The sequence below is a fragment of the Hakea prostrata genome, chromosome 5 (genome assembly GCF_041222555.1).
Source record: "Hakea prostrata isolate BN-2017 chromosome 5, UWA_Hpros_2, whole genome shotgun sequence".
In the NCBI taxonomy this organism is placed as follows: Eukaryota; Viridiplantae; Streptophyta; class Magnoliopsida; order Proteales; family Proteaceae; genus Hakea; species Hakea prostrata.
In genome coordinates, this window is record NC_142604.1 from 52,898,680 (window position 1) to 53,042,858 (window position 144,179).

The 144,179-nt window shown below is 36.8% G+C and overlaps 8 protein-coding genes across 13 annotated transcripts in view; 4 read left to right on the top strand and 4 right to left on the bottom strand.

The window, feature by feature from the left end:
* The window catches only part of LOC149016494 (patellin-3-like), a 2,938-nt gene extending 1,737 nt beyond the window's left edge, over window positions 1–1,201 (bottom strand). The window contains exon 1 of the mRNA XM_089154622.1: window positions 1–1,201. This exon is cut by the window's left edge and continues 338 nt beyond it. Coding sequence (XP_089010748.1) covers window positions 1–1,069 — 1,069 coding nt within the window. The 5' untranslated portion in view covers window positions 1,070–1,201.
* A 10,874-nt stretch (window positions 1,202–12,075) lies between these two features.
* RECQ4A (DNA helicase (RECQl4A)) lies at window positions 12,076–42,496 on the bottom strand. Of its 3 annotated transcripts, none has more exons than XM_089154625.1 (26): window positions 42,329–42,496; window positions 40,751–40,793; window positions 40,490–40,660; window positions 38,753–38,810; window positions 32,885–33,514; window positions 32,571–32,744; window positions 32,355–32,485; window positions 31,833–32,208; window positions 31,624–31,755; window positions 30,635–30,721; window positions 30,196–30,323; window positions 22,433–22,553; window positions 22,195–22,346; window positions 21,960–22,095; window positions 19,028–19,151; window positions 18,862–18,932; window positions 18,606–18,674; window positions 18,358–18,486; window positions 18,122–18,280; window positions 17,938–18,018; window positions 17,686–17,847; window positions 17,440–17,495; window positions 13,580–13,706; window positions 13,375–13,469; window positions 13,202–13,279; window positions 12,076–13,091 (listed from the first exon to the last, which is right to left on the bottom strand). In XM_089154625.1, the coding sequence occupies exons 2-26, from the start codon at window positions 40,771–40,773 to the stop codon at window positions 12,635–12,637; spliced, it is 3,927 nt and encodes a 1,308-aa protein (XP_089010751.1). In that variant the 5' UTR covers window positions 40,774–40,793; window positions 42,329–42,496; the 3' UTR covers window positions 12,076–12,634. The 3 variants fall into 3 exon arrangements, with proteins under 3 accessions (XP_089010751.1, XP_089010750.1, XP_089010749.1); XM_089154624.1 differs by having other exon boundaries at window positions 40,751–40,796; XM_089154623.1 differs by having other exon boundaries at window positions 40,751–40,843.
* Window positions 42,497–61,826: 19,330 nt separating this feature from the next.
* LOC149016496 (ankyrin repeat-containing protein BDA1-like) lies at window positions 61,827–64,570 on the bottom strand. The gene is made up of 3 exons (XM_089156771.1): window positions 64,484–64,570; window positions 62,617–63,204; window positions 61,827–62,537 (listed from the first exon to the last, which is right to left on the bottom strand). The coding sequence occupies exons 2-3, from the start codon at window positions 63,199–63,201 to the stop codon at window positions 61,827–61,829; spliced, it is 1,296 nt and encodes a 431-aa protein (XP_089012897.1). The 5' UTR covers window positions 63,202–63,204; window positions 64,484–64,570.
* Window positions 64,571–75,675: 11,105 nt separating this feature from the next.
* LOC149016497 (ankyrin repeat-containing protein BDA1-like) lies at window positions 75,676–77,807 on the bottom strand. The gene is made up of 3 exons (XM_089156561.1): window positions 77,717–77,807; window positions 76,541–77,128; window positions 75,676–76,451 (listed from the first exon to the last, which is right to left on the bottom strand). Exons 2-3 carry the CDS (start codon window positions 77,123–77,125, stop codon window positions 75,717–75,719), a joined length of 1,320 nt encoding a protein of 439 aa, XP_089012687.1. The 5' UTR covers window positions 77,126–77,128; window positions 77,717–77,807; the 3' UTR covers window positions 75,676–75,716.
* A 7,253-nt stretch (window positions 77,808–85,060) lies between these two features.
* Window positions 85,061–112,645, top strand: TH1 (thiamine biosynthesis protein). 3 transcript variants are annotated; one of them, XM_089154628.1, is made up of 11 exons: window positions 85,061–85,262; window positions 85,469–85,810; window positions 85,936–86,010; window positions 86,792–86,867; window positions 86,959–87,034; window positions 91,750–91,884; window positions 94,218–94,282; window positions 94,386–94,513; window positions 110,412–110,665; window positions 111,941–112,212; window positions 112,300–112,645. In XM_089154628.1, the coding sequence occupies exons 1-11, from the start codon at window positions 85,221–85,223 to the stop codon at window positions 112,467–112,469; spliced, it is 1,635 nt and encodes a 544-aa protein (XP_089010754.1). In that variant the 5' UTR covers window positions 85,061–85,220; the 3' UTR covers window positions 112,470–112,645. The 3 variants fall into 3 exon arrangements, with proteins under 3 accessions (XP_089010754.1, XP_089010753.1, XP_089010755.1); XM_089154627.1 differs by having other exon boundaries at window positions 111,941–112,645; XM_089154629.1 differs by having other exon boundaries at window positions 85,199–85,262; window positions 85,473–85,810; window positions 111,941–112,644.
* Window positions 112,646–114,161: 1,516 nt separating this feature from the next.
* LOC149016499 (LIM domain-containing protein WLIM1-like) lies at window positions 114,162–120,262 on the top strand. 2 transcript variants are annotated; one of them, XM_089154632.1, is made up of 6 exons: window positions 114,162–114,196; window positions 114,707–114,918; window positions 117,245–117,341; window positions 117,456–117,482; window positions 117,586–117,677; window positions 119,746–120,262. In XM_089154632.1, the coding sequence occupies exons 2-6, from the start codon at window positions 114,781–114,783 to the stop codon at window positions 119,956–119,958; spliced, it is 567 nt and encodes a 188-aa protein (XP_089010758.1). In that variant the 5' UTR covers window positions 114,162–114,196; window positions 114,707–114,780; the 3' UTR covers window positions 119,959–120,262. The 2 variants fall into 2 exon arrangements, with proteins under 2 accessions (XP_089010758.1, XP_089010757.1); XM_089154631.1 differs by lacking the exon at window positions 114,162–114,196 and adding an exon at window positions 114,386–114,506.
* Window positions 120,263–122,869: 2,607 nt separating this feature from the next.
* On the top strand, window positions 122,870–132,564 carry LOC149016500 (ABC transporter C family member 3-like). The gene is made up of 9 exons (XM_089154633.1): window positions 122,870–125,336; window positions 125,535–125,621; window positions 125,730–126,380; window positions 126,486–126,650; window positions 130,390–130,684; window positions 130,793–131,001; window positions 131,137–131,442; window positions 132,029–132,092; window positions 132,320–132,564. Exons 1-9 carry the CDS (start codon window positions 122,958–122,960, stop codon window positions 132,562–132,564), a joined length of 4,401 nt encoding a protein of 1,466 aa, XP_089010759.1. The 5' UTR covers window positions 122,870–122,957.
* A 1,899-nt stretch (window positions 132,565–134,463) lies between these two features.
* On the top strand, window positions 134,464–135,330 carry LOC149016501 (polygalacturonase-1 non-catalytic subunit beta-like). The gene has a single exon (XM_089156772.1). It carries the CDS (start codon window positions 134,464–134,466, stop codon window positions 135,328–135,330), a length of 867 nt encoding a protein of 288 aa, XP_089012898.1.
* The last annotated feature ends 8,849 nt before the right edge of the window (window positions 135,331–144,179 follow it).

Consider the following 144,179-nt stretch of genomic DNA (forward strand, 5'->3'; position numbering starts at 1 on the left):
CTTCCTCGAGAAGGGCTTCAATTCCAAACTCCTTTCTCCAGGCAACAGCACTCTTGATCATGGCAAAAGCGTCCTTCACCTTGAAATCCCTAGCACGGAGGAACTTCAGAAGGATCGCATCACTTCGGTCGTCTGCGAGCAGAGATACTCCCCATATCGACACTTCCTCTGGGGTCATAGGTGGTGGTGGTGGCGCCGCCGCATCGGCTATCTCTTCCTCTTTCGTCTCTGCAGGTGCTGCAGAAGTGGATTCTCCCTCCGCTTCCTTCTCTGGTTCCTTTGCCGGAGCTGCAGGAGCAGAGACTGCTACAATGGTCTCTTCAATGGCCTCAACGGTCTTGGCACCGTCGTCATCAACGGCTGTTACCGTCTCAACCACTTCCGCAACCACCACAGCCGGTGGCGCCACAGCTTCCGCTACAGCCGCCGGTTCCGATTTTGGTGCCGCTTCCGGTTCCGGCGGCGGCGTCGCTTCTTCTTTCTTCTCTTCCTTCACTTCCTCAGCCGGTGCCGGCACTGCAACATCACTAGCCTCCACCTTCGGTGGCTCCTCTGTCGCCGCCGGCGCCGATGATTCGGCAGCAGCTTCTTCAGTAGCATCCTTCTTTTCCTCAGCAGGGGCAGAGGCAGGGGCTTCTTCAGTCTCGGCCTTCTTCTCCTCCTCTGCAGGCTTCTCCTCCTCCTTCGCCGCCGGCGGAGGCGGTGGAGGAGCTGTGAACTCGTTCTTCTCAAGGGCTTCCTGGATTAGTTTCTTCAACTCATCAAGAGCTTTCTTCTCTGGGTCAGGAAGATCGGAGACAACGTTGGTCTCTTCCTGTAAAGAAACCGCCTGGTCGACGATCTCTACTTCAACAGCCTCCGACTTCTCAGACTTCTCAGCCTTCTCAGCCTCCTCAGTAGTAGCAGGAACAGCAGCAGCAGCTTCTTCAACAACTGCTGGCTTCACGGGCTCCTCCACCACTGGTACCTCCGTCACTGGAGCAGGTGGTGGTGTCTCCTTCTCAATAGCCGTTTTCTCAGTCTCAGCCACCACTACTGTCTCTGCTTTCGTCTGAGTTTCTTCTGCCATATCCAAAGATCAAAGAAGATCGAAAAATAGGCTTCTGGGGGCTTCTTCAATCAGAATGGAAATTTGACTTCAGAGAGAGAGTTTGGCTTCTGGAGACTTATTGAGGTAGAGAAGAATGGAGAAGATGGGGTGAGAAGAACACACTATATATGAGGTGTTTCCTTCTCCAGCGAGAGAAATGAGAGGAACCAGTCTGTCTGACAGCTCGTACTCATCCCTACGTGGGTCCCACAAACTCTGTTCTTTTTTAGATTTAAAAAAACAATTAACGCCGTTACTTAACTCCGTTTCTTACCGTTTTCTCGCAGTTACCGTTGGTCCTTGCGTGCCGCCAATAGGACACTTCAGCTCTGTGGAAATAGAGCTGTTGCGTGGATTTACGGTTTACCGTTTTATGTTGTTTTTTCTGGTTTTTTTTCTTTTTTTTTTTTTATCCGTTTGCGGCTCATTTTGTCGTGGTTTACAGCTGGCAGAAGAATATTCTTTTCTCTCAAATAAGAAGTTTTTGCTTCTTTAAAACTCTCAATTAATTCAGCTAAATTGGCGGCGGAGACAATGCTTAAGGTGCTTGACAGCGAGGATGACAAACCGGTCCGACCGGATGAGGTCTGGTTTAGTTAGGTAAGATGACACACTTGATTCCCAAGAAACACTAGAAACAGTTCTTAATAATGCTTCTGGAAGCAAAACTATTTTTTAGGTATTCGATGAAACTTACTTTCGAAAGTAAAGCAATACCCATAGGTGTTCAATAAAATTTGTTTCTTGAAACATACTTAGAAACTACAATGGAATTTACAAAATTGTCATTGGTATACTTAGATTGTCAAATTTCATGAGTACCCTTACTAAAACTGTTTCAGTTAAATCTAAATTGCTTCAGTTTTTTCTACCCAATAACATATAGTTGTTACATTGAAACAAAACGGTTTTCGGCCGATTTTTCTACTTTTCAAAACAAGAAACACCAGAAACTATTCTTCGATGGGTTATCAAACAAGTACTAACTGGAAACTATTTTTCAATACTCCAACTGAAAACCTTTTAGTCTAACTGCCTCTATGTAAGAGATTACTACCACTATGTGAAAGCTTATCCACTTATTGTTTATCTAATTAACTATAAATAACAAAACAATCCATAATATCATCTAGTTTTATTTACCGAAACTATCCTACATTTAGCAAGGTCAAATTATACTTAGTTGGACTTAATTAAACATTCAACCTTAATCCAAAAAACCCTAAAATCTAGTTCATATTCAACTTGTCTCTACCTAATTGCCCTCAAGGGCTGTGCTGAGTTGGATCTAGTCAAACTATCAATCTTAACCTCGAAAGCCCTAAAATCTATCCATATTCAATGTCTCTGCTTTGACATCTCTCAGGGGATGTACTGAGGTGGACATAGTCAAACATTCAACCTTGCCCCAGAAAACCATAAAATCTTATCCATATCTAGCCGGTCTCTACCTTGACTGCCCTCAGGACTAGAGTCTTGAATCCAAATATATTCGAGCTCAGAACAACTTAAAATCTAAATAAAGAAATAAAACATGATTAGCAACCAAATAACCAAATTAACTATTTTAACTTGCCATGTTGCTAATTATACAATTGAGTGTTTTTCTTGTTTAAGCTTTGTACTTCAGTGAAAAGTTAAGAAACAGTTCTGGAAAGCTTGCAAGTTAATGAGTAAAAACATAGTTACTTCATTAGAAGTAAATGATAAAACAAACATGGCCATGTAGTGACTCATATAAATGTACAAAACCCACACGTTTAACTTTCCTATTGACATTCTTACCGTTTGAACTTTATTAGAACCTTCATTATCTCACAAATTAAGCTCACTTTATCATGTCTAATGTCATTATTAGTGGAAGAAAGAAATTTTGAAATCATATCTATAAATTTAAGATTGTTTAATTTTGAAAATTTTAATTAATTTGATACCAAAGTAACAAGCTACAATGACCCAATAGGGTTTGGATAGATAGTCAAAATTCTCACTTTTAAATGTGTGATTATAATGTAGAGATGTGGGATATTTTTATTTATAAAACATTAAAATTGATTTTTGACAGATATGTTTTAAATAAAATATACTTATTGGGTGTATGAGTTGTTCTTCATGTGAGGTACACCCTTTCTCTTTCCTTCTATTGATGGAGAAGGTTTAGGGTATCAAAGAAAAAGTTATGACTTAATTTGATATTAATTATAAAAAAAAATTTTAATTCCATATTAATAGGATAATTATATGCAAATGTAAACATTATCTCTAATTGTCTTGTCATGAGGTCACTTTCTACCATGGAAAAAGAATTTTCCTTTTGATGGGAAAAATTTCTTTATTATATTATATAAGAATGTCATCATCTTAATTGGAACTCTAGGAGATAAGCATCATATTTTTATAAGTAAAAACAATTAATAAAAAAGAAGAAGATAATCATCCCATAATTTAAAGAAAAAATGTTTACTTTAAAGCCAACACAAATGCACAATCCATGATATTAATCATGCATATGTATATGGAATTGTGCAAAACTGTAACATTTTAGTTTCGAGAAATTTCGTGTAAAATTGTTTTTAGATATTTATGTGTTAAAAGATCGTTCTTTGTTTTCAATTGACTTCTAATAAATCTTTTTGAAAAATATTCCCAACTGAGCACACAGTATGAAAAATATCTTGAAAGATTTTCACCATCGCAACCATCTTTCAGGTTTTTGTTCCCCTAATAAAACATATAAGACATGTTTTGCAAAAATCATTCTTCATATCACCCTTTTTTTCCAATACAGCACAAAAACTAACATTAACAAACAAGTATTACTTATTCAAATCTTCTATTCTCCAAGAACAAAATAATCATATTATATTGAACTCGAAAAAAAAATTATAATCTATATACTCTTTGTCACACTTTTGTATTTTTGGATTCTAGGGAAAAATGTATTGTGTAATTAATTTTGCTTATCACCAAAAAAAAAATCTTATATGTTACAGAGAAAGGGGTAGGTGACCGTTATAACAGTTGGAATCTTTAACACTTATTAATTTATTAATAAATGGTATATCAGTAATCAATAATTATCATTCTATAATTAGTTATTAATTTTTGCTGTAATTAATTACTAATTACTTCAATATATATTAGGAAAAGATATTAATGAAAGAATCCATCAATCTCTCTAGCTCTATTTGTTGGATAATTAATGCAAGTGTAAAATATAAAATATAATTAAAGAGCTAATTAATCTTTTATATATTTTAATTAAAATAATAAAAGATCTCCTTAAAGAAATAAAAGACATGGAAGGCATAAATGCTTTTTACTTTCTTTATGATGTATGATATTTAATAGAATGCAAATTTTGGAAACTATTCTCCAATACTAACGTGGGTTGGTTTTTTTAAATTTTATGAGCACATATTTATCCACCTCTCATTTTTCAAGTGTTAGCTTAATCTGACCATTTCAAATATAAAAATTTTTAAATACCAAAAATAATAATAAATTTGATAAATCATACGATTGACATGAGAAACGAATATTATAATTGGTACATTCTAGATATATGCTTAAGGTTTAATTAAAGTTTAAAAATCTGGTATTTCCATGTTTAGAGGATGTTCAAATTATGTTAGGGTCTGGTTGGTTACATGAATCCAAAGATTTCAAATCTTCTGGATTCATGAATCTGAGAATTATATCCGTTTGGTTGTAAAAATCTCTAGATTCTATGAAATCTAGAGATTCACCTTTTTACACTAAAAACATGAATCTGTAGATTTATGGGTAAGGGGTAATCCAGAGTTTTCAAAAAAGCTATACATTTGCACATTCACAAAAATCACGTTGATCAAAAAAAAATTTGGGATGAATCCACAAATTTCATTCCACAACCAAACATTTAATTTTATAAATTATGATTCCATAGATTTGGAATTTATAGATTTGAAATATCTAGATATTTGAAATCTACATACTCATGTAACCAAACAGGCCCTTAATCACTTATTGTTAGAAAAATAAAGCAAAAAAATATTTTTACATGGCTCAATACTAGGCCATATTTACGATTCATCAAAGATGATTTTTTACGATGAAAAAGAAGAATAGATACAATCGTAGCGGTTTTTCTACCTCTCTTGAGTCTTAACCTGTTGAAAGACTATAAATGCTTACATGTGACGGACTATCAAGGTGCGAAAGTTCACCCAATATCGCCGGTTTGCTACTTAGCGAAACAGGCGATATGGAGAAATCTAGCCGAAATATAGGCAAGATTTCGCCGATATAGTGATGTTGGAAAGCCCAATACAGAGTCAATAGAAAGAAGCTCCGACGGCGGCCCCAACTTTTGGCTCTCTTGATCAAGCCATCGTATTTTGGGGAGGCAACTCCCAAAGTAGGGAAAGTGTAGGATACTGCAAAGCTTGGATAGCCACAGGATCTAGTTGCCGACCCTTTATCCAAAAAGGAAATCGAATTTCAAGACCAGTGTCGCTACTATGATTTGATAGCATGCAATCGTTTATCTGGGTTGAACTTGAAACTAGCGTGGAAGATAAGATAGTTATGGTGAAGCAAAGGATGAAGAAGATGAAGACCATGGAGACCAGAGAGTAGCTCCTGCTCATCCCCGGATTTTACCCTGTGCACCTCAAGACACCGGTTCTAAAATCACCAAAGCCGGCGATGAACTACTTACGGCTTTAACTATGTCTGGGTTCTTCGATCTCCAGCTTCCATGGCCAAAACCATCATGAACAAGGCAAGGAGAAAGACGGAAGTTAAGATTGAAACGAAAACCCTCATGGGTCTCCAACGAAGTTGACAGAATCTCTGATTTCTCACGAAATTCTTGATCAGTTTAGCAATTTTGGAGATAAAAATAGCAAGATATCGCCGAATTTCGACGATATCTCGTAGTATCGAGTTTCGGTGGCTGTTTCTGTTTGCCAGCCACCAAAATTCCCAAATTTCAGCAAACTTGCATACCTTGAGAGTCATACTTTAAAATGAAATGACTAAAACGATCTTGTATCCAAAAAAACTCTAAAACAATAATATAAGACTTTCAAAGTTCAAATTTAATAGTTTCTAAGAGATCAAAAATCTAAACGAGACCTATTATAAGTCTAATAATAGGATCAAAAATCAACGTTGAAAACTAACCATTCAAGCGTGTCTAAATCTCGAAACATATCTCAAGACATTTTATAGAGTATAAATTTCTAACCAAATGATACACCAACCTTCTTTCTTATCTTATTATCCCATATTCTTAGATAATCTTTTGACCCAATCGTTTGAAAAATTTTCAAACTACTTTATATCTCTCCTTCTCCATGTACCTCCATGGAATAGTTCAATCTCCCCCCATCTTGTTAGATGCTTCATCTTCAATATATTTCTATTGGTAAAACCATTGCACTTAGATAATCACAACCAACAACACTATCAAATAATTTTGTGGGTATTTTTAGAAAATTTATAAAAAAAAGAAGTGTAAAGAAAGAGGAAAAGATTCTAAATAGTTGTCATCGAAACAGTGAAGCAATCATTATGTCTAAATCTGACAAACCATTTCATGTGTGATCTTGGGTTTATTCCACTAAGAGATGTTTAAAGATTTGAAAGGTACAAGACAAACAGATAAGCAGACCAAACACTGACGAACCCTCCCCTTAAAAAAACCATTTCTGACTTCTAACTTCTAACTTCTAATCATAAATATTTAAAGCCAGACAGACAATCTCATAAGCAGCACAGCCTTACACAGATTCCCCCAAAAAAAAAAATCTTGTTTTTGTTTTTAATTTATAATCTTATTCTATAAATTCACACTGACCAATCAGAGCCGTTGATTACGGCCAGCACAGAGCCACCGTAGATAGACACGTAAGCTCGAAAATCCCGCTTCCGCCGTCAAAATCCTCAAAGAGGAAAAAAAAAAGATATTTAAGGAAACCGTCCGTCGTTTTCTAACGCCGTTAAAGGTGAAATCTAACGGTGTTTCGTACCAATGAGTTATTACCCTTCGGCGAATCCTAAGAACAGAAGGCCGTAACGGGAACGACATGTCAGAGGCTCAGAGGCTGTACAGCTCGTGCGCCTGGTCTGTGGGGCCCATAGTTTTGGTATCAGTGCCGTGATTTTCTCTTTCTTTTTCAAATTTTTTATTCGCGTGCTTCTCATCTAGGGTAGGAAAGGACACACCCGGGGCTAGGGTTGTTAAAATGGGTCAGACTAGGTCAGGTCAGGTCAGGTCATGTCACGTTCAATCTATTTTTGAACTGCTGAGCTGTCGAGATGGGCTTGTGAAGCTCTTGTGGGCTTGGGAAGTTTGGATTTTGGACTTTTTTTTTTTTTTAGTTTAGTTACATAATTAGCCTAGCTTTCAGAGTTAAAGTGATGATGCATCTTGCACCTTTAATAAAGTTTGATTAATTAATAATTTGTGTTGTTGATTGATTATTTCCTTCTTTATTAATGATTTTTGAAGTAAGATGAAGGATACATCTTGAGGATTGGGGATTAAATCTGTCTCTAGGGAGGTTAGCACCCTCAGAGTACTGTCATGGAGAGTGTTTGGATTCTTTACTCGTCAGGGTTGAAGTTTATGCTTCCTTAACATTTCTCTATCAACATATCAGGAGTGGGCCCACTGAGGATCTCACATCTGATTAGTTTCATCAGAACTTGAAGGTGGGTCCTCTTCGTAATATTTGGTGGGAAGGTGTGGGAGGAGTAGAGATCTCGATCTATCAAATGTGGACTCTACCATAGAAGAAACCACATCGAGGTTGCTCCACAGATATTTCAATAATTGCCGACACGAACTTTAAGATGTGTACGGTGTAAACCAACCATATAATACTCCTTGGTTGTTGGGAGTCTAGATCATCTATTTGGAGGTGTAGAAGATTGTGCTCAGCACATTTACGAAGAGAATCTACCTTAGAACACTAACAAGATAGACCAAAGGTGGAACCCCCTAGTGGAAGAGATGTAAGGGAGAGTACAATCACCTATCCTCCTGGGTAGATGATCCCAACTCGAGTGTTGAACACCCTGTAGATGAACGCAATCGAAGGACCCACTAGTAAATAAGTTCTATGATTGTATTTCTTTTGCCATGTGACATGTTACCAAACTTTTATTTCTTGATGAGTTGAACTTGGGGTCAATTGTTGACATGTAAAGTTCATTCCAACCAAAGCTGGCCAGTTAGCAAAATCAACTAGTGAAAAAATTAGATAATTAATGAAATCCTTTTGGTGTTCTTGCCAAAAGTTAAAAATAAAAAAAATTAATAATAATAATAAAGATAAGTGTATGACAATAATAGACAGGCAATCACGTACAGTGATGTATGACGAGGAATGGGCTCTTATGTGGCACTGTAGAGTGTTTGGTGAGTACTAGACTACCATGCTAGCATCAACATTTAGTAACATACATACATCTCTTTAAAAAATGAGTAGTCACCAAGAGATGGCAACTTATTAGAGACAACAAAAGATTCAGTCGACTCTTATTAAATTGAAAGAATAGCCATCACCCCCGATCAGCCCAACCCTTGGAACATATTACAGTCCCAGGAGGCGAAGAACCGACATTGAGGTGTCAAACCTTCCCGTCCCTCAACAGATAAAAGTTACTGAAGGGATAATAGGCTGATCTTCCCCAAGAGTTTATCGAAAGAATATTTGTCATGAAAAACAATAGAAATTTGATGATTAATTTATGCTCATCCCTAATGAGACTTTGACACTAATAATGCATCTGATAGACAAAGAATTTCTAAGAAAAATATAAGCAAATGTAAAGCATATTTATTAGCTTCAATCTTATAATTCATTTACTTTACATGTAAACAACATATTAGAAATAAAACAAATGGAACAATTAGTTGTCATTGCCTTGTGAAAACTAAAGAATTCATGATTATTTGTATTAACACAAAATCATTCTTTAAACCTCATGAATCAATAAAGTATTTTATTCTCTCACTTGTGAAGATCCCACATAATTGTAACATGACTTGATTAGAGAAAAATTAAGATTTAATTAATATATAAAGATACTCAATCATCACTCGAAAGATCACACCTCGAATTATTTGTTTCTTTGAAATTTAAAATATCAAAAAGAAAGAAAAATAAAGGAGAAAAGATAGAGGAATCCAAATGTGACAACCATTATAACCTATAACATCATAGAACAAGTCAAGTTCCATGCATGATTTCAAATTTTTTCTCTTTTGTTAAGGCGTGCAAGATGAAGAGATGTAAATAGAGAAACTAACTTTTTATCATTTTATGATGAACCCCACACGTCCAATACAAAGTGGGTCCTACCTCTTTGATTGAATTGTTGTCAAACACCCAAAGCCCATGTGGTGAACCAAGCTTGGCCCATTCACAGGCCCATGATGGGCCCAAGAATCACTTAGGATTCTGTTTTGTCCTGTATTCCCAGCCCATGTGGGCCCAAGGTTAAGCCATTTCAACCCCCTTTAAGTGGCACACATGGGAAGCTGGTGGGGTCTAAAATTAAAGCTTAAACCTCTTTGATATGACAATATAATAAGATTTCTTTCTTCATAAATTGCATTTTTTTCAGGAGAAAAAAGAAAAGAGAAGGTGAGGGAGATAGGAATGATTAATGAGGCTTTTGTAATAACTTTGGCTGTCATTTTGCCAACTGTCACGAATGAATAATGGGATTAAAACACTTTTTTTTAATTTATTGATTTAATGTTATATAATTAAAAATTAAAATTAAAATCACCCAAAAAAAGAAATCCATTGAACATGAAAAAGTAATGTTGGGCTCATAAGTGTAGATCGTCTGTGTTTGAACTTTGAATTGGGTGTTCGTTCGCATAACCCAGACAGATATCACAGGCAGGGCATCTAACAGTCAGACGCATGGGCGGACGTCCTGCCCGAACAAAGAGGATCTGTCGGATTAGAATAATTAATGATGGGCCCCACATAATGACAGGGGGTGGGTGTGGAAGAAGTAAGAGAGAGAGATGTGAACACCACTACGGGAGTCTAAAATATGGGGTGAGTGGACCCACCATACACCCTAGCAGATTCTTGCTTCCAAGGGTATTCTTTCTTGGTGATGGCTGGAGAGATTCCTTCCTTTGTTTTTATATGATGGAAGGTGACCTTTGTGACAATGACAGGTGGGACCACTAAGAAATGACAGGTGGGCTATTCCAACGGTCAGTTCAACTGTTCTAACGGTCATATGAATACATGTTGAGCAGTTGAAAGAATGTTGTTTGTCCAAGAAAATGTTATCTTTTGCTGGTTAATAGTGTGTTACATGGAGGATAGATTTAATAAATCAAACTCCTGAATAGGAAAGGTACGTTTGGGGATTCACCATTTACAAGGTTTTGAGGTAATCAGGTGTCAATTCCAATCTGATTCTGTTGGAATTTTATTGAAAGTTCACTCCATCAGTAATTTTCTGTCAAAAGATAAAAGATCACTTTTGCTTTAGAGGTTTCATCCTCTACATGCCACAGTTGTTACCTTCTAAAACCAAAATTTAGAAAAATTCATCTCATGTGGCATTTTTCTGTCTTTAAACTACTATTTTGGCTTATTATCAAAACAACAACAACAAAAAAAAAAACCCCAAACCCCAACACACAAAACACCCCCCCCCCAAACTCCAAAAAAACAAATTTCATTTTAAAAAAAAAAAAAAAAAAAACAATTTTCATTTTCTTATTTTTGGTAGGGAATCGGTGGTTAGTGTGTTGGGTGTGTGGTTCTCAAACATTTTCAGAATATGGCCACCGTTTTTGATAAATCCCAATTCAAGAAAGGCCTGTCTCATAATGAAAATGCATACAGATCATAAAAAGGAATCATGTGTTAATATAAAAAAGAAAATTTTTAATGTCATACCCTGAGTTACCTTCTAAAATTAATGTCACCCCATTTGTATTCACTCTTCTTTCATTCTTCCATGTTTTAAATATTTTTTATTCTCCTGCAAATATTCTTTTTGTTTTCATCTCTTTCTCCAACTTTTTTTATATGAAGAAAATGGTATAAGAAATATTCAAAAATGCCTCACATTTTGATCGTTGATGTCATCAAAATGGTATACTGCTAAGAGGTGGTTAGAAGTGTATTTGTCAAAGGCATCTTAAACATTTTTGGGTTTCAGATCTTGTCTATCTTACACTTGGGACTGTATCTCTACATTCTATCTTCTTCAGGTAAAACCAATTTGTTGCTTAAACCATATAAAATCCTATTATTGTGCAGTTCTAGCTTCTTTCAAGCGTTTTCTGGTGTTTTCTAACTCATAACACTAACATTCCGAGTTTGGAGAACATTTGAAAACCCAATTCTTCTCTATTTTCTTGCTTTATACTGGATAGTAGAAACAGAATCTATTGTTAAAATGAAAATCAAGCATAGCCATGATTGTATCATATAAAGTTATAAAGATTATCTCCCCTAAGCAACCGAACTAGGGACAAAGTATATTGCAGTCTTGACTCTTGACTGGTAAACATACTCATAATTCCACATGACCAAGCTCTCTATTATGTAAATCCAGCCCAGGATGGCTTTCAAGAGATCCCCCAGATCATTTAAACATACCCAGATTAGAGAACCGTTTAATTTTAGCTAAGGCTTTGAAACAGATGCAGTCGTTGATTGTGTCACCCAGATTGCTAGGATCCCAGTGCTCTTTATAGACCTTTGCACAAAGGCCTCCAACATTCCTTTGTAGTTACTACATTTTTATGCCTATCGATGCATGATGTTGTCATTATAAACAGTTCATCAGAAAAATAACACTGAATAGGCCGAAAGCTCTCTTATGGATGGAAAACAACAGATATTTCTTCTTCTTTTTGGTAGACTATGAAACAACAGTTGAATAAAAGAGTAGAGTCATATATTTACCCTAACTCGGCTGCATATCATGCAAGTTTCAAAGAGTAGGGTACACACTGGTCGTTTAATTGGCCTTGGCTGAGTTTAATCTGCACTGGGTTTCTTAGTTTTGGGCATATTTTGGCTGATTCCTGACTGATCAAAACCAATCCCAGTTCAGACTGTTCTTTTGAACCCTGGTATTAACATATGTTCACCAAAAGAGAAGAAAAAGAAAGATGGATGGGGGTAGGAGAGATGCTGACCTCAATCATGCCAAGCCACCTTAATTTTCTTAAATCAAGAGAGTCAGGGTGAGTTTCCCGAACACCAAAAGTTACACCTGCAGACTTGTAAATAGTCAGGCCTAGGAAACCAGTACCCGTACATGCTACTTGATAAATATTTGCTGAAATACAAAACTAAGGTCTTGGGATCAGATTAGCAGGTACGACTTGGTCCACGGCAAATCTTCGGCCAACATTTCAGAGTCAGACTGGTATCAGTACACTTGACATTGGTTGATCAGCCAATCTGATCTTGATTCCTAATGCTTGGAGTCCTCTGCAAGATTGATTGTCAGCATACCCTTGACATCCCACACATCGTTACTGAATTATGATAGTCAAGTCTCACCATCAAAGGCATACTCCTGAAACAACTTGCGACCTTCAGGTTGAACTTTGTCCTTGGGAGTTGACCATGATGGTAAAACCCTGCCTCCAGCATTCTTTTGAACTCTCAAGTTGGAATCTACATTATCCTCATCAGATTTGGAATCGAATAAATCCACCAGATCATCATCTAATTGTTCATCATAGTTTGGCACTTCTGAATTATTATGCTGATCATTTTTCTTCACTCGCCCCTTTGTTGCCCTCTTCTTTGGTAGGACAGTAGTTTCCGTAAAGTCTTCATCCTCCACTGTGTCTGAAAAAGGAATCTTGGTGGTGTCTCTTCTCCTCTTGACTGTCCCAATACTATCATTACTGCTGCTACTATTTTTTTCCACATTGTAGTGATCATTAATGGTTGATTCGATGACTTCCAACAACCGGTCTCCATACTTACTTATCTTCCCCCTAAATCAAATCCTCATGTTCAATATAAAACCAATAGAGATCTTATAATAATAACACACATACCAATAGTAAAGAAAAAGTTGCTAAACATCAAAGCAGCCAAATCTTACTTTCCAATGCCATTAATCTCAAGTAGTTGTTCCTTTGTCCGGGGAACCCTCTTGCTGATCTGCTGCAATGTGGCATTTCTTATTTGAAGAAAGAATGACGACAAGTCAGCTCTCATTGTCAGTATCAATAAAGAAAACTAGAGAAAAGGGATAAATAAACTAAATGAACTTACTGAAATATGTGGTATGCGAAGACCCCCTCACCAGCTTCCTTCAAAAGAGTACTTCGAAGCATTCGCAAAGAAGAATAAAGTTTTGCTGAAAGATCCTGATATTGAATGCAAACAATCAGTTTTACCAGTTAATGTTAGTAATAAAATATCAAGTAAGACGGAAATCCCAGGAAGGAGAAACTATAAGCTGGTCAATTAATACTACCAAATCCACATTTTGAGGTTGGCCAGGAGTTTCACTTTGTTCAGGGCTTGTCTTTCCTGATAACAACCCTTTTGCTGGTGTCACTCCAGATTTGCTCATCTTAGCTCCTTTTGTGGAGGCCGGGAATCTGCAAATAGATCAGATGTTACCACCACAATATATAGGTACAAGGCAGGAAAAAACAAAATGGATACTTAAACACTAATGATGATCACCCAAAAAAGGGCAAACGGTCTTGTTCACAGCCATGTTTGTATGAGATCATGCCCATCCAATGGTTGAAGGCATGACTTTGTATTTGCATGGTTGAACATAAAATTAAGTCCACAGTATCAATAGTATAATATGATACTACTATTATTACAGTAATAATAACAATAACAATAACAATAGCAATAGCAATAAAAAAACAACCACCACTACGACAACCACAACTGGCCTTGTTATCTGATCCAATAGTATAGTATCAGCTATTAGATCATAAAGTTCGATCCAATTTGGATGCTACCTGAATTTCCATGTTAATTGAGTGTTTCTTTGGAATAGCTTCCACTGCCTGTCCAAAGAAACACTAGATGTTTGGCCTTGTTATTGCTCCCTAAGGTTAAATTGATGTCTCCTTTCAAGCTGAGCCCTTACTTTTACCACATGAAATATGCTTAACAAAACAGAAGCAAAGAAGTTCATTGGATTAAGAAGATTAAAAATTAAATCACACTAATTGTTCTAAGGGTAATTTAATAATTTTTGTGTGCACCCCTGAAGGTTTACTGAAATTTAAAAGAAAAAGTACCTCAGTATTGGATATTTTGCAAATGCACCCCATGAGGTTCTAAAAACATTACAAAAGACTGATGCCGTCAACTTGAGACATCAATTGCAAATGGTAAGTGATTTTGAATCCTTTTATGACCATTATAGAGAGCCACCAATGCCCTATTCTACTTTCTCCTCCTTTCACCTGCATCTACAACCCCTCCCTGGTACACTGCTACTGTCGCCAACACCTCCTATTGCACATAATCAGAGAACTGTCGAGAGCTCTTTTTCCATTTATGAGATGAGATGAGATGATATGCTTAAAACACAGGGTCTCAAGGCTAGACTCTCAAGTTGTAACTATGATGGTTGGATCATCATTTGAACTTTTGTAATTTGAACTATGAACACGTCTAATGTATTAGACTTGCATGAATTTTGGACATTGAGTGTTAATGTACTATATGATGTGTACAATGTGCAATTTTAATGTTTCATACATGGAACAAAATTTGGTCGAAATGTGCGAAATTTCAACCGCATTTTGGAAAATGGGAAACGAAACTCATGAGTACCGAAAAAAAGTCCTCAGTTTCAATTGAAACTGTCGAAATTTCGTCAAAACTTGTCGAAACCTCGAAACTTGGTTCAACCCAGTTGGACCAGCTGGTTCATGAGAAAAAAAATTCCCAAATTTCGTGGAAAACTTGGGAAATTTAGTGGAAACTTGGGAAATTTCGTGGAAACCTGGGAAATTTCGTAGAAACTTGGGACGTTTTCCTGTAAATTTTGTAGCTTTCCCAAATTTTCAATTTTTTTTTGTTTATTTCATGTTTCCCCAAATACCACAACAAATAGCCCCCCATCAGAACTTCCCTATCCAAAGTGCGTATTCCCTCAAGCTAGTTATCTTAAGCATGTTGATTACCAGACTCATAAAGTTACAATTTTCGATTACCTTGACAACCATAGGCATAAATGTCATGGGATGTCTATGTTCGTTGGTTGGAGGAGAAGATGTTACAGGCATAGTACTACTCAGCTCACAGGATGAATCCACTCTTGGCACTCCTCTTAGCACTAAGTTGTATTTTCCTTTTATTGTCAACTATTTTGAAGTTATAAATTATATGTTGAATGTTATGTGCTTAAGCAGTTAAGTTTATAATGTACTTTTCGAACAACTCTACATTGATGTTATGTACATTGAATGACATATCTACATTGATTTTTTTAGCAAAATACAACCAATGTGTTCTTTATACTCTAATTAGCTTAAATATAGAATCCCACCCTAAAATACTCTCTAAAACCTATCGAAACTTGTACGGAAAAGTCCTTGGTTTCCTCGAAATTTACCAAGTTTCCACCTAAGTTTCCCATTTTCACCCGGTTGAAACTTGAGTTTCCCTCGAATTTTTTACCATGGTTTCACGTTAGCATAGTGGTTTCCCACTTGGGGTCCCAAGTGGAACTCACATTTACATTTTTTTCATAAATGTGAGGTCCCTAGTGCATTCAAAAGGGCTGAAATAGGCTAGATAGCAAGTGTCAACCCAAATGACCCATAATGCCACTTGAATTGCAGCCTCGAGCTGGGGAGAAAATTCCTTCAACTCAACGACATCTTGCCAAGATCGCAAGCCATCTCTCTTTTCTAATTTGACGAGATGGGCCTTGAGATTGAGATGTTGAACCTTTCCTGCAGCAGTACTTCTGTCCTTGTCTGCTCATCTGACCTCCCACAAGAAAAGAAAAAAAATTCACCAGTTCTTGATCCACCTAAAATCTCTAGAAATCAATCCCATTCCCCTGACCTGCAATCATCCACAACCGACAACCTAAGCTTAACTTATGGCAAAACTCGATCGTGTAGCTAAATGGAGAACTTTGCTATAATTTCAACTTTTGACAACTGTTAATTGCTAAGACATTTCATATATCAAGGACAGTTTCTTGTTCAGTAAATGGATTAGAGAGAGAGAACAAAATGAACACTGAAAAGAATGGGTTTCCTAGCACTTTGCTTACTCCTATTTAACTGAAAACTTGCATTACCTCTCACAACCATAGTAGTCAAGGTGATAGAGGACAACAAAAACCAAGGTGATACCAACCAAGGCGCCAAAGCGTTGCCTAGGTAACAAGGTGAGAACTTCTCCCTCCTTAATGTTGTCCTTAATTTCTAGGTTCAAAGCTTATTTTTTGTCATATACTCACATCTAAAAGGTAAGATTTTATTCCCTCCTTCATCATCCTCTTTAATTCAGTTAAAATCTTGCAAAATTTTCTCTAATTGCTGCTCTATTTTCTATGATTTTCTTGTTTATAAGTTTCCAAGCAGAACCAGGAGGTTCCAGGCAAAAGCAGCATTGGCAGTGGTTGCAGATTCAAGGAACCACTAAGCTTCTAGAGATTTTTTCTGCTTTAGTGAATTGAGGAAGATGATGGGAATATCCACTGTCTGTTCACTTTTTTTAATTAATAAGATTTTCTATTTGAATTTCATTTGTGTTTAGCCTGAAGGAGTTTGGTAAAAAAATAACTTTCATTCTGGCTTTTTTTTTTGGTCTCAGGTTAACAGCATTTTTGTCAGCATTTTGAAACCTCAGGAGGTGCATTTTCCCTTTTCCATTACGAGGGTACTTGTATTTCAGAAAACCTTCGGGAGCGACAAGATTAACTTTTAGGGAATTGAAATGTATGAATATTTTAATGGAGTGAATAATTATCTGAAAGTGTAAGATGCTGCGTATTGTTTTGTTTCTTCCTCTGTATCTGTTCCATTTCCTTTTTCTTTTACATGCAGCTATATATCTCCCCTTTCTAATAAGCATTAGAATTTGCTTTCAAAATCAACCAGTTTACCGAAGAATCTTGCTTGTGGATGTATTTACCCCCCCCCCTAATGTGGATAACATCACAACTCAAGCAATGCAGTACTTACTGGGGACAGATTTAGGGAAAGGTTCTTATAAATATAGAAAAAGTAGGGGTGAAAGATGAGCAAAAATAGTGTTGAAGCATCCCTTCTACCAATTAATAAGCACAAAGAATGACGAGGATTTTGAAGGGAAAAGGAACAAAGATATATTACCCACCTCAAGATAATCTTCCGTGCACCCAAGCAGAGATCATTTGCCTTTGACTCATTTACCTAAGGATCAGAAGTATTGAAAAATAAACACTATGAATACAAACATATGGTGAGAGCAATCTTCCATTCATTTGATAAATTAAAAGATATTAAATTAACAGTATAATAGATTCATCTCCCCCCCCCCCCCAAAAAAATATATATATATATATATATATATATAATAGAGTAAAAAAAGCAGTTTTTATACCTTTAATACTGATGACAGAGATCCATAAAGATCACTCTTCTTAACATCTTCCACAAGCAATTCCTCAATAACAAGATGGCGCAGTACTCGGGAGGCATCTCCCTTTGGTAAATGTTTACCAGCTCCATGAAGGCTCAAAGTATCATGCCTGTACTTCTTAACCTAAATTTTACAAGAACCAATATTTAAAGGACATTACTTTATGGAAAACAAATCAATAAAAGAACACAAAAACATAGACCATAAACATACATTTTGGCTCATGGAACCCCGGTAGACTTCCAGTATATGAGCTGATGAGTGCTGCTGACCAGTGGACTTCACCAATTCAAGCTACAAAATACAGCACAGAAATAATAGGACAGGTCAAATCAGTGACAGGAAGTTTCCCAAAAATAAACACATGCAACCAAAATAATAAGAAAATTATTCGAACCAGTTGCCTTGCTATGTCAGTGACATCCTTCTCAATACAACTAATAGTCTTGGAACAATTATCACAAGTCTTTTCACAGTTTACAGGATCAAATTTCTCTCCAAAATGAACAAGTTGTAGGAAGCGTCGACAATCAATATCGTCTTCACAATAACCGACCTGTAAGTTTAGGTCAAGTAAATCATCTAAAACCAATAAGAGGCAAAATAATAAAAAGAAAAGCCGAAAGTAAGTACCATACGCAGAAGATTCTCAATATTTGTTTCTAGTATCCTCCCTGAATTCACCACAGAGGTATGCCTTGATCCTAATGCTAACGGGCTTTGCTCTATCACTCCTTGGCTAATCATATGCTTAATTCGGATCTGTACAAAACCAAACAAAATTTGAGAGGAACCTATCTTTTCATAACCACCTACAACATAAAAATGGACCCCAGAATTGAATCCAGATGCTAAATTAGTTAAGATGGTAGATAACTTACATAGTCACTATAGCTGTAATACAACAGACAAGAAGAACGCTGACCATCTCTACCAGCACGACCACACTCCTGTAAAATAGGAACCAAGCATTAATCTCCAAAGAAGGAGAAAAAAAAAAGGACGAGAAGAAGAAGAGTTTGTGTGTGTGTGAGAGAGAGTAATTAATGGCTTTTAAGAACAGTCCACTCCCTAACTTGTTGATTTTTAAGATATCCACCTATATTCAAAGCATAAGTAGTGTTTCCACAAATTTACCTGATGGTAACCTTCAATAGATTTTGGAAGCGAATGATGAATGACAAACCTGACATCAGGTTTGTTGATACCTGTAAACCCAAGGTCAGCACAGTGAATTACAGCAATAAATGACAGCCAGAAGAAAAAGAAGGGGGGAGGAATAAAAAATGGCAATGAATGATACCCATCCCAAAAGCAACCGTAGCACAGATTATATTAATCTCATCTTTGCTCCACTGCTTTTGAACAAAAGCTCGCTGATGAGGATCCAGGCTACCATGGTAAAATGCTGCTTTGTGGCCACATTCCTGAGAAAAATAAAAATCATATTAGTGCTAAATAAAGGACCATAAATTCAACATTGATGATGTACAAGTTTAACATTATCTCAATACGACCGTAATGACAAATTCGAAGAATCTGCACTCAACAGTAAACTATTTACTGCCTGTTAATCATCACTTATGGCCAATTCAATTTTAATTTGAGACAAAAAAGGGGATTTACAATCTGACAATGGACTAAAAAAAAAAAAAATTAAAAAAAAACCTCCTTTGTGGTTATTGAATTTTGTGGAGTACTAGATATGATGCTGATTTCAAATGCCGTAGGTTTCATTGGAGCGTGCCTCGTAATGGTGCCTTATGTAATTATTCGTTACTCTTACTAACTAATGGTGAATAACTTCTTTGCCTACACTTGGGTTAGTGCATAAGCGCTAACATTCAAGAGTTGCAGAGGACAATTTTCAGGAAAATATGCCTCATTGCTTATGCTTATTTCAGTTCTGGGTATACATTCTTCTTTTTCATAAGGTTCCCTTTCCCGTTCTTTTTCCTTTATTCCTTCTTATGTCTCCCCTTTTTTCAACAAAACTGGTCTGGAACCTATACATAAAAAACAACCTGCTTTGTATGCACCTAAGGAACGCCATTGCTTTGACAACACACAGGTTCTTGAACCTACCCAGATCAGAGTTTCAGTTTTTTTTTTTTCAAAAAAGAAGGGGAAAAAAAAAATTGGTTTGATCAACCCACCAGGCTCAATGCATTGGATTACCATGCTTTCATACTGCAGTGATGTTGACCCCAAAAAAAAAAAATTTACTGCAGTGATAGAAGAGAAGAAAACAAAAAAAAGATTATAAGTCAGTTGACATCCCAGTGATGCATTCCCCTTGAATTAACCTTTTTAGGCTTACCAGGTTCTATTGGTTAACTGCAAACCCTCTTCCTCTACTCCACAACACCCCCTGATATAACCAGGATTGGCTACCACATGGACCTTCATATTTTAGGCCCAAATTCAGCCCACAATCATCCGACACCAAGAATAGGTCGAATTAACCTAGAGGTATTTTAGTCATTTTTTCACCTCCTTTGGGCTCCAAAATGCTTTAGAAGGATTCAAAATAATTTTAGGAGTAACAATCTAGACATTGTTTTTCATTTGGTCAGTAGTTAGAGTCCCAGTTAGAGAAGGAATCCCCCTCGTTGTACTCCACTTTCTACAAGGAGTCTAGATCTACTTATTATTTTGAGTTTGAGTCCTTGGTTAATAAGTTATTGAAGAGTTTTGTCTGAGTAGGAGCCTCAATTGGAATCCAATTTTCAAGTAGGATCCATCTAGAAGTTGGTTGTTTATTTTGAAAGTTGTATCTGCTTAGGAACTATTACTCTAGAGTCCTTTTAGAAAGTTAAGTCTAGGGAATTCAAATCCAAATTAGATTCTCTTAAGTTGAGTCCAAGTAGGTTTCCTGAGTTCAAGTTGGTTTTCTTTACAGAGTCCTAGTTTATTCTCCTCCAATGTAACAAATCAGTTCTTAATGAATAGAAAAAGAAGAGCATTGAAAGAAGACTTGGAGTGGTGGGAGAGAGCCCATGACCTGGCTTTTTAAAGTTTTCTTATTTTCCACAATTTCAGATTATCTTCATCTTCTCCAAATCTTGTGGCAGCCATTGAAGACCTTCTATTCAGTGATCATCCACAACAGCCCCTTGCCTGATCAATTAAGTTCAATCCCCAACCCCAAAACCCTAAAATCATATCCCTAATTCCCAAATCACCCTCTTTTCTATTTTTCTACAATTTTTTTGACTTTTTCTAAGACCCAAAACTCAAAGTCAGATCTATGACAATCTAACTATTAGATTTGTTCTGAACTTTGGGAGCATCATTCGCCTAACCATAGTGACCTTCCCTCCTAATTTCAGCCCAATCAGACCAAACCCTATTCTAACCAAGAGTCCTTAACCAATTTGAAACCTACTTTTTGAACCCTACACTTAAGGAATTAATTCTGAAATAACAGACCAACAAAACAGAATTAATTCTCTCAATTTCCAGCACTAAGTCAACCTAACCTAACCCTCCTGAAATTCCTTAAACCCTAGTTGAGGAATAATGCAGCAATTAAAATTCTGTCAAAACAGAACTTTCTTCTTCTAATTCCAACCCCAATACAGCTTAGCGAAGTCTCAATATTCTTCTCAATCTTACCTTACTCAAACCCTGGACCCCCCCCCAACCCTAGCCGCAGGAGTTGGAAGCCAAATTCCCCTATCCACAGGGCCTAATTGAATCTTATGAGCGGCTCTCCACCTGCAATTTGTCCTAAACAGCAGATTAGAGCCATAGGTTATTGCTGGTCAACTTAAAGAGGATCCTGAAGACTGACCCACCCTGGGTTACATCACCCTCCCCCCTGAAAAACATTGTCTAAAAGGAAGAGTTTACTTAAAATAGAAAACATTGCATGCAGATTTTAGAGTGAAATTTGATTCTGATTCAGAATGATCTACTTGATGTGAACACCACATCGTCATAGACTTTATGTAGTAAGAGTATTAAATGAACTAGTTTGTTAACTAGTTGCCTTATGTCGTAGTTTCAAGTTTTACCCTTTATCCCTAGGGAGGTATACTTTCACCATTATTTTTCTCTTCTGAACTTCTACTCTTATCTCTCATTTTGTGCTTTTTCATGTTTTCTTTCTCTGTTGCACCCTTTAAATTCTAGCTCGTTCCGCATTGTAATTCCCTCACCCCCACCAGCCCCAAAAAAAAAATTATAGTATTCTCTTTAGAATAATAAAATGCCTTTCATCAGAGAAAAACCTGCAACTTCTCAGCAACTTTCTCACAATCCATTCTCGAAAGACAATATATGATACCACATTCATCAAAATGATTTTCTTTAATAAATTTGTCGATGTCATCCAAACACTTTTTTGTCTTGGGAATTACAGAGTACCTGCAGTTTTGGGAGGGTTGGGGAAGGAGGGTTGAATCAGCAACCAAAATATTGAATAATATAAAGTATGAAGCCAAAATAAACTCATTTCATACTTACGACAAATTCGGGCGATTGAAACTTTGTCGAAATACAACGCAATCAACAAGACCTAGAGCTTGCACAACGTCTTCTTTTACACTTGCTGTTGCTGTAGCAGTTAAAGCCAACACAGGTGTTTTTGGAAACCGCCTTTTCAAGATACCAAGACTCTGAAAAATATAAAAATTAAAAGTCAAACATCATGTAAATACTCAGAAAGAAAGGGGGACACAGAAAAGGAGTAGAAATCTATAACCTGATAATCTGGTCTAAAATCATGTCCCCATTGGCTTACGCAATGAGCCTCATCAATAACAATCCTAGCAAGTGATTCACGAGCGTGTAAACTCTCTAATTGTCTCAAAAGAACGTCGCTTCTGCATGCCAAGATATATTACTTAAATTCCAGACGAAAGAACATCAGTCTATGACTTTCCTCATAGCATAAAATGAAATTCCAAAAATAAAAAAAAGTAGCTTCAATCTGTGAAAGTCTAATACATTATTTTATAACCTGTCATATATCCATGCAGTTGATTTGATGGTCAGCCCAAGAGTAATTTGATTTATATTTAATATATGTGCAGTATCACAATCATGGTTGTTGAGCGTCCACCTAGGCACCTAGGCCCATTTTTGGGTCAAGGCGACTCGGTGTTGCCTTGTCTCCTTGCTTGGTGTTGTCTTGGTTTTTGTTGCCCTCTATCACCTTGCCTCACCTTGTCGTCTTGACAACCATGATAACAGTATGCATGGAAAAGTCACAGGTGATGCCTCAGATCATGCATGCCTTCTCTAAGTCAAATGTTTGATCCCATTAACTAATTTTCAATCGTCCCAGTTCCCTTTCTTGCAGCTAAAAAAGAGAATATAATAGGACAAGAAAGAGAAGAAAAGAAAAAATCGGGGAGAAGGGGTTGATATTGGCCATAATCATTGCCCAGCTAGGCAGCAACTACATACGGCCATAATGTAAACCCTAAAAGCAATGCCATACAAAGAGAGACCGAGGGGGAGATAGGAACCGAGCTTGGCTGGATTGGTTTCCTCCATGACCCAACAACTTACCAGAAAGCCTCTGCTGTTTATCCATTCCAGCTCCAGATTATTTTCCAGCATTAATTTCCCTCCTGTCTACCTGTCAAACCATGTCATGTGACTCACATCCACATCTTTTTTTAAACTCAGATATCCTGAAATTATTGGCCAAATTATCTTTTATCCCAGAAAATAAGAGAACCTTCTTTCCAACTTCAGCAGACAAAGCATGATCAATAAGTAGCAGCAGCTCCTCCACTTTCACAATAACATCCACTATCGCAGTAAAATAATGATGTTAAATGGATCCTTGAATACTATGAATCCTTTTCACTCTTGTTTATTTATCCATATCTCTAGCACAATCTAGATAGACTCTATGAATGCTTTGATACCGAGGCTTGCAGCTTGATGGTGTTCCCTTCTACTAAATTTACCACATCTTATGTACTCTAGTAGTAATAGGTGGCTCATATAAAAAGAAAAACCTTTTCTATTTGGGAAGGGCCAATTATCAAGGAACCAAAAGCTCAAACGTAGAATTAGCTATAAGGGATAGGGATCTACACATTGCAAATACATAGTAGCATCACAAACTAATCCAATGGGGTAGAAGAGAGGGAGTGCACTCCAGCATGTATACAGAGAGGCCCATATGATTAATAAGGAGAAAGACTCATCATTGTGAGACTCTTCCACATAAAGCGCATTTTGGTCTTTTGGACAGCCCAAGTCAAGTCCAGATTTACTTAGATTGAGAATCTTATTAGAAGTCTAATCCTACTCTTATTTTGTAATTCAAGTCAGCCCATGACAAGTTAAGAAAGATCCTAGTCTAGCCAGGGTTTAAATTAGACGTTTTTGTTTTTGTTTTAAAGAAGAGTACTATACTACTATTAGGAGTTGTGTAATGAAGGCTACAAATACACCCTATTGCTTGTAACCAAATCAGTTATTGATGAATAAACCTATTGCAAAGGAGTTAAAGCCAAGGGAGAGGTGCAGCTGAGGTGCTTAGGGTTTCCAAGTTAGGGGAAACTCTGCAGCAGCTTATGTGATATGTTCTTTTTCGTCAATTCTTCAATCCCCAACCTTCTACAACAAGTGAACACCCCTCCCTTCCCCAGATCCTAATCCCCAGGTTTAAGTTTCAAACACCCAAAGCCTAGACCCTTTTGGCCGAACCCTACGTACTCTTCCACGCCATAGTGTGTAGGACTCTAAATACTCTAGCTACAAGGGACTAAAATCCTAATTCTGTCTGCTATTCATCAAGGAGACAAGGACCCTTGAATTACTAGCCCTCATCTTCAAGGCTACATCATAAGATTTGTGCTCTATTGATAAATCTACGAAATAGAGTTAGCCACAGTGCTTTTATGCTTGAGATAGCTTGATTTAGGAGCGATTTGTCTTATTTTTAGTGAGTGTCCTTACTTAATTGTACTTTAGAGTGTCTTAGCGTTATAAATCTAGTATGGATCTTTAATGTTGTTTTTGTATTTTCTTTAATTAATGGATGAAATTGATCAACCCTAATTTTCTTAGCACTGGAGACAGTAAAGGGTTATATTTAAAAGGTAAACAGTGAACAAATCTTCTGAGTTTGTTACAAAGATGCTGCAGCAATGCTGCAACATAATTTTCCAGGTTTGGGTGATCAAAGCCCACGTGTCACACATCAAATGAGATCACCAAAAGAGGTTAGTTAATTGGATATACCTTTCTATCATTACCTAAAAGATCTCAGCCACTGATTTCAAGAGAAGAAGTTCTAATCCTACAACTCCTATTTACCCTAACACTTAAGGAAAGAAAGGGGGAAGCCAAGACAATGGGGATATCACAAAAGAGGCAAGAAACAAAGAATGCAGAAAAAGGAGACCCGGCCTGGAGGAGGAGCTGCTGGAGGGAGTTGGAGCACTGTGGAAGCATCATCTGGCTCTCCATTTGGTTCTAGTTTTCCTGTCCTCATCTATTCTAGTTGTACTCCATTAATGGATGTAATAGGTTCTTTGTCCTTGAACTTCAATATGAACTAATTTCTTTGTAATGTTGGGATGATAGAGTACTTGATCCTGTGATTTGAGCTTGAATGTTCAGTTTGTTGTTAGCTTGCTATAACTTTGTTGTAGCATAATTGGTTATCAGAGCATTCAACATATGGGTTTTTGATTAATCTCATTTATTGATTGGCAATCTTTGAATGAATGGTGTGGTTTCAATTTGTTGGAAAGTTAATTGGAGCTAGACTGATTTTGAACAATGTGTGATAACTCAATCCTCATGTTGATTAAGCTAATTAGCAAGTGGGATTGGGATATTCACTTGCTTCACATAACCTTCGTTGGAACCTAGGTGTAACTCGTCATCCTTAGTTTAACTCTCGATAGGAATCAAATGGATTTAAATTAGAACGATGAATGCATAAGTAGATCGGAAGATTCTTGTGTATAATTTCATTCCAGATTCTCTGATATATTTTGTTGTATAGCTTTGTTATAGCATTCATAGCCCAAATTTAGGAGAAGAAAATTTGATTCCCAACATCTATACTTGTCTGATTTAGAATATGTTGTTTATTTCACCTGTCTTTCCTTTAATTAGTTTGTCAATTCACATATTGTCATTAAATTTTGCTATGAATTAGCATTGCTTTTTACATTGAGGCTCAAGGATAATTTTATTCATGGGAACGATACTCTACTTACCCTTTATTATTTGATTGTGACATGTGCATTTGTGTAGCATTTTTATATAGCAAACATCTATAAATATCTGAAGCTCCTTATAATAATTGAAGTTCTTTCCAAAATAATCAAACGAGTCAGACCTATCATTCATGTCCAAATAGCCCAAAAAGTCCAAAAGCCTATAAAATCCTCAAAGCACAGGAAAGCATCCTAGAAACTGTTAACCAAAGAAAGTAAATTTAAATAACCAAACAAAGTGGCAACATGCAGTCTATGCTACCCTAGAGTTCTCGTATTCTTAGAGAGACTAGCAACATAGGGGAGTACAGTAGAAGTTGGAGTGCTCATAACCAAACAAGGCAATTTCCTCTCCTAGACCAGGAAGCTAGTTATTTTACTTGATTGTTACAACACCAATCATACAACTATGTTATTTGTGGCCAAAACAAAAAATAACAATAAAATGTTTAGATTAAGACCGTTAGGTATTTTGCTTGGTTTTATTTTCCTTCTCTATTTAGCTTTTTAGTCAGGTTCCTAAACTCATAGGGTAGTACATGGTCATGTAAACCTTGATTTTACATAGAGATATTATAATGGTGTTAGTGCAATAAACAAGCATACAGTTTGCACATTTTGGCTCAAAACTAAACAAGGCGTTAAAGATGGGGCTACCATTAGCTTTGGTTTTTTTTGTTTTCTTTTGACTTTCTTTCTTTTGTTTCATCTTTAGTAGATAGTTACAATCAGTTCATGATTCTTGCCACGCGGATGGATTTTATAATGATATATCTTATGAAAACACATAGATAGCTACAATCAGTTCATGATTCTTGCCACACAGATGGATTTTATAATGATATATCTTATGAAAACACAAGTTAAGGGATAAAAATGTTCTCATATATCATATTTCTAAAGTAAGCACCTTAAAAATTAGTAGCACTAGAAAAGTGGGATTTAATTCTGATAAAGCCCTGGGATCACAATATTATGCTATATTGGGAGAGGAATGATTTGCTGAATATCCAACGAACAACAATGAGGGAAAAAAATCAGATCTAGTCCTAAGAAGGAGGTTGCTGAATAAAGAATGATTTGTAAAATATTGCAGAATATTTATTACTGAATAAGAGAGATTTGGGGACAGGCAGAATATTGTGAATGATTTGCAGAATATTTACTACTGAATAAGAGAGATTTGGGGACAGGCAGAATATTGCAAAATATTTATTACTGAATGAGAGAGATTTGGGGAGATTAAGGTTGATTAGGGGTTATAAATAGGGGTAAATTGTGAGTAGTAGAAAAGGATTATTTATGTGAGTGTTTCGACAGCCGTAGGCTGAGGGGGTGACTTGCACCATTGTAACCAGTTTATCATCGTTCATCGTTATTCTATCAATTAAATAATATCAGTTTTGCATTCGATTCGAGGGTTCTTATCAAATTGGTATCAGAGCACGTTTTGATCCGCATGAAGCAATGGAAACTAGGTTATCTATGTTTTTCGGGGAAGGGGATGTACAGGATTGGCTTCTTGAAGTTTTGTTATTTTGTTGGGAACACCAGATCGATGATGAACATAGATTGGGAGTGGCACTGCAACATTTAGAAGGAGAGGCATTAGCATGGCTTTACCAGAAGAACTGGTCGAACTTCAATTGATCAACCTTCAAGGAAGCCCTGAAATTGGATTTTAGTGTTGAGCAAGCGACTGAAGGAGCGGGAGAAGCAGAAAATACCAGGTTTGAGCAAGTTAATGGCATCACAGTGTATGAACCATCAATAAAGGAACAAATAAAAGCAGCAAAGGCTGAAATCACAAAGAATGCTTTGAAAAATTTCGGAGCCATCCAGACAAGGGGTGACAGTATTGCAAATAGTAACCATGGCAATGAAGCATTGGTAGAGATTTTAAAAGAGGGTGAAAAAGAGGCCAAAGGGAAAATTGCTGCAAATGACGATATGGCAACCAATGTTGCTCATCCGCTGCAAGTCCTTAATTCATATATTGACACGAAACTCAAGGGAGCAGGAGTTGTGCTTTATATGGGTCCATATGTTATTGTTATTCAGCTGAAGTCAGCTCCAATGGCTATTCCTAGTGTACTCTTTAATTCAGCTGAAATTTCCAAGGTTTTTCTTCATTTGGGTTGCTTGGAGTTATGTGGTTATTGGTTCTCAAGGAGGTATGTTGTGCAAAATGTCGAACTAGCATGGTTGTGTGGCAAACATGTAAAGACCAAGCTTCCAATTTTCCATCACCTTGAGGACAACGTGATTTTCGAGGGGCCGGTAGTGATAGAGCCCTGGGATCACAATATTATGCTATATATTGGGAGAGGAATGATTTGTTGAATATCTAGCGAACAACAGTGAGGGAAAGAAATCAGATCTACTCATAAGAAGGAGGTCGTTGAATAAATAATGATTTGTAAAATATTGCAGAATATTTATTACTCAATAAGAGAGATTTGGGGACAGGCAGAATATTGTGAATGATTTGCAGAATATTTACTATTGAATAAGAGAGATTTGGGGACGGACAGAATATTGCAAAATATTTATTACTGAATGAGAGAGATTTGGGGAGATTAAGGTTGATTAGGGGTTATAAATAGGGGTAAGATGTGAGTAGTAGAAAAGGATTATTTATGTGAGTGTTTGGGCAGCCGTAGGCTGAGGGGGTGACTGGCACCATTGTAACCAGTTTATCATTGTTCATCGTTTTTCTATCAATTAAATAATATCAGTTTTGCATTCGATTCGTGGATTCTTATCAAATTCACCCAAAAAAAAGGACTAACCAAACTCTTCGTTGAAAAATAGAAAAGACCAAAATTTCAAATAAATTTGATGGGAGCTTTAAAAAATTATATAGGTGGCTAAACAAGATAAATGAAACTAGCTAATTCAATGATTTTTTAGAAACCTTGAAAAGAAAATGCTGTGGAATCCAATCCATTTTCCGATAGCAAGAAAAGAATATAATTTTCTTAAAACTGTACAGCTAAGCTAAGAAAAACATGATCGGTTGATTTAATAGATTCTAGACATTCCATAAGTGGTGATGAAACCCAAGTGGGAATTAATACCAAATTAGAATCATGGAGAGTAGCTTTGGAATCAAAAGGCTTTAAACTTAGTAGATCGAAGACAGAATATCTAGTTTGTAACTTTAGTCATGATCGGGCAGATGATGAAGTGGTGATACTTGACAATAAAGAGATTCCACAGAGTGATTGTTTTAGATACCTAGGTTCAATAATAAGTAAAAGAGGTGATTTAGAGGATGAGGTTTCCCAAAGAATTAAAATAGGGTGGATGAAGTGGAGAGGTGCGTCCGGGGTCTTATGTGATCGGCGTATTCCATTAAAGCTTAAAGGAAAATTTTATAGGACCGTTGTTCGACCAGCTATGATGTACGGTGCAGAGTGTTGGGCTATTAAAAAGAATCATATAGATAAACTCAGTGTAGCAGAAATGAGGATGCTAAGATGGATGAGTGGCAAAACTAGGATGGATAAGATAAGAAACGATCACATTAGAGTTGGTCTGGGAGTTGCTCCCATAAGTGATAAGCTTAGAGAAAGTCGTTTGAGGTGGCACGGGCACATTCAACGGAGACCTATAAATGCTCCTGTTCGGAGAAGTGATATAATCCATATTGAAGGAACTAGAAGAGCTAGGGGTAGACCTAAGATAACCTTAGGAGAAGTGGTGAGAAAGGATATGTATAGCTTAGGCCTTGTATCTAGCATGGTCTCGAACAGAACTGATTGGAGGGCAAGAATCCATGTAGCCGACCCCATTTAGTTGGGGCAAGGCTTATTGTTGTTGTTGTTGTTGTTGTTGTAGACATTCCATAAGTGTAGTTGTGTAAACACATTTAACTTCTTTGTCTATTTCTTTTAAAATTCTCCATTAATCTTTCCATATCTTTCAAAAAAAAAATTGAATTCAAAACCCCACTACTGACACCACTTTTATGATTACCTATCTTCCAATATTTCTCTTAAACTGTATGAATTTTGCTCAAAAAACTTGTGTCATCTACTGTTTGTTGTCCTCCACTGATAGGATAAAAAGATATTGGCATCAATCCACTAATAAGATCCAACTTACCACCTTTTCTCTCATATACAAATTGAGATATCAACTCATCCAGTTATTGTAGTTTAGGGCACTAGTGCATGAGATAGGAACGCATATTGACCAATAAAGTAAAAGTGCTCAGAAAAACACTATGCTAAGAAAATCTGTGGTCGAAGTACTGCAAACTCACTTGGCAACTTTCTCTGGTGTGACATATAAGAGCTTGTATTTACAACAATCCGAACTTAATTCTCTAAGGATCTCTTGTTGTTCAGACCACTCCAAATTCGCACTTAGGTAAGCAGCAGGAATGTTTGCCTTCACAGTAACATTCAAAGAGATAAGCAAAGATTGTCAATTCAAGCATCGAGATTTACAGAAAAAGCATAACCAGTGCACAAGGCTACCTCCACAGGTCTAGGGAGAGTCATTATGTAGACAGCCTTAACCCCACTTTGATGCATTTGCTTCCTTACCGAAACCAGTAACCACTAGGTCAAAATGGAGCAACCTAACCGTTGCACTAAGGTCCACCTCAATTTAAACATTTGATGGGTTAACATATTGCCAACTTTCTAGAAAAAAAAGTGAGAAGGGGTAGGGGGAGAAGAGAGAGAAAGCCGCAATACCTGAAGCAAATGCATGATCTGGTCTTGGATGAGTGAGACAAGAGGAGAAACTACCAAAGTTATTCCTGGACATATAAGAGCAGGAAGCTGCAAAGCAACATGATTGAGTCCATTAGCAGTAGCATGTAGTACTGTTGAACCTTCTTTTCCTTTTTCTTTTTCTTTTTTCTTCTTTTTTTTGTTTTTCTCTTTCAAGGAGGGGGGTTGGGGAGGGTTTATAGGAGTATGAAGCAAACACTACCCAGTAAGTTTGTGTATGAAAAAAGCACCTAAAATAAAAATGGCCCATAAAAAGGCCATACTCAGTGCACAGGGCTTCCATGTTTAGTAGGGTCTAAGGAGGTCAAATTTATGCAGCCTTACTCCTGTTTCCAGAGAAGCTGTTTACAAGACTTGATCCATGCCCAAGATTTCAGAAAGAAAGCACTTGACCAACATGCCAAGCATGGCATTCAAAAGAAATAGCATACTTTCCAAGTATCACAACTACCTAAATCTGGCAATAAGGTGTTTATTCACTATTTCATTATCCACTTAACAAAGCAGTCATTTGTAAATAGGACATCAAATGTCATACAGGTACAAGAACTGAACATAAAGAAAACCATATTGGCACACTCAAGGTTTCCAGCATTAGGATCAGATCGGGCTTGATTCAAACATCAAATGCCAGCAAGGAACCCAGTAACGTGAGATATTACCATACCAGCAAAAGATTGGACAAAGTAAGGCTGGATTGCCCAGACCAATCTAGGTCCACCCTCAGGATCCTCTTCAAGTGAGTCAGCACTGAATTAGGGTTTGTAATACCCTACAGTTGAGGGAATTGGGCTAAATGGGGGTACTAGGGTTAATGGGGTAGGGTTAAGTTTGGCTAGGGTTATGAAATCCAAGTCTAATCCTTTGCTGCAATTTTAGTTTCAGAATTAGATTTCAAGTCTAGGGTTTAAATTAGAACATGACATAGCAGAAAAAGATATTCTCTCTACCTGGTATGTCAGGCTCTTTCCACCACCAGTTGGCATCAAAACAAAAACATCATAGCCACTCATTGTTGCATTTATAACCTCCCTCTGATTGGGACGAAATGAATGGTTTCCAAACACTTTCCGGTTGTTTGCCTGCAAACAAAGTAGAAAACCAATAAGATTAGAAGCAGTATTATACTAACGATTGCAACAATAGTGTAGATAAGAACCTCAAGTTTCTTGGTCCATGGGAAATCTCGACTACTCCACTTTGGGTCATTTGATCCTTCAATGTAATTAATATCAATCAACTTTGGAATATATCGTTCTGTTTCTGGAGGTCTGGGTGGGCCATCAAATCTGTCTACAGAAGAGAATAACATAGACGATGAGTTCCACCTTCCACAGCTCTCTGTCTCATTATGCAAATCAAATTGTGCATCAAGCCGCACAGGATTTACACTGAATCCACTGGCCATAGGAGTTTCATATTGGAAAATCTTTGATGTGGCTGTCGTAGCTGAAAAATGAGACCTTTGTCTTTCTTCATCTACTGAGGAGTGAAGACACTTTTCAAGTTGTGGAATTTGTTTATTCAGCTGCAACCTGGCTAGGAAACATGCAAAGACACATTAGAATCGAGATGTGATACTTTTAGCACAGGAAAGGATAAAAGTTCAAAAAAGAGGACAAGGAATATCTGAAGCAGAAACTCAAAAGAAATACAAAAAAAAATATATCAAGCAGGCAACCTCTCCTCCCGAAGTTTTTCTATTTGTGCTGGACTGAGGTTACCAATATTGTCAATAAGTTCATTTGATACGGAAATAAGTGTATCCTTCATCTCTTGCAGATGTCTTGAAGCTTCTGGGCAAAGGCCTAACTGCATCAATTCAGGACTCCATAGTATCAAACTGAAGGAAAACTGCAATCCAGACCAAGTCATAACCAAATGCAAATTTCCATACCTTAAAACCATGATTACATTCTGTGCATAGTTCTTGTGGCAAACATGTCCCATCAGGTACTGAAACATTATCTTTACCCATAAAAGATGTAGAGGGTGGAGGTTTAGACACCAAAGACTGAGGTGTGCAAGCTGTTTGACAGTGTTCCATAACTATTTGGTCCACATCAATTTCCTAAAGTCAAAGTTCACAGATTAGTTAAGTCCCATTATTATCAAATATCAAAGTTTATCATGAGAAACAGAAGAATGCTGTCGATTAATACAAGCGAGAAACAAGCATGGCTAGCATAGACAAAGTGAAACCAAAATTACCTTTAGTATATCATCATCATCAATTCCGTTAACAAAACTCGCTCCATTTCCTTGCTTCTTCTCCGCATAATGATGATTGGATAATCCATCACCAATTGATGCATCAGTATTGACCCACACTGATGCTTCCCTCTTAGCTTGCCCTTCTCCTATGCTATCTTCACTAGGATTACATCTGCTTTGTGCCAAGGGATTGCCAGAATCTCCAATCATAGAACTGGAACCACTGAAGCTCTGATGCGTATGAAATTTATAATTTACGGATTGTCTATTGATGACAAGTGCATTGAAACTGTGCTGCACAGGTGCTTCCCTCTCTTTTGATTCTCCAGCACAAGGACCATTTTCAGTCACACAAATATTGTTTTGTGGCAGAGAAATGTCATATCCTCCACCCTTGCCACTGGAATCACTCAAGTTCTGATTCATTTGAATTTTTTTATTTGGTAAACTTTCAAGAGATCTATTTGTCAAGTCAGAAGAGCTCCATAAAGTACTTTTTTTCATATGAGAGTCCAATTTTCTAGAAGACAGGTTATCTGAACTAACATTCTGAGCAAAAGGTCCAGTTACTCCTGGTTTTAAATAGCTCTTGCTTGTCATGCTAAGGTTCTCAAGAGCTTGCCAAGCCTGCCAAAAGTTTTCCATTCAACCAGTCAATGCATGTCTGAAATCAACAGCTCCATGCAAACATTCCACACACACACACAAAAACACACACTAACAAGCATTAGATTCCTTCATAACAAGTTCTAATAGACAGCTTCGTAAAGACTGCATAATGGTTTAAGGGGAGAGCTTAACCTCTCAAAATAGAATCATGGTCCCAGAAATGTGCATTACAACCATGAACCATAGGAAACATAAGCTTATTCACCCCAGGTAAAGTGGTGGAGATTAAAGCCTTTCATACTTTCATGGATAAAGTGGCAAGACCAGGAAAGTGAAACCTAGAAGGAAAACCCAACTCAATTTGTGCCAAGATGTTGACATGTAAAAAGGTCGCTAAAGGGGTCCTAGGGGAAACAGAAGGTACATGAAATGCTATCAGACAGACCCGCTGGTGGGATGAAGAGGTCCAAGAGGCCATTAAAACCAATCAAGCTTGTTTTAAATTTTGAAAAGGATCTACAGAGACAGGAACTGCTGGGGTAAGCTGCGCATGAAAATTGCCCCAGGGACTCTGCTTGTGTGGAAGCCTTTGGCACCAGGTTCACTCTTTATTTTTTTTCTTTTCTTTTTTTTTAAATCTACAGAGACAGATGACCCAGCAAGATACAAGGTTGATAGGAACGAAGTTAAAATGATTGAGTGGAATGCAAGGACAAAGAAATATGACATGTTCTCTAACAATCTAAATTCGAAGGATTGAGGAAATCTATCCAAGAGATAGCAAAAGGGAGAGGAAGGATGATCATAGATATACACCAATTTCAAAGTATTAGAGCGAGGACAGTCGGGTACTAAGAAAAAATGAGGGCAGTGAGGAGCAGCTATGTGAAAGATAAAAGTAGACAAGCTTTCAAGCTCCGTTGAGATCACAATTGAGGTCTAGAAGAATATAGGCAGTAGACTTTTGTGTTTCTTGGCAAACCAAGCTGTTCAAAAAAAAATTAATAATAATAAATAAGTAAAATTGTTCACGAGGAAAATGCCATAAGAATGGAGGGGAAGTATTGTGGTAACAACTTATTAACAAAAGAAAATATTTGAACATATAAAAACCATAGATGGGCAAGTTGAACTACTTGTTCGCCTAATTGGTAGTTCGACCTTCTCCAACGCCTCGGCTCACCTAGCACACTGACGACTATGCTATAGAGGCATAAAGTTAATGAATCATACAAAGAGTTGAGCAAGAAAGTTATTGAAACCCACCTATGAAAATAAAGAAAAGGTACTATTATTTCAAAAAGCCAATTTGGATTTAAGCATAGAAGATCCTTGGACCTTGATGGAGGCAATCTTCTTACTTAGGAGGCTTATGGAAGGGGAAGAAGGATATCCATATAGTCATCATAGACCTACAAAAAGCCTACAATAGAATCCGTAGCCTGGTTATCAAGGTGTCATGGCAATCATGGTTTTAGAGGGCCTTCTTTAGAGCATTGGCAATATGGTCATAAAGCATCACTTTGGCAAACAAGGGATTCAAGTGTTATCTAAACCATTTTATTTGGCGTAATAGCATATTTATAGTTATATAATTCTACTTATATGCACAAATAGAAAGAATCATTAAAGCAATCATTAGACACATCATAATGAACTGAATGAAGTCAACAATCCATACATAAAACATTAAAATGAAGTAAATGATCAAGAAATTACATAATCATGTAACCACAATTTTACAAAATAAGTGAAACACAAAATCAAATAATCTCAGGCTATATAGGAGAAAAAAGATCTATGACTCCCCTCAAGTTATACTCTGTTTACTCTAAGTCCCCTATAAGAAGTTTATCTCTGATTCCCCCCAAAAAGTGAACCTTTACCTCTTCTTTTCCCCTGTTTGTTTCAAAAGACTAAATTACCCATCATACTAGCCTATCAACCGGTTCTTCCAGTATAATTTTTAAATTCTTCTTTTATTTCTGATTATTTAGGATAAACTTGCGTTTATTCTTACTTCTGTTACAGAAGCCTTATGCTTTTCACAGATGTTAATCTATTCATCCGAAATTTTACATCTCTATACTGCAAGACTGAAATCAGGATAAAAGGAATGAAAAATAAGTGTTCTTAAAAATTTAATCCATTCGGCATATGTTTTTGCTTTCTTGAGAGATCTAAAGTAACAATCGACTTCCGCCATGTTTCATGGTGAAGTATACCAATCCAGAAGAGCCTGTTGAATCCCAATAGAAAATGCTTGCACCACTGAATCAGAAAAATAAAAGAAGGGATACTGAATCTGAACATGATATTTCTTATGAAAATGTTCACTTGTGTATAAAATCCTGCCACATAAGAAGGCAGCAAACAACCTGCTTCTATAATCTTTCCCTGATAAAGTTTTCGACCCAAATTATTGAAAAAACATTTCCTCCACTTGAAGGATTGCTATCAGGGAGAGAATCCCATGATAGAAAAGAGAGACAAATCAAAATTATCCAGCATGCCCTACCCCACCATCTGCTCTCCATTTCCATTATTCCTCTCATTGGATCTCCACAGTCCTAGGAAGGATCCTTACAAAATGACGCTGGTCATGGGCTCTTAAAATCATGATGACATGTCTTGGACAAAAGTTTAGACCATGAGCAATGCTTATGTAATGTAATTCAGGGCATGCCATTCTGTCTCATGAACCACAATCGATGAATACGACCATAAATTCAGAGAACTAAATCTCAAATTCAGGTTGTTTTGGTTTTGGCCTTTTGGACCAGATGGAATGAAACCCAAGGAGCTCAAGAACAAAATCTAATGGCAAAACTTCAAGATAGAGATGAAAGATGATGAATATCAAGGCCTCTTCGTTGAATTTGACTTATTAGGCTTCATTGTACATTATGTGATCCTCATTCCTCAAATCCTGCAGGTTTTTATTGTAGCAATTTCATCATTTTGTCTTAATTCAAGACAGAAAATTTACACTCAACAAGAAGCGAGATTGTGTAAATAAATGGGGGCATGAGCTGCAAAAGGGAGTTGGGTCTACATTGGAGAGAGAGGTTGGGTGGATATAAGGAAGCTACACATGGCAAAGGATGTCAGGGTTGAGAGAAGGTGGTGGTTGGGGCAGAGGGTTGGGGGCACACGGAATTTCATCATGCATACGAAGTGGGGTTGATGTTGGCGTTGCAACAAGGATGGAGTCAATATAGAAGAGAGATGGGTAATCTAACAAATTATAAAATTATAAAATTATAAATAAAAGAACCGTTATTAGGTAAAGAGGATGAGTAGTCATTTAGAAAAACAGGAGAAGAACAAGTAAAGGTCCAACTTTTGGGGGGAAATCAGAGGTGAAACTTTTAGTAAGGGAGTTGGAGTAAATAGACTAAAGGTTCACGGGAATGTCAGAAAATTTCCCGTTATATAATCATATAATCACAAGATGATAAATAGAATGACTAACACTAATAATTGCACAATTTGATTTTAAATATAAAACCTTATACTAGCATACCATCGACATCCACAACTATTGCCACCAATAATATACACAAGCTTATGAAGATACTTTTGAAAATAGAATTTCTAAGTCAAGAATTCCATTTGAGGAAAGGAGTCCCTCTTTCAATTTCATTTGTTTGGATGATTCTGTGACACAATATACACAAGCTTGTGAAACTATCTTTGAGAATAGAATAAAAGGCTACGTGCTCTTGTTTTCTTTTGTTTTGTTATAACGCATCAAAGTATGAAAAGAATATATGCAAAATCACTGACAATACAGTATATAGAATAGCAGCAAAAAATAATAATAGAATAATTACGAAGCGCTTTTACGATAGAGTGCCTGCGTGCCTTGACTGTTGAAAAACACCTAGGCAGCACTTTGGGTAACTCCATAGAGGTTGATTAAGAAATTATTGAGAAGACAAGTGTGTATGTAAAATTGTAAATACATAGACATACTTAAAGGCATATATGCTAATGTGGTGACTAGAGTTAGAACAGCAAGGTGACAAAGTACTGAACTCAGAAATTTCAATTGGGTTACACCACGGATCAGTGTTAAGCTTTTCTTATTCGCACTTATCATGACAAGTGATGACTTACCCAAAGTGGAACTATGGAGAACTCCCTTGAAATCTAAAGGTCTTAGTAGAACTAGCATCGAATATAAGAAGTGTAACTTTAGCAATCTAGGACAGCTGACAAGATGGATTTATTAGTGAGAGGGAGATTCCACAATATTGCTACTTTAGATACTTGAGATCAACAGTAAAGAAGGAGAGTGATACTAGAACAGGACATCTCCCAAAGGATCAAAATAGAGTGGATGAACTAGAGAAGCATCCAGAGAATTTTGTAATCAGTGTATTCCTTTATAACTTAACAGGAAAGTTTTATGAGGCTGTCATCAAACCAGCTATGATGTATGGTGTGAAAAGCTGATGTGAATAAATGTTATATAAATAAATCTGGCTTTGAAAAGATGAGGATGTTGAGGTGGATGTGGGGCAATAATATGAAGGATAAAATAAGGAAAGACAAAATTAGAGCTGGGCTGAGTGTAGCTCCAATCCATGATAAACTTAGAAAGAGTCAACGAAGGTGGCATGGCCCCCTGTTCACTGGAGGCCTCCAAATAGAAAGAACAGCCAAATTCAGATTAGGGAACCAAATGAGCAAGAGCATGCTAAGATAACTATAGGAGAAGTGGCGAAGAAATATGCTTAGCCTAGGTCTCACTCCTATGATTTCAAACTGTGCTGATTGGAGAGTGACAATTCCCATGGCCAACTGCTAATAGTTTGGTCATTGTTTTTGGGTAGCTATCGCTGCAGCTACGTTACAGTTACATGACTAATTATAGCTCAAAGCCCTTGAGTTTGTGTCTTTGCAATGATTACCCTCTTATTCTAATTCAATTTTTTTAAGTTTCAACTTTCAACTAGGATCCATGAAGCCAACCCCATTTGGTTGGGATAAGGTTGGGATTGTTGTTGTTGTATAGCCAATGAAAGCACCTCAGCAGCTTTAAAAGGCTAAATTGTTCAATGGAGACAACAATTTCACTCTTGAGATAACTAAATCTCTTAATATAAAGGGATGGCTTATGATGGAAATGATAAAATAGAATAATAAAGAGATTATAGGGGATAAGATGATACAGCCACAAAGAAGAGTATAAAGATAGAGCATTTATCTTATTATCAGAAACCTGGTTACAACAAAATAAAGCATTACCTTGTTTACAGCTGAACTCTGCATCCTTGGAAATGTATTAATTTGACAAGCCATTGGCCTAAGAAAAAATGTAAAGAAGTTCATGCAGATAAATAAAGCATCTGTCAGAAATTATCTCAAGGACAAAAGAAGTTCCACCACATAATAAACAAATGCAGTGCCTAAAAGTGTGCATTCACAAGCTCCAGATGGACCGACGAAAAACTGCCATTGTGAAATATACCCAGTTATATACAAAAAGAATGCCCATATAATAAGGTTAGACATTGATACTTCTTTGTTATTAACCAGGTCTCCTGGTTTGTCTACTTTCAATTCATACAATTTTTACTTTTTGACCCCAAAAAAAGAAAAAGAAAATAAGCAGTAGTTTGAGATTAATTTTCCATCCCATTGCTAATATTGTACTTATATGAATGATCAAAACAGTAACCGAGCATGATCTTTTCACAAAGAAAATATTCTAGCATTAGGAAGGTTGTTAATAATACAAATCAAATGGTAAAGGAGGAGTGAAACTGAACTTAGATATATTAACTGTGACCTAACAAGAACAATATAAATAGGGAAAGCTCTGTAGGTCAAAATTAAATCAACTGAACTCGAGCATGCAAATTAGAGAGGAAAGATCTAAATTAAGTATGCCAATTAGAGAGGAGAGATCTGACTAATAAACTAAAAACAACAATGTGTTTGTTCCTTGGGGTGTTAACTAGGAGCTTCGAAGGAAGCAGATGAAATTCGGAACTACATCCTCAAAGATGGCTTCCCAAATCTGATTTAAGGGCCCTAATTTGGTGGTTTACCTACAAAGGTTAAGTTCCATCAAGTATGCAAAATCATAGCTCTGAAGACAACCATGCTTACAGGATCACAAATCGAAGATCTGCTGAATGTGGAGAGTAATTAGCGACACTCTCAATCAGATGTTCATGGAGGCAAGGGCAAGAGAAGAAGAGGTGGTTCAAATTTTCCATACCCAGAGGGTAGTGGATACTAGTAGGATGAACGCGGATATGACGGTGGATGAGGAAATCTTGGGTGGGGGATTCTGGTGAAGTTCCAAGTAGAAGAGGTGGTGAAAGAGCCAATTCGGGAGGGTTCCAAACAATCTTGTTTTTTTTTTTTTTTTTTTTTTTTGGGGGGGGAAGGAAATTAGGAAGGGAAGTTGATATGGGGTTGAGGACAAGGAGTTAGGCTGGGGGGGGTCCAACATAAGGTTTCTCCGTAGAGAAGGAATTGTAATAGCAAACTTTGATTTCAATTCATGAGTGAGGTGACAAACCCTCTCACGGAAGTTCCTTTCTCCATAGAGAAGGAATTGTAATAGCAAACTTTGATTTCAATTCATGAGTGAGGTGACAAACTCTCTCGCGAAAGTTCCTTTATATAATCACTCTAAAGACAGATTAAAATACATCAACTAACACCCAGCTAAAATACACAAAATGAATATTGACTCTTAAATGAAATTCATAGGATAGAGTGTAGTGTACACCAAAATGCCATTGGCCATGACTTGGAAATTTTTCTTCTCTTTCTTCCTGAGGGATAAAATGCAGGGCACTATTTCCCATATGTAAGTAACACTCCCTAAGGAAAATAGTTCCATGATATGTTACACTGTTACTTTAATTCCTAATAATTTTTGTCACTTGCCAAAATAATCTCTAAAAAACTACTAAGGAACACAAATAGAGGAAGAAGAAGGGAAAAAAACCACATATCAGTAAATACCTGGCAACCAATGATCCTTTATGGGGCCTTTGTGTCTCTAAGGATAACAGAAAATTTGAACTCAAGAACTTGTTTTGGCACAAGAAGTCACTATGAGCCTCAGCATGAAGAGACCAATTTATTTTGGGAGGTTTACCATCACATTTGGAATCTCTACCAGAATTGGTTTTGCTGCAGTGATAAGAAAAACAAGTAGATTTATGAATAGAATCAGAAATTTAAAAAATAATAATAATAAATAAATACAATTTTGTAACTTGCCTTGGTAAGTTTTCTTTAGTCATCAGTTAAACATAACCACACACTTCTAGCAACAGAACAACCTTGATCAGAACTAAAGGAAAACCACAAGACCTGCAAACAAAACTCCCACTGAAAGAGTCCAGAAAATACTAAAGAAATACAAAATAATTTTATTTTCCTTAAAACCTAATACGAACAAGCATTTTAAACCTCAAAAAATGTTCGAGTGACTTACAAGATTTATTCCTGAAATTATATGGTCCTGCTCAATCTCAGTGCTTCAATGACCTACCCTTATTATCTATGCCCATGTGAACTGACAGCACGGATTATACTTTATGGTTTAATTAATTTGAGAACTAACACAATTGTACGGAATACATTAATATTTAAGCAGTAGTAATCCCTCTATCTGTACATAAAAAAATTTTGGATGAAGACAATCGTATGATATCATTGTGGCACTCTCATAAATTTGTTTCAGCACCATCATATTTACAAAGTTCAACATGAAAAGTAGTACAAGCTCAAACTTGGTCCCTCCATTAATCTACTATGTACTATTCCACTAGAATGTCACTCGATTTGAATGATTAGCTGCCAAGCCGTCTAAAGTATCATCAACCACTATCTCTTGCTCTCACCACTAAACCTGTCTCAAACTATTCATCTTTCGATTTCATTGCTAAAATTTGTCTTTATTTTTAATCTGCACACCTTAGATTACTATACCAGTTTGGTCTAGACTTCTAATTCATTCTGTTTCATTGGGTCCCCAGTGTTAACTATGGAGTCCAGGAGTTCCCCTCGACTCAGTGAAAGATTCTCATCATTTCATGTTCTTGCATTTTAGCCTCTTGCATTGATTGTTTCCACAAATATGTCTATATTTAAATCAAACCCCCTGTAGAACTGTCACATGCTTCAATGCTTTCTCTGTCTTATAGACTGCCTTGTCAATTATCATTCAATAAATTGTTAACCTGTGATGAATATGCAAAGTTTAAAAATTGAAGCATGAATTTTCTGAGAACCACCTGGCGAAGTGGTGAACTGGTAAAGTCTATGGAAGTCCAACTTAGGCCCTAGGGAACGAACATCGCCCACAAATATGATTACCTCCAATACAGTAAGATACATGGAACAAGATCAAGTGTTTGCGACTATACCTCCAATGCTTCAGACTCGGAAGCCTTATACGGATATGATTACAATGCTAATGGACTTTTAGTACCCTCTGGATCTTTCCGAGACTTTCAGTCTCCAGATAAAACAATCATCCCAAAATGAATCAGAACTGATTTAACGAATCCTTTATTAAAAATAAATAAGAGAAAAACCCTAAAAATTCCGTTTAATAAGCACTCGCTAGCAATGCTTACAGAGAACCAGAAACAGAAGCGAGCGAGAATACCTAAGAAGTTCAAAAGGTCGCATTTTGAAGGAAGTTCATTTACTGGTCTTTGTGGTCATAAACGATAAGCACGTACCATTATAGCAAATAGCAGAACAGGTATATGAAGAAACGACACTGAAAGATTTCACTATTCAGAATAAAAAAAGGTTACCATAAGAAATAAAGATCAGAAATCTAACCTTCTTCTCTGGTTTCAGGACCTTTCAGTGAAAAGAGCAGGGCAGGCTCTAGAAATTATTATTTCGCCATTGAAGAGGATGATGAGAAGTCACAAACTCGCAAGTGCGCAACACAAGAATAAAAAAATGAGCGAGATTTTCTGAATGTTAATTTGAGTTTGGCGGCAAATTTCGATGATTCGATGAGGAAAGATTTATCCTTTAAATTTTGAAACTTCTCTCGGTGAATCCTGGACAACGAATGCGGACTTCATCTAGCAACCACAAGATCAGAATCCTTCTCAGGATTACATAAACAACGATTTAACCGCTTTCAACGATAAATTGGACTAATATGTCCAATAAAAATCAATTTTAGGGTGTGTCAGTGTTTTAAAATTTCCATTGCAATTTGCTCAAAAAAATAAATATATATCATATTGTTTACTCAACTTTTCCTTTTTCTTTTTCTTTTTTCTTTTTTCTTAATGAGTGCTTTTTCATATAGAAAGTAAAAGTTTTTTTTTTTTTGGTAAAGAACGTAAAAGAATATTACATTTAACTTTATAGGAAGAATTACACCCATGGCCTTTTCACTAAAAAGTGTTTATCACCACCAAAACAACTCTGTGATGTGACTGACCGATGGTAATCATAGTTGAAAATCAAGTTTTTTTCTTTTTTATTTTTACCTCAAAAAATTATATTATTTTACCATCTCAATAAAAGTACAAACCATAAAAGCAAAAAGTGCAAATTTTTATCGGTCCCTATACTTAGGCTCTACTTATAAGTGTTCCTTTACTTAAAAGTTTCACATTTGATTTGTACACAAACCCTCATATCTCCTTCTCCCCTAATGTGTTTTTATTTTTTTTTACTTCTGTTTTACCACTAGAAAAGGTGAATAGCTATGCGTTGGCTAATGTTTCTTTAATTGCCTTGTTTCCGCTTGGATCTGGCGTGCGGTCTTGCCATCTCTATCGGATGAACTTCAGTGGCTCCATTCTCACTATCTAGGTGACTCTCTTATGATGCAGGTTCGTAAGTTCAGTTTTACAACCACAGTTTATCGATTATGGGAATCTCGTAATTTCATTCCTTATCGGAATGATAGGAGACGAGCCTGTGTGATGCTGAATCTCATATTGGGCGATACCCAAAATCGTTTTTGACATCTGGTCCAACGCGCGGAGGATCCTCCCAATCATCGCTCTTTCTTCTCAAATCGGCAAATTACTGTTAACTATGCTCTATCGGCTAAATTGCGTCTTTGCTGGTCTAAACCTCCCTCTCGCTGGGTTGCAATTAATTGTGACGGTTCAGTTCACTCGCCCACCTCTGGTTTGTATCAAGGGGGATATGGAGCAATTGGAAGAAATTCTGCTGCCGAGGTTCTCTTTGCTGTAGCAGGTGGATGTCTTTCACCTAGTGTCATACATATGGAATTGACAACAATTAGATTGGGTATGTGATACGCACGTCATCGAGGTTATTCCTGTATCGAAATTCGTAGTGATTCCACTCTAGCAATCCAACAAATTGCTCAACCTAGTGAAGCATTATGGTCAACTCGTGATATTTTAGAGGATATTTGGGGAATGCGACCTATGTTTCGCCATTGTGTCTTCATACATCATCTGAGGGAGGTTAATGCAGCCGCTGACTTTTTGGCTAGTTTGGTTTCAAACGAGAATGAAGTAGAACTTTAGGTTGAACATTTGCCAAACCGACTCTTGGTTATTATCGAGCAAGACCAGAATGGCTACAATTACTTTCATTCCTAGTTTCTATGTAATATTTATATCTTAGTATTAATATAAAGCGCCTATTTAACTGAAGAAAGAAAAAAACATTATCCAGTACAAATTTATTACTTGAACCGCCAAACTAATCATGAGCATTATCAATTCTCAGACACTAAAATCATACTCTTCTTTTAATTTTTTTTATCCAAATAGAATTAACATACGGTTTGATAATTGGGAGAAAAAAATCAACCCTACTGTGTATTAACCTACTAAACACTACTAGGAATTCTGTCAGTTCAAGCAGTGGCATGACCTCTTTCTGAATCTGGGCTCTTATCCTCTTTGATCAACTCCGGAAATCACATGTATTCATCTACAATTCCCTCATTAGGGCCTTCTCTAATTCCAATTCTCCTCAAGCATCGATCTCTCTTCATTCACACATGCTAAACTCCTTTGTTACTCCTAATCACTTATTCACCAAGAGATAATTATTCATTATCAGATCCTCAAATTAGGGCACCTGTCACACCCCACCCAGCCGGATTCGGTCATACCCGAATGCCCGTGGGGGTGATACACTGCAAGATCTAGGTTCAGTGACAAATCCATACAAAACATGATATAGTATAATTAAATTGACAAAAATAAATCAAGTTTCACATATAAAGTTATCAAAACTGAAATAATTGTTACAATCATCCATTACTTCAAAATATAAGTATAACATCAGAGTTTTGAAAAGAAAATAGAGTAGTTTTATCCACAGCGGAAAAATAAACTAAACTAGTTTTCTAATAGAATCCACACTGCATTAAGCTCCAAGTGCGTCAACTTCTTCTTCGGTCACTCCTTCAAGAAGATGTGTTGGCAACGAATCCTCCATTTGGAAAGAGTCCTCATAACCTGCAGTATATTCTAATCGAAAAAGACATATAAAAGGAATGAGTTCAAAAGAACTCAGTGAGATCAACTCAACATCATATCATACATTCATTCACAAGATTCCACACCACACATATAACATGAATATCAATAATGTAATTAATGACAATGATATGATATGTGAATGATTGTGCTCCTAACTCTATCATGAAGTCTCTATGGTAGACACACATTAAGTACACACCAGTCTTCTTTGGGCTGTCTCATCACTCTTCCCTCACGGCACCAAAGCACGTCTGTTGGGTTCTCCGCGGTTGTTGTGTAAAGTCCTGTCAAGCCATGGTCGGGGATTAGGTCACCACTCTCACATCACCATTGATATAAGATCTGACGCGTGTCAAGGATAATCTTAGGCCCAAGGCAAGGTCATATGGTCTTGTACTACATATGGTCCAGATATTTCCCCTCACGCCTAGTGCTCTGTTGGTTCAATACCTTCCCACCTATGAATGGAATCCTCAGCGGGAGGCATCTGTTGGACCCAATTCATTAACCCAGTGGTCATCCACATATAATGGATAGGATGATCTCCATGTCCTCTCACGGGTCATTTCACCGGTCTTGAGCGTCCATAAGCCCTTATCTATTATATGCAACCCTACCTCTCTATGATGATAGTGGGCCTGCTTGACACACATGACCCAACCATTAACATCACGGGTTAACCGGCTTCAATACCCCTGCCGAAAGGGTAATAGTACTCATGAGGTCAACTAACCAAACACTTCTAGACATGTCCTAAATATGTAAATCAGTAATCGGGAAAAAGCCAAGGACACCATAGGAATGTGTCCCATACCGCCTCCTCTGGTATCCTATGGCATAAATGCCAAAAGGGCATTCTCCATTCTCAACCACAATATAAGCAATCATATAATGTCACTAGGGCAATGGGTGAACCCACAACCCTAGTAGAAAATACAAGGTAGAGGAAATAATAATATTTCTCCTCTTATACAATCACATTCCATTTCATAACGACAATAATAGATTTCAAAGCAAGGAGCAACATCAGAAGTAATAATAAACATAAATTATAGCAATTCATATTTAACAAAAGACATAAAATAACCACAAGATAATACTAAAACAATACAAGATATCAATAATGAAAAGTAACTAACATCATTACACATGTAATATAAAGTTAAGTATATTCCTCACCTTTTATTTTGTTCTTTTCTCCAATGGTTAGTAATTCCTTCTCACAAATTAGTGAGTAAAGATATATTAACCTATTCATGCAAAAGAAATAATTATCACAAATTAGAGCCAATTTGGGTTTCAAAGGATATCCTAAAATCTTCTCACGAAAACTCAAATCTGAAAACTAGGTTAAAGAGGGTCACTTGTGAATGGTTACTAATTTGCCACCAATTCGAAGTCTATAATGAAGCAAAACTTTGGGAAAGTCTAATTGGAAACAAAAGGATCCTACGGGTACCTTCAATTTGATTAAATTTGACCTAAATCAAAAAGCCCCAAGTTTGGCTCTCCTAAATCACTCGTGTGTGATCCGGGGAGTCAAATTCTAAAGTCTTTTGTAAGGGGATAAACCATTACTCCCAAACTCAAGGGGAACCTTAATACAAGAAAAGAGAATCATTCAATATACAAAACATGAATTCCTTTAAGATCTCTCAAAAGGAAAGAAGAGAAATTACTCCCACAAACTAGGAAGTGACATTAACACAAGAAAGGAAAGCATCCAAGATACCTAACAACCTTCCCTTTCAAGATCTCCATGAAAGAAGAAAGATAAACTTTCACCAACTTTGATTAAAGAGAAGGGTTAAAGAAAACTAGCATTTCCTAATGATTTTGCGAAGATTCGGATCATAAAAACCTTCGGAAGAATGGAAATCGCTAATCTCTTTCGTTTATCCTTTTCTCCAAAGCCTCCGCCTCTTTTTAGCCTCAAAAAATGCGTTTACGGATGAGATAAAACATAAATAGGGTTTAAAATCCGAAATTCCAATTTTGCTCCTAAATAGAAAATGGGGTGGGGGTTGGTTCACCCAAACGGCTCAAACTTCTGGTCCATGGTTGGACCCCCAAACGAACTCTGATTTTGATGATTTTTATCTTGTTGGAAAGGTCTTTCGACGATCTTCGATTTGATACCTTATTCGTGTCAATCGGATTCTCCATCGCCAATCTAAAAATGTTCCAAAATCACCCTTTTTACACCATCGGGATTAATCTTCTCTCTTCACTTAAACTCTAGGAGAGTTTTTTAGTCATTACAAGGGTCATCCACTAACATTGGTTCAATTTCCAATCCTTTGGGCTCGAATTGAATGGTTCATAATTGTCACCAAATCAAGGCCTAGGTTTTTGGTTTTAAAACCATGGGTTAAAGGGGTAGAAATCTGGAGGATTTCACAGCACCGATTTGGCGGCTTAGGCAGACTTAGTTTGGAGAATAAGATTGTCAAAACACCAAAGTAAATTTTTGCATCACACTTCAAAACTTAAAGATCTTGCAGATAGATTCAAATGAGTTGCAATTTTTAGCAAGATTACTAAATCCCTAAATCCCCCCCCCCAAACCTTCATTGTGTTGCTTGCATGCAATGATGCAAGCATGGCTTTGTCTCTATCAGTGGCAATATGACTGTGAAGAATTTCCTAACAGATAATCTGTCTCTATGGCGGCAATTCTCAATTTAATTATTTTTCCTCCCTTAGAAGTTGATTCTGATGCTTGCTTAAAAGGTGTTGTGGAGAGCATGGATCATGAAGGGCCCTCGGGAGAGACACACACCCCCACTAGGGCTGGTGTGTCCCTCTCCTTCATAAGATTCAAGAGGAGCCCCTCGGGAGAGACACACACCCCCACTCGGGAAGGTGCGTACTCTTCCCTGGAGAGCCACACTTGAAGTAAGTTCCAGAAGACCTTCTAGACTATGTCAAAAGAGTTAGTTACGAATAACTACTCAACATATCCATTCCAAGAATTGGGGAGATAAACAAGCAAGTAACGGCTCTATCTGGCCCGCTAAAGAAGGAGTCACTATTCCGAAGATATCTCACCCACTCTTCAACTAACTATGCGAGATCCGAGGAAACGTTGCCTCCAGGTATCCTCTATATAAGCCCACATCCTACAAGGAGAAAGGTATGAGATTCATCTTACCAGTTATTCATTACGTCTTGAGAACTCTCTCAAGAATTCTTATTGTTGCCTAGGCTGACTTGGGCGTCGGAGGCGGTTCCCCGGCCAAAACTTGGCCGGTCCATTCTTGTTTTCTTTATGAGTGCAGGCATCTCATCCATTCCAACTTGGCAGGGGGCTCTTAAGGTGGTCATCTCAGTATCCGGCCCTCGAAGAAGTTCTAGATGCAACAAATTTGATTTCTCGAACGTATGGAATGCTTTTCTCATACTTCTTCGAAAGTCTTTTCTTTTCGGAGAAATTCCAAGGTGTCATCTTGAATGACGGCAAAAGGTATAGGATAGTTTGATGATTCAAGTAATAGGTTTGAAGTTTGAACTAAATAATGGAACCGACTCGATTTGAAAAAGAAAAACAACTAGATTAAAAAAATTGACAAGTAACCTGAGAATTTAAAAACATCAAGAACAGAAACTCTTTGAACCTTTCAAGATCGATAATGTATTTTTTTCGATAAAGATTGATAGCATAAATGAGGGGTAAAACATCTCAGCAGTGGTCCTAATCAAATAGACCATGAAAGATTAAAGAAACTTTAGAGGCAGAGCTATTAAGAGGCCGAGGGGGCCATTTTCTTAAAAAATTTTGCATATTCCTTGTTTTTTTCCCTTGATTTTATTTTTGTACATGTGAAATACATTTTTGGCCCCCTCCACTTCCAAGAGTCCCTAAACTTTCTCTTAAATTCAATTCATTTCAATAGCAATTTAAATTTTAAGTTTTACTTATTCCCCTTCCAAGTATCCCTAATTTTTTTTCTAAACTTTTGATTCCTTCTAATAACAATTTAAATTTTAAGTTTTATTAATTGCACATTTAAAATTTCAGTCATTGATTTTATTGATGAATCCAATCATAACCAATGATTTTTTTTTACTGTTTCCCCATATTTAGTTAATACATTTCGAATCTATATTTTCTTCTACAATTTCTTCCGTACCTTCTTTCTTTCATGATTTTTTAGAAGTTCTAAATGGTAACAATTCTAATTGTACAATTTTAGCCATATGTTTTATTTCAATATAATTTTTATAATTTACCTATAATTGTGCTATCTATATTTTTAATGTAGGCCCCCATGTTCGAATATGATAAAATAGTTCATAAATGGGATCATAGTCCCACATGGGTTCACAATATGTGTAGCAGAAAGAGGTTTCAGTGCTTGTCCGACTAAGAGGTGATCTGGAGTGAATATTTGGTTCCCCAATGTTCAATCCTGGCTCAGCACCGGAGAGACTTAGAATGGACGGTCATATTTCAACGAGCAGCACGCAACATGAAAATGTAGATACACACATATTTCAACATTAATGGGAGCTGTCCCCTTAATATTGTCTCCACCATTGCCACCAAAAGCGACACTAATACTTTGAGAATCAAGTATACAGAGATATACATATGGTGAAGTAAAGCATCAGGAAAACAACTCATAGCGGTCATCAGTGAGAACGAATCACAATGAACAAACCCTAACTTTCCCATAACTAAACCGATAAGACTAAAACGAAATACTGCATTACAATGGCTAAACCAATGAAGTTGAGTTGGGCAAATTAAACAGAAGTCATCAATCTCTACAAGTAGGTTTGAACATATAAAAGAGGTAGATATAAACCTGAAGATTTCGCTGTTTGCTGATGGAGAGATTCTTTGGAAGAACAAAGATGTATTTCTTGAAGCAGTAAAAACTCTGAACCTTTGAATTTGATGAGGGCTCGGCTTATCAAAGGCTTTGGGCTAAAAAGTGGTAAGTCTAGGTGACCTGGGAGCCCTTTATATAGCATCTCTGTCTCCGTCGTTAATGAATCTCCTTTGATAACTTAATTGACCCAAAATGCACCAAAGCACAAAGAAGCCCAAAATCAGAAATGCGAGTGACACATAAAGGCCACCCCACAAGATGCAGTTAAGCACCATGCACATCAGTGCTATTATGGAAGACGATAAGGGATTTCTGGTGCGAGTTGAAAGAGCAGGAGCGAAGATAAAGCAAAACCAACCCCACTAGATATCATAACCATGCCGAACAGGCTTGGAGAAGTAGTAGCCAGAATCGGATATCCAGCATTGTGATTGAGATTTTGAGCAGCAACAACAGCAGCAACAGCAGAAGCAGAAGCAGTAGTAGCGTTCTTTGTGTTGTCATCTTGCCATAAGCCACCAGGAGGGGTGATTACAGTTTGGTAAGTCGCTGTTACGACCAAAACCGCAACTACAAGTAGATCATTTCGTGCCTGAATTGGATCACTTGGGCCATAAATCAAGTATCTAGCCAAGCATGCCACAACACCCTTAAGAAGCCGGAATACCACTGGACATATCATCTTTTGTTTCTCATGGGCTTCACAAAGGATCCTTTCTACTCTTTCTCGATCTTCTCCCCTAATTGAAAAATGAGATGGTAAGAGATCCAGAGCTGTCAACCCTTCTAAGTTCTTCCAATTGACATTCACTGCATTTCTGACAAAAATGTTCCCCTTCAGTAGCAATAGCTCAACCACCTGCATGCAAAAATTTCAGAGCTTGAGACAATAAAGAGATTAATGCATGCATGCATGATGGAAAATTGAATAATTAAGAGGTTTACCTCACGATGTCCTCTTGAAATTGCAAGGTGCAACACAGTGTTGCCTTCCTGATCTTCGCAGCTTAGAAGGTAATGGAAGATGAGAAAGCCTAATATGTAAATATGACCCACCAATTCTTTAAAGACTTTAATTTGATCATATTTTATGGCAAGATGAAATGCAGTCTCTCCCTTATGAGTTAGATCCTCAATATTTTTTTGTTCACGCATAAAAAAGAATTTCCAAACATTGCTATGTCCATTAATAATCGCACAATGAAAAGGGGTTCTTCCTTCTCTACCCTTGATCATACAAAGATTTTTGTCAAGTGCCATGAGTTGCTTTACAATCCGTAGATTCCCATTGGATGAAGCCAAGTGCAAAGGGGTATACCCGTCATGGTTTAGCCTTTTGGTGAAGGAAGGCTTCAAATTTGCAATTTCTGATACAAAGGTGGCATGACCACCCAATACAGCCCAGTGTAATGGAGTATTTTGGAATTCCATAAAGTTTTTCTCCTCAAGAATAGATGGACATCTAGCAAGTAATTCATACTGAGCATCTACATCTCCATTTTGAGCCACTTCAATCAATTTCTGATCCATTATCTAGTTCAACCTCAACAAAAAGGACAATGAAATCAATATATATATATATATATATATATATATATATATATATATAACTAACCTAAGGAAAATAGAACATTTGCATAGCTCCCATGATCAGATACATAAGGCCCTTGAACTGCCTAGAAATGCCCATTTGGCAACATGCAAAGTTAACAGCAACTAACTTCTTCTTCTTCTTTTTTTTAATCAATTTACATTATTATTTTGTAACAATTTTCATATTTTTTGGGTTTGGTATCTATTCTCAAACTTATTTTTATTTAAAAGAATATAAAAATTCTATATAATAACGAGAAATTTTTTTTTTATTGTGTACATCTTTCTGCTGTGCACAGTAATGCACTTTCATCTACATCTCCATCGCATTTAAAATGACATTATAAAATTATTTATATCTATTCATTTCTAAACATGTTTTTCATTCCATTATTTATTTTGGATAAAAATTATCAAACTCTCTTTCACTTTTGATAAAAAAATGAGTTATTGTTTTGATCTCTTTTGAACTAATATGCAAAAAGGAGAATGAAAACCGATAGAAGAAGGCTTAAGATAGTGAAATAAAGAAAACGAAAATCAGCTATTATTCCAATATATGAAAACCTTAAAGATAGACTCATTATTTTATATGCTCAAACTGAAACTCTTTCATAGGCTATAAGGGAATTAAGAAGAGTTGTGTAAGACTTACAGTATTTCAAGATTTCACCACTATGTGAGCGGATGATACCCAGTACTCCCAGCACTGTCTCTCTTCCCACTTCTTCCCTGATTTGTCTATTATAAATTTGTCCTCACACGTTCCTGTAATGCTGGGTTTTCTAGATTTAAATTCTCTAGTATGAGTACACTTCCTCCCTAGTAGAAGGAAGGAAGAAATACTTACTTGCCTATGAGGGTAAAGAACAAGATTCCCTTAGCTATGGTGAAAACAATTCTTCCTTCTGTTTTACTTGTGAAGGTACAGACCAAAAATTATATTCTTTTTTCTATTCTGAAGGAAAGGATCAAATTTTTCTTCCTTTTCTATGCTGATGGAAGGTACTCAGACTTCCCACAGGCTGCTAGTATTCGGGGGGGGGGGAATTGGTTCACACAGAGAAGGGGTTCTAGGAATTGACATATGATCTTAATGACCAACATCAATATTTAGCTGATATTAGGTTGATAATAGTATATGGATAGATGCTAAAATGGAGAAAGAAGTGTGCTTTCAATATGTAACATGGTTCACACACACCAATTTGATGTACTACGTCCAAATGGGTGAAGATGTAGAAGTTCCACTATGTATTGAAGAAGATTACAATCGAGATCTCCGACACCCAATAAAGGCTATGTGTTACAAACCTTAGCTAAAGCTCTAAGTAGAAATTTCGAATCTCAGTGACTTTATACAAGAGGACATAGAGGTGTATAATAGTTCAAATAGTAAATCGATCGACAAATAGGTCATGTTGTATGGTACTACTTCCATCACCTATCTCAGAAAAACAGGTCATCGGATCATCACCAAAATATGTCAAAAAGTTTCAATCTTTGAATCGGATATAAGAATTTGGTTCACACATAACAATACACACATCAGACCTCCAACTTGTGTTGGTCACCAAACCAGGTGTGCATTTCCATTCATAAGCTCCCATTTGTTAGATAATTCAATCAAGGTTTATTTACTTGAGCATAAATCTGAGGGTCCAAGATTTCCTGGAGAATCAATAAAGAACTTAAATTATTAAAACATTGAAACACTTCCCCACCAGTCTTCACATCAGCATGGAATACACGTACACTTTAAAGATGTCATTTGATTGGCAATCTTCTTGGATGCACTTATCTTTTCTTTAGTCTCACTAAAGTGGTTCTCCAATCTTGGTCCACAATTGATGCTTCAACACTCCATGCTTTAGGTCAAATGAGCTTGGTTTAAACTTTAAATCTTTCATTGAGATGCTTGGTTGATGATTCCTTCTTGTACTAGAGTTAATGCTACAAAAGTTAGGGAGGAATCATGGGTGTTGGCACTAAAGAGGAATAAGAGGATTGATCATTCAAATCATGGGAGGAACTTGATTCCTTATACAATTCAACACTGGATGGTCATCAGGAGAGTTTTGTCTGCATTTTAATTGTTATGAGTGATACAAATTTTTGTAACTGACTTCGAAGATGGATTTGCATCAAAATATTTTGGTAGGTGACCAAATAACCTGATTTAGTGATTCATGAGATCTATAATGGACGAAGAAGGCTTGGGTTGACCTGTTTACGTGTTAAAATTCTATGAATATGTATCCTATGCTCTCTTATGAAGTCATTGTGTGGTTTGAGATTTTCCCTTGGGTTTTGGGTAAGAGTATTTTGTAACGCTATTTTGGCAATTAGTGGAAAGATCTTCATTCTAATCTTCTTCCTACATAGTGGATATTCTTCATGACTGGTGGATATAGTACACCATATTGATATGTGAACCACGGTAAATATTTGTGTTCCTTCAATTTGTTCCTATTTTTGTTTGTGATTTTGGTGTTTATTCTTACATCAACCTTCAAAATTAGGTATGTGGTAGTTCCAAATATGAAGTTCAGATAACAAGATCTCAAAAAGTAATTGATCATGAACTTTAAAATATGTTCCTAACATGTATTGGAGGCTTAGGTGAGAAAGCATAAAAATCTGCTGGATTCTATTCAATTCATAATGATACAAAGAAATTAAGCAGTAATGCATGCAGCATGCATGTGTGAAACTCGGTTAAGAAACCTAAACCCTTCCACATCTGCCAAGTAACAAAAACTGCCTGGAGATCCTTTTCATCCAATTTGCAGTCAAAGCCCAAAAGATGCTTTTCAAAACAAACGGAAGCCATGTCATGAGACCATTGAAGACAACTTCAAATTTACCTCTTGCTTCATTGACAAAAATCGGTGCAAATATAAGTAATCACCATAAACATTTGAGCTATTAGAAGAGGACCACGAAAAAGAAATCCTGTTGTGAGATTAAAAACTAGGACAGAAGATACTATGAAGCCAGCATGATTTAAAGCCATAACTAAATAATTCATAGTTAAAGAATAAGTTGCCCAAATCGCATTTCCTGCATAGTGTGAAGGTTTTGGATCACTGGGGCCTTTGCTGTCATAGTCATCTTGCCAAAACCCACCTGGAGGAGTAATTCCAGTCTGGTAGATGGATGTGACAATGAAGGCAACCACTACAGGTAGAAAATTTATTGCCAACTGCAGTATTTGGATCAACGCCGAAACTCAAGTGTTTGAGCAATGGCTTTACAGCAGATGTTGGAAATATAATGATATTACGGGCAATTGTATAAGATAAATAACGCTGCATTATAAGTATGAAAACTTATCTTGTTTCAAATAGCATGAATGATCTCCTTGTCGAAAGCATGGTTGCGTCTATCCATCTAATGATACATAGAAAAATAGCGTAGTTGAAACATGCCGGCGGTAGTGGCTGGTACTTTCTTTGAAGTATTCAAAAGCTCCGAATGGTGCACATGGATCTTGAATGTGTTTTCACCCCAAGATCAGTCAACCCCTCTGGTGCACTCTGAATTGATGGACTAAGGGATCCGTAAAGTTACATTCGCCAATCCATTTTCTATGACAAACTTTAAAGAAAACCAATGCTTCTCAAAAAACTTTCGTACTAGAATAACAACCCCTCCCACCTTTATATAGGAGAGCAAGAGACATCAATGAGGGTTATCTCCAAAGGATATATCTCTTCTCTTAAGGCATGTTTGTTAGCCGCCAAACTAGCATTCCAAAAGAAACACCCATTGGCCATTTAGGTGTCTTTTAGGAAAAGACTCAACCTCTAGCAAAATGGAATTTTTTGAATTTTCAAATAAAACTACTAAAATTACAACAGCAGAAACACAAACCCATTTTGAAAGAATCCTTGGTGATTATCTTCAACTGTCATCATGGCCACCTTTGGCTCCAATCCCATGAAGCATCCTTGGTACTCATTTCTTGCTGTTCTCCCCGTGGAAACTTGACCAAGAGATCCAAGCTATGTACCCATCTTTGTTCTTTACATCACTTGCATTGCGTTTCTAACAAGAATTAAGGTTGCAATGATATAGCAACAGTTCGATTGCCTGTTTTAATGGAAACTGACTAGAGTGTTAAGAAACACACAAGAAATCGAGAATTTAAATAGAACGAAAATGAAAGAACATAGATTTAAAGTTTTTCACACACCAATACGATGCGCTATGTCTATAGGCAAAGAATTCGAACTTTCCACCATATAAAAGAATAACCGAATGGAGATCTCTCAACCATTCGCTAGAACATCATCACAAAAACTTTTTACCCATTTATGGGTAAAGGGGTCGATCTGATCTTACCATACCATATAAAGGAGGCTATGCCCCAGCCCCCACCCCTGCCATGAATTGAGAATAGTAATGGGCTTAGCTCTCTCTGCTTCCACCACAGATCTTCAGAATTGGGTCATTTAGGTTGCCAACCAAAATATGTTAGTGCAAGTCCATCTTCGAAGTTGGTTACAAGAATAACATGACGCATAATTAAGTACAAGTGTCATAGGATACATTGGAAAAAACTAATTATTTCTTGGTGCCTGTATGTAATATTTGTCTTTTATTATAGGATAATTTTCATCTGGACCCCTTGAGGTTTGGTCCAGGTCACTTTTAGTCCAATTTAAGTTTCCTTTTCCATATGGCTCCCCTGTGGTTTTAAGAAATGATTAAGATTGTTAGAACCAGAAGACCAGAGGGACAATACAGACAGACCAATTACAGAATCAAGGAGAAATAAATATATAACGTATTCTTTATGTCAGAATCACTTACTCGAATGTAGCAGAATGAGCGAAAGGAAAACAGCACGAACTTTCATAGGGTGAGTTGAGGTGTACGAACCGTACTTTTCCTTAAGGTATTTGAACGCCCCCTTTATGCTGCTGGGTTTGATCTTGACGTTCTTACCTCCAAGACACAACAACTCCTAGATCCGAAGGCAGCACTCCAACAGAGTCTACTTGCAAAGGAGATCCGAAGGTAATACACAACACCAAATGAAGAAAAAAGAAGGAATTTTCTAACACTAGATTTTCGAATTTCTGCTTTTTCACCAAAAACAGAATGGAATCTTGTTTTACTGACTCGTATGGACACCTTCAGAGGGCTGCATATGTACGTAAGGTCACCTGCAGAGAGTTGTGACTGTATGATCAGTCACCTCCCTACTGCAAAACCCAAAGCCGGGTTTTCTAGATCTTTGGGTTTTGCTATATCCATGACCCATCATAGACAACTTAATATTATTTATATAATATTACAGTGCCCCATGGCTTGGTTAGACTAGGGTCTACGGACCACTACCGCAACCACGCCTGACTTGGTCCAGCTCGTTGCATGCCCGTGATCCACACATAGCTCTCTACCAGCATACACCCCACTTAGGAGTTATATATGATTATATAATCATATAATCATTAGCTCCATCCGATGTGGGATTAAACACATATGGTAATCTAAATCACCTAATATACATCCAGAAGAGTCCTATAGAAACAAGAGTCCTAAAACAAAACTAGGGAGATAGAGTTTTAATGATTTTGAAACTTATCTAAATAGTTTATTATATTATATTATATATTTTTAAAACAAAATCTAACAAATAATGACAAGCTTAATAGAAATCATTAATTTGATAAATTTTGTGACGAAAATATCCTCATGTCTTTTGGATTTTTATTACTATTTTAATTTTAATCTACTAAAATAGATACTATCAAAATAAATAAATAAATGAAAAGCCTTACCAAACTAATTCCCTCAAAAAAATAACAGAGTACGAAAATCTGCTCTGCAAGTTCACAATCAAAGCAGGAAGACGAACAGTTTGCTTCAAATCCATCATTGGCTCTTCATTTTGGGGTGTCGAAGCTCAACCCTCAATACAAGTTTTGATCTTCCTCCTAAAACCTTTGTTCAGTTCTGACTTTTTTATTTATTCTTATTTTGTTGTTCAAACCCGATTGTCTACTTAGTTTAAGTAAATTTGCTATATTATGCTATAACCTAAATCACCGGGATCATCTCAATGATGTTTACGATATATTCATTCCCAGTAATTTTTTTTTTCATGCTAAGCTGACGAAGACAGCATAGGCTTGGCCAAGCTGAAACCTTTCAGGCTGGGTTGTCCTACCATCCAATTTCAAATCTTCGCCAACAAAGGGTGCTGGAACCATGTTCCAAAATTCAATGTTGTAGATGGAGTGAAGCTTTTTGTCCATTGAAACTGGGCTATTCTGCCATTATTAATGCTTATTTCTAGAGAGCTTTGGAACCATATAAACTTTGATCGAGAGAACGAACTTGTGAACAATTAGCATGTACATGTCATCTTCCAACAACAATTCTTTTAGTTCTGCAATCTTCCTGGTGTCCAAAATTTAACATTAGGGCACCGATTTGGTGGCTTAGGCAGATTTAGTTTGGAGAATAAGATTGTCAAAACACCAAAATATATTTTAGCATCACACTTCAAAACTTCAAGATCTTGCAAACTGATGCAAATGAGTTGCAGAAGACTACTACATTTTATGAGTGTGACACATCCACGTAGATTATAACCTAAATCCCTAAATCTCCCCAAAACTTCATTGTTTTGCTTGCAAGCGATGGCTCTATTTCTGTCAGTGGCAATACAACAGTGAAGATTTCCCAACAGATATCGGTAGCAATTCTCAGTGGTTTCTCTCTCTCTCTCTCTCTCTCTCTCTCTCTCTCTCTCTCTCTCTCTCTCTCTCTCTCTCTCTCTCTCTCTCTTTTTCCTCTTAAAAGTTGATGTTGATGGTTGCTGTGAAATTATAGGATCGTTTGGTGGGTCAAATAATAAGTTTGAAATTTGAACCAAATAATGTGAGCCCATTCAATTTGAAAGAGAGAAAGTGAGTGAGTTTAAAAAATAGAAACCTAACCAGGAAATTTAAAAATATTGGAAATTTAATCATATGTAAAAGTTTGAATAGGAGAATTATAGTAAAGAAATGACTTGTAAGGTGACCAAGAAACCAAGAAGACAAACTTGGATGTGTTATAACCCTCAGAGAAAATACAGACTAAGTTGACTAAGTTGAATTTTTAAAGTTGAGACGAACAAAATCGAACTAATAGAAAGGTTATCGTATTTTATGACAAGCTCTCGTTTTTTTAATAAACTAATATTAATTTTAATTCAAATTTAATAATTTTTTAAAAAATATTAATGATAAAAATTCCGTAGTTATTCTAGTTGCGATACATACACGAAGCATGTGAGCGGGTGAATTTGGGTCCATTAATTGACCTTTCGGAACCAAAGGGACAGAAAACGAAGAGAAAGAGGCTCTGAAGCGAAACCCTAGTGAGACGCTGCTCTAAGGAAAACCAACGTCACCGTGCTTTGAGGTGGAGAGCCTCCACCTCCACCCCTGTTTCTACTTTCTCGCCTCCTCTCTTCGAGGCCTTCTCTTTTTACTTTCTTTGGTTTATTATTATTATTATTATTTTTGCCATGACCTTTGTTCTCCGGTTGTCTCACGCTCTCTCTGTTATTTCTTCTTCAAGAAAATAGAGAGTAACAGCGAGAGAGAGAAACTGAGAAAGGAGAGGATCGGAGAGAAAGAGGCGAAGAGGAACGAAGCGGAGAGAGGAACAAAGTGGAGAAAGAAACGAAGAGGGTCAGTAGTCTTTGCCGTTGCAGGTCATTCTCAGTGTCTCATTCTCTCCGTCTCTATCTGTTATCTCTTTCTCCCCAACCGGTGGAAGGTTCAAGTTATTAGAAGAAGAAGAAGAAGAAAAAAAAAAGAAAGAAAGAAAGAAAGAAAGAAAGAAAGAAAGAAAGAAAGAAAGAACCCAGGTAGATGCAAGATCTAGTAGTGCATTCCGTAGATTTGTAATTACGCTGGAGCTGGAAGTGTCTCCCGTGGATATGGAAGCTTTGCTGCTGCGAGAGTCTCATGTTGCTGGTCGCCTCGGTGTGACTTCGCCGTGGTTGCCGTTTCCGCCCTTGTGGCGTGTTATCTCTCCGCCCTTGTGATGTGTATTTCTTTTCTTGTGGCGTGTTGCCTCTATGAGCGTTTGTAATGGAGGATATGTATGTCGTATTCCTTGTGCTTAATTGTTGCTGTGGTTATTACAACCATTATTCTAAGGGTTTATTGGGTTCGACCCATTCCTTAGCCTGGATGACCTTGTTTATTGCATGTATGACATTTGGTCAATTTCCATTCCTTGGTTCGGACCTAACCTTGTGTTTTCATGCACTTATCTTTTGTATTTTTTTTCTTTTCTTTGATATGTGTCTGTATTTCTTATCAAGTTCATGAATGAAGTTTTTCGGCTTCTTACAAAAATAAAGAAAAAGAAAAAACCCAAAGGGACAGAGTTCCAATTAAATCCAAATTACCCTTTAGGCCTGTCGGGTACAAGTCACAAGTGGGCCCACGTCTCTGTTCGGTTGTTTAAGAATAAAAACATTTTGGAAACTTGCTTAGTTTCTTCCTTTTGATAGAACTAACAACAATCTGTTAGTTTTCTATAGAAATTAATTTAGATACTTTTAAAAATCATAAGTATTTAATTATATATATATTTTTTAAAATTGGTCTTTAAGCAACAAAATAGAAACTCTTTGAACACTTTCAAGATTGATAATTTTTTTTTTCTCATAAAGTTTTGACTGCATTAGAAAATAAATGAGGAGTAAAACATCACAGAAGTGGCCATAATTAAATAGACTAAAGACATTCGAAATATTAAATAGACTAGAGATAGAATTAGGGCTGCAACTGGGCCGGGCTTTTGCAATCCCAAGCCCAGCCCTATATGGTATAATTTGAGCCCATTCCTGCCCTGGCCCTAGTTCAGGGCCAATGATTATTGTCCCTGGCCCTAAGCCCTACAGGGCCAAGCCAAACCCATTCCCGCCCTAATTGGCCCTAATTGGGCCAGGTCGGGATGGGTTGGCCCCGATTGGCCCTGATTAGCCCTGACTCTGATTGGCCCTGTCCTTGACTGGCCCTGATTGGCCCTGTCCCTGGTCCTGATTGACCTTGTCTTTGTCCCTGATTGGCCCTGTACCTGGCCCTGATTGGTCCAGGCCCTGATTGGCCTTGTCCCAAGCTTTAATTGGCCATATCTTTCGTCGTAAATATCAAATGTAAGACAGGTAGTAATTAAAAAACATTTTAAAGTAATTAAATTCTTAAATTCCAAACTCAGTTCTGGAAAATAAAATAGTAAAGATGTCAACAAATAATCCAAAACTAATATTCAATATGTATTTAACTATTTATATCCATTTAGATTTTAGAGAAATAGAGAAATCCAAATTTCTAGGGTTTTTTAATTTGCTATTCGATGAAAATTATGGTTATTATATGTAAGTTTGAAGGGAAAAAGAAAAAGATTTATCTCAATTCTCAATTAATTTCTAACTTCTCAGACAATGGTCAAACTTCATTCCAAATTTCCAATTTGTCTTTCCCCCAAGTTTCTCTCTCTCTCTCTCTCTCTCTTATTCTGTTTTTTCCTTTGGTTTTTCTCCAGCAGCAAAGAGTTAAAATTATTCATGAAATAGAATAAGTAGAGAGAAGAATTGTAATTAGATTTAGGCATATTTGAAAGTCAAGTCAATTATAAAGAATGTCACACAAACTCTTTTTGTAAACTTAGAAACATCAGAGACTTAAATCAGGGCCAGGATCAGGGTCAGGATCAGGGCTAATATCAGGGCCAGAATCAGGGCCAGGATCAGGGCCAAAATCAGGGCTAGGATCAGGGCTTGGGTTAGGGCCAAAATCAGGGCAAAGATCAGGGCCTAGGTCAGGGCAAAAAATCAGGGACGGGCCGGGATGGGCTGGGCGGGCCAGAGAGTAATCCCAGGCCCGCCCTTGGCCCTAGTTCAGGGCCAGAATATTTTGGCCTAACCCGCCCTTAGGGCCAAAATCTTTAGCCCAAGCCCTATTCGGGTTTAGGGCAGGTCAGGGCCGCCAGGGCCAAACTTGCACCCCTAGATAGAATGGAGGGTCACATTTCAACGAGCTGTAACATGAGAATATAGATGCACACATAGTGAGAACAGGTCACAATGAACAAACCCTAAATTTCCCAGAACCCAAACCGAAATACTGCATTGCAATGGCTAAACTAATGAAGTTGAGTTGGGCAAAACATAAGCCATCAATCTCTACAAGTTGGTTTGAATATACATACAAGAGGTGGATATTAACCTGATCAAGATAGAAATACGCCACGGATTCACTGTTTGCTGATGGAGAGATTCTTTGGAAGAACAAAGACGTATTTTTAATTGAAGCAGGAAAAACTCTGAAGATGACATCGGAGCCCTTTATATATATACATGACATCTCTGTCTCACTCGTACTCTTATCCCTTCCGTCTGCCTTCTTTTCTTTTTTGTAGGAATTCTTGAATAATTGGTGATTCATTCAAAATCAAGCCATTCAGAAAGAGGGCCAAAATCAGAAATGGGAGTAACACATAAAGCCCACCCGACAACATGCAGGTAAGCACCATCCCCATCAGTGCTATTAAAAGTGAAGGACGGTAAGGGAGTGGTGCGAGTTGAAAAAGCAGGGAAGAAGATAAAACAAAACCAATCCCAGTAGATATCATAACCATGCGGAACAAGATTGGGGAAGTAGTAGCCAGAATCGGATCTCCAGCATTGTGATTGTGATTTTGAGCAGCAACAACAGCAGCTGAAGCAGTAGCGTTAGTGTTCTTTGTGTAGTCATCTTGCCAAAAGCCACCGGGAGGGGTGATTACAGTTTGGTAAGTCGCTGTTACAACCAAAACCGCAACTACAAGTAGATCGCTTCGTTCTGGAATTGGATAATCAAAGCCGTAAGTCAAGTATCTACCCAACGCAGCCAAGATTGCAATCGGCGCATCAGTCCTCAGCATCTTTCGGGCTTCACGACGGATGATCTTTTCCATTCTTTCTCGATCTTCTCCCCTATCTGGAAAATGAGATTCTAAGAGATCCAGAGCTGTGAACCCTTCTTTGTTCTTCTCATTGACATTCACAGCATTTCTGACAAAAATGTTCCCCTTCTGTAGCAATAGCTCAACAACCTGCAACAATATCAGAGCTAGCTTGAGACAATAATAAAGAGATGCACGTATTCATGCATCTCGATCATAAGTGTTTTACCTCAATATGTTCTCTTAAAATTGCAAGGTGCAAGACAGTGTTGCCTTCCTGATCTTTCCAGCTTAGAAGATAATGGAAGATGACATGGCAAAACGAGTAAATCTCGTCCACCAATGCCTCAAAGACTCCAATTCGATCATATTTTATGGCGAGATGAAATGCATTCTCCCCCTTAAAAGTTAGATCCTCAATATTCTTTTGTCGACAACGAAATAAATATACCGAAACCTCGATATGTCCATTAACTATCGTGCAATGGAAAGGGGTCCTTCCTTCTCTGCCTTTGATCATACAAAGAGTTTCGTCAAGTGCCATGAGTTGCCTTACAATCTCTAGATGCCCATTGATTGAAGCTAAGTGCATAGGGGTATACCCCTCATGGTTTAGCTCCCTGGCGAATGAAGGCTTCAAATTTGCAATTTCTGCTACAAAAGAGGCATGACCACCTAATACAGCCCAGTGCAATGGAGTATTTTGTAATTCCAAAAATTTTTTCTCATCAGGATTAGATGGACATCTAGCGATTAATGCATACAAAGCATCTATATCTCCCTTTTGAGCCACTTCATTCAATTTCTGATCCATTATCTAGTGCAACATCAACAAAAAGGACAACGGAATCAATATATATATAAACTAAAGAAAATAGAACATTTGCTTGGCTCCCATGATCAGACACTAAGGCCCTTGAACTGCCTAGAAATGACCATTTTGGCTACATGCAAAGTTTGAAATCTCAGATAATCACGAAGCATTGTATGTTTAAGAAAGGTACTTTGAAGCATGGAAAGAAGAAGTATGGCAGATATCGCTCTATTGATTGTGGAAGACTATGAGAGTAGAATAACCAGAAGCATTAAAAAAGAAGGTGGGATTGGGAACAAGCAAGATGAAGATCTCAATTTCTTCTCTCTTCTTTCTCATCGGAGTCTGAGTGAGTCCTCTTGGATCAAGGAAGTCCAAGTGAAATTCGATTTTGCTGAAAGGACTCGTAGTCCTAAATCTGAAGTTAGTCTTGCTGCCATTGACGGTTTCTTCTTGGCTTTTCAGAATTTCATCGATGTTGATGATTTACCTTTCCTTAACTTGTTGTGTACATCTCCCTGCTGTGCACAACAATGCACTTTTCTTCCAAACGGAATGCGATCATTAAATGTTTAATTTTGAAAAAAAAAATCCTCAATACTTTTTAAATTTGTAAGTTTTCTTAGCCACTTGTTTGGCATATAAAGCAGAGAGATGTAGTGCAGAGAAGTGGATGTTTTTCCTATAATGACTTTAATGAAAATATGCTTATATGACCTGAGAAACAATGGTACGTAAAAATGTCATTTACTTTAAATTAGAAAAACATGTCCCTCCCCACCTATTTTTCTCCTAAGTTTCAGTTGACTTTTTTTTTTAATTTCTTCTTTTAAGATCATCATCAGCACTTTAAATTAGAAAAACATTTCCCTCCCCACCTACTTTTCTCCTAAGTTTCAGTTGACTTTTTTTTAATTTCTTCTTTTAAGATCATCATCAGCTTGCATCGCATTTAAAAAGACATTATAAAACTATTTATATCTATTCATTTCTAAACATGTTTTTCATTCCATAATTATCATTAGATAAAAATTATCAAACTCTCTTTCATTTTTTGATAAAGAATGAATGATTGTTTTGATTTCTTTTAAACTAATATGCAAAAAGGAGAATGAAAACCGATAGAAGAAGGCCTTAAGATAGTTAAAATAGAGAAAAAGAAAATCAGCTATTATTCTAATATATTAGAACCTTAAAGATAGACTCATCATTTTATATGTTCAAACTGAAACTCTTTCATAAGCTATAAGGGAATTAAGAAGAGCTGTGTAACAGTACTTACAGTATTTCAAGATTTCACCACTATGTGAGCGGACGATACCCAGTACTCCCAGCACTGTCTCTCTTCCCGCTTGTTCCCTGATTTATCTAATATAAATTTGTCCTCACACGTACCCGTAATACTGGGTTTTATAGATTAAAATTCTCTAGTATGAGTACACTTCCTCCCCTGTAGAAGAAAGGAAGAAATACTTACCTGCCAATGAAGGTAAAGAACAAGATTCCCTCAGCCATGGTGAAAACAATTCTTCGTTCTGTTAAACTTGTGAAGGAACTGATCAAAAAGTATATTCTGATCTTTTCCATTCTGAAGGAAAGGATCAAACTTTTTTTCCTTTTCTAGCTGCTAGCATGAGGGGGACAAAATTGGTTCACTCAGAGAAGGGGTTCTAGGAATCGACATATCCATACTAATTGATCAATTCACATCAATATTTAGGTGACATTAGGTTGATAATAATATACAGATAGATGATAAAATGGAGAAAGAAGTGTGCTTTCGATATCTAACATGGTTCACACACCAATTTGATGTACTACATCCCATATGGGTGAAGATGTAGAAGTTTCACTATGTATTGAAGAAGATTACAATTGATATCTCCAACACTCAATAAACAGTACATGTTTCAAAACCCTAAGCTAAAGCTTAAAGTCGAAATTTCAAATCTCATAGTGACCTTATACAAGAGAACATAGGGGTGTATAAATACTAATTCAAATGGTAAATTAATTGACGAGTAGGTCATGTTGTATGGTACTACTTCCATCACATATCTCAGAAAAATAGGTCATTGGATCATCACCAAAATATGTCAAAAAGATTCAATCTTCGAATCGGATATAAGAATTTGGTTTACACGTAGCAATACACACATCAGACCTCCAACTTGTGTTGGTCACCAAACCGGGTGCGCATTTCCATTCATAAGCTCCCATTTGTTAGATCATTCAATCAAGTTTTATTTACTTGAGCCAAGAGTCCAAGAGCTCCTAGAGAATCAATAAGGAACTTAAATTATTAAAACATTGAAACTCTTCCCCACCGGTCTTCACATCAGCATGGAATACACATACACTTTAAAGATGTCGTTTGGCAATCTTCTTTGACACACTTCTCTTTTCTTTAGTCTCACAAAAGTGGTTCTCCAATCTTCGTCCACAATTGATGCTTCAACACTGCATGCTTTAGGTCAAATGAGCTTGGTTTAAACTTTAAATCTTTCATTGAGATGCTTGGTTGATGATTCCTTCTTGTACTAGAGTTAATGTAACAAAATTTCTTTTGATTGAGTTTTCAAGGGAGGAATCATGGGTGTTGCCACTGAAGAGGAATAATTAAGAATATTGATCATTCAAATCTTGGAGGAACTAGATTCCTTATACAATTCAACACTGGATGATCATCAGGAGAGTTTTGTCTGCATTTTAATTGTTATGAATGACACAAATTTTTGTAACTGATTTTGAAGATGGACTTCCATCAACATATTTTGGTTGGTGACCCAAATAACCTGATTTAGTGATTTACGAAATATGTAAATGGAAGAAGAAGACTTGGGTTGACCTGTTTACGTGTTAAAATTCTATGAATATGTATCTTCTGCTCTCTTATGAAGTCATTGTGAGGTTTGAAAATTTTCCCTTGGGTTTTGGGTAAGAGTATTTGAACACTATTTTGGCAATTAGTGGAAAGATCTCCATTGTAATCTTCTTCCGACATAGTGGATATTCTTCATTACTGGTGGCTATAGTACACCATATTGATATGTGAACCACGGTAAATATTTGTGTTCTTCATTATGTTTCTATTTTTGTATGTGATTTTGGTGTTTATTCTTACATCAACCTTTAAAATTAGGTCTGTGGTAGTTCCAAATATGAAGTTCAGATAATAAGATCTCAAAAAATAATTGATCATGAGCTTTCAAATATGTTCCTAACATGCATTGGAGGCCAAGGTGAGAAAGCATAAAAATCTGCTGGATTATATTCAATTGAAAATGATACAAAGAAATTAAGCAGTAATGCATGCATGTATGAAACTCAGTTAAAGAGTCCTAAACCCTTCCACATCTGCCAAGTAACAAAAGCTGCCTGCAGATCCTTTTCATCCAATTTGCAGTCAGAGTCCAAAGATGCGTATCAAAACAAATGGAAGCCATATCATGAGACCATTGAAGACTACTTCAAATTTACCTCTTGCTTCATTGAAAAAAAATCGGTGCTGGCAATTTATAAGTAATCGCCAAAAACATTTGAACTATTAGAAGAGGACCACGAAAAAGAAATCCTGCTGTGAGATTGTTAGAGATAATGACTCCAGCTGTCATTTGTAAAGTACAGATATACTTTAGGTATTGTATCTTGTATAAATACCTTTACCCATTCTAAATACAATCATCTGATTTTAGACTTTCTACATGGTATCGAAGCTGTTTAGGGCAAACGTCCTTTCTTGTTTTTTGGTTTCTTTAAGCATTTTTCACCGGTAACTATGGCTTTTCCTGGTGTTAATCACGCTTCCGTCACTGATAATCAAGCTGCTACCGCCGATAATCCACCATTTTTTGCTGCAAATCAAGCATCTGATGCACTAAATCGTGCTGCTACTTTTTCTTCTTTTTCTTCATCTTCTTCGGTTGCTCCATCTCTTGTGACATTAAACTTTGGAGGTGGTTTACCTATCAAGCTTACCTCTACTAATTTTCTCATTTGGAAGGCTCAATTTCTTCCATATCTCAGAGGTTATGCTTTGATTGGGTATATTGATGGATCGTTTCCTCGTCCAAGCTCTGATAGTGTTCTTGGCGCTGTTTCTTCCTCACAGTGGGATCGACAGGATCAACTAATTCTGGGTTGGTTGCTCTCGTCTCTTTCTGAGTCGATTCTTCCCCACGTTGTTCAGGCTGTAACCTCGTCACAAGCCTGGGGTATTCTTAATCGTATATTTGCTTCTTCTTCAAAGGCTAGGATTCTTGATTTGAAGGATCGGTTGTTTCATGTTCAGAGGGGAACGAATTCTGTTTCCGATTATCTACTTGAGATTCGTTCTCTTGCTGATGCTTTGGCTGCAGCGGGTTCCTCTGTTTCTAATGATGATTTGGTTTTGTCTACACTTCGAGGATTAGGCTCTGAGTTTCAAGATTTTTCTACCTCTGTTCGGCTACGGGCAGATTTGTTTTCTTTTGATGATCTTTCAGGTCATCTAATCACTCAGGAGCTGCATATGAGACAGTCATCGTCTGCTTCGGTTGATCCGATTATTACAGCCAATCTTGCGACTCAGTCTTCTCAGATTGGTACTCGGTCTCGCCTAAATTCTCAGAATACTGGTTATATGAGGTCTCCTCAGACAAATGTTTCAAATGGCAGAAGTGGTAACTATCGCAGAGGCTGGAATCGGAGAGGTGGTAGATCTCAAAATGGTTCTTGGAATAATCGGTCCAGGAATTTTTCTGATCGCAATAGTGATTCTGCTTCTCGTGAGTCTCGATCTACTGAGGTTTCTCCCTCTTTCTTGCACGAGTCTCGAGTTGTTTGTCAGCTATGTGATGCGCCTGGGCATAAATGCAAGAATTGTCCACAGAGATTCAATCATGCCTTTGTTGGTAAGATCTTTTGTTCCTCTGTAGCTTCTTCTTCTCAGAGGATTTTTGATAATTCGATATGGGTTCTTGATTCAGGATCTAATAGTCATTTGACTGCAGATTTGGCAAATTTGAGTGTGCATGAACCTTATTCTGGTAATGATAGGGTGTTTGTTGGCAATGGTAATTCTCTTTTCATCTCTCATATTGGTACTGCTACTGCTTCTAGTTCTGAGAAGAGTTTTGTTCTTACTGATGTGTTATGTGTGCCTGATGTTAAGTGCAATTTGTTGTCAATATCTCGGTTTGCAAAGGATAATTGTGCTTATTTTGAATTTTGTTCTCGTTTCTTTCATGTTAAGGATCTGCAGACTCACAGAGTCTTGTTGAAGGGGATGTGTACTAATGGGCTCTACACTGTTTCATTTTCTGTTGCTTCTGTTTCTTCCAAGCAAAGTGATGTAAACTCTGTAATTTGTCATCATACTAGTGTGATGTCTGATAGGAATTTAGTGGATTGTAATTCTTCTGTTGCACTAGTTACATCTGTGGTTGATTGGCATAGATGTCTTGGACATCCAGCTCCACAGCGAACTAAGTTTGTTCTTCAACAAATTGGAGTTAGTTCTTCTTCACTGCCAACTTGTGAAGCTTGCAAATGCTCACATAGTCATCGACTTCCCTTTTCTTCTTCTGTATCTTCAAGTAGAGCACCCTTAGATATCATACATAGTGATCTTTGGGGTCCTGCACCTGTTGAATCTTATGATGGTTTCAGATATTATGCAGTTTTTGTTGATCAATTTTCCAAGTATACTTGGTTGTATCCAATGAAGACTAAATCTGATCTTTCAGATGTGTTTGTAAGGTTCAAATCTTTAGTAGAGAATTATTTTTCAACTCATATTTGTTCTCTTCAAACTGATGGTGGTACAGAATATCTGCCTCTGCTTAAGCTTCTTGCGAAAAGTGGAATAACACATAGGTTGTCATGTCCATACACTCCGTCTCAGAATGGTACTGCAGAGAGAAAGCATCGTCATGTTCTTGAATCTGGTTTGGCACTATTATTTCAAGCTGGAATGCCTCAAATATTTTGGTCTGCTGCAGTTCGTACATCTGTTTATCTTTTAAATCGGATTCCAGTAGCTGCTTTGAAATTTAAATCTCCTCTTGAGGTTTTGTTTGGTAATTCACCTAATTATACAAGTCTTCGAGTATTTGGATGTCTCTGTTTTCCATGGCTTAGACCTTATGCAGCTTCCAAATTACATCCTAGATCCAAGGCTTGTGTTTTTCTAGGATATCCCACTTCTTACAAAGGTTATTGTTGTTATGATCCGACAACTGGCAAGACGTTCATTTCAAGACATGTTGAGTTTGATGAGGGCTGCTTTCCATATGGTGTTGCTGGGACTACATCTTCACTTTCATCTGTTTCAGCTTGGTTTGATTTGTCTCAGTCATCAGATTACTCTTCATCAGTTGTAGGGATGAGTTCTTCAAATTGTACTTGTAGTTCTCATACTCAAAATAATGAAATTACCCCTCCCCCTCTGTTGAGTGGATCATGTTTTGAGTCTCAGCCTGCAAGGACTACTTCTCAGTCCTCCAGAGTGTTAGATTGTTGTTCTAATTTGCCTCCAAATTCTGTTGATAATATCAGCAGCCAAGTAGCTTCAGGTCCAGTTGTTAATCTGAGAAGTCCATTGGATCAAGGCCCATCTAATGACATAAGAGGACAAGTATTTCCTCATCCAACTACTGTTTTAAGAGGCCCAGTCCCTCATGGCTCAACTGTTGCCTTATGTGATCATCCTATTCATGATTCAATTGTTAACATAAGAGCTTCCGGTTCTCTTTTGCAAAATGGTCCCTCTACTGCGGTTACTAGTTCTTCTTTGGATCAATCCACTTCTGGAGTTGCTTTATCCCCAAATCAGTTTTCTCATCATTCAATGACTACACGGTCCAAATCCGGTATTCAAAAACCCCAACTAAGGTTGAATTTATCTAGCACTGTTGATGATGAGTTACCCTCTTGTTTTTCTAAAGCTGTTTTGTCTCCACATTGGCGAAAAGCAATGCAAGAAGAATATAATGCGTTGATAGACAATGGTACTTGGGAATTAGTTTCCGCTTCACCAACACAAAATGTGATAGGCTGCAAATGGGTTTTTAGAATTAAAAGAAAACCTGATGGGAGTATTGATCGTTATAAAGCTCGGCTTGTTGCTAAAGGCTTTCATCAACGGCCAGGATTTGAGTTTGGTGATACATTTAGTCCTGTCGTCAAACATACAACTATCAGGCTTATTCTCTCTATTGCTCTTGCCAAAAATTGGCCTATTAGACAGCTTGATGTCTCAAATGCTTTCTTGCATGGGGACTTAGAAGAAAATGTTTTTATGCATCAACCTTCTGGTTTTGTTGACTCAGTTAAACCAAATTATGTGTGTCATCTACGCAAGTCTTTATATGGACTCAAGCAAGCACCGCGTGCCTGGTATACGAAGTTGGCATCTTTTCTTTTATCTCAAGGATTTGTGGGCTCTAAAACTGATACCTCTTTGTTCCTTTATCATACCTCCAAGGTTACCTTATATGTCTTGGTATATGTTGATGATATATTGGTAACAGGAAGTAATTTGGGTATTATTAGTTCTCTCATCAAAGCTCTCTCCACTGCCTTTGCTATTAAGGATTTGGGTAACTTGAATTATTTCTTGGGAATTGAAGCCACTAGGACTGCTGAAGGGTTATTTTTATCTCAGCACAAGTATATTCTGGACTTACTATCTCAAGCCAATATGAGTACTGCTAAGCCAGTTTCTACACCTATGGCTTCTCAAGTTCCTCTTTCTCTACATGATGGAATCTTATTACCTGATGGAACTGAATTTCGTCGTGTGGTTGGTGCATTGCAATATTTGTCGAACACTTGTCCTGATATTGGATATGCTGTGAGTCGAGTTGCTCAATATATGCATAGTCCAACTGATGTCCACTGGAGTGCTGTCAAGCGTATACTTCGTTATTTACGTGGTACCTCCTCCATGGGTCTCTTCTTCTCCAGTACATCTTCTTTGTCTCTTAGTGCTTATTGTGATGCTGATTGGGCTGGTAATACGGATGATCGTCGTTCCACTACTGGTTTTTGTATTTTTCTTGGGAATCATCTCATTTCTTGGGGTTCTAAAAAGCAGCGTACTGTTGCTCGTTCTTCCACTGAAGCTGAGTATCGTGCCATAGCTTCTACTGCTGCTGAACTCATTTGGATTCGTTCTTTACTTGGAGAAATACATGCTTTTCTACCTAAAGCTCCTGAGATCTGGTGTGACAACATTGGGGCTACATACATGACAGCTAATCCTATATTTCATGCTCGGACTAAGCATCTGGAGATCGACTTTCATTTTGTTCGAGATTTAGTCTCCTCTCGACAGCTGTTTGTTCGGTATATCTCTACTTTGGACCAGCTCGCAGATTGTCTTACTAAGAGTCTTCCTCGTGGTCGTTTTGATTTACTCCGTAACAAGCTTACGGTTATAGATCCGCTAAGCTTGAGGGGGCATGTTAGAGATAATGACTCCAGCTGTCATTTGTAAAGTACAGATATACTTTAGGTATAGTATCTTGTATAAATACCTTTACCCATTCTAAATACAATCATCTGATTTTAGACTTTCTACGAGATTAAAAACTAGGACCAGAAGATACTATGAAGCCAGCATAATTTAAAGCCATAAATAAATAATAAATAGTTAAAGGAGAGAAGTTGCCCAAATCGCATTTCCTGCATAGTGTGATGATTTTGGATCACTGGGGCGTTTGCTGTCATAGTCATCTTGCTAAAACCCACCTGGAGGGGTAATTCCAGTCTGGTAGGTGGATGTGACAATGAAGGCAACCACTACAGGTAGAACATTTCTTGCCAAGTGCAGTATTTGGATCAACGCTGAAACTCAAGTGTTTGAGCACTGGACTCGCACCAGAAACACAAACCCATTTTGAAAGAATCCTTGGTGATTCTCTCCAACTGTCATCATGGCCACCTTTGGCTCCAATCCCATGAAGCATCCTTTGTACTCATTTCCTGCTCTTCTCCCCGTGGAAACTCGACCAAGAAATCCAAGCTGTGTACCCATCTTTGTTCTTAATTTACAGTCACCTGCACTGCGTTTCTAACAAGAATTAAGGTTGCAGTGATATAGCAATAGCTCGATTGCCTGTTTTAATGGAAACTGACGGGAGTGTTAAAAAGCACACCAAGAAATCAAGAATTTAAACAGAACAAAAATGAAACACAGATTTAACGTTTTTATTAGGGCCCAAACCATTGAGAACATGCAGACAAATGTCATCATTTGAAATAGTCCTACCGGCAGCTGTGAGGAGAGAGAGATGCGTGTGAGAGAGAGAGAGAATGCAAGAGACCAATATTTACGTGGTTCAGTTGAATTCAACCTATGTCCACGGAAGAGTTTCTGATATTTTCCACTATGTTGAGAGTTGTGTACATGGCTTCTTTATATAGAAATAGAGTTCTTGCTCATCAATGTTTTAGGACTCTTGTAGTTGTGATCTTCTAGATTCCCCGAGTTACATTTACATAAAATATTGACCAGGGTTTTGTAACAATTGTAACTTGTATCAAACTCTTCTTTGGGTTGGTTACAGTCTTTGTGAGTACCAATTGTAGAAACCTTCTTGAGTGTAGTGGCTGGTGTTTGATTCTCTCTCTCTCTCTCTCTCTCTAAATGGACATCTATTAACCATTCGACAGAACAACATCACAAATTTTTTTTTACCCATACGTGGTAAAGGGGTTGATCCGGTCCTACCATACCATATAGAGGAGGCTACTCCCTGGCCCACAACCCCGCCATAAATCGAGAATAGTAATGGGCTTAGCTCTCTGCTTCCACTATATATCTTCAGAATTGGGTCATTTAGGTCGCCCATCAAAATATGTTAGTACAAGTCCATCTTCGAAGTTGGGTATAAGAATAAAATGAAGCATAATTAATTACAAGTGTCATAGGATACCTTGGAAAAAACCGATTATTTCTTGGTGCCTTTATGTCCTTTTTGTCTTCTATTATATTTGGAGAAGCATAAATGAAGTGTTATTGGCAGGTAAAAATTTGTAGAAAATTTCTATTGGTTAAAAGATCTCAAGGTTTCCCCACCCCACATTGAAAACCAATTTGATTGCTGTGACGAACATGAAAAACCCCCAATTGCCTCTCATTAATTGGGAATTGCTAAGGAAAGGAACTCTGGTCATTGCAGGATATACAAAGTAGAATGAGCTCAAGAATGGAAGTGTTTGACTTGCTACAGCGACCTCAAGCGGTAGGAATGGGATGTTTTGAGTCTCTCTTAAAAGCTGTTTTGAATGGTCTTGTAGATGAACGGAAGTTTAGCAATATTTTAGGTTTTCAAATAGATGATGTTTGGACTAATTATCATGAATTGCTGTCCTTATTCCTAGACCTAATGGACTATCTAGCTAGGAATACAATAGATATCAAGTATGGTAGTTGCCCTCAAAACTTATGTATTAATTTAACCAAACATTCCCTGTACTCAAGTATCCTGATTGAGGTCTCTCTTTTAATTCTAGTTTTCTTTGCATTAAGAAAAGAAAAGAAAAAAGAAGTGTTATAGGATACAAAATGAACATCATTATTTTGGTGTTCTTTAAGAAGCAAGACAGTGTTACCTTCCTGGTCTTGGTAACTTTAAAGGGCATGCTGCCAGTGACTCCGAAGGCAGTTCACCAAAGCTTTGAAGGCTTCAATTTGATCATACTTCAAAGCGAGAAGAAATGCAGTCTCCTTCATAAGAGTCAGGTCTGTAATACAACTAGGGCAACTGGAGAGCAATTCTTTCACAACATCGATGTGTCCAGCCATAGTTGCACAATGAAGAGGAGTTCTTTTTTTTCTTTCTACCCTTTGAGATTACAAATGTTATTGTCTATCTTCAAGAGTTCCTTCACAGTGTCTAGATGCTGGCCCCATTTGCAGAAGCCAAGTGTAGAGGATTAAACCCATTTGGTTTAGCTTCATAGTGAATGAAGGCATCAGATTTGCAATTTCTATGGCGAAAGAGGTATGACCAGCTAATACAGACAAGTGTAATGGAGTATTAATGAAGCGAATACCATTAATTTCATCAAGAATAGATGGATATTTGTTAATTGATGCGTACAGAGGTTCTATATCTCCATTCTGAGCCACTTTCAATCAATTCCTGATCCATTAGATGACAATAAACACTCCCTTTTCTCCTTTCCTAGGTGTAGTTGAAAACCCAAGATGCTCAACAACCTATTTTTGCCCTAGATGGAACACACAAAATTTTTTATGCACATGAAAACTAGCAGATCGAACATCAACAATTAGAAATATGAAATTGATGCATAGAAGAGTGAAGCTTTCAAATTATAAACTACGAGCTAAGAGGAAGAGAAGTGTAGAAGGCTTACGCTACCTTCCATTTCCAGCACCATGTGGGGGCAAACTGAGAGAGGTCATGGTGATGGGTGTTATAGAGTTTAACTATAGCATGCATGAGGTCACTTTTACCAGGATCTATTTCCCTTTTTGGTGAAAGGATGAGCTGCTTTGGTTGCCAAGAAATATAAATATTTTGATAAAAATTGAAATTCATTTTTCAGGAAAAAAAATTTAGATGTTTGATTCTTAGGGTATTAATCTTCCTAGATTAAATAATTTTCATATTTCAAATGAAATGTAATTTTAATTTATTTTTATAATAAAAAGAAATCCCTAGAATCTCAATCCTGCATTCACCTTTGCCTTGCACTTTGAGTGCTTGCAATTAAGATTATCAAATGACAAGATCATCCATGTGTTCTTGGAGGAAGAACAGATAGACATGAATGTACATGTTTTCAATGTATTCATTGATACATATGCGAAGTGTCAGTCCATTGACAAGACTTGTAATCTCAGGATTTCACTTCTACTATAAAAACTCTAAACATTTGGACATTCACAAAAATCACGTCGACCAAATAGTTTTTTAGGATGAATTCACAAATTTCATTCCACAACCAAACAGTTAATTTTATGAATTATGACTCCATAGATTTGAAGTCTTTAGATATTTGAAATCTCCAGACTCATGTAACCAAACAGACCCTTATGTTCAAATAGAAAGTTAGAAACTCTCTCACAAGCTATAAGGGAATTAAAAAGAGTTGTGTAAACACCTACAGTTTTTAAAGATTTCACCATTAGCTATGAGAGCTGATGAACAAACCCTAACTTCCCCAGAACCCAAACCCATAAGGCTGAAACGAAATACTGCATTGCAATGGCTAAACTAATGAAGTTGAGTTGGACAAAACATAAGTCATCAATCTCAACAAGTTGGTTTGAATATATATTCAAGAGGTGGATATAAACCTGACCAAGATAGAAATACGCCATGGATTTCACTGTTTGCTGATGGAGAGATTCTTTGGAAAGATCAAAGCTCTGAACCTTTGATGAGGGCACAGATTATCGAAGGTTTTGGGCTAAAATTTGGTACTGCAGATGACATCGGAGCCCTTTATATATATATATATACGTACATCAATACATGACATCTCTGTCTCCCTCGTACTCATATTCCTTTCGTCTGCGCGCTAATTTTCTTTTGTTTTCTTTTGTGTAGGAAATCTTGAATAACTGGTGATTGACTCAAAATCAAGCGACTCAGAAAGAGGCCCAAAATCAGAAACGAGAGTGACACATAAAGGCCACCCCACAACATGCAGGTAAGCACCATCCCCATCAGTGCTATTAAAAGTGAAAAACGATGAGGGAATGGTGCGAGTTGAAAAAGCAGGAGCGAAGATAAAACAAAACCAATCCCACTAGATATCATAACTATGTGGAACAAGATTGGAGAAGTAGTAGCCAGAATCGGATCTCCAGCATTGTGATTGTGATTTTGAGCAGCAACAACAGCAGCAACAGCAGCTGAAGTAGTAGCGTTAGTGTTCTTTGTGTTGTCATCTTGCCAAAAGCCACCGGGAGGGGTGATTACAGTTTGGTAAGTCGCTGTTACAACCAAAACCGCAACTACAAGTAGATCGCTTCGTTCTGGAATTGGATAGTCTGGGCCGTAAATCAAGTATCTACCCAACGCGGCCAAGAATGCTATCGTCGCATCAGTCCTTAGCATCTTTTGGGCTTCACGAAGGATGATCCTTTCTACTCTATCTCGATCTTCTTCCCTATCTGGAAAATGAGATTGTAAGAGATTCAGAGCTGTCAACCCTTCTTTGTTCTTCGCATTGACTTTGACAGCATTTCTGACTAAAATGTTCCCCTTCAGTAGCAATAGCTCAACCACCTACAAAAATATCAGAGCTAGCTTGAGACTATATTAAAGAGATACATGCATGCATGCATGATGGAAAATTGAATAACATCTACGTTTACCTCACGATGTCCTCTTATAATTGCCAGGTGCAACACAGTGTTGCCTTCCTGATCTTCGCAGCTTAGAAGATATTTGAAGATGAAAAGGGAAAACGTACAAATCTTGTCTACCAGTGCCTCAAAGACGTCAATTCGATCATATTTTATGGCGAGATGAAATGCATTCTCCCCCTTAAAAGTTCGCACCTCGATATTCCTATGTTCAGAACTAAATAAGTACATCAAAACATCTTTATGACCATTAATTATCGCGCAATGGAAAGGGCTTCTTCCTTCTCTGCCTTTGATCATACAAAGAGTATTGTCAAGTGCCATGAGTTGCCTTACCATATGTAGATGCCCCTTGATTGAAGCCAAGTGCAAAGGGGTATACCCTTCATGGTTTAGCCTTTTGGTGAAGGAAGGCTTCAAATTTGCAATTTCTGATACAAAGGTGGCATGACCACCCAATACAGCCCAGTGTAATGGAGTATTTTGGAATTCCATAAAATTTTTCTCATCAAGAATAGATGGACATCTAGCAAGTAATGCATACAGAGCGTCTATATCTCCCTTTTGAGCCACTCCAATCAATTCCTGATCCATTATCTAATGCAACATCAACAAAAAGGACAACGAAATCAATAGCTAAACTATAGAAAATAGCTAGAAAATTTGCATGGCTCCCATGGTCAGACACATAAGGCCCTTGACCTGCCTCGAAATGACCATTTTGGCTACATGTAAAGTTAGAAATCTCAGATAATCTCAAAGCATTGTATGTCTAAGAAAGAGAGCTACACAAGGTGCCGGCAACTAAGACTTGTTCCCCCTCTCTCTCTTCTGTTTTAAGATCATCACTAGTTTGCATTCCATTTAAAAAGACATGATAAAACTATTTATATCTATTTATTTATTAAAACTAATTTTCATTTCATAATTTACTTTGAATAAAAAATAACTAAACTACTTTTTATTTTTTTTTATCGAAATTCTTGTCTTGAACTCTTTTAAATGCAAAAAATTAGAGAATGAAAACTGATACAAAATGGCCTTCAGATAGTGAAATAAAGAAAAGAAAATCAGCTGAGGTTCCAATATATTAGGACGTTAAAGATGGCCTCATTATATTGATTGTTCAAACTGAAACTCTCTCATAAACTATAACGGAATTAAGAAGAGTTGTGTAAGACTTACACTATTTCAAGCTTTCTGGAAACTATGATTTACACGAGTACTCCCAGCACTGTCTCTCTTCGCACTTCTTCCCTGATTTGTCTAATATGACTATGTCCTCACAAGTAGCTGTAATACTGGGTTTTATAGGTTTTAATTCTCTAGTATGAGGACACTTCCTCCCAGGTAGAAGGAAGGAAGAAATACTTGTCTGCCAGTGAAGGTAAAGAACAAGATTCCCTCAGCCATGATGAAAACAATTCTTCCTTCTGTTATACATGTGAATGAGCTTTAAAAATTATATTCTCTTTTCTATTCTGAAGGAAAGGATCAAACTTGTCTTCCTTTTCTTTTACTGCTGATGGAAAGTACTCAGATTTCCCGCATGCTACTAGCATGAGGGAAAAAATTGGTTCACTCAGAGAAGGGGTTCTAGGAATCGACATATGTATACTTATTGACGAACATCAATATTTAGGTGATATTAGGTTACGATAGTATATGGATAGATAATAAAACGGAGAAAGAAGTGTGCTTACAATTAGAGTGGAACTAGGATTCAACATTAGAGGGGGGCGAAAAATGAAGTTCAGATCACCTCCCCGTTGGGGGAACACTAATGTTTTTTCACCGCACATATTGTATGAGTCCATGTAGGGCTCATTGGGTGTCTACCTCTGAATTATTTTATCATATTAATATGTAGACCCATATATATTGTTGGGCCTAGACATATTCAAAAAAAAGTAAATTATTAATAATGAAATTTTTTTCTTGACAAAATATAGTTAAATTAATGCAACAAGGAATATATATATAAAGACATATGATTGAGGAGTTACTTTCTAACTAGGAATGACATTTATATTCCTACAAAAAAAAAATTATATCAATTTTTTTATATTTAAAAATTATTCTCAATATGGGGGGGGGGATTAGTGATATTTCACATATGAGAAGAAAAAGAAAGAAAAATTAAAGGAACTGATCAAACTTTTTCAAAAAATGGGGAGGGGGCCATGGCTCCCTCTAGCCCCAACGTAGGTCCGCCTTTGCTTTCAATATCTAACATGGTTTACACATCAATTTGATGTACTATGTCCATATGGGTGAATAAGTAGAAGTTTCACTATGTACAAAAGAAGATTACAATCGAAACCTCCAATAGACAATGAATGGCACGTGTTACGCTTAGCTAAAACTCTTAAATCGAAATTTCAAAATCTCACAATGACTTTATACAAGAGAACATGGAGGTGTATAAATAATAACTTAAATAATAAATTGATCGACTGTAGATCATGTTGTATGGTACTACTTCCATCACATATCTGAGCAAATCATATACACATGAGACCTCCAACTTTTGTTGGTTCTCAAATCAGATGTTTATTTCTATCCATGAGCTCCCATTTGAAGGATCATTTAATCAAGGTTTGTTTACTTGAGCCTATATCCGTAGGGTCCAAGAGTTCCTGGAAAGTCAATAAAGAACTTAAATTATTAAAAGAGAATGAAAGCTGATGCAGATTGCCCTTAAGATAGTGAAACAAAGAAAAAGAAAATCAGTTGTTATTCCAATATATTAGGACCTTTAAAGATAGCCTCATTATTTTACATGTTCAAACAAAAACTCTCTCATAAGATATAAAGATTGAATTAAAAAGAGTTCTGTAAAGACTTACAGTATTTTAAGATTTCACCACTATGAGAGCTGATGATACCCAATACTCCCAGCACTTGTCTCTCTTCCCACTTCTTCCCTGATTTGTCTAATATAAATTGGTCCTCACAGGTACCTGTAATACTGGGTTTTATAGATTTTAGTTGTCTAGGATGAGGTCACAAGGAAGAAATGCTTACCTGCCAATGAAGGTAAAGAAACAAGATTTCCTCTGCCACGGAGGAAAAAAGTTCTTCTTTCGGCTCTACTTGTGAAGAAATGACCACAAATTCTATTCCTTCTCTTTTCTACTCTGAAGGAAAGAATCAAAATTTTCTTCTTTTCCTACTGCCGATGGATGAAGCTGTAAAAGTTTTGCCACGTATAGAAGAAGATTACAGTCAGGATTTCTCAACACTCAATAAACGGTGATACAGACTCTTAACAAAAACTCTAAGCTGAAAATCTCAAATCTTACGGTGACTTTATACAAGAGAACATAAAGGCATATAAATAATAATTCAAACGGGAGAATGGATCCAACAAATAATTCATGTTGTATGCTATTTTTTCCATCACATATTTCAGCAGAACAGGTCATCGGATCATCAACAAAATATGTTGAACAGATTCAATCTTTGAATTGGATACAAGAATTTGGTTCAGACATAACAATATACACATGAGACCTCCTACTTGTGTTGGTCATCAAACCAGGTGGGTATTTCCATCTATAAGCTCCAATTTGTAAGATCATTCAATCAATTGGTTTATTTACTTGAGCCAAAACCCCTAGGGTCGAAGAGTTCCCAGAGAATCAATAAAGAACTTAAATTATTAAAACATTGAAAATATTCCCCACCAGTCTTCACATCAGCATGGAATACACTTTAAAGATGACCTTTGCCAATCTTCTTTGACGCACTTCTGCTTTAGGTCAAATGAGCTTGGATTAAACTTTATATCTTTCATTGAGATGCATGCTTGGTTGATGATTCCTTCCATTTTCTTGTACTAGAGTTAATGTTACAAAAGTTCCTTGATTGAGTTTTCAGGGGAGGAATCATGGGTGTTGGCAGTGAAGAGGAACAAGAAGATTGATCATTCAAATCCTAGGAGGAACTCGGTTGCTTATATAATTCAACATAGGTTGATCATCAGAAGAGTTTTATTTGTATTTTAAATGTTATGTATGATTGAATTCTTGTACCTAACTTTGAAGATAAACCTGCACCAACATAACTTGGTGGACAAATTGAATAAACCGATTTGTGAGATTTGCGATGGAGCTAAAGGGATTGGTCCACTTGTTTACGCAATTAAAATTCAATAAATAAGTACCTATTTGTATTCTTTTCTAAAGTCATTGTGGCATTTCAGATTTTCACCTTAGTGTTTTGGTGAAAGCTTTTGTAATGCGGTTTTGATTGAAAAATCTCCAGTGTAATATTTTTCTTATATAGTGAAAGTTCTTCTTTGTAGATGTAACACATCGTATTGGTATGTGAATCACTTTAAATCTCTATGTACCGTCAATTTGTTCCTCTTTTTGTTTGGAATTTCTAAGTGTTCTTCTAACATCACTCTTAAAAATTAGGTCAATGGTAGTTCCCTGCAATATGAAGTTCGGACAAAGATCGCAGAAAGTATTATACATGAGCTTTAAAATATGTTCCTAAAATGTATTCGAGGCTTTAGATGAGAGATTGTAAAACTGAATTCTTTTATCTAGAAACTCTGGACTTTATTTAGTTAATAATGGTGCAATCAAATTAAGCAGTAACGCATGAATGTGTGAAACTCGGTTAAAAGCCACCAAACTCTTCCACATCTGCCTCTGCCTGCAGATCCTTCTCATCCAATTCGCTGTCAAAGCCCAAAAAATCAGTATCAAAACAAATGGAAGCCATGTCATGAGACCATTGAAGACTACTTGAAATTTACCACTTGCTTCAGTGAAAAATATTGGTGCTGACAATATATAAGTAATTAATTGCCATAAACATTTGAGCTATTAGAAAATGACCACGGAAAGAAATCTTTCTGTGAGATTAACAACTTGGACCGAAGAGACAATGAAGCCAGCATAATTTAAAGCCTTGACTACTAAATAATACATAGTTAGAGAATAAGTAGCTCAAATCGTATTTCCTGCTTAGTGTGTTGGTTTTGGATCACTGGGGCCTTTTTGTTGATCTTGCCAAAACCCAGTTGGAGGGGTAATTCCAGTCTGGTTGGTGGATGTGACATCAAGGCAACCACTACAAGTAGAACATTTCTTGCCTGAACTGGAGTTCTTGGATCAACCCTGAAACTCAAGTGTTTGAGCATTGGCCTCAGAGCAGAAACACAAAATCATTGAATTTTTGAATGCTTGGTGATTAACTCCAATGTAATCATGGCCAAACTTCGGCTCCAACCCTGTTCCACTCTTCCTGCTCTTCTCCCCGTGGAAACTTGACCAAGAGATCGATCCAAGGCGGTGAACCCTTCTTTGTTATTTACATTCACTTGCATTGCATTTCTAACGAGAAGGTTGCAATGATGTAGCAATAGCTTGATTGCCTGTTTCAGTAGAAACTAAGTGGATCGAGGTGTAAGTGTCATAGTGTTGAAACTCAACCACGCATGCATAATGAAGAAAAGGAAAACAAGAAGAAAGACAAGCAAGGTTCTACATGGTTCGGCTTAGTGTAGAGAACCCGGTATGAAAGCCTTCATATCAAGTTACCAATGAGGGTGTTTGATTAGGTTTATATAATTCATGAGTTTATATATATCAGAGTTAAGAATCAAATACAACCATCTGTGTTTTATCCCTCATTGAATTAGGAAGTTAAGTTCTACTAAAACTCTCTTGAATGAAAATCTCTCGAACACATGGGATACAAAATGAAGATTAGTATTTTGGTGCTATTTACCTACCTGATGATGTCCTCATAGAAATAGCAAGATGCAAGACAGTGTTGCCTTCCTGGTTTTTGGTAACTTAAAAAAGGCCATGCTGCCAGTGACTCCGAAGCCAGTTCACCAATTCTTTGTAAGGCTTCAACTTGATCATACTTCAAAGCCAGATGAGTGCAGTCCCCTTCTTAAGTGTTAGATCATCCATGTGTCCAGCAATAGTTGCACAATGGAGAGGAGTTCTCTCGCTACCCTTAAGATCACAAATCTTTTTGTCTATTTTCAAAAGTTCTTTCATGTTATGGTCAAAGATTATGGTTCTAGCCAAAGAACCGGACCAGAGCATTGGGCTAGCAACAAGGTCTAAAATCTGGGCCAAAGAGGATTCAAGAGGCATTGAATGGACTCAGCACATCTCTGTCCCTAGCTGTCTTCAGCTTGAGCGTTGAAGGCTAGTCTCCATGAGGCATTAAATGATCATGTTGACAAAGGAAGCTCTTCACATTGCCCAAGCTTATCTTGGAGACTACATCCATCTTCTTGTCCCCTTAGCTATAGGCATGTGTCACAATCAAGGATAAGTTTGATGTTAACATTTCAACTCTCCAATATAGTCTCCAGCTGGTCACACAAGTTAGCTTGCTGAGCAAGCCATTTCAAGAGGCCATCTCCACCTTCCATCTCCTCAAATCAGCGTCCAAGGGCCATGAAGCATGCTATCCTTTTAGGTATGATTCACTTATATAATCCCTCACCAAGTATGAACGTGGGTAAGCTCTACACTTTCCAGCCTTCACTTTATAGCTCTAACCCTTCAAAAGCTTGATCTTCATCATCTCTTGGGGTCTTTCCTGAGTTTATCATTTGCTGGCCTGAGCTAACTAGATCATAGGTTGCTTCCCGTCCTCAGAAGCAGCCCACTTTCACCTTGTTCTGGTCTCAAGAGCTAGAACTGGATTTGGAGCGAACCTTGAAGCCAAGACAACATTTCACAATCTCTAGATGCCCATTTGCTGAATCCAAGTGTAGAGGACTAAATGCATTTGGGTTGAGCTTCATAGTGAATAAAGGTATCAGATTTGCGATTTCTATGGCAGAAGAGGTATGACCAGATAAAATACAGCTCAGTGTAATGGAGTATTAATAAAGCAAATACAATTAATTTCATCAAGAATAGATGGAATTGATGCATACAGAACTTCTATATCTCCATTCTGAGCCACTTCAATAATTTCTAATCCATTAAACGACAACAAACACTCCTTTTTCTCCTTTCCTAGTGTAGTTGAAAACCCTAGATGCTCAACAATAATTTCTGCCCTAAACAGAACACACAAATTTTCTTATGCAGATGCAAACTAGCACAGCATCAACAATTAGAAATATGAAATTGATGTATAGAAGACTGAAGCTTTCAAATTTTAAACTATGAGAGAAGAGGAAGAAAAGTATAGAAGACTTAACACTAACTTCAATTTCCAGCACCATGTGGGGGCAAACTGGTGAGGGAGGTTATGGTGATAGGTCTTAAAAGAATTTAATTTTATAGCATGCATGAGGTCACTTCCACCATGGAGAAGGGGGAATTCTTCTTTTCTCTACCGGTCAATGAAAGAATCCAATTCTATTTCCCTACTTACACGTGAAAGGATGAGCTAGCTCGTTTGGTTGCGAAGAAAATATAAATAGTTTGATAAAAAGTGAATTTCAAATTTCAAATTTCAAATGTAATTTTAATTTGTTTATAATAAACAAATATAAATAAAAAGTCCTGGGAATCTCAATCCAGCATTCACCTTCTCTTTGCGCTTCTCTAGCTTCCAATTAAGAACATCAAATGGCGAGACCATCCATGTGTTCTTGGAGGATGAACAAATAAACATGAATGTACATATTTTCAATGCAATCATTGATATTGTATGCGAAGTCAATCCATTGAGAAGGATTGTAATGTCTTCAATGCATGATCTTGTGTGGTGGAGTACCATTAATATGGCACTAAAATAGATTGATTTTATAAATTTAAAAATCTTTTACATTAACTTTAAATTAGTTCTACGACTTGGATGTGCTTCTAACACACCAGTGGCCTTTCGTCTAGCCCCCTTGTCCCGAACAGCTGAGTGAAGGATTTATCCATTAGGCCTGCCTGCCGATCATACCTTCATCTTTGAAGCCCTCGGTCGTGGTTTCCTGTGTTGATCCGTATCTGGAAGTTGAAAACTCGAATCGCAGTCCTAAAGAAAAAGAAAGGGTGAATCTAAGCTGGTTCTAGGTGCCAAAGAAAGCCCTTTGACTACCCCCGCGTAGGAATGGTTTTTTTCATTCTTGGGCTAAGTCAAAAAGATTCTCGTCAGTGTAAGCAACTCTCCCAACGCGATATGCTGAGTGATGACCCTACTTTTTTTTTTTTTACAGCTTGGGCAACCACTCTTTTTCATTTACAATTTTATAACCCAACAAGTGCAGTGTAGAAGTTGAAAGTTGCTTATACGTTTGCGGCTTTCTAGCATGATGGGTGCTTCTGGGAAAGTTGGTCCATTGTAGTAAAACTACGATTGATTCGTTAATCAAACGGAAATCGCAACCTCCTTTGTAGCGACAGTAAGTCTAATAAAATTCTAGGTTGAAACTTCTATTCTTACCACATCTTTCTCTTTTCACTGTTCCCACAAGGGCCTTAGGACCACTCCCATTGTTGACAATAGGGACTAGGGAGGGGGAAAAAAAAATTTACAACCAACCAAACAAATTAGTTTCCAGTTACCACAACGGTCCACGCGTGGGTGCCACTTTAGAGTTGTCTAAAAAAAATCGTGAATCCCAAATGGTGCCGGCGCAGACAAGCTCTTCTCATGGCAATTTCATTTCAGGTGTCAGCAAAACGACTTTTGATGAGCAGCAACAAGAAGTTCTTCGTTTGACATTATCCCTCTCTTGTTTGACGTCATTTCGTTCATGGGTCACGCTGGAATTCTTCTCCACCCACTTCCCTTTCAGGTTGGGATTCAATTTTCTAATTCTCGTGTTGTAAACACTTTCTAATCTTCTTCCCCATGGAAAGCTTTTCGTCTCATGATTCATGGATGTCCTGTGGACTTATTATCTTTTTATCCTCATATAGTTTCAAATTTCAACTCCATTCACGAGTGTAAAGCAAAATTTATCCCTCTTCTCTTATCCTTGATTATTTTCTTTTTCTTCAGAAAGGTTTGCTAAGATATCAAATTTCCACCTTTCCGGAAGAGTTTAAATTCGCAAGAGTTTCTAGCTGTTCTTGCGCCCGGAATCGCAGAGTTTACATTGCATTGCCACCCAGAAATTGTGGAAGATACAGAATTCCAACTTCAATGGCGACGCCAGACGAGGTGGCTAAAAGGGTTTGTGGGCCTTCCAGACATAAAGTTCCGCATGTGTTGACTGTCGCCGGTTCCGATTCGGGAGCTGGTGCTGGAATTCAAGCTGATCTTAAGGCCTGTGGAGCTCTTGGAGTGTACTGCTCCACTGTTATTACTGCCGTTACTGCACAGAACACGGTTGGGGTTCAGGTTGCATTTCAATCCGGCTTGCTTTTGGAAGAAGAGATTTAGTAAATAAAGTGATATGATGATTTCTATAGGTCTATATGATTTATTGCCAATTTGATGGATTATGCTTTGTTAATTATGGTTAGGGAGTCCACTCTGTGCCAGAGAGCTTTGTCGATGAACAGTTAAGGTCGGTGCTCTCCGATATGGAAGTTGATGTGGTGAGTTCTAGCTTACTGAGTCGAATTCTAGAATCTTAAATTTCGCTTCACTATAGTATCCATCATAAAGAATGTATTATCTTCGAAATTAAATTATGCCCTCCAAAATCAAACATCGGAGTTTGACTAGCCCCCAACTGATTAACATCCCTGCTGGTCCAACCTTCGTTGTAAATCATAATATTGTGATTCTCTTTCCTGTATATTCCACTGCTTTTTCCACCCAAATCCCATTTTGGGTTAGTTTTCACCTGCTTTCTTGTTTTTCTTGAAATAGTCTCTCAGCAAAAATTGCTGAGGTAGGGTTGGGGAGGACATTCCCCCCCTTGACTCTGCTTGTGCGGAAGCCTTTGGCACCGGGTTTGCCTTTTTCTTTTATTAATAAATCCTAAAAGTAGTTTAATGAATTTTTTTGGCCTATCATCTTTACTTCTGCACATTCTTTTTTCTTTTTCATTTAACATAATATATAATGCCATCACTTCCAATAGACACTAAATAAAGTCAATGAAAAAAAGACACCTGAGTTTGGAGTCTACCTAGTTGGGCTTTTGCCTTCATCAATTGGCAGTGTGAAGTTGGTAATTGAAGCCATCTGGGATGTTTCTACTGTTTACACGAGTATGTGGGGTTAAAGCAGGGTAACACAAACAACTTTTATCCAGTACTCTTAAAAACATGCAAAGTGGATCAAGAACTTTATGTTTTGTTATGTTCCGTTGGCTGAATAAAATGTTGCATTTCTTTTGATGATTTAATGCTTCTATTTGGAAATGGTCAGGTGAAAACAGGTATGCTTCCTTCTAGTGGAGTGGTCAAAGTTCTAAGCCATAGACTTAAGGAGTTCCCAGTTCAAGGTACACACTTTTATAATAGAAGTGTAGTTACTCAGTTTTCTTTTCAATCACTGTCTTTTAAATTAATACAGTCAAAATCTTTTTAAGGCAGCTTTAGTGATCGATCCTGTCATGGTTTCTACAAGTGGTGATTTGCTTGCTGGTCCTTCTGTTCTTGATTCAATTAGGTATTGAGCTTTTTCTTTCTAAAATTTATGCACAAGCAGTTGATTGTCATTCTATATGCTCTGTAATTGTAGTACTGGTTTTGAGTTGCCTCTTTCTTTGCTATTGTGATCTGGTTTCCTTCAAGTTGTGCTGCTCTTGTAGCGCCATTGGCTGCTTTATTTGTTTGTTTGATTACCATCTGCTCTTATGTTCTAAGTTAGGTTATGTGGGAGGTTGCCTGCTGAACTTTAGTGGTTTAGGATGCAGCTGAGTAAGGTTATTGGTGTTGCTGTAGTTGCGTGCAGCTGGGAAAGCATTTCCAACCTGTGTCTGGATTCTGGATAGACCCAGAAATCTTATTTTTTCTAGTAAAGTAAATGAACCATTTTTTGACTTCTTAAAGGTTTCAAGTCTGGTCTTTTTAAAAAATGTCGTCACAGAAAAGCCATTCACAAAATTGAGACCTTCACTTTCCATGCAAGATATGATTCACGCTTCTTATTTGAAGTATATATCTTGTATGCATTCTATTTATTAGCTATCAAAAGCATGTGAAAAATTATTGAAACTCAGATTGTTGCTATATGAGAATGCATAAGCTCTGCACAAAAGGGAAATGATTCAGGAAAATTTCTTTTTTCTTTCAGTAATTCTTGCTAAAAGTATATCAGCGGATCTAAGATGAGATCTAGCTTCAAGGTATGGTGATACAATCTGAAAGTCTAGATTATGGATCTCAAATGCAAGCAAACATGATATTATCTTTTATTATATCTAAGATAAAAGAAGCTGCATTGTCAAGGGAGGATATCAGGTTGATGGAAAGGGAGGGAAGAGAGATGGGATTGATCTTCTTGGAGGAAGAAGAGAGAAGAAGAGAAGAAATCAGATTTAAGATACCAATGGAGTATGTAGTACTCAAAAACATCGAATCTCTTGCAAATATTCATGTTCTTTAGTCAAATCATCTCTAATTGATGGGGGGGGGGGGAAGCAATTTTCCTATGCGTCCTTACCCGAGCAATTTTTTGCTGAGAGGCTGTTTTGATACCTTGACCTCATGCTACAACTGTGGTTTGCTGACCGTATAGCCTCTGGCCGTCCATCCCGTCTCATCTTGATTGGCTATACTTGTAGCCAGCCATGTTAGCTCCACATGAGAGCCTGTAGAAAAAGGCTAAAAGGGAACTCATGAGTCAGCTCGGGCCCCTTTCCTATTCAGCTTTGCCACCTATTAAGAGAAGAGGCCCCGTTCTTAAAGCGGCCCGCCTTTATTCATCTATACCAGCTGCCATGCACGAGCCTAGGAACTTTGTGCCCCTCTTGTCACTAGATAAGAAGTAGAACGCGCCATCACCTACAGCCCTTTCCTCTGCAGGGGACTTCTTGAAAATGAAAACAGGCGGCATTGCCGTACGCTCAACATTAGTGGCCCTAGTGTATATCCCGGAGTAATCCTATGGCCGATCTGTCACCCATACATTTTGGGGTTGGCCCTGTCCCATGTGGAGAATCCCCCCCTTATGGCATGGCTTAGTCAGTTATTCTCGCAGTTCAGAGAAGATTCAGACCACCACTTCTCTGAAAGCATGGTTGCCTCCCTCTCTCCTCCCTCCTCGGAGCTTGTCCATTCGTTGGGTAATCCCTTGCTCTCACATTCGAGTGTTTGCTCGTCATTTAGGACCCTTGTGCATAAGAGTGTGTGCTAATTCACTCGATAAAGTAAATAAACTAACAAAAGGTTTTTAGCTATTAAGTATTCTAATCTAAACCAAACATGTGACTAACTACGAATCCAGTAGACTAAATTCACCTCCACTTTGTAGGGTTAAAATGAGGTCCATTACATCAATAAACCAAAAATAGAAGTCCAAGGTCCATGAAACCCAACCATGGGCCAAAGTAAAGTTTTCTGAGGTCCAATTAACCCAAGTGGACAATCTTTTCTGCATCATATGGATTATGACTTCATGTATATTTGTATGGTTCAAATTTTATTATTCTGTGAACAGGTAATCTTATATGTTTGTGAAATTATTTCTTAGCCAGAAGACCACACATTCTTCCTATTCTCATTAACATATCCAAAACATTTTTTTCCTTGTGTGTTGCTATCACAAAATTTTGGATCCTTATCCACGATTTGTCAAGTATTGCAATGAGTGCCATTTGTAAATTGTGATTAAGCATGCTAAATCAGTGTCGCCTGCTAAGAAAAATGAGAACAAAAGCAAAACTACTGGAACGTTGGCATGAAACTAATCAATTGCTTGATAAACTGTTGGACTTATTTTTATTCTGGAACTTCCCTACTTGAAATGAGAAGTGATCCTTACCAAACATATGAGATATGTTATTAAGCCTCTTTTCATTATTTTCTTGAGGGAGATTTCTGCAAATTCATGCTTATGAACGATTGAGCACATGTGAAATCCAGACCATTGAAATGGTTTGAGATATCACACTTGTGCAGCTGGTTGCAACAAATATTTAAGTTTTAAACAATTCCTTACACTTATATTTTAGCATACTGTCTGTGAAATTTAAAAGTAACCGCAAGTGCACGGTATCGTGTAGCTAACGGGTCGATCTCAAGGAGATATGCCACTTATAATTCAACTTCTTAATAGTAATGGAGAGTGGAATGATTCAATTTTTTTGTTAACTAATTAACTAAACTAAACGATCCTAATCTATACGTCTAATGCAATCGAATTGAAACGAAAAATAAATTAAACACAATCAATGCATAAATAAAAGCAGGAAAAAAATGCGAACAATAAAAATAAAAAGGAAAAAAAAGTAAAACCAGTTAGTATGTTAAAGCAGTTAATAAAATTTAGTTCATAGCTAAAATGCAGATGCAACACCACCCGTCACCAGAAGCAGAGGCACGACTGTAGGCTTGCTCCGGTTATGTGGTCCGAGATGATGAATGAATAGGCAGAAAGTAAATAACAGAAAGTAAATAACAAAGCAATAAACAAAGCAATAAAAGGAAAATGAAGCCTTAACCAAAGAGAGGCACGACTGTAGGCATCTCTGATCAAGGATCCAGGGGAAGGGAGAACAATAAATAATGCTGAAAGTAAATCCTAAATTAAGAATATGGAGGGGTAGATAGAAGCGGGAATGGAGGGAGGAGAGAAGATTAATAAAGAAGGTTACTTGCGAATTGAACAAACGATTCGAATCTCAACCAACCCTAACAACCAGATCTAGATCTAGAATGATCTAAATCTGCAATTGCTAGACCTAGAGAAAAATGAATCTAAAAAAATTGAAACTTGAACTTGAAGCTTGAACTTGAATTGCATTACAAAAAAAAAAAATAAAAAAATTTTAAACCTCAACATTGAATCTAGAAATTTAAATCTCACTAATGCTAGCAAAGAAACTAGAGAAAACCTAAATAAACTGAAGAGAGAAGAAAGAATGCTTCTACTAAGCTCTAGAACATGTTTCCCTTTGATGGAGTATGCTCTCCTTTTATAGAGTTTACATGAGATATGAAGCACGGCTGAATTTGAATAAAACTCAGGGTTTCTATCTGACTCAGCCAATTAGGGTTTTGACGTAGTAATCGCGCCGACTTAGAGAGATCAGATGCATAATTCCACCGTTGGATTTGAGGTTTAAGTAGTCGTGAAGCTCTCCTCCAAAAATCAGCACGATCGGACATCGGATGACCGTTCGATGAAGGGTTTGATCGAAACTGGACAAAGGCATTCAAAAACGGGATTTTTCCTCTTTTTCTTTCTGAATATAATTCTTTTCATCTTTTTCTTTCTTTAATTAAATCCAAGATAGGAGATAAGATATTGAGGTATGCAAGGACTCTTTTCCATTTGGACTCTCACAATAATATCTCTGTAGATTTGATTTAAAATCGCAGCCGTAGATCAAATTTGCCTTCTTTATCTCTTCAATATTTCAGAGTTGGCCCATAATCACACATCTTTAGCCCATCATGCTCCAGATCAGGTCCATTTTTGCATTTGAGAATTTGAATGGACTTCTTGACGTGTAAAATAGCATGATTCAAGCCCAAAACTCAAAATATTTGCTTGAATCTTGAAAAGTCCTAAAATCTGCAAAAACAACATAAAACCCAAGGTAACTCCACTCTAAGTGTATAAAATGCATGCTTTATGCCCTAAGATTTCACACATAAATGTGCTCATCACATAGTGCCAAATATTCTATCACATCTGAATCCTATGACTCTATTCTTGTAGCTGCTGTACTTGTTTTGGTTTTGCATAAATAATCCTATCTACTGTTTGAATAAGTAAAAAAAATTTGTTTTTGGAATTTCCTGATTTTGGTACTCTACCATAGTACCATGTAGAAAAGGAATTTATTTTATTTTATTTTGGGGGAGCTCTACCTGTAGAAAAGGATTTATTTTTTATTTTGGGGGAGGGGGATTGGAGCATGATGCTTGTTATACTTCATAGTTAATCAAATGTGGATCTTGATATTGCATTTTGAATGTTGTTTTATGGAGGGAAGGCAAGGAAACTTATTCAACAACAACAACAACAATAAGCCTTGTCCCAACTAAATGGGGTCGGCTACATGGATTATTTTTATAGGGATATAGGGAAGACCAGAACCCCCGGTTTCTTTATCTTTGTACGAAATGCCTATAATTTTCTGGATCCTTTCACCCTCCCATTTCATATTACTTTATGGGGATCACAACATCTATTTTTCTTGGTCATCTTTGTAGGGAGGAGCTTTTTCCCATGGCTGATATAGTGACTCCAAATTTGAAGGAGGCATCTACTTTACTTGGTGGCTTACAGCTGGAAACAGTTGATGACATGCGTTCTGCTGCAAAACTCATTCAAAGATTAGGTCCACGGTGAGTTCTTCAGTAATGATTTCAAGTCTTAGTTCTCCTTTTGCTTCATGCTTTTTGAATGGTTTAAATGAAGGTATAATTGTTTAATTTTTTCTATGGAAAGAACTTGTTAACTTGTCTGATAAATGTTTGGGGCCACACTTATATTTAATCTTCTCCACATGGGTTTCTGCTCCAGATTTTAGATTCTTTTGTTAAGCATTTTTTGTCTTCCAGTATTCAGTAAGTCTATGCAAATTGTCGCCCAGGAAAAAAACTGATCTAAGGGTAGAATGTAATTTTCAAATGAATCCGGGGTTTAGTAGGATCTCGAGTCCCCTAGTTGTCTCGGAAGTTATCAGTATGGAACTCTCAGTGCATGCATAATCGATTTGTATCTTTCTTGTTATCATTCCTGTTGTGCTTTCTATCGTCTGTGGGATCTGACATATACCCACAGTCAAGCAGGGTGGAATTCACAGCTGTTCACTGGAGAGAGAACAGAATTAATCTTGCTTTTCTTTGTCATCATGGATACAGCTTCTTGTAGGGCATGGATGCTGGGGCTGCAATGTTGTTTGTTAATATCAGTTACTTGTTATTTATTTTGTTATGATTGTTTTTGCACAAGTGATTAGATGTTTCCTGTCAAATCTGAATTCTTGTGGATTTAAGTGAAGAACTCTAACAGTTTGACTTGTCATGTACATGTTTCTTCAGAAGTTTTGTTTGCATGTTCAGCAATTATGAAACTTACGAGCCAATTGATCAACTGTACCACATTTCAAAGACCAAATAATGTAAGAGGAAATAAAATAGTGTTACAATAGGATTGGTTACCAGTTGCAGCAGAACATCAAAATAGAAACTAAAAAGATATTACTCATGAAATAGAAACCAAACCAGCAGCAATAATAGCTTCCAAGTTGGATCAAGTGGAGAAGATTTTGAGGAGTATATGTGCTCCAAAAACTAACAAATTCTGATGGCTGAGTGTGCAAATATTCAAGGCTGAAGTTGTGGCAAATTTGGGCTGGAAACAAGAGCCATGGGTGTGCATAGTCCTCCTGTGTTGATGTGCAACAGCAGCAGGTCTAGGTGCTGATTATAAGATAATTCAGGCCTTAATCAGATGCTAGTGGTCTGACTTGTGGCAGTTCCGGGCTTGCAGCAGGGATTGAATAGGGGAGAGTAGATGATACGAGATATAAATAGAAAGGGGGATAGGATTCGCTCTCTCAGCATCTCATCTTCTCACCAGGAAAGTAAACATGGAACAAAGAAATTTTCATTTATCATAAATTGTCCTGCTGACACCTTGGGCCTATGACATTGTTACTAAAATATTAAATTGCTGCCCAGGTAACTCTAGCTTGGTTGTTGTTGGACCACTATCACAATGACGAATTGACTTAGTAAGATATGAACAAATATGCTGAAACTAAAAGGCAAGTAACTTAACAAAATAATGCCTGACTTTCCCAAGTCAACTGAAGATAGAAAACAGAACTGTAACTCCCAGATTCCCTGCTCGTAGATAAAATTGAATTTTCTAATAAAAGCAGGCTCCTTGCAATCTGGTCTCAGGCTCCACAGGATCTTCTAGTAGCATTTGCACCGAGGCAACATGGCTGTTACACTGTTCACTTATACAGTACCACATGAATAGTACCACTGTGTTAGTAGCCTCATATGTGTTTTTAGTTCTTAAACTTCTAGGTTAACTATATACTCTATGGCTTCTCTATTTTTCTTAAAAGTTGTAGTACCAAACTGTTATTTGGTTGGTAACTTTATTCTTTTGGTTCATATTTGAATCTTTGTTTGGCAACAATCTGTACTCTTTAATGTCAGGTGCAAAACATATGAAGTTGTGTTGGTTAAATATGGTTATGGAAGGTTTGGAAGTATATCTTGCTAATGTTTTGAGCCATTGTTTCACCTACTGTAAAAAGACAATAGCTGGGGTTGTGGCAGTGTCTTTTTCTTCATTAGTTAAGCTAGATCTTTGTGTTCTCAAGGGAAGTTTTCTTTCTCATGGTAAACAGGATCTGCTCTTCGTAGAGAAATTATCCTTTTATAAATTTTTTGGTTTTTTTTTTTTTTTTTGGGGGGGGGGGGGGAGGCTTTGAGGTAGTGAGGGTTGGGTGTTACCATGAATTCTCTGTACTTAAGCTTTCACCCTATTGTGTGGTTCCTTCTTTTAGAATCTTGGACTAAAACTGATGCTTTTTTGGTTGTGCCTTACGCTTTATACTTATAGCTATTATATTGAAGTATCTTTGCTCTTATGTATATATCTACATATATAGTTTTTGTTGAACAGTTACACCAACAGACTTCTTACTCTACAGCACTGTACTTGTCAAGGGTGGCGACCTCCCAGATTCTTCAGATGCTGTTGACATATTCTTTGATGGTATGTTAGTGAAACTTTTATGCAGCAGTACTCTGCATGCTTTCAGGTTTTGGAAACAAGAGCTTTTGTAACCTCAACTAGATTTGTTGTTTTGCTCACACAGGAGATAATTTTCATGAGCTGTCTGCATCACGTGTTAGAACTCGTAATACTCATGGAACTGGTTGTACCTTAGCGTCATGTATAGCTGCTGAGGTAGCGAAGGGCTTTTCAATGCTAGAGGCTGTCAAGGTGCTTCTTTGTCTTCGTTCTGACTTCTTGTAATACATAAGTGCTTGCAAATTTGCAACTTTACTTTTCCTCTGTTGGCCTTGCCATTTCATCTAGGATGAAGGATCAGTAGCATACTGTCTAGAAATGCCTGTGATGTAGCCTCAATATGATTGAGCACATAGTACAGGATCTTAAATCAGAACCTGCTCAAAATTGGACTTAGTTAGAGTTTCAAAAAAAAAAAAAAAAAGAGGGGGGGGGGGGGGGGGGGATTGAAATGCAGGTTTTTATTTGTTTTTGGATAGAGCTAAAACTTGGTTCATGTGTGAGAGCTGAGAGGAATTGAATGAACAGTGTGATCCAGAATTGCAACAAATCTGATGGTTGGATCTGGATTCCTAAAATTTAGGACCGTTGAGAAGAACTAGGGATGGTTGGTCAATGCGGCTTTTGTTGGAGTCAGGGGATGGGCTTTGGATTGAGTCTAGGGACTATATTGAAATTGCTGTCCACCAAAATATAGTGGATTCTAATGGATTGAGAAGGGAATAAGAGTTGCAGGTTTAAGGATTTTGAAAGAAATTTATCGCTTAATGAAGTTAGGGTGTAACAGATCTGATATTGCTGCAAACTATGTTGAAGGCTGCACTAATCGAGGTGATGATAGGGTTCAAAAATGGAGGAGATCTAATGGTAGGATAAGGTTGGGAAGGGTTAATGAGGGACATTACAGAAAAGAATGAAGGACAAAGAAGATAGGGGAAAGAAGGGGAAATCTGAGGAGAATTAGACTTGAAGAAGTGGAAAAAGGAGAAGAACACTCATAAGAAGAAGAAGAGAAGAGGAGAGAGAGGTGGAGGCTGCAAAGCACAATGCTAAAGCTTCAATTCATCCCTTTTTTTTTTCTTCTTCGAAAGTCTTCCTTTTCATTGCAATGTAAGGGCCTATTTCTAGCTTGGCTAAAGCTTACAAGAAATAGAAACTTAGTAGACTGAAAATAGAAAGTAACATCCTGGTAACTAGTGACAATAGAATCTTATGGAAATAGAAGCTAATTAAAATTAGAAAATACCAAAATAGAAACTAAACTAAGGTCCTAAATCTCCTTTGAATAAAATCTTCATGCAATCTGATTTTGGGCTCACAAATCCTCTATGAAATATTCCCAATATGCCAAATAATGGGCTGGGACACTGTTCACGTGAACAATGACCTGAACGGTATTTTGGTCTCCTTCATTGTTTTGTCTCATTGTAGCAGTTCAGGTTGATTTGTCAGAACTGTGGAGCAAGGGGACCTTCTAGTTGGACCAGCTGGATCGTTTGAGGTGGCCTTCAATGCTGGTTCGAATTGGTTCCTAGCTGGTTGTCCTACGTCAAGGGTACCCTCGATAATACCTTGCTTGTATCTTTCAGGAAATTTTGTAGAGAAGTTGCCGGTTTAATGGCAGTTTGATGGATTTCAATAGAGGATTAAAAGAATGAAAGAAAGGGCAAAGAAGGGGGATGGGATAATGATAGAACTGATTCCACAATCAGTCCAGGGGTTTCAATGTCACCAAACTCCAACCTGCAGCTTGGATATTATACACCGAGGAGTATGCAAGCTGGATATTACTCACCAAGCCTTAGCCCAAGTTTCTAAACTACAGTTGTAGCCACCCAAAACCCCTGTATTAACTGCCTTCAGCTGGTAACATGCTTTCCGAAGTAAACCCCTATTAATATGTTGAAGGGAGTGGAAAAGATAACTCTCGTGTAGGAGAAGAAGTCAGCAGCCCCTATTGCAGTTGGCAAATTTTATTTGTCTCTGTTCTATGTTTACTCATCCATGGAGTATTGAATGGAGGCTTAATCAGAAAAATTTTAAAGTCCTTATCTAATTAGATTGGAAAACCTCCATTCAAATAAAATAGGAACTAATTGCTAAAATAAAGAGAAATAATTCCTAAAATTCCAGCTAACAAACTAATAAGGAACCTAAACAAAAGTGAACTCTGGCTTTTGCATGGAAGCGTGGAGATTTTTTTTTTGGGGGGGGGGGGGGACGGTGGAGTTTGTTAATTATAAGCAATTTACAGGAGAGAGGATGTGATTCACTTAAGTAATCGCATGGAAATTGATCCAAATTAACCCAATTTAACCATGTTCAATTAATAAACAAAAAAGACATGGATGTGCTTCTAGGCTTTCAGCATAGTGGTGGCAACCTCTTATCTAGAGGTAGTAAGACCAAGGAGGTCTTGAGTTTGAACCTCTGTCCCTCCACACCTTTGCGCCCCCCCCCCCCCCCCCCCCCCAAAAAAAAAAAAAAAAAAAAAAAATTCTTTTGGGCTTATGGCCCCCCAGTCCTTGTGTTTGGAAGAAGAAGAAGAAAAGTCTGAAAATAAACTTAGTAATTAACCTGATCTTGTCTATAGCCTATGTAACTGTAATCTAGGTGCATAAAAGCTCATTACACTTTAGACCTGTGGGAGAATAGGCCCATAACCTGTATAACCGACCCCTAGGCCTATTCTAAGGGTAGGTTCAAATTGGGCCTGGATCTGCAATAGCCTGAATACTGAGTAACGCATAAAGATTAATCGTTTATGGATTTTATACGATGATTTGCTAGACTAGGCAGGATGTAATTGAAAACAAAAATATTTAGGGAGCTTAAGAGCTGCACCAGTAGGTGATCACTGACAAGAGGAGCAAAGATCACTAAGATGGCTCTTATAATCTGAGGAAATATTACTTGAATATCTACCACATCATCAGTGATGAAAAAAAATTAGAGAGAGAGAGTTTGATTTGCATTCTGAATTTCCTGTAATCCTTACATGACTGTTGATGCTAGAAAGCGTTTACTACCATGTCCATTCTGCTGGGAGTACATGTGCCAGAATAAGCTTGGTAGTTTCAGATTGGTGTTATATGAATTGAAAAAAAAATTGGTCAGTCAGATTTTAATTAATATAAGACAAAACCAACCTATTTGTGTTAGAATGGGTTTGTCAATGTGCAAAGCAGCACGCATATCCCTGGCTTGGAAACACAGGACTTTTATCATTTTGGGTTTTTCAACAGCTACAACAGAACCATAACATGTTGAAAACAAAATAAAACAGAACAATAGATTATGAAAAATCGGCTATTGATATATGCTCAACAGTTATGTTTGCACACTGAAAACACTCCATTTTCACTGAATGGAAATTCCTTTGTTCTTCTCGTGCTTCCCTCTTCCACCCCTAGACCTGTAAATGAATCAGACTTAGCTCTGATAAACCACTATCCATATCCATTAAGAACTATCCGTTTCCAAATCCATTAAGAAATGCCCTATAGGACTCCACTCTGATATCTGATGGAAATTAAAAGCGGCTTCTGAATTTGCATCCGGAGACTTGTTAGATATTGAGGAGTTGTCCAAACTGATAAGCTATTCGATTACATAATAGAGTAATGGCACTGAATAGAGTCCTCAGCGGCAGAAGGTAGGGGATATGAAGCTGTGAGCAGCCTCTTTTATCAGTAGTTGCAGCACAGGAAAAATGGAGAGGCTCACTGTTCCTCTGGCGTCACCAGAAACCACACAATTAGGGAAAGAAATCAAAGGAGAAGGGGCAGTGCCGCAGCCAGGATGTTGCTAGAAATCACCAATTTGATGTATGCTTCTAATGGAGGAGGGCACACCTAGCCACAGCAAGACGAGGCATGCACAAACTGCTTGCTGACAATGGTTGCTTCAAGCTTCTACGAGAAAATCAGAGAAGAAGGGGGCAGCTAGGGTTCTGTTGAGAGTTTGCCAAGCTTGAGGATTGACTTTGTTGTTTGACCTAGTCAGTAAGAGTGTTGAGTAACCAAGGGACTTTAGGATACTAAATTACTAAGTGCCCGACTAGTGTTGACCAAGGTAAGATTGAAATAAACTATATATATTTTATATATAAAAGTAAAACCATAGTGTAAGAATCTACTCGGGTATTATTTGACTCAATTAGCTGATCCGACAAAGCAACTATTTGAATCTGAATCTAATTACTTGTCGGACGGATACAAATATTTTCTGGTAAGCAAAATTCTGGATTCGGAGACTCCTGAACAAAACATGAATGCTATTTGGAGGCAGATTTTGGCTATTCATTTACAGGTCAAACCAACCCCCCCCCACAAAAAAAAAAAAAAAAAAAAAAAAAAAAGAAAAAAAGAGAGGAACACTGATGAATGAACAGATTCTGATATGGAGTAGTATGGCTGAGGGAGTGGTAATTGACTACTTCAAATTTCAAAGACCAAATGTGTTGAGAAATATGAAATTGGTAGAATGGCTTATTTATCAATGATCTCAAGCCCTCTAGTTATAATTAAGTGGAAAGTATACTATTACAGGGAATAGAATTTTACATGAATAAAAACTCTAATTTAACTCCTAATAGAATTCAACACTCCCCCTCAAGTTGAGGCATAGATATTAGTGTGATGCTCCACATCTTTTTATATTATTATTTTATTATTGTGTGTGACTGTGTTAGTCTTTAAGATTATTAAAGGGTCTGATGGTTGGTTTGATGGTTTAATCGAATGATTTGAGTGTAGTTAAAGAATAACTTAAATAAGGCTAGATTCTAATTGATATTTTGGTTGAGGTCGGATATCACTTGTGGGTCCCACAACAGTGGAATTAGACTAAACTGAAAATGAGGAAATGATCAGCATAAATTTCTGAACCCGGAGGTACTAATATTCGCACCTCAGAGTGGGCCCTGCGTAAGATATTATAGCGGGCCCACAAGCCCATCTAATTAGTTAAATATACATATATGTATATATTATACTATAGATAAATATTATGTATAAAGTAAATTAATCATATATATATATATATATAGATATTGTATTATATATATGTACACGTAATGGTATTAAGGAGGTGCCACCTCTCACCTACGTGGTACTATTCTCACAAAAGGGACATGCATAGATGCATGAGGTGTTAAGTCATAATATAGATTGGGTTTTAAGGTAAGATAGAAAAGAGTAAGTTAGGTGAAGTGGAGGTTGTGCGTGTAAGTGAGAGGTACAAAGAAAAATAATGACTTAAAAGAAGAAGTGGAGAGGAGTTAAGAGGAGAGAGAGAGAACAACGTAAATGAGAGAAGAGAAAGAGGAGAGTGGAGAAGTAAGAGAAATAGAAGAAGAAGCCATTAAAGAAGATTCAGAAGAGAAGAGAAGAGAGAGAACGAGTGGAGAGAGAAAGAATGAGGAATGAAGAATAAAAGAGAAAGAGAAAGTGGGGTGAGGTCATTAAAGGAGAGAGAGGGTAGAGTTGGGAGAGGTGAGTTGTGCGTGAGGTGAGTTGAGGAACAGAGGAGAACGTGGAGAAGAGAGAGAGAGAGAAAAGGAAAGAGGAGAAATCCTAGAGGAGAGAGAAGGAGTGGGGAGAGAAGAGGAATACAAGAGAGGAGAGAGGAAAACCGTGGGGAGGAGAGAGAAAGTAGGAGAGAGAAAACAAAATAAAATAAAAAGGGGAAAATTTCCCGTTGGTTCCCGCATATTCGAAATAGCCAGTAATTACTCGAGGTACAAGAGCGAGAGCGGATTTTAACAGAACCAAGGTCAAAACACACACACATGGAACAGGGACAGGTAAGTGATATTGACCAACCTATGTATGTTAAGTAGGTGATTCCATTTAGTAGACATGTAACATTCACATGATGACATGAAATCTATTTTATTTATTCGTTGATGCAATTTATGGAAAGTGCATGATATATGCCTTTGTGTATTGAACAAAATGCATGGGATTGGATGACAGTTTAATGACTCGATTGAATTGCTTGAATTGGAATGCTGATAGTATTCTTGAATTGTTAATCATGAAATTGAAATGATGTTCATGCTTGTTAAATGTAGAATTATCATGCTCTCATATTTAAATGATTGAATTGTATGAACTGTGTTCAGATGAGACTGAATGATGATTGAAATGAAAAGATACATTGAGATAGACAGAGCATGGTAATGCAATGATGAATTGAATATGAAAAGAGTAAAAGAAAAAGAAATGAAAATGTAATGGCTTCTGTAAGTCCTGGTGCTTAATGTACCCAAATGGGAGGGCATGAAGCAAGACTGAAAAGTGAAAAGAATGAGTCTATGCCGATGGCAAATCACGAGGTGTACAAGGCCTTGTGCCTAGAAGCCACTTCGGTGGTGAAGAGATAGAAGCCACTTCGGTGGTGAAGAGACGAAGCCACTTCGGTGGTGAAGAGACAGAAGCCACTTCGGTGGTGAAGAGAAATGTGCATCCTCTGGATTTGCCTGAGCTTAAGACCTATAATGTCAGAATACATAAATGAAAATAAAGGAAAAAGGAAAGAGGAAAAAGAAAAGAAAAGGAAAAAGGAACAGCAAAAGGAAAACGAAAGGAAAAATTGAAATGTATGATGTTATATGATTTTGATGTGATTATTGATGCATGATGAATTGCCTGACTTATTTACATGGTTATCTATATTGCTTACTGGGCCACAAAGCTCATTATTGAAAATGTTGACAGGTCCTCAGACACGCGATAAGGGCAAGGGTGCTGCTACTTGACAGTACCTTTAAAGTTGAAGATGGAAACATTTTCTTTTTGTTGCAACTAATGTTAGTTTGACTGAACTGTGAATGTATATATTTCTTTGAGACTGTACGTACTTTACTAGACACTGTGGAAATGACAAATGTAAACATGACAGGATTTTAGACTGTGTACATATGTTTATGAGTCAAACTGTCAAACATGTTGTTTGTTTGTTTTTTAGAATGTTTAGTTTAGCATTTTGTTTTAGTAGTTATAAACAGGTTGATAAAGGAAGGAACTGTCACGTGCCCTAGTTAAATGTCCATAATGTGGGCCCCACCAAGCATGTGAAAACTGGGGTCGTGACAGAGGTGGTATCAGAGCAATAGATTCTGTAGACTATAATGATTGATGATATAGGAAATTGAAAGAAGAAGACTTAAATTTGGAGAAAGTTAATTTTTGATTCAGTGAATGGAATGATCTGAGATTCAATTATTTGACTGATAATATCGAGGATTTGACTAGTGAGAAAAAGATGAAAAAGCCAGTGAAAGGATTGATTATGAAATTTCCTAGATGGGGATGGCTAAATAGGGAAGAATAGATGTTTGTAAATGTTAAGTTGAGATATGATGATTGGGAAGAATGGATGTTCGTAGATGTTGAATTGGGGTATGATGATATTTCCGCAATTATATGAAATGAATTATGAACTCTGAGTATTATAACTCAACTCATACGTATATATGAGTGTTATATGATATGAGGATTGTAACTCCACCAATAGATATATATGACTGTAATGTATGATGCTTGGAGTGTGACTTGTATGCATGACTGTAATGTACTAAGATACGATATCTTATAGATGAATGATTCTTCAATGACTGAGATGAGAATATAAGTGATTGTATGACTGAATTGAATAAGTGGAAGGACTCTATATTCAAGCCTATGACTGTATGATGAGTGATATGCTATATTACTTTATTTATACATGATTGCATTTTGGTTTGAAATACATGTACTTATTTCAAACATTATGATAAATGATTTCTCATGTGAAAAACTTTATAAATGTAAGTTTGAGATGGATTAAAAGACATCGTGCTAACGAGCACAATCCTTGTGATTAGACTGTAAAGTGGAAAGACTGTGTCTAAGCCAATAACAACAATCTATGCATGAGATGTATATATGGCATTGTGCCTTGTGACTGAAGCCACTTTTGTGGTAAGACGGAAACCACTTCGGTGGTATAGACAGATGTGCATCCTCTACGATTCGCTTAGGCTTATGACGAAAACTGAAATGAAATTGAAAGAATTTGAAAAGAAGTATATTTGATAGTATACATTCTCAAGATGAATGAATAATGTATTTTCAGGAAGATATCTGAATTCATGTCAGTTATCGACTATGAAAAGAGATTTGAGGAATTCTCTAAATATGCAGCTCATATGATTAGTACTAGAGAAATGATGGCTTGACAGTTTGAGTGAGGGCTTAGGTCTAATATATAGAAAGCTATGGGTGTTCTTCAACTGATAACATAGACTGATGTGGTTCATTGATTTCAAATATATAAAAGCATTAAAAAGGCAGGGGGATAAAAGAAAGAGGAAAATAAAGGGGATGACCGGAGGTCATTTAAATTTGAAAGATTTTGATGTGATTCTAATAATGGACTAGCTAGTTGCAAATCATGCCAGTGTTTTATGTTATGAGAGGACGGTGATGCTAAGACTTGTAGGGGAACTTGAGATCCAATTCTTAAGACATGCAGATAAGCCCTTGTTCCAACTTTCCTTTGACAAAAAACCTGTCAATTTCAATGTGCTTAGTTCGATTATGTTGCACCGGATTATTAACAATACTAATAGCAGCCTTGTTGTCACAATATAACATCATAGGGTTTGGAACTTGGACTCCAATATCTTGCAGCAAGCCTTTCAACTATAGTAGCTCACAAACTCCACGAACCATAGCTCTATATTCAGCTTCAGTACTAGATAAAGCTACCACATTCTGTTTCTTACTTCTCCAAGTAACTAGATTACCTCCAATAAAGGTACAGTAACCTGAAATTGACTTCCTATCTGGAGATCCAGCCCAGTCTGCATCAGTGTATGCTTTTACTTTAGATTATCAGTGGGTGACAAAAGTATTCCTTTTCCAGGAGTTCCCTCCAAATACTGTAGTATTCTGATAACAGCCTTCATATGAGCTAAATATGGATCATGCATGAATTGACTCACTATACCTACAAAGATAAGCGATGTCCGGCTCCGGTGTGGGACAAGTAAATAAGCTTCCCTACCAGCCTTTGGTATCTTCCTTTGTCCACTTGGTTCTCCCTCTTTTCTTTAAGTTTAGCTCCGAACTTCAATAGGGGTATCAACTGCTTTACACCCTAACATTCCCACTTCTAATAATAGATCTAGGACATACTTTCTTTGGGATAGGAATATACCTTTATTTGATCGAGCCACCTCAATCCCTAAGAAATACTGTAACTTCCCTAGATCTATAATTTCAAACTCTCTGCCAAGAAAGTCCTTCCAATTTTGAATTTCTTCACCATCGTTCCCTGTGATGACAATATCGTCTACATAGACAATGAGAAGTGTGATGTTAGTACTTGACTTCTTGACAAATAGTGTATGATTAGCATTGCTTTGCTTGTACCTAATAGAAGTCATTGCCTTCAGGAGGCGTCCAAACCAGCATCTAGGAGACTGTTTTAACCCATAAAGTGACCTCTTCAATCGACAAACTTTCCCTGCAGTATTGTCATCGGAGAAACCATGTGGGATTTCCGTATATACCTCTTCTGCTAACTCCCCATGTAAGAAGGCATTCTTTACGTCTAGTTGGTGCAAGTTCCAGTCTTTGTTCATAGCTACAGACAACAGAACTCTGATAGTGTTTAGTTTCGCAACAGGGGCAAAGGTCTCCTGATAATCAATCCCATAGGTCTGGGTAAACCCCTTTGCAACTATTCTAGCTTTCAACTTGTTGACTGATCCATCCATATTTTGTTTAACCACAAATACCCATTTGCAGCCCTGGAGGAAGTGTAACCAGCTCCCAAATGTCATTTTTCTTCATTGCCTGCATTTCATCTACCATAGATGTCTTCCATCTCTTATCAACATAGGCTTCCTGCCAACTTTTAGGAACAGATACAGATGACAGAGAGAATATAAAAGCATGGTGGGAGTCAGACAAAGAGTTATAAGAAACATATTTAGCTATGAGATGTTGAGTACAAGATTTGACCCCTTTTTTAACAGCAATAGGAAGATCAGAAGAAGATATCTCAGTACAATTTGATTCTGGAGCAGGAGACTGAAGTGGTAACGTATCACCTTTCTCCACTTGCTTTAGCTGGTTGTATTTCTTCCTCTGATAAGTCTGTACCTCCTTATTCTGGTCAATTTGGTTTTGAAAGACCCCAACAGTGTGTCTCACAGGAGTGGTCTCCCCCTAGCTAGGTTCTTCACATGGTTCAGAAATCGAAGGGGGAGGATTAGAGTCCTTAGGTATATTGGCCGAAGTCTCCCCCTGGTCAGGAAACTCATTTGAGACTCTTAAGTTGTGTTGGTGTGTGATAGGAAGATCTAGAGTCGGAAAGAACACCTCTCCTCTAGGACTCTCCCCCTAGAGAGGTGTATAGTAAAGGAAAAACTCATGAAAAATTACATCCATGGATACAATGGTTTTCCTGGAAGGAGGATGATAACATTTGTACCCTTTTTGAGTAGCAGAATATCCCAAAAATATGCAGCGTAGGCCGCGGGGAGCCAGCTTACTCTGGTGGGCTGTGATTTTGGCATAACACACACATCCAAAAACCTTTGGGGGAATAACAAAAGAAGAGGCTCCCTGAAGAATCTCATTAGGACATTTAAAACCAAGTATCCTACTGGGCATCCTATTTATAAGGTAAGAAGCAGTGAGTATAGCATCACTCCAGTATTGGTCAGGTACATTCATAGCAATCATAATAGAACGGGCTATCTCTAAGAGATGCCGATTCTTCCTTTCGGCAACCCCATTTTGGGCAGCCGTATCAACGCAACTGGTTTGATGCATTATGCCAGAGTTAGAGAGATATCTTTGAAATTCACCATTAATATACTATGTGCCATTGTCATTGTGAAGGATCTTCACAGTGGCATTGAATTGAGTTTTAATCATATTATGAAAATCACGAAAACATCGGAAAACCTCATTTTTTTTGTTTTAAAAGATGAATCCATGTAGAACGAAAGTGACAATCAATAAAAGTAACAAAGTACCTATGGCCAGTAATTGGCACACGTCGACAGGGACCCCACACATCCGTATGAATTAGCATAAAAGGAACAGGTTTTCTATTATGAAGAGAAGGTAAATAGGTAGAACGAGTTTGCTTTGCAAAAATGCAGTCTTCACAAAAAAAATTATCCTCATTACAAGAAGAAACCAAATCAGGAAATATTTTCTTATCCTAGAGGGGGATGACCTAGCCTACGGTGCCACTGATGAAGGTCTGATATTACCGAATGGACCGGATTAGAAGATGTAGTCAAAGCAGAAGTAGATCCTTCAATCGGCTCAAGCAAATAAAGTCCATTGTCTAGTTTACCACGTCCAATCTCCTTCCCCGTGACTAGATCCTGGAAGACACAGTAAGATGGGAAAAATGTCACTTTACAATTCAAGTCATGTGTAAGACTACTGATAGAGAGCAAGTTAGTAGAGAAAGAGGGAACATGTAAAACTTTAGACAAAGAAAGTGATGGAGAATGCTGAATGGTCCCTTTTCCAGCAATGAAAGAATAGGAGCCATCAGCAATGCGAACTTTATCCTTTCCAGAAGTTGGAGAATATTGAAAGAAAGAGGTGGATAAACCTGTCATATGATCTGTGGCTCCTGTATCATTGATCCAAGGAGTCGAAACTGAAGAAGCTTGAAAGCCTGTAAAAGTTTTACTTGAAGTAGCAAGGTAGGAGTTGGTATGGGTAGTAGAGGAAGCAGTGTTCGAAGCTGTACCGGCGGTAGAAGACTGCATAATACGTCGCAGAGTAGCGAACTTTTCTTGTGAAAAACCAACGTCTGCAGAGGGTGTGGTGGAAATTGTCTCAGAGAGATTACCCTTTGGTTTTCCCTTTCTTTGTGCTCGTTTTTGTTCAAAATTAGCAGGCTTCCCATGCAGTTTCCAACAATTTGCCTTGGCATGATATGGTTTGTGACAGTGCTCACACTTGACAATCTCCTTAGCCGGATCAGATTTAGTGTGAACAGACTGTAAGGCTGATTTCTCCATAATAGGAGTATGAAGTATGGCTAATCGACGACTTTCCTTACACTGAACAAGAGCATAAGACTGTTATAGTGTAGGAAACAGAGAACAACTTAAGACTTGCACTCTGATTTGATCATACTCCACATTCAAACCTGCTTAGAAGTCATATACCCGAATCTTATCAACGTGCTTCCTATAAGTAGTCACATCATCTGGGTTAGTGGGATGATAATCCGCATAATGATCCAACTCCTGCCAAAGAGAGCGCAACTCAGCATAATAGTGGGCCACAGTCAGTTCCTTTTGGGTAGTCTCATGAAGCTTCTTTCGTTACTCATAAACCTGTGCATCATTCCCCAACTGTTCACAGGTTTCAGTAGTAGCCTTCCAGATTTGGGCTGCAGTATCAAGTAATAGGTAACCCCGGGAAATATTTGGATGCATGGAATTCAAAAGGAATGACATAATAAGGGAGTCATTTGATATCCATTTATCCTGTAAAACACCTGCGGTAGTGGGTTTGATAGTGGTGCCCATAATGTATCCAACTAGTCCTCTTCCAGCAATAGTCAGGTAAGCAGAGCGAGACCAAATCAAATAATTTGTTCTATCAAATCTCACTGAATGAGAATGAAGAGTGGGGTAATGTTCGGAGCCAGTGGGAACAGGAGTATCATCAAAAGTTGTCATGTTGACAAAATTATCTGCAGTTCTTCAGTCTTCACCCTTTCGAAGTAACAGAAATGTCGCAGAATGCAATAGCCAAACAACTCAAACAGATCTTCTCTTCTTCTTTTTTTTTTTTTTTTTTTTTATTTTTTTTATTTTTAATATATTTTTTATATATTTTTTCTCTCTCTAACAGAATAGTAGATTAGAAGAAAGAAAAAAATAATAATATGGTTCGGCCAAGTATGCAATGGTCAGGTTTGGTCTAAATGTAAAGAGATTGGTCCAAATATGATGTGGTTTGGTTTAAATATAAAGACTTTTAGACAAATGGTGTAATATTTGGTTTGGTTTGGTTTAAAGGGTGTAAAGGGAACCAGAGGGGTTTTGTTTCAGACGAAGGGTACCTGGCTTCTTGGAGATGGCGATGGCGACGAATTGCAGCGATTCTGTTCGGCTTCTCCTGAAGTAGCAGAAAAACAGCAGCAACAGGCAGCGGAAGTGGCGATTCTGTTCGGCTTCTCCTGAAGTAGCAGAAAACAGCAGCAACAGGCAGCGGAAGTGGTCTCGTCCTCTCTCTGCTTTCCGTCTGGTTTGGTTGTTCTTTCAGTGGCAGAAAAACTGAAGAACAATAGATACCAGTTTGAGGCGCAGGAAACAGCGGCTTTTCTTCTGCTTTTTCTCCTTTTTTTTTTCTTTTCTCTTGATGGCGCAGGAAGCAGCAGTTGTAGCAGCAATGACAGTAGCAGCAGTAGATATCAGTCGGAACTGAAGAACTTCTGCTTTCTCTCCCCCTTTTTTCTCTCGATAGCGCAGGAAGCAGCGATGTTCGGAAAGAATCAGAAATTGCTACCGGTTTGAAGAACTGCGATGTTTTTGAAGAAAATCAGAGAATTGAAGTGGTTTGCGATGGGTTTGAAAAAAATCCGAAGAAGGAGTTAGGTCTTCGTTTTGTTTTCCTAATCGCACTTAGGCTCTGATGCCATGTTGAGAAATATGAAATTGGTAGAATGGCTTATTGATCAATGATCTCAAGCCCTCTATTTATAATTAAGTGGAAAGTATACTATTACAAGGAATAGAATTTTACATGAATAAAAACTCTAATTTAACTCCTATACAAACTCTTATTAGACTCCTAATAGAATCCAACAAAATGGCATCAAATCAGGATAGTAGCTGGGTCTGCAAAGGGAGAAGATTGGAGGAGGAGGAGAGCAGCAGAGAATTCCCAATATTCCAGGTTCTCAGATCCCAACCCACAAAGAAAGAAGCTTTGGGCTAGGTCTGCAATCTTCGATCTGATATTCAAACAGATCTCCTTTGCTTGTATTCTTTTCCTTTGGTTTGGGTAGGATTTGCTGAAATGGCTCAACGTACAGAGATTGAGAATGCGGAAAGGAAAGGAAAGCATTATTTGAACATGAATTTGGAGTTTTGAGGTTTAACGTATTTATTTATATTTTATGTTTTTACATTTTTCCCCTTTAAAGAAACATGTGCTTAAAATGAAGGTGTTTGTAGTTTGTGCTTTTCTCCACATACTTAGGAATCAGACAGAATATGGCATTTTAAATAGTGAAAAATGAAGAAGACCTTTAAATTGCATTTTGCTAACAAAGGTAATGACTAATGAGAGCATTAGTGATACAGGACAACTAGCTAGGACCAGCATTGGACACCAATTCAAACCAGCCAACTGGACAGGATAGAAGGTCCGCTTGCTCCACAATTTTGACCAGTCAACTGGAACTGCCACAATAGGACAAAACATGAAGAAAGAAGGCCAAAAGACTGTTCGTGTGAGCAGTGTCACAACCCTTTATTTGGTATATTGTGAATGCTTCAATGAATATTTGTGGGGCCCAAGATCAAGTTTTATGAAGATTTTATTTTTGGGAGATTTAGGACAGTAGTTTAGTTTCAATTTTAGTTATTCATGCATGTGGCTGAAATATAAAGCCTAGTAGTTTCTATATTTATAACATTTAATTGTCACTAGTTAGTAGGATATTGGTTTCTATTTTTAGTCCACTAAGTTTCTATTTTTTGTAAAGCTTTAGCCAAGCAATAAATAGACCCTTACATTGCAATAAACAGAAGACTTATGGAACAGATAAAAATATGGATTGAAGCTTGAGCTTTGGGCATTTGTAGCCACCTCTCCCCCCCCCCCCCTTCTCTCTCTCTCTATGTCCTCTTCTCTTCTTCTTATGAGTGTTCTTCTCCTTCTTCAAGTCTATTTCTTCTCAGATTTTCCCTTCTTTCCCCTATCGTCTTTAACATTCTTTCTTCTCTATCCTGTCCCCCCCATGAATTAGTAAACAACTGTCACGCCCTTAGACAGAACAGAATGGTAGATCTAATTTCATGTGATAGACTCAAAATGTGATCAGGGTTAGTTAAGTTTCACTGAGTAACTTGTGACTTGACAGAAATGGAGGATGGATACGCCTCAATTGACACTAATTGCGTTTATCGAGATCCTTCTAGATCTTTCCTGATTGCACAGGACCATCTGGATTGTTCTTAGCCGATATTTCTCGAGATTGAGGAATATGAACAATCTGATACCATGCTTAATGCAGTGGCTTCAATAGGAGAATTGTTGAAGGAGAACTTTTTAGGTGGTACCAAGAATTGCAAATGAAGCCATTCGGTCCATGCATTAGGGGGAATATGATGTGCAAAGTGGAGGATATATGAGGCCTGGACTGAAAATTACTTGTAAAGATGGTCAGAATAAATGTTCCTTTTTCTTTCTAATGGGTAAGAATAAATATTTTATATCTTTGATTGACAATGAACGTGGCTTTAAATCAAGTTGAATGGTGAAATAGGATCCCCCATATGCAACCCCATTTACTTAGGAGAATGCTTAGTTCAGTTAGTTTGACTGCTATTGGGAAGAAATATCTGATGTATGTCAGGATTTCTATGAAAAGGCCAGAATGGATTTCTGGTCAACTAAGCATAAGTATGGAGGAGCTGCTTTTTCTGTTTTTTTGTTCCTCAAACCATGAGAAGAAAAGACAATGTCTTCTAAGATGGCTATGTAAGGCACTCACTTCTGGTTTGGTAGATTGGTTCTTCTGGAAAGCACTTCTTTTGATTTGTAGAGGGGAGCCTGATAGAATGCCATCTCCTGGATGAATGTCAGTTGCCTCTTTTAGCCTTCAGTAAGGAGCTTCAAATGTTGATAAAAGCCTGCATATTCAGTTTGTTGTTTGTTGCTCCAGGTGTAATAATATATCTGCTTAGATTTTTTTTAGGGACTTTATTTATTATTATGTTCACATTCATATAGCTTTTTGCTTATGTGAATAAAGTTTGCAATTCAATTATTTTGTCAAATAGACAAGGTAGGCATCTTGAAGTTTGCTTATTTTGCAGATTGCTAAACGTCTTGTTGAGACCGCCCTTGATTACAGCAAAGAGCTTTTCATTGGAAATGGACCTCAAGGTCCATTTGATCATCTATTCAAGCTAGCTAGTGATGGCTATTCCTATAAGAGGCGGGGTTTCAATCCAAATGATCTCTTCTTATATGCTGTCACGGATTCTGGGATGAACAATAAATGGGGAAGATCAATTTCTGATGCTGTTAAAGCTGCCATTGAAGGTGGTGCTACCATCATCCAGCTGAGGTTAGTAATTGGAAGTGCAATCAAGGCAGGCTAGAGATGGAAAAGAACCCATTCAGAAGAGTTGACCAATCAGTCCTTAAATCTGTTTCACCTGGAATCAGTTTGGCCTGAGCCCTACTTGAAAGTAATTTGAGCCTATACATTTACACTTCAATCTTAGACTTAAAACTCCAGCTTAAATTCAGGACTGAAAAGATTTAACTTCTAAGGAAATTTAATTGCAATTCGCATTATCACTTGAAACATGAATTTGCTAGGTAGAATCCCTCTTTTCCCAAAAACTGGCCCTCGAAGAAGGGAGAAAGCAGGGGAAGAAAAAAAAAAAGGTGATAGAAAACACCTTTTGACATGTCTGCTATTCATGCCATGCATTAACATTTCACATAATTTTTCCATGTACTATAGATATTTGGAAGGTTAATGGTCACACTATGGGAAGATATTTGGAAGGTTAATGGTCACACTATGGGAAGGGATATTGTAGGAACATGACTAAAGTTCCATTTCTTGACTTTCAGATTGGATTTTCAGCCAGAAAATTAAGATATATTTTTATGATGACCAAGAGTATGAGGAACTGATAAACGAAAAAGGGGGTAATTTTTGTGGACAACAGGAAACAGTCGAGTAGAAATTATCATAAATTGAATGTTTCATATTTAAAATAACTGCTAGTAGTTGGAACTCTTCATGTGAATAACAAAACTTGTGTTGGAATTCAACTGTAATCACCGTAGCAGGGTAATATTTGCAGCACTTTTTTCAATGATTAAAGGACATTTGAGGTTTTGTATCAATTTGCTAGTTTTAGTCAATAAATTTCACTTTATAACAGGAAATGCTACTGACATTCTACTTGATGCTCATGTCCTTGACCACTTCCCTTTATAAGAAAATCCCACTATCTACTTCTTCTTTGAATACAGTAGGGAACAATAGGGTTTAATGTTAGGGATCTTCTTTTCTGTCTTCAGTAAAGTGTTGGGGATGTTAATTTTTAGTGTGCAGATTGAAATCATAGTTCCATAAAAGCTTCTGACTGCAGTTGTTAAAACTATGGGGGCATAATAACCTAATGCATAATGCATATTTCAGTGGTTGTTGATTTTCTTATAAACTAAAATGTAAACCTTATTAATGAACTCTACCCGATTCAGGCAATATAATTTTATGACAACAATATAATACTCTTCCCCCAGTATTACAGTGTAGAAATTGTACAAATTTCTTTAAGTTCAACTTACTTGATTGGTAGCTTAACATAAATTTTTTTAGAGAGAAGGAGGCAGAAACACTGGATTTCATTGAAGCAGCCAAGAAGTGTAAAGAAATATCCCATTCCTATGGAGTACCTCTGCTGATCAATGATCGAGTGGATGTTGCCCTTGCCATTGATGCTGATGGTGTGCATGTTGGACAGTCAGATATGCCGGCACGTGTTGCTCGAAGACTTCTAGGCCCTGAAAAGATCATCGGTGTCTCATGCAAGACCCCAGAGCAAGCCCAACAAGCATGGTCTGATGGAGCTGATTATATTGGCTGTGGAGGTGTCTTTCCAACATCCACAAAAGCAAACAATCTTACTATTGGCTTGAATGGATTAAAAGATGTGTGTTTATCTTCCAAATTACCAGTTGTTGCCATTGGAGGTATTGGCCTTGGAAATGCACATGCTGTTATGGAGGTTGATGGTGTCTCTAATCTCAAAGGTGTTGCAGTTGTTTCAGCTTTATTTGATCGCGAGTGTATTGCCAGTGAGACCAGAAAGCTACATTCATTGCTAATGGATGCTATATCAAGGTGAAAGTAAATCAGCAAATTGGGCTGATAATAACTTCTTAATTAGGGGGAAAATAAGTAAGCTGATGATATTGCATTGAAGAGCATTGTTACTGTAGTTAAAGAGAGCTTTTACAGCAGCAGAACAATCCAATGACTTTGGAAAAAAATTTGATTGTAAATTTTAGTCTTGTAAAATTTTTTTTTGGTTGTTGGTGGTTGGGGGGGGGGGTTAAATGCTGTCTAAATTTGTTAGTTCAGATTTGTTTCTTATTTTTAGATTTGCCCATTTTTCCAATTGATTGGAGAAAGAAACATCTGGTAAGATATTCATGTACAAGATGACAATAAGCAACTGTTCTCATTGCTTCATAGATTGATTTTTTAGCCTTTAAATCACTATCATGTGTGGTTTCAGATGAGACGGAAATTTTGTAATTTGGTGAATTGATGAATCTTAGGTACTTATTCACTATCACAAAAGGTAGTTTTTTTTTTTTTGGTAAGAAGTCAGAAATATTCATTCATGAACTCTAGAGGAAATACAGATACAACACGTAAAAGTAAAAAATACAAAAGATAGATGCATGAAAACCCAAAGTTCGATCGGAATCATGGAGTGGAAAGTGGTCAAATGTGGTACATGCAATAGACACAAAAGGTAGTTTAGTTGGTGAGAAACCAACACTCACAATCAAGAGGGCATGTTTACCAAAAAGAAAAGAAAAAAAAGAAAAAAGAAATAAAAATCAAGAGGGCATCCTTTAGCAACGCCTTACAGGCTACAGCTTACCTATACAAATAACAAATTAATAAAAATTATAACCTACCCAAAATGTTGTGTTTGATAATAATATTCATGATATTCTAATAAGTTTAGCATGCATTATGAAACCCAATACCTTTGTTATTTCTTTCATCAATGCATTTCTAATTGATGGCAAAAGACAAGTCATACTGATCTGGTTCTAGCCTTTTAGGTTGGGCAGATAGGGGGTGTAAATGGATCCGATAACGACAATGCAATCTTATTATATCAGACGAATTTAGATAATATTCTATATCAGTTTTCAGATAAACTTGGATAATATCTGGAAATTTTTTTTTATTACCTGGTGAGGGTTAGAGTTTAAATTTGAGAATTTTAACAAATTTTCTTTCTTTTATTTATTTTTCTTCCGCAGAATGGAAATCTTACTTTAGTGCTGTGTCAGACATAGTGGTGCTTGTAGTGCCCATTGTCAGATGTACACCACGTAGATTCTATTCGATTCCACATGCTCAAAACATGGTTTGGTTCATCTCAAAACATGACTTAATACATTTTAAAGAAAAACTGATTTTATGTCACTTAAGTTGGTTAAAAGATGAGCAGATGGATTTAATGAAATCCATGTGACATGCATGATGCATCCCATTCGGAAAAGATAGCTTGAATCAATTAGTCCAAAAAAATATAACTACAGCCTCAATAAAGCATTGATTTTACTCTTCAAAGACTTTAGTTTTACATTCCTTTCATTATTGATTTTGCTTTGTATACATTTTAATGAAAAATCTAGAAAAATATTCACATCAAACAAGAATACAATTTCAACAAGGTGATTTAATCTAGGTTGTTTGGGCCAAAAATTAAAAAAAAATCAAATCTAGGTTGCATAATTATTGGTTGGAAAGAGATATTACCATATTCAAATAATCAGACATGTTCAGAGACGAATTCGGATTATCCATTTACAGACTTGCTTGTAGGTGAGTGACATGTCAAAATCTCTTCAATGGTGTCACGATTCAGCTATGTTTATCAGACAAAGCGTAGACTATAGAGACAGGTTCCATTATTAGAGGATGGCGACCAAGATAATGACCTGTTGGTCACAACCCACAAATCAAAAGACCTTTTGCAGTGTTTATGAATTTTTCTTTCCTAGCTTTGCTATAAGATACAATTTTTTCTTCCCAATCTTGTATAAAGTTATCCATGAATCTATGAGTTGTGATGCAATGTTCTGCAATATAGAATGATCTTCTACAACACCCAGTTGAAGATCACCCATCAAAGGTTATTGGGTTCTCTCATTGATCTCATTAATTCACTGCAGCCGTTTAATAAAACGCAAATTTCTATTACGCAGCCGTTATTTTGAGATATGTGTGATTCTGAGCTGGCAAAGATAGAGAGAACTACAACTTTTGCTTTTAAAATTCCAAATTCCATATTGATTCAGATTTCTTATACTTGTTCTTCGTTTGCCCGAAAAGCTCAATTGCTGATCAAGGGCTAAGGCTATTATTATCATCATTCGGGAGAAGAGAAGAGAAGATTGAGAATTGTAATGGCAACGTATGGAGGAACGACTCAGAAATGCAAGGCTTGTGAGAAGACAGTTTATGTGATGGACCAGCACTCGGTTGACAATAAGGTTTATCACAAGGCTTGTTTCCGATGCCATCACTGCAAGGGTACCCTCACGGTTTGTAATCTTATTCATTCTGTTCTCAATTAGATTTGGGTTTCTTGATTTTCTTCATCTGTGACTTTTTGATTGATGGTGGTTTTCTGGTATTCTCTTCTTTGATGATGTTTATGATATCTAGTTCTTTTGGTGTCTCGAATCTGTTCTGGCCTTGTTTGGTGCTTGATTTAAATCTAGATCAGTCCTTTATATGTCTTTTTGACATCTCTCTTTCCTTTTTATCTGTTCGTTCTTGGATGGAAAATTGGGTTTCTTTCTGTGATTATCAAGATGCCGTTGATCCTTCTTTGTATTCCTAAAAGAGTTGTTACTTGATGATGGTTTATAGAGGAGTCAATCTATTGTTTACATTATGAAATCAATGCTGTTGGTGACTTGGTCTTTTAATCCTCTGTGATCGCATGATTTTGTTAAGGATTCTCGGTATTGCTTTGGATTCTCAGATCAAGCCGAGCAAATTGCTCTGTAACCACTTTTTATTTTTATATTTATTTTATTGGGCTCACCCTAGAGGTTACCCTGATGTCAATACCTCAAGCTATGTTTGGAAGCCAAGAAATGAGAATAAACATATTTAGACAGAAATAATGAATGTTTCATGTGTCGATCTCACTCCTCAATTTCTTTTTTTAAATCTTTTTTCTTATCTTTCCTTGGCTTCCAAACCGTCAAGGAATTTTCATGGCATGGATTCATAAGATGAGTAACAAAACAAAATTGTTGATCATCAGGGTATTGCTCTGTCATACAGGCTCTTTAAAACTACTATCTCACTCATGTTTTAAAAACCATGTGTGCTAAGCAATAGCCTTACAAAGCACTTTGTGCTAATTGATTTTCGAGCCAACTTAGTTTTTCACTGTTCTTGGTATTGGACTTTTTATTATTTTTGGACCTCATGAAGGAGACGAAATAAATCCAAATCTCAGTGTTAAAAAGATTCCCCCCCCCCTCCCCCCTTCTTCTATTTCTTAAGGCAATTGATCCATTGGTGTTTGAATATGTGTTGTATTCTGAAAGTGAAGCCTTAATTGTTGAAACTGAAACTTGGGAGTTACGAAAATTCACAATGAAGCCTATCCCAGCAGTCAATAATTTTCAGCTATTCAATTGACAAACATGGTGACATCATGGAATGTCTTGACCATACACCGTGAAGATATTTTCTTTTCTTGGGAAGGTTGTGAAAGTAGCAGTTCATTACTGCATTGGAGGATCTTTCAAACTGCACTATTGCATAGTATAACTAGAACTCAACATGTGCTTCCATTGCTACAGGTTTAATACTGTAAATTTTATTCTGTAAATGGTTACCTATCTAGCATAAACTCTGTAATGCACAGAGTTCACAATTGGCCACTCTATGGTGTCGATAAATTACATGTACTTTTCCCTTACCACTTGCACAGTATAACATATATAACTTGGCAAAGAACTAATAACAAGTCAACCAAAAGCAAGGAGCATGGAGGAAGAGAAGAGAAGAGAAGGTAGAGAAAGAGGAGTCTGAACCAGTGATAGATTCAGAGTGAAATAAGTTGGTATATTTTATTTGTAACGAGTCTTAGAAAAGTATGATGAAATAGGAAGCTAAATAAGTAATGCACTGGAAAGGAATCCATCCTATTCAGAACTACTAAACAAATTTAATCACGATAGGACATCTCATGATGTGTACACCCCCTATTGCAAGAAGCACAGTGTCAATTTGTTGAACACAGTGCTTTGACTGAAAATTGCTTGGGTTTAAATTTGAGCAGGTGAGGAACTGTATTGGGTGCTAATATAATGGAATGGTGAAAAGCAGTTATGAACCCGAAATACTTAAAGAGTGCTTAGTTTTATAAAGTTCTTATAACAAACTAGAAAATAATGCCTTAGATAAGATTGTTCACCGCTATGTGGAACTGGTAGAATACATCAGAACATGTAAGTATGGCAGTAAGATCAAAATTTGTAAAAAACCCGAAGTTGATACATGCAGACAGTAATATTGCAGCTTGCTGATTAGTACTTGGTACTACATCTTGCTTCTTGTTTCTTATCACAAAGGTATGCACACGTACTTATTTTCATGGTCAATTTCAAAACCTGGAAATATTCCCATCGGTACTTCTTTCCTACCCAAGTTTTCATGGAAGTAATCATATAATTATCCAGAGTTCCTTTTACAGTTTTTTTTCTTATTGATCTTATTAGTTGATGCTTGATTATCATGATGACTTCAGAGCTTAACTTCCCTGCTTTGGGCGAGGAACGGCGGTGGTTGAACTTATTTCATTTATTTTTCCCAAGTTTTCCTAACTTGCTGTGCTTTTGGCAGCTTAGTAACTACTCCTCCTTTGAAGGTGTTCTGTATTGCCAGCCTCACTTTGACCAACTCTTCAAGTTGACTGGAAGCTTAGAAAAAAGTTTTGAGGGTAAACTCTTCATTAATATTTTGCTTTCTATTGTACCTACTTCTCCCAAAATATAATTTCATTTAGTCTTGACCCCTGTTTTATTTACATATTTATTTGTTTTCATTCTTATAGGTGCTCCAAAAGAAGCAAGAGTTTCTGATAAGTGCTCCACTTCATGAAGTTTGTTTAGCAATTTTGTACTGGAAAACCATATCTGAAATATTAAATTGATACTAAATTTTTTATTTTATTTAAATTACACAGGGCCAAGCCAACAGCAAAGTCTCAAGTATGTTTGCTGGAACTCAAGACAAGTGTGTGGCTTGCAAGAAAACTGTTTACCCACTTGAGAAGGTACAGTTCTTTTTCCCTCTATTGCAATGTACTTCACATACTGCAAATTATTTCCTTTTTAATTTACCAGGACTATTTCTGTCTAAGTTGCATAGAATTTTTGCATTCAGGGTCTTTCTTCCTATTTATTTGCATTTCAGGTTGATCTAACCATCAATGTCTTCCGTATTTCCCCAGCTAAAAAAATTTTCTAATTGTTTCCTTGAGGCTATGTTTTTGGATGTTAAGAAAAGAAAAGAATTGACAAAATATTCCGAAGACATTGAATCTGTGGAGAAAGACGCACAATGCAATCATGCATCATATCCGTTCTTTCCTTTTCTTGGCATCCAAACATGGCCTAACGGGTCTGAGATTGATATATCTGTGATTAAGTTAACACGAGGAGAGAAGAGGAGTGGGGAAGAATATTGAATATGCTAAAAGGAAACTGTAACTGTTACTATTTTACATATGAAGCAGGCTGGCTTTTATTTTGAGTGTGCGGCTGTGTGTTAGAGATGGTGCAACTAAATCCTTCTTTCCTTCCAAGTTTCTGACTGTTGGTTTGACCAACATTATTGTATGGCAAAGAGTTTCTGGGGGAATCAAAAGGTGCACATCATGTCCCTAGGGAGATTTAGTGGTGTTGTGATGAGGTCCAAGCTGCCATCAGGGCTCGGAAAGCTAATTTTGGGCACAAAGATATGTTCTGTAATTTTATTTGGCCTTGGTATTTGAACTGGGAAAAACACAAAACATACGGAGGCAGTGTCAGGTTGTTTTAAGCTAAGGGGAACACTGTCATGTCTATTATTTTTTAGATACTCATTTAAACATGGGAATAATTTGCAGTTAAGGTTGTCTAGCAACAAAGCTAGCATTTGTATTTCCTTCTATTTTTTGGGCCACTGCTAGGATACTTTTTCTGAATTCATCATAATATAGAATGTCCAAATATATGTCAGAAGTCTCATTACTTAATCCAGGAACTCCTTCAAGCCTGCTAGCTGAACGCCCGAAGTGTCTTTACACAGATGGGTATCCTCTATTTCATTTGCCTTTCTTCTGTAAAGAAAATTTTCCTTGCATGCTACCCCTTGCTTACCATACAACAAAGACCACCACCCTTTTGTATGAATTCCAATGGGAAGTATGCTCTGCTGTCCTGGATGCTGGTCTTGTGCTGCAACAACACCCCCCCCCCCCCCCACAAAAAAAAAAAAAAAGCTGGTAGTTTCCCCTGTTAGAATATATTGCAAGGGGCAAAAGGGGAATAAGATATGACTCTCAGAAATAGCACCTGGTGTTTTGGATGGGTTTTTTGACTCCTACAGTAGGTTAGATTGTTCCCTACCTATGCATAATTTTGATCATGGAGGCTTTCACTAATAAAATGAAGCCTTCCTTGGTTCCCAGCTCTCTCTTCTCTGTTTTTCCTTTCTAAACATACACCCCTCTACTTTTCCTTAACAATTAAGAAGGCAGGGTACAGTAACCTCTGTAGTAATTGAAGTACTCATTTATTTTGTATTAAAAAAAAGAATATATTTATTTTAGAAGTAGAAATTCCTTTTTGGGGAGAGGATTTAGGCAATTTACATGACAAAGATATGTTTGTGTGATAAACTTAACTGCATCATGTGTCTTTTACATCTTGAAGATCAGTTAATTAACCCTCAGGATTTGAAAAAAGTTACCTCTTTTATATTCTAAAGTTCAGTTTAAACATACTCTGATGTTAAATTTACTTGCGAATTTTATGGTTAGTGTAATGGCCACATAAGTATTATGTTCATGTAGTATGGATCATTGCAACTTATACAACATGCTGTATCATCTAAAAATAGAATCTTGAATGGACGTTTGTGTTTCAGTTATGCATATACTGAAGGAGCGTTCGATAATCGAATGATGTATGCTCACCATGAGCTGTGATAATTCTGCCAAAATTGCAATGGACTCTACCTCTTAATAGCCCTAAATTATACACTTTTATTTTTCTTTTCCTGCTCACTTATCAAACCAAGTTAGCCTACTGCGTAGGACATATTTTCTGACTCCTTTGTATTTCTCTTTTGCCCTCTAGGTAGGAGTAGATGGTGACTCATACCATAAATCCTGTTTCAAGTGTTCCCATGGGGGCTGTGTGATCAACGCATCTAGCTACGTTGCCCACGATCACATGCTTTATTGCACACATCATCATGCTCAGCTCTTCAGAGAGAAGGGGAATTTCAGCCAACTTGTGAAGCATGAAGATACTAATGTTGTCAATGAGGTTCCAGTTCCTGAGGAATGAAATTTGTGTCTTGATCTGACACAGGGGTTTTCCATGTCTTTCCCATCATAACCTTTGTTTGTGAAGTTGTAGGATATATCTACAAGGTTCTCCATAAGCATGAGTGGAGAGTATTGAAGTATATAGCAGAGGTATTGGCCTACTTCAATTTTTTTTGAAGGTCAGCAATCAAGGAGTTTCAGTCATTAGCTAATTGTTTTTGAGTGTGAGGTTTGAATAATAATTACAGAAGAGGAATTTTGTCTTTTTTACTTTCCTTTCCATACTCCAAGCCAAAATATTTGGAGATTGAATTTTTGAAGTGGATGCTCTCTTCTTAGCTTCTATGTTGCAAGTGAAGTTTGGTGTCTTTTCTTTTGTAAACAGAAAAAAGGGTTGGATATCATTTCAGTTCCAGCAAGCTTGAGCTATTGTGTCACCACCAGAATAAATGAACCTGACAAAAAAACTATTGGATTTCCACATCAGAGTCCAAAACCTGGTCGGTTATTGTGTTCGTTTTGGTCCAAATAAAGTCCAAGAAGCTATTTGCAAGAATCTATTATGAACAAGGCTTGAAGTATCCTTCGATATGATACTAGTTGACTGAGACAACTAGTATCCTTCGATATGTATCCATACTGAATATAACTGAGACAACCCGTATCGATATGTCTTTTTATTAGATTACACTAAAATACATTGCCAATACAATAAATACTTGATAGAAGATGATATATCTCTTAAAAATCACTTGACCCATACAATAATCAATACCAATACTTTAACCTTTGATTATGAGCCATCTCCTTATTTTCCTTAAAAAGAAAATCTTGATTTTATTATCCAAGGCTTGCTCAGTTGGTGATGATCAAAACCTTGGAAATTGCTTGGGTGTTGCGTAATTAATGTGCAGCACCTGCAACATAGAACAAAATTCCCTCGAAACTTGCGAAATTTTTACTGAAATTTTCCATTTTGAGAACCTCGAAACGAAAAACTAGGGGACGAAAAAAATCCCAAGTTTCGATCGAAATAGTCAAAATGTTGTCGAAACTTGTTGAAACCGACCTGGTTTAATCCAACTTAGACCAAATGGTTAATGAGAAAAAAAATTCCCAAGTTTCGTGGGAAACAAGGGAAATTTCGTGGAAACCTGTGACTTTTTCTTGCAAGTTTCGTAGCTTTTCCATATTTTCAATTTTTTTTGTTTCTTTTATGTTTCCCCAAATACCCCTCCATCAAGACTTCCCTATTGAAATTGTATATTCCCTCAAACTAGTTATTTTAGGCATGTTGATGACCAGACTTATAAAGTTATAGCTGTCTATTACCTTGACAACTATAGGCATAAAATGTCATGGGGATGTCCATGTTTGCTGGCTGGAGGAGAGGATGTTACATGCATAGCACTACTCGTCTCACAGATGGATCCACCGAGGCGAGTCCTCTTGGCAATGAGCTGTATTTTCCTTTTTACCGCCGGTTACTTTGTTTTTGATGTTTTGAAGTTAGAAATTATACATTGAATGCTATGTACATTAAATGACATATTTACATTGATTTTTTTTTTTTTAGCAAAATACAGCCAATGTGTTCTTTATACTCTAATGCAAAGTCCCACCCTAAAATACTCCTTAAAACCTGTAGAAACTTCATGTCAAAACTTGCACAAAAAAGTCTTAAGTTTCCTCAAAATTTCTTAGTTTCCCATCTAGGTTTCCCATTTTCTTTTTTTGGCCAAATTTATTTATTTATTTATATTTTTTTTATGAGGTTCATCTGGGCCAGCTTGCGCGCACCACGATTACATCCTCAAATTAATGCCGCCGAATGGGTGCGAACCAAAGACGTCCCCGTGGGAGGTAGAGCCTTTAACCGCTTTACTAACCCATCATTGGCTAGGTTTCCCATTTTCACTTAGTCGAAACTTGAGTTTCTCTCAAATTTTTTTTTTTGGAGTTGGCGAGTTGGTATTATGGAGGGGGGGATATTACTAATATATGTGCCGCCGGATGGGTGCGAACCCAAAACCTCCCCATGAGAGGTTGGGTTGTTAATCGCTTGACTATCCTACTAAAAAGTCCCTCAAATTTTTTTCCATACTTGCAGCAAACGGTTGAGATCTCAGACTTCTATTTCCGAAAAGTGTATTTTCGCAACACTAAAGTCGAGCCCCAAAACCTTTGAGTGAAGAGATCATAGTTTGAACACTTTTTATGTTATGTACAATAGTCTCCACCTCCACCCTAAAATAAAATAAAAATAAATAAAATTAAAAAAAAATGAAAAGAAGAAGAAGAAAAAGAAAAAGAAGCAAGAATTCCAGAAAAAAGAAGAAAAAGAAGGAAAAATTCTAGATTTTGGAGCTATTGATATATAGATAAGAAGCCATCCTGAAAGGCGTGTTCCAGACAATTCAGACCCCATGATTTCCTATTTATCAGGTCAACTCATACAAACCAACCCTTCGTAACCAGAAATGTTCCTTGATTATCAGTTCTTCCATTGTTCAGTTACACAAGGCATTGTCCAAGCTCATTGAAAATGTTCAGGAGAAATAATGCTGAGATGTCTTAGGAAATGCGAGACTAAACTGTTCATTCAGAAACTGAAGCTTCTTCGTTGGTACACATCTCTCTCTCTCTGATGGAACTTCCTGTCCTCCTCTCGCATCTTTCGTACAAATCATATAAACTTGAAACTTCAGCCGTTCTTGATTTTCCTATAAAATTTTATCAAGATTCTGTCTGTATTATATTCTCAATCTGCTTCTATTTTGTCTGTTAATGTTATCCATTGACAGATTCAAATATGTCGAAAGATGATTGAGCTTCCAAAGTTGGTCCAAGTTTTCCTTGAAGCATATAAGATGGAAATGATTGATATTTCAGTGTTGCATATAACATTTTACCAAATGGGTCTGCTTCAAATCAAAATGTGGTATTGATAGGGTTTGTATTGGAGATACCGTAATTACTGCACCAAATTACAATAAAAATAAAGGATAATTCACAAATATGGATGGTTTTGAAGAATCAAAGAATGACATGAATGTCATGAAGTTCTTTCCACAGTCTTCTGTAGTTACTTTCCAACATGGATTTTCTGCTTCTTCACACCTAATCTTGTTACTAGTTTTATCCGGTTATTGGATTTGTAGAAGATGCATGAGGTCTACACTTGAAGATTCGCAACAAACATCGAAGGGTACTGCATGCTCTTTGTTCTACTGGTCAGCCCTTATATCTTCTTTGGGTCTATCTGTATATGATCTTCTCTTGTGTGTGTTAAACTATCTTTCGGGGTATAGAAATGGTTGGTCAGATCTAAAGATTGTTGCTCAGTTGGATTTCACATTCAGGACACTCACTTGGTCTATGGTGTCTGCTTACTTGCAGATCTATAATTCCTATCATTCAAATCTGCCTAAGTTTCCTACAATTTTAAGGATTTGGTGGGCCTTTTACTTCTTGATGTCATGTTCATATTTTATCATACATCTTGATTTGAATTGGAAACACTCATCTTTTCCAGTTCTACTATGGATCTCAGATGTTATATCTATCGTTGTTGGATTGCTATTTTGTTATGTTGGGTTTTTTGACAAAAAAGGAGAAGATGAAGATATCCATCTCTCGGAGCCTCTTTTGAGAGAGAGTTTTGGTCATAGCAATGGTTTCCAAAGACAGAGTTCAAATGTTGGTGGAGAGAACGTAACTCCTTATGCAAATGCCAATTATCTTAAGATTTTTACTTTTTCTTGGATGGGTTCTTTGCTAGCACTCGGGCATAGACAAACGTTGAATCTTGAAGATATCCCTCAGCTTGCCAATTATGATCGTGCTAGTGCAGTATTCCCTCATTTTAAAAACAAACTTGGAGTTGATAGTGAAGGTGACCAAGTATGCACACTTAGGCTTGTGAAGGCATTGATTATCTCAACATGGAAAGAAATTCTGTTGACAGGTATATTGTCCATCATATGCATATTGGCTTCTTATGTTGGACCATATCTTATTGATGCCTTTGTCCAATACCTTAATAGTCCACAACAACTAAAATATAAAGGCTATTTGTTAGTATCTGTGTTTCTTTTCTCAAAGCTCATAAAGTGCCTCTCAGAGAGGCACTTGTCATTTCAATTGCGGAAGATGGCAATGAGGGTCCGTGCTGCCTTGTTTGCAACAATCTACGAGAAGAATCTCAAGCTTTCAAGCCAAACAAAACAAGGCCACACTAGTGGAGAGAACATCAACTTGATGAGTGTTGATGTTGAGAGGACTGGTATTTTTAGTTGGTACTTACATGATATATGGAAGGTACCAACTCAGGTTGTTCTAGCATTGTTGATATTGTACAAGAGCGTTGGACTTGCTTCACTGGTAGCCCTTTTTGCCACTGTGACTTTGATGTTGGCAAATTTTCCATTGGGAAAATTGCAAGAAAAATTTCAAGGGGAATTTATGGCTTCAAAGGACAATAGGATGAAGGTGACTTCTGAGGCTTTAAGGAATATGAGGATACTAAAGCTACAAGGCTGGGAGATGAAGTTCTTGTATAAGATAATCGAGCTTCGGAGCATTGAAGTAAGATGCTTAAAGAAACTACTTTACACATCTGCTATGACTTCCTTTGTTTACTTGTCTGCTCCAATGTTTATATCCATGGTTACATTTGGTTCTTGTATACTTATGGGAATTCCTCTTGAGTCGGGAAAAATTCTATCTGCATTTGCAACATTTGAGATATTGAAGGGGTCTATTTATAATTTGCCAGACACAATCTCAATGATAATTCAGGCTAAAGTGTCACTTGATAGAGTAGCTTTATTCCTTAGTCTCGATGATCTTCACCCAAATAGAATACAACAGCTTTCAGGCGATAATGCGGAGTTTGCAGTTGAAATAGTCAATGGAAATTTCTCTTGGGATCTTCATTCCCCTAATCCTACATTAAAGGATATTAATTTTCGAGTTTATCATGGTATGAGAGTGGCTATTTGTGGGTCTGTTGGGTCAGGCAAGTCAACTCTACTTTCATGCCTATTGGGAGAAGTGCCAAAGGTTTCTGGAACCATTAAGTTGAATGGAACAAAGGCTTATGTTGCACAATCACCTTGGATACAGAGTAGCAAGATAGTAGATAATATATTGTTTGGTAAAAAAATGGACACCAAACGGTACGAAATGATCCTTGAAGCATGTTCACTAAAGAAAGATCTGGAATTATTTGCCTTTGGAGACCAGACTATTATTGGGGAGAGGGGGATTAACCTTAGTGGTGGGCAAAAACAAAGAATCCAAATAGCACGTGCATTGTACCATGATGCTGATATTTATATACTCGATGATCCTTTTAGTGCTGTGGATGCTCACACAGGAACCCATTTATTTAAGGTATTTACTCAGATCTCTAGTTCAAAAGATTTTCTTGATGAAATTGTCTTGGATCTATGTGTCTAATTGTCTATATCATAATTTTCTTTACTAAATTTTAAAGTGCAAAGTAAAATCTAGTGAACAAAATTATGATATAAACAATCTAATGCATATCTAATTCTTTGATAATTCTCTTTGAATACTTTTTTTTCGTAGGAGTGTTTGTTGGGAGTTTTGGAATCAAAAACAGTGATTTATGTTACCCATCAAGTAGAGTTTTTATCTTCTGCTGATATTATCTTGGTGAGGATATTTTCTCTCTCTCTCTCTCTCTCTCTCTCTCTCTCTCTCTCTCATTTAAAGTCTTTTTACTTAATCTAGGAGTTAATAATGACCTTACATATTTTGTAGGTTATGAAAGATGGAATGATTACTCAAGCAGGAAAGTATACAGAAATTCTTAATTTAGGAAGTGATTTTACAGAGTTAATAAGTACGTATAAGAAAGCTATAGCAGAGCTTACTCATATTGAGCATGGGGAAGTCCTAGATGATTCAACTAATACTGAAGAAGATAGCAACATGTCATTTAGTGAGAAGTCAGTTAAAGATCATGAAGAAAAAGAAAACAAAAATTGCAAAACAGAAAAATTGGTTGATCCAAAAGCACAACTTGTTCAAGAAGAAAAGAGAGAAAAAGGTGGTGTTAGTATTTTAATTTATTGGAAATATATTACTGCTGCATTTAAAGGGTTATTGATACCATTCATAGTGCTGGCACAAATTATTTTCCAGATATTTGTTATAGTCAGTAGCTTTTGGATGGTGTTAGGCACTCCAGTTTCAAAGGATATGACATCTGGTGTTAGTAGACCCACTCTCATCTATATTTATACTTCGTTAATTCTTGGAAGTTCTATTTGTGTACTTGTAAGATCACTACTAATTGTAAGTGTTGGATACACAACATCCACTCAATTCTTCAACAAAATGCATTTAAGCATTTTTCGAGCTCCATTGTCATTTTTCGATTCTACTCCTAGTGGAAGGATTCTAAATCGGGTTAGTATATGTTTATATATTATTAGTGCTTAATCAATTAATATTATTTGTTTATCTAAATTTAACATGATCTTAAGTTTTAGATAACTTTATTCTTATGTACAGGTATCCATAGATCAAAGTACAGTTGATACCTCTATTCCACATCAATTTGAGGAACTTCTCATCTCAATCATAAGATTTCTGGGAACTATTGTAGTAATGTCACAAGTTGCATGGAAAATGCTAATTATTTTTATTCCAATGACTGTGATATGCATCTGGTACCTGGTAATTCAATTTCAACTTTCATTTCTCATGATTTTTATTTCAATTATGCTGTTATCCTATTTTTTCGTAATAATTATACTGTTATATGGTTAATAAACTATCACCTAAATTTGTTCATGTTCTATTCCACAATTAGTTATGCATTTGATTTTTCAATCCAAGGATATATAGTCTAACACATCACTAAAACTTTTAGATTTGAAAAAGTAGGATGGACATGTATATATGTAACATGATAATTTGATTGTGAATTTATTTTGGAAAATGCTATAAGTAGATCCCACAATTTTGATAAAATATGTCTATATGCAATAAATGTTTAGCTAAAGATTTTAGAGTAAGAAGTTTCAAAAATTGATCCATGTTTAAGCCCTTTTTTTTTTTTTTTTTTTTTTTTTTGGCCAAACACAAACAAACTTCATTGAAATAAACAAATCTGGGGAAATTCTCCCAGCAGAAACACTGTACAAATTTTGAAGCCCAAGTGGTGGCTGCATCCACCAAACTTTAGACGTACCCAAACAACGGGCCCCTCTAGCTAACAAATCAGCAGAAACATTTGCTGTGCGGGAAATATGTTATACAACATAATTGTCAAACCCCATCAACAGATTCTTAATAAGCTGAACTAAGTTAGCACAAGACCAATCTAGACCATCAGGATCACCATGTAAACTGGAAACCATTGTCTTACAATCAGAGAAGACCTTGATATTCTTTATCCCTATAGTAGAAGCAACTTGAAGAATTTCATACAAACCTTCTAGCTCCGCTGGTGATGCAGATAATGCCCAACCTGCTTTCATGCGAGCAACAATAAAAGATTCAGAGGATGTCTTGATAACACCTCCACGATCACTTCGAGAAGTTATTGGATCCCATGAACCATCTGAGAAAACATGAAAAAAAGAGATACCATCAATTTCAAACATTTGCAGATGCAAATCATTAAAGACTACTCCTGATGAAGCAATCAACATATTAGAACCATTCACTCCAAATGTGGTTGAAGGAGAGGTAGCCTCAAAGTAAAGGCCATTAATGTCCTGCAACAAACTATTTAATCTCCTAAGAAAAGTAATTAAGCTAGGCTCAAACCCTTCAAACAGATAAACATTCCTTACCTTCCAAACTAACCAAGCTACTACAGTCCAAGTAGTATGCACCCAGTCTAAATTACCAGAATGCCGAAAGAAATATTCAATAAAAGTCCACCATTCCTCAATGTGATGGCCAATGAAAAGATCTGTATCCAACCGAAGTGGAGAGACCTTCCAACACAGTTTTGCAAAAGAACAATGAAATAAAAGATGAACAATTGATTCATGGGCACATTTGCAATAAAAGTATAAAGGAGTATAGCAACCACCTCGTTGAAACAAATTTAAATTTGTGGGGAGAGCATTATGGCCTACTTTCCATAGAAACATCTTAATCTTAGGCAGTGTCTTAACTCTCCAAAGTGTAGTCCAAAAAGTTGAAGAGGCAGAAGTGGTGCCTCTAGAAGATGAACCTAAAGAGCCTGTTAACTCCACAAAATAAGCAGATCGAACTGTAAAATTACTTGTGCGAGTATGTTTCCAAATCCATCTATTCTGCAAGGCCTCAGATGAAATAGGAATCTTAAGAATTGCACTACGCTTAGAAGCTGAAAACCATTGTTGTAATTTAGAATAGTCCCAAGATCGTGAAGGCCATTGGATTAATTCACCAGCCCATAAAGGACTGCCATGAGGAGGATCTCTCCAAATACGGTTTAAATGTAAATCAAGGATCCAAGGGTCAGAAAATACCTTAGTTTGACGACCATTACCTATACTTCGAATCAGACCCTTTTTAAGGACTTCTTTCCCGGCATGTAAACTCCGCCAACCCCAAGAGCATCCCCGTGAACACCTGGCATCAAGAAAATCAACATTAGGAAAATATTTGGCTTTAATAACTCTGGCCCACAAGGATCTAGGATTCTGAAGTAATCGCCAAGCTTGTTTGGCTAATAGTGCTTTTTTGAAGTGATTTAAATCACGAAATCCTAAACCACCATGGTTTTTTGAATTACACAGCTTGTCCCATGATACCCAAGAAGTACCCTTCTGAGAGCCCCTACCCCACCAAAAGAGTCTAATTTGTTGGGATAACCCATCTTTACTTGTTTCGGTAATAGAAAATTTGACATTGCATAAGTTGGGAGAGCTTGAGCAACGACTTTAATAAGTATTTCTTTGCCAGCACTGGATAATAGCTTACTCTTCCAAAAAGCCAACCTTTTAGTCATTCTTTCACGAAAAGAAACAAACACACTTGACTTTTAGACTTACCAAAAGTAGATGGTAAACTCAGATATATACCATGAGAACTCACCTCACCAAGCTGAAGAATAGAAGTGATAGCTCTTCGAATAGGCAAAATTGTACCTTTACTGAACACCACAGATGATTTAGCCAAATTAATATGCTGTCCAGAAACATGCATATATTCTTGAAGAATAAAATTTATATGATGAGCATTTGATTCACTTGCAGGACAAAAAATCATACAATCATCAGCAAAGAACAGATGGTTAATAGCAGGAATATGTCGAGATATTCGCAAACTTGGCAACCTAGGAATACCAATATTTGCACTTAATCTCCTAGATAACGCCTCATGACACAGAATGAAAATATAAGGACTAAGTGGGCAGCCTTGTTTAATGCCCCTAGATAATTTAAGCCCATTTGATTCTAGGGAAAAAAATCATGCCAAGTTGCTAGACCACTTTTCAACCCAACAATCTTGCCACTTAAAGGAGTCCATTTCACTAGGGGTGTGTTCCAAGTTAAACCCTTCCAATCATCTTCATACAATAGTTTTATCCAATGGGCACTAACTTGGTCTAGTATTTGCCTATAAAATCCCTATCTCCTATGAGCATGAATAAATGCATCTTAACTTCTTATTCTTTGAGTGTCCACCCAGTAGACGATCAAGTTTATTTATTTGAATAATGATATTTTATTTTCTATTTTTATAACTGATGATTTTATATATTTATATAGATATAGGGGTGAGGAATATTACATACACCACCAAAGAGAGTTGAACTCTCATAACCTCGTCACTAAAAGGTGTTAGTTATTGTCAATTGAGCCGATCCTTTAGTGGTAAAGTTGCTTTGTTTTTTTAGCAAGCTATATGGTAGGATTAATCTAAACCCTTGAATCTTACTATATAAGGGTAGTCAAGATATCATAGGAACTTTCTAAGGTTTAAATTTGCTTGTTTAAAATTTTATGAATGAAAATTACGTTGAGAATCTTAGAATATACAATTAGTTCCCCCCCCCCCCCCCCCCTCTTCCCTTGAACCTAAAAGAGTACAACCTAGAAAATCTTGAAGATTTTCCTTTACTCAGAATACTTAATGTCTGATATATATAGATAACAACCTTAAGAGAATTGAAGGAACTTCATTTAAAAGGTTAATCTTGAAAAGTGGGTCTCTTGAAGTTTCTTGCATTCGTATTTTATTAGAATCTGAATTTATGTAGAAGCCCTTCACTTTATGGTCTCATATCATCCTTCTTCCTATTTTAATTACCATATTCTAGTAAAATTTACATCTAAAATACTATCTATAGTATTATCTGCTAGAAACTCTAATGGGGAAAGAAAAAAAAAATCTATATTGTTTTCTTGTTTATTTTACATTCATTACATTTAATATGTCTAATTCGCTTTCTCTGAACATTGTCTTCTAGAAATATTATATATCTACAGCACGAGAACTATCACGGTTGACTGGAGTCAGCCATGCTCCTATTATACAACATTTTGCAGAATCTAGTTTAGGTTTAACTACGATTAGATGCTTCAATCAAGAACAGAGGTTCGTGGACAAAAATCTCAACCTAGTAGATGGTTATTCTCGTCCCAAGTTTCACTTCTCGGTGCCAGTGGAATGGTTATGCTTCCGCATGGATATATTGGCATCAACAACATACGCCATATCTTTAATTTTCTTGATCTTAGTTCCAAAAGGAGTACTTAGTCCAGGTAAAAACTAACATTAAGTCTTATAAGATCATCCTTTAAGGAAATAATGATTAATCATTGACATGTAAGGATGATGATAAATTATATCATTTTTTCTCTCTCTTGAAGGTGCTATGGGTTTAGCAATTACATATGGGCTTAGTTTCAGTATGCATGCGCTCATATGGGATCTCAGTATACTTGAGAATAAAATCATATCTGTCGAGAGAATATTACAATATTCTTGTATCCCCAGTGAACCCCCATTGCTGGTAGAAGAAAATAGGCCGAATTGTAAATGGCCATCTCAAGGAAAAGTCGATATTATAGATTTGCAGGTAATCATCAACCAAGATCTAAAATATTTTATCTCCTTATCTTCTCATTTTATTTGCACCCTTTGTAACATGATGTTAATTCCTTCTACTCTTATAGCATGCTATGAGGCATTTTACTTTTTAGTACGTATGCAGGTTCGGTATGCTCCACACCTTCCTCTTATCTTGCGAGACCTCACTTGTACTTTTCCAGGAGGAATGAAGATTGGCATTGTTGGCCGAACAGGAAGTGGTAAATCAACTTTAATACAGACTCTTTTCCGTATGCTTGAACCTGTAGCCGGCCAAATTTTGATAGATGATATCAATATCTCTAAGATTGGCCTTCATGATTTGCGGTCAAGATTGAGTATCATCCCACAAGATCCAACAATGTTCGGAGGGACTATAAGAAGCAATCTTGATCCACTTGAAGAATACACTGACGAACAAATCTGGGAGGTATATCTTACTCTGTTTCATGAACAATCTTTAATTATTGATAGAAAGAGAGGGGTAAATCTGTTGCTTACTTATAATCTCCACAAAAGGCATGCCATAATTACTGGTTGAGACATATATCGATGCCAACTTGGTGATGAAGTTAGAAAGAGAGGGGTAAATCTCTTGCTTACTTATAATCTCCACAAAAGGCATGCCATAATTACTGGTTGAGACATATATCTCTAAAACCCCCTTCTTTGGATTTTCTTATCTTGTGTTTTTTAATCGATTTTTGAAGTCATTTTATCTAAAATAATGAAAATATTTCATTGCATAATTTTAGGGTATACTAGGTTCATAATGCATCCTCTTACTAAGAACCTAGGGCATTGTTTCACCTTTTACTTGAAGTAAAGATACTGAGATGGTTAATTTCATTTACCGTTAGGAAAATATTTGGAGACAATATTACATCTTTAAGATTAATTTTCTTGCTTAAGACCCCATGATTTGTTCACTTCATCTTTAGCATGACTCATCTTTAATCCATCTTAAATAATTAGGTAAACTGATTATTTTTTATGTGGACATTTTGTATGTTTAGGCTTTAGATAGATGCCAACTTGGTGATGAAGTTAGAAAGAAGGAAGACAAGCTTGATTCTGTAGGTAAGGTGTCTTCTCATATTAATTTTACACCATAATTTTTCAACATCAAATCATGCAAAATACATAATCCTTTCAATTATTATTATATAACATATCTAATTCTTAGTACACGAGCTTGTCTTCTAGATCCTTAGCTCGATCCTTTTCTGAAAAAAAGTGAAAGAGAAAAAAGTTAATGAAAATTAAATCCTAAGTAGTTAACTTATTTAACATTATGGTTGTCACAGTTACCGAGAACGGAGAAAATTGGAGCATGGGTCAAAGACAACTAGTTTGTCTAGGACGGGTGTTACTGAAGAAGAGCAAAGTATTAGTACTTGATGAAGCAACTGCATCAGTGGATACTACAACTGACCATCTAATTCAGCAAACACTTAGGCAGCACTTCTCAGGATCTACTGTCATCACAATCGCACATAGGATAACATCAATTCTTGATATTGACTTGGTCCTCTTCCTTGATAATGGTTAGTAATTAGTAATTAGTGAGCCCCAACCCAATTGGTTCATTTCAGTATAGTTTTGTCTTCTAACCAAATTGACATGTTTTGTTGTCTTAAACAGGCTCTATTTTGGAATATGATTCTCCGGCCAGATTATTAGAAAACAAGTCTTCATCATTTGCAAAGCTTGTTAAAGAATATACTCAAAGATGTAGTTGATTATAGTTTTGAGTATTCAATTGTAAGCATGACAATTGGTTTATATTCTAGTATGGCAAAAGGTTTTGGTACAAGACAGTAGAATCCAGATACCAGGGCTGCATCATTTAAGTTGGCATTAATATATAGTTGAAATACTGATGGTAGGAAAGGAGATTTACATGAGGAAAAGAAAAAAAAAACATGGTGGTGAAAGTTTATGGACTCGAATAGTAAGATTTGTTATTCACATGTCTAGTTTTTCATTAAATAAAGCTAGGAAACTGAAACAATAAAAGTTTCGAAAATCTAATGGTGTAAAAGTCAAAATTTGGCGAGTGTCATCAAGACAATTTTCCAAGTATACAAAAGGCCAATATTTTCTGACCTAAAAAAAAGGTCAATATTACCACATTATTGCATCCTCTCATGATGGTCGAACTTGTTATTTGCCTAAAGAGATACTGCAGAACTTACCTTACATAAAAGGTTTTGACATAAAGCTTTTATGAGAAAAGAATTTTGGCATGTTGTTTAACTTTTGATTGCAAAAATTTCATTCATGAGATTTATGCTACTTTTTCTATTTCAAGTTTTTCTTATCATCTTGTTATGATTAAAGTCTCTGATTTCTCCTCCTTTCAAAGCTTTCCTTCTGTAGTCATACATTTTGATATGAAAGTTTCGAAATTGAATTCCAAAAAGCAGTTGAAGTTCTTTTTAGGACCGATCACATGTGAGCTTGTTTTGGCGAAAAAAGAAAGAAAACGTATGGTTTAGGTTCCTTACAGAAAACACATTCCTGAAAAGAATTTCATGACATCAAGTTTTTGATTAATATGCGTCAATTTTTCTCTTTTTTCTTTTTCTGGTAGGAATATTTCAATTTTTGGGAAGTTAGGGATGTTAGAGGAATGAAGTCTAGTTTTCATTTGCAATTTGTTTGGTGGAATGGAGATTCTTGTAGGGTTCTGAGTATTTGGGGTTGTGGAGAAGAAGGTGGATGATTATAATGTCATAAATGTCCCTTCTCTGTGGATGATTATAATGTCATAAATTTCCCTTCTCTGTTACCAGATTATTGCTGCTCCCAGACATTATAGGAAAGCCACTCCCTTCAAATGTCTAGACTGAAAGTTTGGTTTAAGCTTTCATTAATGGCATTATGGTGGTCAAAATACAAAGTTTTTTTAACATATTCAAAGGTGAAATTGGGAAAAAGTAACCCCTGAAGTCCAGTGGAAATTTTACTCTAATTGATAGTCAAAACTAAAATAGTTTTTCAATATTCTTCATAGATGAGTTGGGGAATACCGAACACTTTTAGCCATTCTGGTATTGTGAAAAAAACTCATTCCTCATCTTATTTGTTGGTATGAAGAACTTTCCCTCTATATAATTCAAACACTCTCTAGGCAACTGATCCTTTCCCACATAGGCATTCTATTCTCTTTTTCAGTACAACCATGGCGTATCTCATTCTACTGTTTGGGCTTCTGACAGTACCATACTTAAGTGTAAGCAAATTATGCTTTTCCATTATTCTTTCATTTCAACATGGTTGTTGTTTGGTCTTGTTTAATATTTCTCATTTAATTGTTGTTTTCATAATGAAACTAAAGGATTGTCAAGCTGAAGATTACTTTTTGCGATATTGGGAAGAGCACATTAGTCTAGCACACCCTCCACATTGGCTAGCCTCAAAGGCTTCTCCGCTAAGCATCCATCAAATGGCACTATTTATGAAGTTAATTGAAGAAAATGAATTGGCTTCTAGTCTACCTTTTTTTTGTGAACAAGCTAATATTGCTTGTTCTACAAATGCGCTGGTGAAGGAGATAATAGATGACATTGTCCTACCACCAATAGCTCAGTGGAATGATGACAAGCTGAAATATGAAGACCTTCCTAGTGAAACACCCCTATCTGTTGCCAGTCAAGGAGGAGTGCCATATTTTCGAAAGTCCATGGTGAGAAACGGAAGTTTCATGCCAATCCCTGATCTAAGAGACCCAATGTCATATAAATCGTTTTTGCCGCGATCTCTAGCTTCAAAGTTCCCATTTCCCTTTGTACAGATAAAGGACTTGAAGAAGCTTTTTGGTGTTGTCAATGGATCAAAAATGGATGAGTATATCCGAGACACAATTGAGTTATGTCAGAAGAAACCCTATCAATCTGACCAATGCACTTGCATGACTTCTGCTGAAGATCTCATTGATTTTGTTGTTGAAACGTTAGGGCACCGTGTGCACGTTTGGAGTACTAAGAGCATCGAAGGATCTTATGAAAATGCCACAATTGGAGCTGTGAAACTTATATATGAAAATCTCTATGAACCACCAGCCTTATGTCACAGTGTGCCTTTCCCATTCCAAGTGTATTATTGCCATGTGCTTCAAAAAGTAAAAATATATGCAGTTGATATACATGCCATGAAGAAAGTGAATCAAGTAATCATGGCATGCCATTATAATACATCAACTTGGAATCCAGATCATCTTGCTTTTAAGTTGATGGGTTTTGGACCAGGTCTAATTGAAGTTTGTCACTGGATAAATGAGAATGGGTTGGTTTGGACGAAGGCTCAAGGTTGATCATATGCGAAGATTGAATTATGTTTCAGTTCTCTTGTTTGTGTAAACACGTTATTGTTTAAGTTTATTATAAGGATAAATAACATACCTATTTTTGACTTGCCTATTGTTTTCTTTTTCAAATGGTAAACCACTAAACCTTGACTACTTTTTGACATTTTGATAAAATTTTGTCCTTTAAATGTCTGAAATAATAGATAAAATAATTTGAATCAAAACAAAATACAGACCTACTCTGAATAACTTTTTGCTGCAGTCACAGTTACAAGATTGCTTGAAAATATCCAAAAAAGGTCATGAATCATCAAGGGGTTGTTAACCAGTTAGTAATGACTAACACCTCTTAGTAAAGAAGTCATGAGTTTAACTTGCTAGTGGTATATTTAAATTATACGTAAAAAATACCTTTAGAATATAGTCAACGGGCATGTAGGCTAAGCTATGATCAGCTATCCAATACCATTGTCGTGCTTCTTTCCATTGCATATCAGCTTCTTTGCAGTTGAGAAACCGATATTCATGTAAAAATTCTTGCTCTGGGTTTTTTTCACTTAGGATGTATGTTGCCAATTGCATTTGTGTTAAGAAATGCTAAACTACCACAAGGATGATAGTCATCATAGTATTAAGATCCATATCAGCTTTAAAAGAATTTTGCAGAATTAGTGCATGTTCTCAAAACCATTTGTACACCATTGTATTTGGTTATGGAAGAAGGTTAACACAAGCTTTGTGATACAATTAAATAAAGGGCCATTAGTTTACATTCTAAGCTTAAATCTAATGAGTTAGCCGAAGTAAGAATCTTGGCATACTTTAGAAATGCTTGTATCATCAACTCTTGTTTGCTGGCTGCTACGTACTTCAACTAATAAGTGTTCCATCCATGAATTTCTGCTAAAATAGGAAGACACTCATGACTCCTTAGTCTCCTTTACTTGTTGCAACCTATTTGGTGATTATGTTACAAGTACCATCACACTAATGCAGCGTCCAATTTTGATTATCTATTGACATTTGGAGGAGAATATTTATTCTGTATGCAGAAACTTAAAATCAAGAGAAAAGGAGTCATTCTGAAGTGGAATTTTCTATCAATTTTGATAAATTCTACACCAAACCTTTGATTCCACAGCAACAGAGTGGAGTAGTTTGAACTAGTCTAACTACAAGCTTCAAAGATGTAGCTTATATGGTGAAGAAAGGAGAGTAATACCTAATTGAATTAGAGTTTTCCACTGATGAATCTCTTTTGTGATTTTAGCAGATTTAACTTGATCCACCTCTCATGCTTGTCAGACTCTTCTTCTCCCTTGCACTCTTTTTTGTATTCCTCGTCCATGCTTGAAATACTAACAGACCTTGAAACTATAGGAGCTCGGTGTCTTTATTTCGCCACTATAGATGAATCTCATTTGTGAGTTTATCAGACTCGTCTTCTTCCACCTCTTCTGCTTGTTATACTCATCTACTACTCTAATATCCTCTTCCTCGCTGTTCAAGATGATGACAGACAATGTTTGTGTTCCATTTTTCTGTTTTTAGGTGGAAAACACTTTTTCCTAATTTTATGCACTTTCACTATCTCTTTACTTGTACGGGACGAAAAGGTTTCTATAACCCTAAAAAAATGGATGAAACATAGAAAGAACTTTGAGTTTTTAGCGTTTTTAGAACAGGAGGTTATGTTTTGATGTCAAGAAAACAAGAATGTCCCTCCACTTTTTCAAGAGATGTGTTTTTCTTTGGTGAGAAATACCAATTTGGTGTTTCAGGTTGGGTTTGGGTTGTGTCCATTTTGAAACCTGTTTCAGCCTTTTATCAAACCATGTTACTTTAAGCTATGAGCACGAGGATAAACCAAATCTAATCTCACCCCTTAGATGTATTCTATGGACAAATGTCAATCATCATAAAGCAATGGATGGACCATTTCTGACAGGATAAAATTCCAAGTTGCAATACAGTAACAATGCCCATGTGGATATCAGTTCAGTTCCAACAGTGTGGGCTATTGGGTCACCATCAGATTGAACTGAACCTGACCAAAAAAAAAAAAACCATTGGATTCCCTTAGAAGTGTGTGCCTCACGAAAAAACTCTAATTGTATTCTCTATTATATGTATAGAATTCAACTCTATTGCTTGCCATAAAAGTTCTAAAAAGATAAATAAAAAAGTGTCATGTATTGAGATATGAGAATGGATATCTGATAATCCGTGTCACAGCAAGTCAAGACTTGATTTTTCAGAGGGTGAGCCGAATGCCCTTGTTATAAGGTCAAGAGGAGAGGCTGAAGAACCAGAAAACTCAAGACTATTCTGCAATATATTGTGATTACTGATTTGTATTTCTAGGGGATTTTCATTGAACTTGCATCAGCATGGATGCAAATTACAATTGGTAATCGAGAATTCGAGATGTAATTGAAAGTATTTTTTTTATAAACAAACAATTCATTAATCAAAGGAAGAAGAGGGATAGAACCCAAAGAAGATAGACGGGTAAACCCAACTAACCCCAAGGAACACAATAAAGGAACACAACAACCTATACCAAGCTATACAGTTTACTAGGCAAAAAATAAACTCAAAAAGCCTATTCTTTTACTCTATTTTTTCCTACCTTTCTTTAGAGACTTGAAATCAACCACCAAGTCCACGGCTCCAAACTGCTCCTTAGTACCATGTACCATGGTTGCTTCTCTTGTAACCATTGCATAGACATTTATATGTTAGATGGTGTAGTTTGTGGTAATATGTTATGTTTTGATCCGAATTCTTGAACCCAATTTGGAAGATGGACCCGCATCGATATATTTTGGTGGATGACCTAAATGACTTGTTTGCGGAGACTTGTGGTGGAACTGGAGGGTCGGAGCTCACCATTGATCTTGATCTATGGAAGGGGTGTGGGGGCGAAGCTCCTGCGGTACGATATGACCCGACCCGATGGGTTGACTCATTTACCCGATTGGAGTTTGTATATATGTATCTTATGTTTGCATATCACATTATTGAGAGATTTAGGATTTTCGATTAGAGCATTGGGTGAGGGTTTAGGGTAATGTCGTTCTTGGCGATTGATTGTGAGATCTTTTTATGTTCTTCTTCTATTTAATGGAACAAATTTTCTTCTTTGCCTATGAACATAGCATACCACATTAGTGTGTGAAACTCATTAAATCTCTATGTGTTTTCATTTTTTATTTATTTTTCGATTCGCTATTTCGTGATTTTTTTTTATCATAATATAATCATAAATTCAATTTATTCACTGCTCAATGGGCATTTGCCTTTTTTGGTAAAAAAAATTCTTTTGCAATTGATACTTCAAACACCTTGGGACAGATTTTGAATTACACATGAAAGCTTATGATTTTCATTAATCTAAAGTCTTCTATGTTGGTATTGGAACTTGGATGGGAAGCTTGACTTGGGAGTATATTGGCCAATTCAGTTGAACCATTGGCTTTTCTTGCAATCCCATTGTCGTGCTTCAGTTGCATGTTGTATTAGTTTTTCTGCAGTTGAAACAATTAGGGCAATGTCTGACTCTCACCAAATTTTAATTATTGAAAATGAAGAATATTTCACTTGGTTTACTCCAACATCTCATATGTGATTAAAATCCTGTACCTTTTCATTATGATAATAAAAATAAAATAATAAATTGTGATTATTCAAAAATAAATGCATTCAATTGATTTCTATATGAGCCACCGTCTTATAAATTTATGAGAAACAGATATTCATGCAACTATTCTTGCTCATGGTTTTTAACGGAGAATGTGTGTTATCACATCAATTGCATTATGGGTTAAGAAATGTTAAACAACTACAAAGATGATACTCCTTATAAATTTTGCATGCAGAATTAGTGCATGTTCCCAAAACCATTTATAGACGGTTATATTTGGTTATAGAAGTACGTTAACACTAGCTTTGTGATAGAATCTAAGGTCCATTAATTAGTTCACATTTTAAGCTTTAATCCAATGAGTTAGCCAAAGTAAGGCTCTAAAGTAAGAGTCTGAATTAAAAAAGAGAAAAAACCAAAACTCTCAAAAGTTGATTGAGAACGAAGAAGTGATTAAAAATATAAGGAAGATGCCACCAAATGGCCTTCTGGTTGACATATATTATAATTTCGGGATAATTACTATTGGCCCCCTGTACTTTGATTTTATTACTACTGTATCCCCTAAACTTTTCAAAATTACTAATCCAACCTTTAGCTTTGTCTACAGTTACTATTGCCCCCCTACCGTTAAGTTCCGTTAGTTTACTGATGATGTGGCATCTTTATATTTTCTTAAAAACCCCAAAATACCCTTATACTTATCTCTTTATTTATTTACCTTTTTGTCAAGTTACAGTAGTACCCTTAATTAACTGTGGAGAAAAAAATAACTATAATGTATTTTATTTTAAAAAAAAACCACCAAATAAAGAAAGAATGATTGAATAAAACTCAAATAAAAACCAAAGAGGAAGGAAAATCGAATTCAACTCAAATTGGAAACTGAATATCACCTAATATATTTTCAAAATAAATGAATTTTAGTGAAGGTGGGAAACCAAATCGAATTTGAATTTTGCCCATTTTATTAATTCAAAAAAATTAAATTTAGGGAAAAATTGACATTTAATCGGGTTTTTATAAATGGGGTAGCATCATCTTTTGATTTCTTAATTTTAATGAAGGGCAAATTAGACATTATATAATCAAACTTAACGGCTACTTAACACCGTTATAAGGAAGGGGGCAACAGTAATTTCGTAAAGAACAGGGTTTTATTAGTAATAAAATCAAACTACAGGGGGGCAACAGTAATTATCCCTATAATTTCTGATTGTAAAATTTGATACCTTATCAACCCTATAATTTTTATTTATTCAAGATCCAAAACCATTACATCAAAAGACCCCCATGACTCCTTAGTATCCATCCCTCTTTGCACCAAATGCATGACCTCTCTCACATCCACCATTTGGCATCCTTGTTTACATGCCTATGCAGCCCATAGTCTAGTGAATCTAGTCAGCTCTGGGAACCCCAAATTCTATGGGTATCAACTCTATTGGTTGGTGGTTGGTCAATATTATCATAACATTTGCTTCTGTTCAAACTCAGTTCTAAAGAACTTATATATAAGCAATGAGAATTGTTGTATTATTTTTTTTTTCTTCATATTTTTGTTTGATTCTTTGAAATTTTTGGCAACATGTCAATTAAAATGCATTATAAATATTTTTCTCTTTAGTGTTAACCAGCCATTAAGGAAAATTCATTTGAATCCTGTTCACAAAAAACATTTAGAGACCAATTTCAAATAGGCAATTATATGGCTTTAAAATTCTGTTATTTTGTACATTAGTTTCTCCTTAGATTTTAAGCAGGTATTGATCTTTTAATGGGTTATTTCTCTGCCTGAATTGCATTTTTCCATGTGCCTCATAAAGCATCATTTAGGTTTAAGACTACAATAGAGGAGAAACCATTTATTGAATCATCCCATTAAGATGAAACCCAAAATAAAAGTTCCGTTCAATCCACCTATACGTAGTTCTATATAAACTCTATCATTGTAATGATATCCTATATAATACAAAAGTGAGTTTCTTAAGGCTTTGTGGTTCCATTGAGTGGCAGGTAACACCTGATATGCGCTGCTGAAAGAAGTATGTAGCCTGAAAATTTCAAGAAAAAAAATTAAATATATGTTGCTGTAAAATCCTGCTTGTGACCAATTTATTTTGCAAGAACGTGCTCGGCCAGGTTGGTCGAGTAACGCCTCTGACAGTCAAATTAGTGAAGCATATAACTTTGGGATAAGAAAACAAGTTGCAGATCTCGATGCTATTGGGAGTAATTTAAGAATGCGTACCTTTACTTGGTGGAGGTATGAGTATTTATAAATCTTACTGAAGCTACTCTCTGCGGTAGTTTTTTGAGTTTGTCTCGGAGTTTAGTTGTAGAATTATATTTAGATTCCATCAGTTAAATGTAGGACTCCCAATATAACCTAATTCCGAACTCTTAGAGAGATTGATGATGGTGTCAACGGCTCGGGTTGGGTAGGTTTCGGGCTGGACCTAACTGTTTCGGGCTAAAAAACGCTCAGTCCAAACACAACCCATTAAGAAAATAACAATTTCAGACCGGTACGGTTTGGATTCGGGCTGACTCACGGTTTTGGCTAATGGTTTAGAATTGGGTTTACTAACAGTTTGGGTTTGGGTTTACAAGCGGTAAGTTTTGAGTACCTTGTTGATGTGTGGAATTTATCAAGAGCATGTGAACACATATAGGCATTAAATTCTCTCCAAGTGTCTTGTATTGAGTGTTCAAAACCAAACAGTTGAATGATTGTTGAGGAATCTCTTGTATTGAGTGTTCAAAACCAAACATTAAATTTATCAAGAGCATGTGAACACATATTTACTAATGTTGAAACTTGTTGAGGAATCTCCACAAACAGTTGAATGATTGTTATAATCACAATACTTCTTCAGAGCTGAAATGTACCAAAGGTACTTTCTTTAAGGTAGACACCCCGATTTGTGCAATACGGGTTTCAAATGTGTCTTCACCCCAAGATTAGTTAATTCAAACCTTTAAAGTTGCACCCCAGAAAGGTTACTTAAAGTATAATCAGGTTATGTTCACTGCTTAACAGAATAACAACAGGGAGAGTGAGGGAGAAAGAGGAGGAAATTCAGCGTACAAATTGAACTCGAAAATAGGTTTATAGACCCTTCGTGATCTCCCTAAAAGAAAGGCGGCATCTCCACGTTTTCACCCAACAATGGGCTTTCCAGATTAGGGCCCCAAAATGGGCCTTCCGAATCAAAGCATATGACCCAAGTCCCAAGTTATATAGAATTATTATTATTAATTAATATATATCTATATAGCTATGCATGGGTCACAACAGGGTTTAGACTTGGTTAGCGTCACACAGGGTTTGATCCTAACCCCAAAGTAATACTACATATGTCCTTACTATATATAAACGAGATAATCAGTTCCTCTCAGCCCGATGTGGGACTAAAGTTTCTGTTATAAAACCATAGGATAAAAGACACGATTAAAACATATATTTATATAAAAATATAAAATAATAAACATAAAGTTTTAAACATATTTACAACAACTAAGCCCATCTTCTAAATGGCTAAGGCTTTGACAGGCTTCTTGTTTGCATATTCTAAAGCAAAACAATTAAGGAAAACAAATGGATAATTGGGGGTTTTCTATCTTTTACATTTAAATTTATTTTATTTTATTTATTTATAAGGGGTTTAATGAGTTTGGGCTGGTTTCAGGCCAAATGGCTAAGGCTAGTAGGCCACACACAGGATGGCCGAGACCAGCCCGAACCAGTGCGGGCTAAGGTTGTTCGGCCCAAACACAGCCCATTCAGCTTCGGTTCGATATGGTTTTAACGATTCGGGTTAGGTTTTGACACTCTTAACTCGGTCATACATGTTGCCTATATTGATTCATCTTTGGACCGTTCACATCCTGGTCAAACCGGACTTCCCTGGTTGCCCTTGGTCGAACCTTTCATCATGGGCTCGACCATATTAGTATAAAATAAACTATTCGAAAGAAGAAGAAGCAAGAGAGAGCAATCAAAGGGACAACCTCATTTTTTGTGAATCTACCAACACAGTAGATTTGCTGAACAGCTTTTCGCCTGAAGCATATGGTAAGAACGCCCCATGAATCCTATGGGCCAAAAGCAGGTTAAATTAATTGGGTTATAACAGATTGGTTAGCAGGGCAGTTTGGATATCAGTTCAGTTCCAAGAGTTTGGGCCATTGGGTCATATCATCAGATTAAACTGAACCTGACAAAAAAACTCATTGGATTTCGAAAGTCCAAAACATGGTAGATAATTGAATTCCCTATTATGTGTATGGAATTCAATTCTGTTGCTTGCCATGAATGCTCTAATGAAAATAAAAACCCAAAGACTTGATTTTTCAAAAGGTGACCCAAATGTCCCTGGTATAGGATTGAGAGACTGAAGAATTAGAAGACTCAAGCTTGTTCTGCAATATCTTGGGATTTATATTTTTATAGGGGATTTTCTATCAATATATATGGATGCTAATTGTAACTGGTAATCAATTACTGTAATACAAAATGTTGTTTATTCATATTTATATAAAGGGTAAATATCACTTACCTCCCCTCTTAGCTGGACAAATAACACTTACACCCCTCTTAGTCGGATAATATCACTTATCTCCCCTTTTACCTAGCAAATATATCAAACATCTCCCCCTGTTAAATTTTTTGGTTAAATTTAACTTTTACTGTTAAATATTTTTCTAAAATCCCAAACTACCCTTGGTTAAAATATTTTTTATTTTAAATCCTAAATTAACGTAATCACCTACCCCTTATTTTAACTATGTACATGTCAATAACTATAGTTAAAACCCAAATTATCTTTAGTTATTAAAAACCCTACATACCCTTTTTTTTTTATCAAATAATTAAAAAAACACGTACTACTGTGAAGTTAAATTGAAAATGCAAAAAAAAAAAGGGTATGTTGATAAAATTAAAAAAGGGTATTTTGGGCTTTTAATAATTAAAGATAATTTGGGGTTTAACTATGTTTTGGTTTTTAACAATTATTTTAATTGAGGGTAATTTAGTGTTTTAACTCTTAGAGTGATTACTGTAATTTAGGATTTAAAATAATAAAATATTTTTAACCAAAGGTAATTTGAGGTTTTAGAAAAATATTTAACTATAAAAGTTAAATTTAACCGAAAAAGGTAACAGATGGGAGGTGTTTGATATATTTGCTAGGTAAGAGGGGAG

Coding starts and splice junctions, on each gene's coding strand:
- LOC149016501 (XM_089156772.1), top strand. CDS start 134,464: ATGGCACTATTTATGAAGTTAATTGAAGAAAATGAATTGGCTTCTAGT.
- LOC149016500 (XM_089154633.1), top strand. CDS start 122,958: ATGGATGGTTTTGAAGAATCAAAGAATGACATGAATGTCATGAAGTTC. Junction 126,381..126,485: donor GTGGAAGGATTCTAAATCGG/GTTAGTATATGT, acceptor TCTTATGTACAG/GTATCCATAGATCAAAGTAC. Junction 132,093..132,319: donor AGACAAGCTTGATTCTGTAG/GTAAGGTGTCTT, acceptor TGGTTGTCACAG/TTACCGAGAACGGAGAAAAT.
- RECQ4A (XM_089154625.1), bottom strand. CDS start 40,773: ATGACTAAAGAAAACTTACCAAG. Junction 32,209..32,354: donor GAAAAACTTCGGGAGGAGAG/GTTGCCTGCTTG, acceptor TTTCCTAGCCAG/GTTGCAGCTGAATAAACAAA. Junction 18,281..18,357: donor TTGAGAATCTTCTGCGTATG/GTACTTACTTTC, acceptor CTAAACTTACAG/GTCGGTTATTGTGAAGACGA.
- LOC149016499 (XM_089154632.1), top strand. CDS start 114,781: ATGGCAACGTATGGAGGAACGACTCAGAAATGCAAGGCTTGTGAGAAG. Junction 117,483..117,585: donor AAAAGAAGCAAGAGTTTCTG/ATAAGTGCTCCA, acceptor TTTAAATTACAC/AGGGCCAAGCCAACAGCAAA. Junction 117,678..119,745: donor CTGTTTACCCACTTGAGAAG/GTACAGTTCTTT, acceptor TTTGCCCTCTAG/GTAGGAGTAGATGGTGACTC.
- TH1 (XM_089154627.1), top strand. CDS start 85,221: ATGGGTCACGCTGGAATTCTTCTCCACCCACTTCCCTTTCAG. Junction 86,011..86,791: donor CCGATATGGAAGTTGATGTG/GTGAGTTCTAGC, acceptor GGAAATGGTCAG/GTGAAAACAGGTATGCTTCC. Junction 91,885..94,217: donor ATTCAAAGATTAGGTCCACG/GTGAGTTCTTCA, acceptor CTTACTCTACAG/CACTGTACTTGTCAAGGGTG.
- LOC149016496 (XM_089156771.1), bottom strand. CDS start 63,201: ATGGATCAGAAATTGAATGAAGTGGCTCAAAAGGGAGATATAGATGCT. Junction 62,538..62,616: donor TTTTAAGAGAACATATTGAG/GTAAAACACTTA, acceptor ATATTGTTGCAG/GTTGTTGAGCTATTGCTACA.
- LOC149016497 (XM_089156561.1), bottom strand. CDS start 77,125: ATGGATCAGGAATTGATTGGAGTGGCTCAAAAGGGAGATATAGACGCT. Junction 76,452..76,540: donor TTATAAGAGGACATCGTGAG/GTAAACGTAGAT, acceptor ATATTTTTGTAG/GTGGTTGAGCTATTGCTACT.